The following is a 122,902-nucleotide window of genomic DNA, read 5'->3' on the forward strand; positions in this document are numbered from 1 at the left end:
TTAGGACAAATCTTCAGTCAGTGTGGGCTCTGAAACCAGAAGCTCCCCGTGTGCCAGCAAGAGGCAGCAAGGGACACAACTCAATTTTCCAGAAGCACCAGAAGTGCTTATGGGATGGGATGGGTGCCAAGGGCATCCCTGTGCTGTGCATTGTGGATGCCATTCAATCACCCTGAACTGCTGGCACGTGGCTGCCGACAGCACTCAGTGCGTGTCACAGGAGTGTACTCACTGATGGCCTTTTAAAAAAAAATGCACAAATATGAGTAAGTAAGATTAGGATGCGTTTGTGGACACTGTCTAGCTTCTTTTATATAAATACTCATACTCACTCAAAACTTGTTTCTTCCTAAACAGTGTCTATTCTAGTCAAACCTTCTCCTCCACCCAAAAGCACAAAAATTTCCTCTCAGTTTGTGTGGGACAGAAGCAGTGATGTAAACACAACTAATGTAATGGTGACTAAATTTACTTAATAAATGAACAAATAATGCTGTTTTGTTTCTGTCATCTTCAGAGAAAATGTCCAACAAGTGGTTAATAATCACATTTTCTATCCTTGCCCTGTATCCCTGTATTAAAAAAAAAAATCCACCACAGTGCTTGATTCTAGGGGCAGAAACTTTATAAAAGCAAAGCATTGTTCTAGGTAATAGGATTGATACATCTGACTTCTTCCTGAATAATTACATTTTAAGAAGTGTTTTCCCTTTGAACTTTTCCTGCACCTATTCTCCTTGAAAAGAAATATTTGGATATTTTTTTGCAAATATCTTCACCTTCACTGGAGTTCCTGAGAAATATAGTAGAGGCAGTAGAGAATCCTGTAGTTACAAAACACTTTTTGTATAGCAGTTCCCTGTCTAAATTATTACAATTCTTCAAAATAAATCTGGAAGTGTTTTTCTTCACACTGGCTTCAGCTCCTGGCTTTGTTGTCCGGTGGTGGTAGCGTGAGCAGGACATCACTTTCCTTTTCAATCTGAGTGACAAAATCGGCTCATCCTGGACTTCCACCCTGTACTGCTCCACTTGACCTCTCTGGATAAAGAAAAGGGGCAGAGGAAAGCTCTTGCAAAGCTTCTTGTGAACCCTCTGTCCGGCAGAAGAGGCAATAAGGAAATGTGTGTAGATCCTTCCTGTGCCACAAAGCCTGGATATAGGGGAGCAGGGGTGTTGGGAAGGCAGGGAAGGATGGCCCTACTCCTTCCAAAGGGCTTAGCTGGCAGCAGGAGAACAAGGGAACCAGCCTCTGCTTGTAGCACAGTGTCCCACATTTTTAGCTGGTATTGCAGAATTTCCTGTTATTGAGTACAGAGGTGCCTGATTTGCTGGAGAGCATTGCAGGAGTACAGGCTCCTTCCCAAGACAGTGGTGCCAAATTATAACATTATTTGTATTTAGCCAAGTAGTTCTATTTATAATAACCTTTCAGGTGACCCAATCAGAGACTTGGTAAAGCACATCTAAAGGAGATTAGTTTCTATCTTTCAGAGTATGAAGCAGTGTACTATATAAATAGCGCAGCTTAACTACTGTCTATTTTGAATGTCAGTTAGGATCAGGTAGTGTTTATATCCTCCTGAGATTTAGCAGTTTTTATTCAGGATTTTTCAAATTTTCAGCATCAAGCTGAAACTTGGCATGTAAGCTGTCAGCACAGATGCTAGTTTTAGCCAAAAATAGAGTATGTTGAAACTTTTAAAGGTGTCAAGTGGCTTATTTATGCAGTGGTTGCAGATGCTTTAGTTTCATGGCTTTTTCAATTATACAAAAGCTTACTCTGTCACCTTCCTCCAGCATTACAGTCCTGAACACTGTGGAATAAGAAGCCCCATAATCACACTGGAGTGATAATCCAAGGATGCTGGTGCCCTGGAAGCAGGTGTAAGTAATAGTCATTTTTGGTGAAACAGAACTATCCTTACAGAGTCACTATAAGGAAAATAATTAAGAAGACACCTGAAATGGACACACTACCCAAAATGATAACATATTTCTTGACAGCACAGTGAAAGGAAAGATGAAATCCTCAGCACTGTGGAGGTTCCTTAACATTCCCATTTAGACAAGGAAGGACCTTTCTTCCAGGGATCACCAAAATCTCCTCCTCCAGTAATCATTGCAGAGTACAGGCCTCCATTCACCACGATATTTATTGAGGATGTGTATTAAAGTCTAAGGCAACACAATTCAAAAAGCTTGTAATAGTATAGATTCGCTTTTGTTCGGTGATCTACATTTGAGTAGACCATTTGAGTAGTAACAAACTGCCCCTCATAAATAAATCAATCCAAATATATTTATCGACAAGTGAACCCATTTGTTCCATTTTGGACAGCCAAAGAAATGCCCTCTGCCATAACCTAAGTTCTGGTAGACTAGAAAACAAAACTAGGAGACTATAAAACACAGTTTTCTTGCAGCATGTCCTGCCAACAGCTGCAGGAGAGGGCAGGTCAATGTAATCATGACGTACACCCTGTCCTCTTTCTTTTGTAAGTACCCTGAAAGACAGGATGGGGAAGATAAAGCTAGGGAGGTCCTGCCTAGTCAGAGGTCTGTCTCCAGCACAAGTAACATTTGTAACAAGTGGAGGAAATATATAATTATTTGCAAACATGTTGATATATTTAAAAAGTCTCATATGTAGGTTTTTGTTAATTTTAAAATTTTTAAGAAAACTTACAGGTTGCAAAGATTGTGATCAGGTTTCAACTGAACTTACTCATTTAACATTATCTTCAAATTCATAGCTGTATTTTTTTCCAGTGAGCAATTTACTCTCTGCAGAAGCACTTGTGCCAATACAAGTTAATGTGCATGACTCCCTTATTCTACCCCTCCTGGGGAGGCATGCTCCATCTGTTTAAAAAATCACAACGGTTGCAGAAAAATATTTTTAAGTTTAGACCCTTTCATTCCACTGAATCAAACTAGATACAAATATGAATAAAGACCAATCATGAGATTGCAAGCTTGAAGCATTTGCTCATACATTATACATATTCAATACTTACTCATTTTATTTTCTCTGAGAAATGGTAGAACTTCAACACTCATTAGCTATACCTCTTTTTAGAGGTCTTCAGTGGTAATTTCTCCTCTAAAATTCCTCAAAATAGTAGATGAGACCATATCACACTCTATTTAGTAGCCAATATTTGCCCACCTACAGCACTCCTGGCATACAAACATTTTAGTCTTTCCTGTCAGAATGAAGCAATGTGAAAAACCTGAGCTAATTTATTTGGGCTTTAGACAGCTGTGGATGAGAACTAATATATGGTCAGGATTTGAAAATATGCCAGCAGTACCTTACACTTCAAACAAGTGCTCCAGTATTCTATTAGGAAGGTCACATATCTCACATTATCATTTGATGGGAACCAGCTCAGAAGTCTCTTTCCCTGCTGCTACAGCTGTCCCTGTGAAATAGCAAATGTTTTCTGGTCATTGTGTGTTCTGTGAATTATTTTTCTAAAAGCTTATTTAGAGGAAACTCAGGGTCCACTTTCTTAACTCTGAAAACATGGAGGTTGAACCAAATCATGTTTGTTAAAAAACCTCTAAGCCTCAGTGTGGTACAAATCTGGGTTTTTTTTAGTAATTTCAAAATGTTAAACTAATTTTACAAATAAAAAAATTTAAAAACCCAAGCCCACAAGAGATTCTTCTTTACCCATCCTTTGTTTTTGAAAATACATATAAGAATTTAGAGATTCCATTTTTTTCCTATTAGGCATAAAAATGAGACAGCCTAGAAAGATATAAGCAGAAGAATCCATGCTTGTGCTGGTGTCTGTCCAGACCACCTCTTGGAGCTGCACGAATGGGAGGCTCTTGACTTTATACATCATGCTGTTGGTGTGGGCATAAACTGGTGTTCCTTTAACACTGTATCCTACTTTGAAAGAGGTTTCAGGATGCCTGGGCACAGCTTCAGGAGGAGCGCAGAATGGCCATGGGGCCAGCACTCACTTTCAGAGCTTCTCTAGGATACTTGGTTCAGCCTAAGTGGTTCTCCAGGTTCAGAGCTCTAAGTGTGACCTCTGTGCTTGCCATGTGTGCCCCAGGTGGTATGCAGCTGCAGCAGCTCCACACCTTTCCTGAGGCCAAACTGTCGGAGGGAACGGGCCAGAGGAGCACACTTAGGCCAGGTGTTTTTTGTGTCTCTTCAGCCTCCATGAACACCAGGTCTCAGGAAACATAGTTTATGTCAGAGATTTCTATCTCTCAAGAATTTCATCTGTACCTGTCTTCAAGTGAGACAAATAGAATGTGAACCTTTTAGGTAGGTTACTCATGCTGTTGATAGTCAGCAGTGGCTGTAGTTTCATGAATGCTTTCAGGTAGCATAAACAAGTTCTGGTGTGACAGAAGCTGTCCACCCTCTCTCACCCTCCAGATACCTGCTGTAATCCTATCACTCCCCTGTGTTTGCAGGAGCATGTTGTGTGGTCATGTGTAGAGCTGGTTGTGCTTAATCCAGGGAAAAACTCAGAAAAGTTGCTACGTCATTCTTGAAAAGATGGTGAGGAGCAGCAGCAGGACCTAGGCTCAGAAGTGGCTCAGGGCAGTACCTGAAAGTCAAGCACCAGCTCCAAGGCTGGAACTCACCACACTGATGTAGCTTCTGTGCAGGAAAGGGCAACTAAATCAACCTCTGAGGGAGATGCAAACTGGGCATCCCTGGGATTCAGAGCCCAAGTTCACTTCTGGTGCCTGGCTGCCTTCATGTGCACAGAAGGGGAATGTGCATGCAGGTTATATTTTGCAAGAACTGCCCCAAAAAGGTACAGTGAATATTTTTTGCTTATGGTGTGATTTGACACATGACATGCCACAGCAACCTTCCAGGGCAAAGAATGCAGTCCCAGTATGTATCTGATATAATTAAGGATGTATGACTTAAGTACCAGCTCATGGCCTGAAGTGATACCATTGGACTGAGATACAACATCGTGGTGCTGCTTTCCATATAGGGAATTGCAATATGTGCTAAAAATACTGTTGGGCATGTGGAAATGCAGAGTATTATCGCAGACAGAGGGGGAAATGGAATGTCAGTCCCAGTAGAAGTCACCACAGAAGAGGGAAAACATAGCATTGGACATTTTAAAATAAGCCTTTTTGCATTGCCAGCAAGATAAACTGGGGCTGGCTTGACATTATCTCTCTCTCCCCTCTGTCCCTTGCAGGATGACAAATGATCTGTTTAGAAGTGAGTCATAGCTAAATAAAACATGCATAGGTAATCATTTGCACCATATTAGGCATCAATTTTCCGCTACACATCATATCTCTGTAGCTACTGCAGACATTGTTTTCCTCCCTGTGTTTTGTCATGGGAAGATGAATTTATTTTTAAGCTGTATTTAAAGTCACTCATCTCTAGGGAAACATGGAGGGGATGCTTGACATGAAAGGACCTCATCCTCTCTCCAAACCCAGTCTGTGCCTGGGCTCTGCTATCCCAACTCTGGGTGGCACACCATGACTGTGGTTTAAGGGAGCATCCATGAGAGAAGACTCGTTCTGACAAACTTTTTAGAAAAAGTACCCAAGATCTGAAATTCTGGTTAGAGACAGCAGCATCTGCTGAATTATTTAAATGGATACATTCTGGTTCTAACAATCATAGAATCAGAAGAGGGGGAGCAGAGAAATTTATACACCGAGTTACTTGGGAAGGACAACAATGTAATAAACAAAATGTTCTGGATAAATAACAAAGTGATTAAATTCAGCCTTAGAGAACTATAAAGCCAAATCCTACCCATTTTACCCATATGAGTAGTTTCATTAACAACAATCTGCTTCTTAGTAAATTGCCAGTTATAATAAAAACAAATAACTTGTTCTTTTGCTTCTCTGCTGCTATGCATTTTAATAATTCCAGTCATACTCGTTAAAACTTGTGCTTTTATACTCCCATGTTGTAAAATACTCTTCACATTACTGCTAAACCACTCATCTCCCTCTTCTGTCTGAGCAATATATGTCAATACAGGATCCACAGAAAAGGCAGAGGAAGAGTAAATACATCCAAAACAGGTGCAAGAGCAGGATGATGCAACCGTCTGCTCACTCTGCCCACAGGAGCAGTGTGGCACCTCGGGGCCGTGAGTGTGAATCCAGAAGGTGGCACTGAGTGAATTCCATGCCAAAATGTTGACAACATCTGATATGTGCAAGAGGGATGATGAGTGCACAGAACTGCATGTCTTGTGGAACATGATACCATGCAAACACTAGTGGGGTTAGATTTGCACACAGTAGGCATTTATTTACTATAAAAACAGATGTGCCTCATAATTGCATCTAAAAGGTGCGTTCCCGAAATTAACAATCCAAAACCTGTACAAAGGTAACTTTAATAATTAATTTAGAAGAGTTGCTCTCCATTTGTTTATGCTGTAAATACCAATTTTAGTAAAGTATTGCATGACATCCATGAAGGTTTTTTTAAATATTTTTTGTTTTGTCACATTTTTATTTGACTCTATGATACGAGGACAAAGGGGTGACTTAGAGCACTGAGGTGCTTTAAAGGAGTTGTTTGTTCTTTTCTTTTATACTATTCATGGAGTACTTAAAGCTATTCAGGAAAATCATGATTTTTAATATGCATGTGTACAAAACATACTCTGCAAAAACAAGTTGGCAGAATTTTGCAGAGAGCTGTGGGTAACATCTCTATCCTAAGAAATGTTACCTTTAGGAAGTGGCTGGCACTTTTTTATTATGACCATGAGAAGTGACACCTCAGAAGACACCCTTTGTGCCCATTCTTTTCAGGAGCATTACTGAGAGGGCAACTGGCTCGGCGCTGCAACAGCTCTGGAGGGAGAGAATTCACTTTACTGCCCCTAAGAAAGGGGAAAAGTGAGGTAAAATGATATGAATTTGGATTTTTATCCACATTTCCAAGAGCTACACTTTAGAAGCTAGCAGAGTTCTGTACAGACATTATTCATCCCTGTTTCTGGAGCCCCTAAAGCTGTTGTGCAGAATGTTGTACAGACCTGGAATAGAAAGGCAGGCCCAAAGAGAGCTGTGTGATACAACAGATGATAAATGAGTGCTAATGGATGGAAATAATGAAATAACACTATTACTCTTCAGCCTTCTGAAGAATTGATATGCAGGGAAGGTGTGAGAGAGTAAAAACATCTTGTTTTCTAGCAAAAATAGAAGGACTTGGCTCAGAGTCTTTTTACAGTCTAGCTGGAGATTCATCTTAACACTGATGGGTATTTAGTGAGTTTGAAGTATTTCTTCTTATGTTTTATGCATGTTTGATGAACTATTGTGGAACCCTCTTGGTTGTCTACAAAGTTGTGATCTCTGGATTAAAGAGGGACCCCTAAACCTTAGGGGTTTGTCCTATGGCTGAATCTGGCCCTACCAGAGTTCACCATTGCAGTGGTGCTCTGCAGCCAGAAATCCAGCACTTCTGGCTCTGGTATAGATTTATCAAGAGAATAAAGCAGAGCCCCGGCTGCTGCCAGTCTCCATGGATCATGCAAAATGCATTTCAAGCAGAATAAAAAATCACTTAGGTCTTTATCTTGTACCAAGGATAACACAATCCAAATAAGTAAAAATTACTAATGGTAACAGACAGCTGGACAGCTGAAAACACAGGTCAAGGACACAAGATGTCCTTGCCTCAGTAGTTTTCCATTTGCTCATGTTGCAAATGTCTCCAATGACTATCTGTTCTCTTGGCTTGTTTCTAGTTTTGTGGGCAAAGCACTAACTGTGATGAACTCAGGGTTCATGTGAGCTCAGCTCACATGGTAAGTCAGGCTCCAGACTCCCAGTATGTGGGTGAAACTCCACTCATGGCGCTTCCTTCAGAGTTGTAGCACTGTGCCCTTTATTCTCTGCTGTATAAACTTGGGCCCATTTAATCTAAGGCATTCTGCTTAAGACTGGTTGGCACAGTGCTGAAAGATGATTGAAAAAAGAGAGAACTGAATGACAGGAAGTGAAGCCAAACTATAAGTGGTGTGAACCTTGTTTTCCTTTTCAAAGTAGAACTAAATGTATGTGATCTAATTTAAAATGTCAGGGTGCTTTTGAAATATATATATCTATAATGTTTCATTTTAGTAAGAAGAAATGATGAAAATCTTTTTACTACCAAGCAGATGCAGATGACATTGGCTGGCAGCCTGTTACAACACAGTAGTACAAAGGGAATTTTTCCAAACATTACCAAAGTAAATGCCTTTTTTTTTTTTTTTCTGTTGAGATCTTACTACTATAAAGTCAGTCAATTGAGAAGAATTTCTCATGTTTTGGGTGGTAATAAATCTTCCACAACTGTGTTAACCAACACCTCGGGCAGTTTTGCTGATTGATATTACTCTATATCCCACAGTACAAATTGCTGAAACAGCAAAAGGGGCTTCAAACATTTCCTTCCTAGTTTTGGTCAGTATCATATGACTACATGAGAGAAATAGCAAGGAATTAATCAGTAATAGCAGTAAGCCACATTTCAGGTTTTGAGTCAAAAAAGAAAACAAAAACAAAACAACTTTTCCTTCCCCACTCTCCCTCCTTATTCTCATGTAACTGTTCAACAGACTTTGTGAGAAATCTTAGAATAATTTTTCTTTTCAATGCTTCTAATTTAAATGACTTACTAGAAATGAATATTTCATGTCATATCAGGACTCTGATCTTCAAAGCTTCATCTCTTTAGTGCTAATTATTTCAACAAGACCTATACTAAAGGCAAATCCTGTCATTTTTCTATATCGTCTGCATTAACACTGTAAAACTAATTTCATCTGACAGTTAAAGTTCTTGTTTCTGGTATTTCCTCATTTTTACTTCTTAGTGTCTCCCACATAAAGAAGTGACAGAGTTTGAAAAGGTGTGGGGTTTGGAAACCCCCCAGTTAACCAGTTATGGCCTCATTAGTAAAAAAAGAAGCAAGGCTTCAGATATCTAATCCTTAGTTTTCTTTTTCTTCAAGCCAAAACTACCTTTGATTTCTATAGTGGAAATTCCCAAAGCAGCATTCATAAACAAAGTACCCTTTAGCCCTCCAGGTCAGTCTGAAATAGTATGCATTCCTGAGCAAGGAAGCAAGGTCTGCTTAGACACCTCCATGCTTGGAGTTAAGAAAGTTTCCACTTTGGAGTAAGTAGTTTCCACTAGACCTCACTTCTCTTGCTGCAGTAAAACAAACAAACAAACAAACCGATCAACCCTCCATCTAAATCCCTCTCACAATCCGATGGGCCCAAAGGTAATAAAATAACCCTCCAAACCCAACAGTTGTGTCATTTGATCAAATGGAAAGACTTGCAGTATGAAGCTGGAAATCTTTTCCATGTACCTTGGCCAAGGTCAAGACAACCCTGTGTACAGCCTGTGGCCTGGGGTGCCGGCATTTCAGATACACTTTCAGAGGCTCTTGCCACAGTCCTTTCATGCACTGTGTACACTGAGGAACACACATGTAAGGCAAAGTCCAGGCTCTTTATCTCAGCCTTTGAAGTTCCCTCTTCTTCCTTTACTCATAGCCAATCTTCAGCAGCCCATCTCTCATTAGCTGCAATTCACAGAACCTTCCTCTGTCCTGGCTTCTGCCTAACTCTGGAAGTCTGCCTGAGCATCCAAGTGGACCCTTACATCGAGAACTGGAATAACAAAAGCAATTGGGAACGGGCTACAAGAGATTAGCACAGGGGCTCGTGGTGGCATTCTGCCTGTCCCTTGCTTGTATAATCCTCCAGGTGAGAGTACTAAGGGTGGGTGGCTGCTCTGTGCTGGCTGAGCTGCATAAACCAAGACCATTGCAGCCAAAGAGCAGTGATCGCTATGAGTGTGGGGCAATAATTTCTCCAGCCTACTCCCTGTGTCACTGAGCAGCCCAAATGCGGGAGAATACCACAAAGAAGGAAAGAACCAGAGTTTCAGACTTCTGCTGTTTGTCCTCCAACCTCTGAGCTGGATGACCTAGATCAATTTTGACTTTCTAAAATTGGTATTCACAAGTGCAGCACTTCACTGCTCTAAATACTCGGGGCGGCTTTTCCCTTAATACCTACATATGGACTTTTCCAAGCTAAGTTTTCTGATGGAGAACTAGAAGGCTTTGCACACCCTTAGCCATTCCCACAGCCAGTCATCCAGGTTCACAGCATCCTTATTCATAGTAATCAGACATGTGAAACTAACAATTCAATTCCAATTTTATGAGGTGCAGATTTCTGTAAGGATAGAGTTATCATCACAAACAAACCTGCTGTTTATTTTCAGACCCCATGGGTTTGACAGGTTTATTAGTTTTAAATGTGGCTCTTAACTAACTTCCATTCTTCGAGTATTACAAGACTTTGGCGTCTTAAACATTTAATAAACATGATGAAACAATAAAATAGATTAAATGAAATGTTGCAGAATTAGCTCTGCATTTGAACTGAATTTTTATTGTATCACTTAGCAAACATAAGGATAAGATTGTAAAGTTGTTCTTTTGAAACAGCAAAACAAGTATGATGATTTGGGGACACATAGTGTAAGTAGGATGAAGTCTTATAAAGAAAAATCCCTTATTACACTGTAGCTGAAAAAAAACCAAGGGATAATAATTTCTATTTGTTCATGCAAGCTATTGGCACGATTTCTCCAGTGGAGCTGAAATGGTATCTGCAGATGGCCATTGGGGTGCAAACTTAATGTTTGTTTGAATGAAGCATCCTGGCATGCACAGGTGATCTTCAAACACCAAGGACTGCTTCTCTATTTCACATCATAAAATGTTTGCAGCAATCCTACAGCATTTGATAAAATGGTTTATGATCAAAAGCCAGATTGTGATACCTGTGTTCACAGCTATTTAGCTTTTACCCTAGATTCCCTTCCCAAATTTTCCCCCATTTTATCCCACTTCTGTTGGGCTTGTAACCATATAAACTATATGAACAATTGTACTTCTGTCAGGCTAGTCACCCTGTTGGAACTGCCAGAATCTCACTGGGCTGGTAAATCACAGTTCAATAGCTACTGCCAGACATAATAAGTACATCCACTGATGTCAGGGAAGTTATTTGTGAAGCAAGATGCCGCTCAAAGGGAATATGGGTATCTCACAGTTGACCTGCTTGCTAGGAATGGGGAAGTAAGGGGAACAAAACCAGGCAGAAATATTAAAAAGTCTTTTTGTATGGTTAAATACTTATTTTGGGATTGCAAAATACAGGAAAATAGGGCATATAAATGTATCAATTCAAAACCGAGATTAACAAAAATGATTCCTCACATAAAAGCTGAAGCATGATGATAAAAAAGTATATATTCCAGCAGAAAATCCATCACCATTTACCTTTTTCTGTTAATGCAATCATATTTTAGGCTAAATCCATCATAAAACTTAAATGAACTGGAAATGAGAACATTCTGTTTTGCAGCTGTTAAAAACAATTGAACGCGACTTTTAAGTTCACCACAGATTTTGTAAACAAGTCCTTGCTCCTTGAAACTCCTATGTATGTGCTTTCTACTCTTTTCTAACAGGGACTTTAAAAAGTCATTAATTTGGCTTAATTTGCATGGGAATGATGCAACCTGGACAATGTGGAGAGCAGCGTTTGAAAGATATTGTTTGCAAGGCTGTGCTGTGTGATAGCAGCACTTAGATCTGGAATGTCTGAAATGTGCGTTCTCAGTGAGAAAGACTGGAATAAACGAGGAAAAAAGGTGATATTGGTCACTCAGCTACAAAGTCTTACCTGGCACGTGGCAGAGTATTTGGGCCGGCTAAAAGTATTTCAGTGTTGTACACCAACAGAAACCCCAGGATAGATCTGGTACTGGACAGAAATAATTCTCACTTCATCTGCAGTGCTTTAGCAAACAAATATATTTGAGTAATGTTTCTTAATCATATTCAGAACTAAAATAATTCTTGCTCTAGTGAAACTGAAATAAAGAATATTCTAAAATTCATGAACAACTGATAAGGCATGAATAAAATGAGTTCCATGTGTATGAGATTATTATAAATGGGATTTCTCTTTTAAACAAAGAGTACTGTAAACAAATACACGATCCAGTTTATTAACTGAAACTGGCTGGATTACAGTTTGAAAATAAGATACACATGTTGGCGATTATTACATTTCACTATAGTTAGGCCTTTGAAAAACATACATCATGTATTTTTTCCTGTAGAAATTATAGCCTTTTTAGATTGCCTTACTAGAAGATTTTGAGATGTATCTTTTAAAAATGTATATACTAGCCTGACTTCTGAATCCATATTTGGGGATGAGAGGGCAGATCCAGATTCCATCAGTTACAGAAGCTGGGGTAGAAGTTAGAAAGGTCTGACAGCCAGCTGGGGCATACCACAGAAGGGGACTAGGTATAAACATTTCAGTGGTTATCATGTTTGTCTATAGCCTGTGTCACCCAGGGTATGAAACCAAGAGAAGCATTGCCTAGTTCAACTAGGAGAAGAGCTGTGTCAGTGCTCTGTTTTATCAGGGCTATTTTATCTTGCAGTATGGTTGTTCTCATGTCCTGATGTGGCAAAACAGAATTTCCCTACTTCCCATAGCTTTTATTAGGAAAACTTAAACTGCCAGGTTCTTAAGTACTAGTTGCCAAAGAAAGCTATACTGTATTTTTGTTGGGTTTTTTTTCAGTGTAGCTTTGAGAGAAAAAGCTTCTCTGCTTGGTATAAATAAAGACAGAAACCTTGTGAAGAACATCAGCCTGGCATTCAAGGCACTCGTGGGATGTCCAGGCCAAGTTCTTGTTCCCTCTCAGGCAGAGCCCTTGATTCACCCTGGGTCTGCTGCCTTGCTGGTGCATAAGCCTTAAGCACAAGGCTGCTGGCCATTCTGGAGCAAGTCTCTCTCAGAGCTAGAGCCTTCTCTTTCTGACACACCATAAAATGTGATTTAAGCTCTCCACATGTCTTGAGAGAGCTCTGTGCTGGGATATACTGGTTAGAGTGGAGAGGGGCAAGTCAGATCCCATGGAAAGGAACAGCAATACTGATCTGAAACAGAGTACCATATTCAGCCTAAACAAATGATTGTTGTTCCACAGTTTGGACAGATGGCTGGCAAAACCAGCCAGGGGCAATTCAAAGATAATATTCATGTCCTGTCCCACTTCCCCATGTTAAGGAAATTCATGTTAATCCTGACACTAATTCAGTACTGGGCTATGACATTAGAAGGACATATGCAGCAAGTAGGAATATGTCTGAAGAGATCATTAGAGGGAATTCTTCACTCACAATACAAAAACTTTGTGCAGCAGCTATAGCAAAAAGAAGATGAAACCCAGGCCCCAAAGCTCTGCTTCAAGCCCACTATAATTTCCAACATAATCAAGCAATGAGGACAAAGTATTTTGGAGACATTATTGGAGTAATAATTTTGGTGCTGCTAGTCCTATCCTGGCATAGCTAACACACCGGCATGAAAAAGATAGACCTAACCTCTCCCTTCCTGACATGCAGCCTAGAAAACCAATGAAGTATTGCAATAGATAGGAACAATAGCACAAATTAACCTTCTTATCTAACTGACACCAGTACTGGTAGCTCATAGTTAAATGAGTTAGAAAGATGTGAACTTAAAATCTCAAGTTTAGAAGAAAGAGGAACTCTAGCCTCAGCTAAGATTCTCAGGCAGCAGCTCCCCAAGTACAGAAGTGACACAGTTCAAGCATTATTTACTTCAACCAAAATTTACCACCTTTACAGTATGAAGGATTGCCTCAGTGTAGGAGCTATATCAGCCCTGTCCTTCCAGCACAGCAGAGACAAAGATGGCCAGGTGAGGGGTTAACTTCATGTACTGAACTTCAAGATTCATCAGAGGTATAGCAAGACCTCACTTTCCAAGCAGAGCCTGGGATAAAATTACATCAGATGCCATACAAGTCTTCAGCTGCCTTGAGCAGGCCAGTAACTGTCTGATGTTACAGAAAACCCCAGATTATTTTTGGGTTTGGTGCCGATTCTAATGTCACTTTTAAACAGTATGAAAAAAAGAAGAGTTAAAATTGAGAACTTCATAAATCTTACTAGAGAAAATTCAGTTTAAATTACATGAGATGGAAGTATGTTCTGAAAACTCTCCAAAGGGTCTTAAAAATGCAGTAGGGGAGTGAAATACCATCCAATTAGTCCTCTAGTCCTACCCATCAAAATAACCATGCTAAATAGCAAAATAATCAGTTAAGGAAGGATCAGAAAGCATGGAGGAAAAACTGAGTGAAGGACTTAGCAAAGCCAGTATTCCCACCTCTCTCTGGGTTTCATTTCATTTTACAAAGCCAAAGATTGTTTCCTTGTCATTATAAAATGAAAGCCGGCCCTGCCCTGTTTTGTTAGAAAGTGTTGATCTTTTTATATCAGCTACCTGCTCAGACAAGCAGAAAATTTCAGATAAATCCTTGTAACAGGTTCTTTTTTTACTGTAAGGCCAAGAAATGGATGAGGCATTTGTTTCTTTGAAGAATGACAGAAGCATTTTTGCTCTGCCTCTGTATTTGTGACCGTTAATTGGTGACAGCAATTAAAAGCTATTGCCTTGTAAATTTTCTTCCGTCATCAGCCTAGTTCATAATCCTGGAGGCAGCCAAAGGTGAGCAGAGCCCCGGTAGTCAGTGGATTTCTCAGGTTGGCAGCCAGCACTAGCACTATTGCTGCTATGTCTTTATTCCTGTGATAGATGTGCACTGGAGCAGAGATCCACCGGCTTTGCAGCAGGAGTGGTGGCATGTATCTCATACCACAGCAGCTCCACAGGGCTGACATGACTGTCTTTACTTTCATGTCCCCATCTTTGCTGCGTGTTGGGCTAAGCCACCAGCCAGCTAATGGCTTTATCAGCCACCTGCAGAGGATTAGGGAGGACAACCCTTGATTAAGGCTTCACAGCAAGCCCTGGCAGTGCCAGTGGCTCTGGCATGTGGGGAGCTGAACTGCAGAGTCCCACAGCCCCAGCAAAGATCAGATGCATTTGTGCACCCAAGCTTTACAAAACAGCCGTCTGTCACTGTGCAGCCACAGGGGACTTAGATGGCTTTTGGCAGCTGGATCCAGTCCACATATGCATTATAGTCTAGATGGTAACCAAACTGTTATAAGGCAGTGATGGAGACCTGTGGAACTGCTCCTGAGACAGAGACCCTCCATTACAGCAACCCCCATGCCAAGAACTGCAGCAATGCAAGGAGAGAAACATCTGTCTTTTTACCTGGAAGGTGTTAGTTCTGGTGTTCATACAGTAAGAAAGCTATTATTATCAGAACATCTGTCCCTTTCTCTCAGACATTAAATTTGCAAAGGTATGAAGCCAGGTGTCTGATAATGCAGAAATCATGTCAGAGATGAACACCATCAAATTTTTTTAAACTGGTGGTTCTGGAGGTCTTTCCAAATCTGAAAGCCTTTGCTTAGGGAAAATGCTAATTTGCCAGCCGATAATAAGGTTACCTTGGATGCTTAGTACAAAAATGAACAGATAGGATCGCAAATGTACCTTATGCTAGATATCTCTGTATTATTCAGGGACCCCTAGATTCTAAGTTTTATATTTTCTAATGCTTGACTTCCATTATGGCAGGAATTATATTACTGTAATGGGGTCAACTCTAGCAGCCATTACTTTCAATAAAAGCAATGGAAACAAGATTAGATGCAAATCTATTTACAGCAAAGCCATACAACCAACCAACCCAAACAACACCCAAGACATGTAATTTATAAAGCACTTTCTCTGATGCAGTTCATGCACAGCTCCATGGGAACCATGAGGGAGTATATTAAATCCTTTGCAAGGCCAAAGAAGGCAAGTATCAGATAGAAGACACTTTGTAGTGGATCTACTCTAAGTCATTAAAACTTCAGCAGCTGTTTGAGATGTCTTCTGGTTCTCTGACTATAGTCTGTTCTTTTCAGAGCAAACATGAACCGTCTCAAATCAAAACATTTTTCTAATCAACATTTCAAAGGATTAAAAAAAAAATTATTTCTCCCTTACAGAGTTAAGGGAAAGGTCACAGTGAGGAACTGAAAACCAATATGCTGCTTTTATACAGAAATTCCTAGAAAAGTGGAATGGGGAAGCAAGTATGATGAACAGCCAAGGAATGGTCTTTAGGAATGGTCTTTATACAGTCTTCAAGTTCATCTTAAGTAGATATCATTGTAAAAACAGCTGTAAAGAGCTTTGTTAGTGTTACAAATGTAAATAGAAGCAGAATTCTGTGATGGCAATGAAACTGCTACTGCAAATATTTTACAATGGAGAAATATGCTTTTTGTAGCTAATAAAAACATACATATTTAAAGAAATGATGCATTATCCAGGTCAGCATTATGTTTCACCTCTGATTCTCTTTTTTTATCACACCCCCCTGCACACCCCTTCCTTGCCAAAACTATAAACCTTGAGAGAAGAGGTAGTCATGCTCTGCACAAGTGTAATAGTCTAAACATGCCTTTTTTCTGAAGACTGAGACATAAGAATTTAATGATTTACCAAACACCTCTGCTTGAGGCCTTCTTTCAGCTATTATTAATTAAAAGTACATGTCTTTGATACAAAGTAGAATCTGTGTGAGGCAAGAGGCACTGCATTCTCAGATATATTTAACAGAGAGCAATGTAATAGATGCGACTTCTGGCTCTTCTATACAGCTCATCTCTCTGGTAGCATAAATTTAGAAAGTGTTAAAAGGTCTAATGCCAATAAAAGTTAAGCACGTTACAGCAAGCCAAAAAAGGGGAGATGATGCATTCTCTCAGGAATCTGTCTAAGGAAGTTATGGGTGTAACTGCTGCCCGCTTTGGCTTTGGTGAAAGTCTAGAGCAGGAAGTGTTGTGGGATGTCCCTTGGGAAACTTACAGAAACAACAGCTATAAAGTAAGTGGGAAATCTAGATAAGAGAACTGATATAAACCCTTAGGAGAAATTAATCTCCTATCGGACTGAGAGTCTAGAAGGGTAATATCTTCCTCCTGGAATTAACAGTTTATTGCAGAAAAATAAATGAAATGCTATAGCAATGATGGATTCCCCCAAAACAGCTGGGACTTCTGACTAGAGAAGAAATGAGAGGAATTTTCTTTTTTTATTCTAATATTTTTTTAGTTATGGCTGTAATAAAATTTAAGGAATTTAGAAAACAGAAATAATTTCTAAACCACTTGGGAAACTTGTAGGATTTTGTGATTAATACAAAATGAACGGGACTGAACACAGTGGGGCTCCAAATCTTGGCCTCCTCACCACTGGCCCCAAAGCTGCTCCTGAGAGAGTGCTGTGAAAATCTACATTTATTACTGGAAAGAGCCATTACTGAAAAATGTCATCTCAGAAAATGTTCAAAGTAGTCATGTGTCTGACTTCTTTTTCTAAAAGCAGAAGTTATCTTGTTAAGTCTATTCTGGAGCAATACTGTCAGTTGTTTTCTGAGTATTCAAAAGGTCCTGCTTTGTTTGCAAAATTAGAGCAGAGAACAAACAAAAGCAAATTGTCAGCTTCTGCAAACCATCTATTTGAAGCTGGAGGCAAATATCAGGATACCTTCTTGCCTGAACATTTTGGGTCAGACTACATCAAATGATGGAAATCAGAGTAAAGTTTAACAATGTCCTTTTGTCCTTTCCAAGTAACCAACCATCTGACTTTGTGCTGAGCTGCCCTGTGTTCAGATTGCAGTGCTTACACCCACAGACCTGCAGAGGGGTGTGAGTGCCCAGCTGCCCTGCAGATACACATTTGAAATGTAGCTTCAGTGTCTGCAAATGGAAACCAAGACCTTCACTTGCCTAAAGCACCAGGCTCTGTTCAATGTTGAAAAAAAAGCACGTGTAGTATGCTATGTTTCTTTAGGGAAATGGGTGACCAGAATTAGTTTTGTTGAAGAGGTTTCTTCTGCTGCAGCAACTTTTTAAACTATAGAATTTATTGGTATAAAAAACCAGACATGTTCCTAATGCCAAAGTTGCAGGGCCCAAAGCTTTGTATCTGCGTTTGTTTCGCAGCACCACTCAAGCCCCAGTGCTGATTGGCCCAAGTAGTCGTAAAAGTAATTGCTTGATAATATTACAGTAGCTCCCCAGGAAGTTCCCACATGAAAAAAAATCACTGCTGACAGATTAAGAAGGGAAGAGGTTCAGGTAGAAATTCTCCCTCTGGCATACACATCTTTTAAGATTTGATGTGGACCTAAACATATGAAGAATATAGCTTTCACCCACAGATGGCGATGAACACAGTCTGTGCCTTCCCAAGATAGAAAGCTGCACATTTAGACTCAAAGAAACGTCAACATACAGCTTAAAGAAATGGCTCTAGTATATGTTAAAACAGGATAGTCAGTTTGGCACAAAAAAGGTGAGAGTCAGATTGGTATCCACCCATTCATCAGGCTCTGAGCAACCCAGGAAAGCGCAGGCTCTGAAGAAAACTGCCTCATCCTAATAAGGCAGAGCTGTCTGCTGGTGACATAGTCTGAATGCCTTCTATATGAACTAATGCAAACCATCGGGAGAGCTGCGTCTGCACGGCTGAGGAGCTGCGTCATCTTTCCATCAATAACAAAGTGTGATCATCTCTGAAGGATTGTTTGTGCTGAGTTGCACACAAATGCTTTGCTTGTATGTGTGCTGCATGAAAATCTTGTGTTACAAGAAAAGCCACTTACCGGTGTCCCAGGTTACCCTCTGCATCTCCTTCAGTATGAAATCCCAGTGAAAATAAAAGTCATCATGACTGAATAGCGAGCATTTTTTCTGCACAGGGAATATAAAAATATAGCAATTTTTTTTTTTGGCTCTGTAGTAAAATTATGTTGCTTCTTTGTTTGACTGTCAGAACCTTCCTTTGTTTAGATTTAACTTGATCTGACTATTTGGAAATAATAAATATGCTTTGGAATGGAAGGCAACAGCTCAGTAGAAGGGCATCTAACCAAATAGCCATGCTCCTGCCTATTGCCCAAGTGGAGGCAACAGGGTGTCTGCTGAGGTAGGAGCTGCTGCTCACTTGCTTTGAAAAAATATCTTTATTTCTTGATATAACAGTCATATCCACTACTTCACTGGGTTTCAGGGAGAGACAGATCTTCCTACTGATGTCAAGACAAGCAGCTTAAAACAGGCCAATAACAATTTTTGGCTTTTAAAGCAGGCTCTGTGGCTGTGCAGGAAAGAGGAGATTTTGCATTACAAGCACAAATAAGAAACAAGTCATTTACAAAGAAGAAAGTAAGTACATCATGTAAAAGTTACTCATGTTTTGCTGTAGTTCTTACATTTTGTTGCCAAAAAATGATCCTTGCTGCAGCAAGATTTCCATCTGAATTATTAGGAGATTTGCTTGATAAGTGCTGCAAGATGTGCCTTTTGAGCCAAGATTTCTTTTTGGTCTATTGGCATTGTGGACATTCAATCAGAAATACCCAATATACTAAAATGAAAATGAACAGTAAGCTAAATCTACTACATATTACTCTTTTTTTTCAATACTTTTAAACATTTACCCCAAACATGTTGGCATGGTGGCATTTCATACTTTTGCAAAGCAGCGAAGTTAAAGCAAGTGGTGACCTTTTCTTACCACCTGCAATTATCAAGTATGGCTCTACTGGTCTCCTAAGCCCCCTCCATACCCTCCTTCCAGATTTTTTACTTGAATGGGCTATCAGTGGCTTGAAAGAGAGCAAGAAAGTGTGGTGAGGGAAGGAGAATGTGCTGTGGTGCTCTTGGGTGAATAAACAGTGCAAATGAAGACCAAGCATAAATACCCCTGTACGCTAATAAAGGAGAAAAGAAGCTGAAATTTTGAAAGGTACTTCTAAAAGCCCTTCTAACTAATATATATACATAGTGCCAAGGAAAATTATGATAGACCGCTTTGACATGCCATCTCCTACAGATATGACTTTTCTCTGCCAACAAACCACACGTGTCAGACTCTACCTGTGACAGGAGTGAAGCTCGGTCTGACTAGAGATCTACAATTCACTTACAAGGTTCCTATTTCACTAAAAATTACTTAATAGTTTCAAGTTGTCTAGTCGTATGGTTTCCACAATAGGCAACTTCCCTGCATAAGTTATGGCTCCCACTTCAAATTTCCACATTGGAGTAAGTGGACAGACCCAGTAAGTGGAACTCATAGACCTTGGAACAATCCATTTCTGTTGGAGCAACAGAGAGGGGGATTGCAGTAAACTCAACAAAGAGACCAAAAAATGTGAGAAACATTGTCAGGGTGCTCTGCTAACTCACTTTAAGTGTAGTCAGTATAGAAACTCACCTGAAACTTTCCAGAAAACAGTTTCCACATGACTGACATCTTCTACAGGTGAAAAAAAAAAACAAAACCAAAAAACTTTATTGTCTCATCTCTCTGTGAGATAGGACAAGAACAAATGCTGACACATCAGCATTTCACATGAAACAGAAATTGTCATTTATGGCCACCTCTGCATTTTTCTCCTTTATATAAAGGATTTCTTTCCTCTGCACCAGAATCTGTCAGCACACACCAAACAATAATGACGCATTTAAGTGTAGTTACTCAGCACTATGTACCCAAGCACCTACAGTTGAGAAAGCTATTCATTTAGTAATCCAAATTTGGAACCTCATTCTGCTTACCCTGAAGAAATGCTCCATCATCACTCCACTGCTTACGCTCTTGTCCTGGTATCCACAGAAAGCCTGGTGACTCAGGAGACTTGGGCAAAAGAAAATGGAAGACACTAGAAAGTGAAGTACAAGAAAAGAAGTCTCCTTAAAACCAGGAAAGGCTTTTTCTTTTTTTTAATATATTTTTAAGAGGCCTGGCCATAGAGGAAAAATTCTTTCCTCTTCCTCCATGCAGCTTGAGTTCTCTAAGCATGCTCCAAGTCCAGACTGTGGCTGGGAGGGTTCTCGCTCATCTTCAGCATCAGTTGTAATGCAGGTTTACTAGTCTGAACTTCATTCTCATTGAGAAACAGTTCCTTCATTCACCGCTTTTTTTTACTCCTTTAAGTTTCTCTCTGTTCTCTCCATGTCACTAATGAAGGAATGGTGAGTCAAGTCCCAAGCAACCACGCTGAGTGTGTATTTCAACATTGTTGTGGTTAATTAAACTTGTCAGATAGCAATCCAGGAGCAGTGGATAGGTCCCTCAGGCATACTGTGTATTTTATCTTTGCCTATCACTAATTATAACTATGGTTGTGATTAGAATGCTGAGATTCACATTTTTACACCTCACTCTTTCCTTGCCTATCTTAACTTTCATTTCAGCCTCCTCTCTCTGGCTCCAATAGCAAACAAAATAAACATCAGTGACAGGGAATACCTGCCAATGCAGCAGGAGTGAGCCAGTGCTGGTCCCTCTTCCAGTAACATGTCCTGGCTGAGCACATCTAGGCTAAAACATCCATACAGCCAAACTTGCACATGCCCTAAAGCAGTATCACTTAGTATCACTAAGCACTAATACGAACAGCAGTGTTCTCACAAGCTTCTTGAACAGACAGCTTTTAGATTAAATGGAGAAACTGGAAGCAGGTTTAAAAACAGCTTTTCCATATACTGGAGGGCATTTCTTATATTTACTTGCACTGAGAATACGTAACCCCTTTAAATGCTCTTCCTTTCAGAGACCTGTTAGGGTCCTTGCAATGAGGCAATTCAGACAAACAGATCTGGGGTAACAAAAATAAAAAAAAAAAAGAGGAAAAAGAAAAAAAAGAGAGACTAAAAAGGATACAAGGCAACATCAAAAAGGACTTATGCAGGACTCAGGACTCAAGTGTCTGATCCCAGACTCTCTTTGGTTGGTTGGCTCCTAGCACTGGAGAAAACTCAATTTTACAGATGCCTACTTTTTCCACTCCCCAATACCCAAGTGCCCTGAGCTGCATCACTTTATACATCCAGAACTGTCTCCGCTCAGGGAGAGCAGAGTAGCTCAGCATCCTGCTCTGCTTCAACCTGCTCTACACCCAGAACAGGGCTTTAGCTCAGTCTGGTGGCAGGAAACACTCAGCCATGGACAGTTGGTTTCCAAGTCTCAGAGAGCAGACAGATGCCCCAGGAGCTTCTGTCTTCTTGTATAACAGAGGATAAGGTGGAGTCCTCTCAATTAATTAATTTTATGTTTAGCTGCTTCTGCCTGTGGGCAAGAAAATGCCTGTGCTTCTGAGGAGGATGCCTTTGTCACTAGGTGACAGCTTCGTCCTCCTTGAGACAACACTCTCCACCCCACCAGCTGAAGCCATGACACTGGTCAGGGAAGCACTCACCATGCTCAGGGCACTCCAGCGCAAGCAGGGAGTTCTGGTTGCTCTATCTGCTGCATACATTACTGTCCAAGTGCCAAACACAACTCATCTTGGGGGCAGGAACTATGGCTCACAATTCCCCTCTTCCTCATGAGTGCCCTAAGCAGTAGCCCATAGTCCTGCAGCTTTTTTGTGTCTTTGTATTCATGTTTTTTCTCCTTTTAATTAATTTTGGTTTGGCAGAACACATTCAAAAGGAGAGAAGGGTGTTCTTCCAGGATAAGTGGTTGCCTTGGAAATAGGACACATGGATTTGAAATCTCTCAATTGAGAAGGGAATCAAATGTAAAGCCCCTACTTTCTCTGAAAGTACAGTAACCACCCACTGCAATGGGAGAGGTGCATATCTGAGACATACAGCAAGCCATACCATGCTCCTTGAAGGAATGGACCTTGGAAGTGTCCTCAGGATAGAGCCAGGACTGGGCTCCTGCAAGAAGACTTTTCCCTGAAGCTTGAAACTTGTAGTAGTACATTTTACACAGGTAATTTTCCAGGCAACTTCCTGCTGAGCATACAGACTTTCCATGTCCATTTCTTCAGGCTTTCTGAATGCTAATCTAAAATGTTCAGGTAAAATAGACCTTTCGGCTGAAAAGCGATTTTCCCCTACAGCTTCTTTTCAAACCAAGTTAGCGTTAGGTCAGGGTTACTCAGAGCTAGTCAAACTGCAAAAAGGTTGTCTCAGGGCATGATCTTCCTGAGAAAATGCCAACAGATATTCATAAGCTGGACTTAGATCACTTGCTAAGTGCTTTAGACTACTGTGAAGGTGTCAAATGAAGACTACTTCAGGCATCCATAGCAAAGGCCCAGGGGCCAAAGAGACTGTGACTCTGCCCAACCTTTAAGCCCTACTGTTTCATGTGGAAAGATCAAAAGCAACTGAAATAACAGTTATCATGTTACACCATGCTATTCCAATACACAAATACACATATTTTCACTTCAGCTTTTCCTGTGCTTTAAGAAAAGAGCAATTTTAAAAACAAAACCAGAAAAGCTTGATGAAATTAAACTGGATATGTCCAAAAGCAAAGCCTGTTATGTTTTGCTACTTTCAGTTAATTTATACTAAGAGGATTTTTAGGAGTTCAGCATACCACCACTGCCCTGTAATAATATTTCACATGTAGTAAGAGATGGTGTCTTATTTTTCTTCTTGGACCAGAGTGACTAATTCAGCACTGCATGTTTCATAGTCTGAGTCATAAATGTTGCAATTGATTACACAGAAACATTGGAGCAGTCTCTCATTTTGCTTGCTTAAAGATCCTCTGAAATTCATTGAGACATTTATAATTCCCATGAAACTTGGGCTTCTAACTTGAAACTTTTTATTTCCCCCTGCCACTGTCAGGACAGCAACTCCAAGGACACAGTACATGTTCGGAAATTGCAAGAACACTTAAAACCCCGAACAGTCTGAGAAGGGAATATGTGAGGCTTGCTTCTAGCAGTGAACAAGCATTACCAGTACAGAGGCATATGCTAAGTCTCAGTGCTGTGTAACCTCAGTGGCACTCCCTGTTCTTCTGCCTACAAAGAATTTTACAATTTAATGAAGTTTGTTCTTACTGAAATTATCTTTTAACTCTCAAACAACCCTTTAATATCAGAGAATGTAACTGGGTCCTCCCAGCCCTTTCTGCTCCAGGACAAATAAACCCATCCTCCTTTAGTTCTCTTCTCCTCTGTCATATGCTCGGCCTTCTCCTCAGCCCCCCATTTCAATGGTTCATCACTGAATATATTAATTTGTCAGTAACTGCACTTGATTAAGAAAAACTACATGTTGCTGGTCTTCCTACTGTAAGTCCAAATATGCCAGTGCAGGATGAAAGACATTAAAGCCTTGGGGTTTTTTTTCCCTGTGGAACCAGTTGAACTCTACAAGTAGTCATTTGTGCTCCTACTGAAGTCCATACAGAGCTGTAGTAAATCTACTACAAAAAAATGCAGCAAATCCAGTGTTGTTTGATGTTGTTCTTCATACATTTACAACCAACTTGATCCTTTACATCAAATCCAACACAAAGCAAACTGATACAGAGATCAGAACTTGTCTGACTGTCCTAAGACACACCCAGTGTCTTAGGAACTACCTCACATATAGATAGAGTCTAACAGAAAGGGTGCAGCCCAGGGTACTGTGGCTGGCATGAAAGGGTACTATCAACACTGCTTTGATAAAAAGTCAGTGGAAGACTAGGAATTTATGAACATGTTAGCCATTTAAACAATTGAATCCCAGTACATTCAGTACTGCAGATCTTCATCCACCTGTAACTACTGTGAAAACTTTTATCGCAATGCTTAATTATTTTCTCTTCTGCAAGCTGATGGAGGCTCTGGGGCAGATCAAAGGAGCTGATGGAACAACCTCAGCAGTCCGCTCGTTAGACCTCCTATATGACCTGGACTGGGCAGGATTTTCTGCACAGAATGTTCCTCTTCCCCAACCTCACAAGGCAAATTAGAGTACATCCAATTAAGACACATAGAAAGTTTCAGTTAGAAAGAAATAACTTAATTCATATTTCTCTGGGACATGAGGGTGATATTTCATCTTTATTTAAGCAAGCAGAACAGTGATAACAATGCTCCGCAGTCTAGGGCCAGAAAACAACCCTTACTGTAAACAGAGGGTTTAAATATTATTCTTAGAAGGATCATCTTTTAAAGAGTTGCCAAAATGTTCACTGGCCAGAGGTAGTGCCTTCTGACTTGCAGGAAGTTGTATTTTTTTAAAATGTTTTGTCTTCTTGATAACCTTACAAAAGGCCATCCCACACCCACCTCATTATAGTTTCACAGCTTGTTTTGTGCTTGTTTCACATCTTGCAATCCTCCCTTTGGTGGTCATATTTGTAGCACAATATTTCAGTACCACTCTGATCAACTGGTTCCCTGTCATAACCTTTGGAATCAAAAAATTATAGAATCGTTTAAGTTGGAGAAGACCTTTACAATCAAGTCCAGCCATTATCCTAACACTACCAAGTCCATCACTAAACCATGTCTCGAGTGCCACATCTACACCTCTTTTAAATACCTCCAGGGACAGTGACTCAAACACTTCCCTGGGCAGCCTGTTCCAATGCTTGACAATCCTTTCCATGGAGAAATGTTTCCTAATAGCCAATCTAAACCTCCCCAGGTACAACTTGAGTCCTATTACTAGTTTACTGGAAGAAGAGGCCGATCCCCACCTTGCCATAACCTCCTTTCAGAAAACCGCAGAGAGCAATAAGGTCTCCCCTGAGCCTCCATTTCTTCAGGCTAAACAATCCCAGTTCTCTCAGCTGCTCTTCATAAGACTTGTGCTCTAGAGCCTTCACCAGCTTTGTTGTCCTTCTCTGAACACACTCCAGCACCTCAAAGTCTTTCTTGTAGTGAGGGGCCCAAAACTGAACACAGCACCAGTGCTGGGTACAGGGACTTACATCTTTGAAAAATCATCATCATTTGCAGTGTATGTTCTCTCTGGTATCACCAGGGAATGAAAATAATGTTGGTATCAGACAATGATAAATCAAAGTATTTTTAAAAGGCTATATTCCACTGTCTCCCAATTGTACAACAGTTTCATGGAGAGGAGCACAGGTGAGGTGAAGCAGTGCCCATCATGAGGGAAGTGGAAGGCATGTACTGCCATCAGGGCACAGCCAGACTCTCTGGTCACTCCCAGTACTGTGCATCTGCTTTGCAAAGCCCCAGATACAGAGAGGGCTTGCTTTGCCTGTTGCATGTTTTTTCAAAAGAGGAGTATTACCCATGTTAGAGACATCTACACTACACAGCAAGGTGGGGAGGGATTTAGTGAAAACAAGTAACACTGTTGTAAACCTTCTATACCTTCCAGGTCAAGGCCTCAAAGCATTTCCCAGCTGCTAATACCCTCAGAGCTCCCCAGGATGAGGCAGTCCTGAGCACAGTGGCTCCCACAGCACTCCCAGAGTAGCTCCTCTCCAGTGCTGTGCTGTTTTGGTTTTAGCTCTGGCAAGGAACGTTTTAGTTGCATCAGTGCAGAGCTATTCTGTTCCATGTGCAGCCTCCCAGGCTAATGAATGAGTTTTAAAAGCTTACTTAGTAAATATCAGATTTCATGTTGTTTCATCTACCACTGCCCACTCCAGTCTCAAGGCTAAGGACAAAAGCAATAATTTAACTTCGCATCAGTTTGCTGCTGCTCTTTCCCCAAGATTTCCAGATAACAAGTTTACCACTTCCCCAGCAGGCACTCCAAGCCCACATCGACATAAGGCCAAGCAAGGCCACGGCATTTCTTCAGGAGCACAAGAGAAAATGAGACCCAAGACACCCACGAAGGAACCGGTAGAAAGTAGAAACTACTTCAGTCTGCTCCTGGGTTTAAAGAGTCAGCTGCCAGGACAAAAGACTATGGAAAATGTCCTCTTACAAAGACTCACAGTAAAAGAGAAAGGTCAGCAGTGACAAAGCTGCTAAAGAGACAGTAACTGTAGCTAATTAGATGGGCTGCTGCCTGGCTGCCTGAAACCCAAGGATTTGTCTCTGAGATATTTTAACTTTTTGGGGCCTTGCCACGCTTGCATATTAGTAGTTCATACAACACAAAGGTGTTTCTTTTCCCTTTTATTATTCATACCTTAAATATACCATTGCATTCTCCTTTAGGTATTTTTTTTTCTAGAAAAGGTAGGTGAAGTTAGGTATAGAGCTGCAAAACCTTACATACCCAGCACTAATGGGCACCTGTGAACTTAAACATATTTTGCAGGTGGTAATTATTTCTGTGCAAATTTTTCTCATTAGGAAGAGGTTTTAGCATTTGAAATGGCCAGCTCCAACATTTTCCTAATGGATTTTTTAGTTCAAAATTAAAAAAAAAAGTTCCTGTTCGGGTCATTTTAGTTTGTCATCTCCAAGTCAGCATCTTTATTCCTTTCTTAGCATGTCTCTGTTCTTTCCCTGCTGGAGATAAGCTGAGGGATTTGCATGCTATTTTCTCAATGACTCATTTTCCAAATATGGCCATTTAACAAATATTATTTCTGCAGGCAGCCATCCCCTTCAGATCCTTCATAAAGGAAATTACTCAATCAATAAAGTTAATTTTCCCTCCCCCCTGAAGCAGCCACCCACCTCAGCAGATGTTCAGAAACAGACTAAAACAAAGCCAGAAACCTACTTGGATCCAAACATCCTCTTGCAGCTAAGGTTGAAATTAATACTTTATCTATACGAGGAAGCAATGCAAAGAGCAAAACTGTGTTCTGATTCTTTAATTAGCTGATTGAAAGGTTCATAAAGAGCAGTGATGAACTCTGATCCATTCTCGCTACGTTTAGAGTCAACCCACTCCTACTATAAATACTGGGTTTGTGTTGAAATGAATTCAAAGGTGACATTAATCCTAACTAGATGCCCCCTGTGCACAGCACAAATTACCACTGTTCTAAAAGTGGCCCAGTGGGACAGAGGACCTAGTCCCACTGCCTTGTTTCGTCCCAGGAGGAGGTCCACACCGGAAAGAAAGAAGAGACTCACCTGGAGAGCATGAGGAAACCCTGCATGGATGCCAGTGGGGAGACTCTCAAAACTACTTGAGTAGGGTCTGTTTTTGCAAACCTGACAATAGCACTGATCACAGGAAGAAAATACACAGCGGCACTCCTGTTTATAACAAGAAAGATGAGGTTCAATATTGCATATGCTAAAAAGGGGACCTTGGGATCTAATCTCTGCTTTGCATGAACCTGAGGTTCATGCAGAAAGTTCAGGCTTAAACTGAGGAAGCTCGGAATTAGGTTCCCCACCAGAAGAGTCTTACCTTATCCAATATCTTGCCACATGCAATCTCCCTGATCCTAACATGTTGGCAAAGGCAGTGCAGAAGTTGGCCCCAGTTTAAATTCTCACGGGAGTCACACTTGGGTAGAAGGGGCACAGGATTTAATGAGTGAGTTAGCTGGTCTTAGATAAAGTTTGGAAGAAAATAGAAAAATGAAGATTTAAATTTAATGTTTAAGAAAAAACAAAAAAAAATACAAGTGTTCTCAGCCATACTACCTAGACAGCTTGTTAATACCTGAAGCAGGTGTCCACAGAGGCTGGAGGCTCAGGGGAAAAAAGAAGAGCATTGTTATGGAGAAGAGGATTTCGTGGGTGAAACGCGCATTGTGAAATTACTCAGAAATGCAGTATTAATGTAGAGGATTCCTCCTTGAAGTCTGTAGAGCACAATGTAAGAGAGATGTGAAGGAACTGGAACTATCCATTGTAGGCCTATGATACAAAACTAAAGTCAAGGGAGAAACACTACAAATAATGATAGAAAAGAGAATGAAAGGAGAAACTGATCTATCTACCTACTACTTAGAAGGATATTAGATTAATATAATGCATTCTTAACTGAGTACAGCCAACTAAAGCACTTATAGATCAGATCTACTCACATACCTAAAGCAATCCTCCTGTCTCCACAGCATCAAGAGTCTCACTACCATGGGCACGGCAGGTTACAGGTGTCATCAGTTAAGGGAGAAAATTAGCTCATCTCCCAGAGTTTATCTCCTGGGGGGTCTTCTGAGCTGAAAAGGGTGGGGGCAAATCACATCGCCTCATGAGCCAGGGTACAGGGCAGAGCAAGGCTGGGGATGCTGCAGATGCCCCAGGAACCTGCCTGTGAGTTTGTACCATCTCATGCAGGTGAGATGGGAATTTTCCAGAGTAGGAGCTACCTGGGGAGGATGCCCCATGCTTTGATGTTGTGCTAATAAAGAAGGAGTCATTGAGTACAGCTTTGCATTCAGATCTTAGCAACTGCACGTACACGTGGCTGCTGTTTTAGCAGCAATTTCCATCCTGCTGACATGACTGGCACTGGGAGAGCTGGTTGCAAAGAAATGAACCACTGTAATTTCAAGCAGAGCTGTTGCTGTTAAAAGGACAAAGATGATAAACGAACAGAGGAAAATCTTCTGTAAGAAGATCTGGTAAGTCAGTACCTGATTTGATAGGAGATCCAACCTGTAAGGATGGAAACAAGTTAACACAATGCATCTTCTTGGATGGGACTTCTGGTGTGAAGAGCAAGCAGAATAGTCACTGCTGCTGGCAAAATCAATGGCAAAAGCTGATGGCTTCACAAGCCCATTGGCTGCTTGAACTGAATTGATAATGAAAGATGGTGGGCAAAATCCTTCTGTGATTTAAACAAATATCTGTGACACACATATATGAGCTTAAAACATGGAGGTCCAGCACATTCTTACCAATAGCCCCTGAATATGAATAACTCTTTCTGCTGCTTATTGCTGGGCAGCAGAGTACCAGGTCAATTTACCTTTGTTTTTCCACTAAACTACCTAGCAGAAATGCTATCAGAAGAGCCCAGTTGTGTCACCTGCAGAACAGATCCCGAATATTAAGGATTTTGCTAGATATGTTTACCACATAAGAGAGCTACAGGTGCAGAGTGGAATTTGGTGTGTCATCCTGCCTTGGTTATGGAGTCACTCTGTTTTAACTAACACCAAGCTCCTAAAGATCAGGGTTGATGACAGACTGCACACAGATGGAGCTTCCAGACCTTAACTCTCTACACCTCCTCCCCAGCTATCACATCTGATCTACAGCAGCTGTCTCCTGCACTTAAGCTCACTTTTTGCCTAACTACAGTAAAGGTATCATTTACAGTTCAAAATCCTGACTTGGACACATATGGGCCCAGGTAGAGGTTGCTCTGGACTGATCATTAACAGCAGTAAATTCTGTGCTAACAGCTTAGGGCTCAACTATTGTCTTTGTACAGGAAAAAGGTCAGAAAAATGATCATGGATAGCATCTATAAAACCATTAACAAGCCCTTCTTTTGCTGCTCTTTTTTTAATTTCCTTGGCTTTTACTTTGATGTACATTTCAGTTATTAAATCTTCTGTAGTTTTTTTTTCTATTTAATAAGACATTTTCCATTCACAGAATTTCACTTGCTGCTGTCTATTTGCAGTCACTCCATGCCTTTGAAGGTGCTAAGGGAGGAGCTTTGCCTTCTGACCTTCCAGGATTGGGTTTATCATTAAATTTAGGGGGAAAAAAAAAAAGCCGTGCTTTTGGAAAATTGTCAAAAAGTAATTTTTCTTTGAATACAAAACACAAACTCTCCATGTGCATTACACCCTTAACAAAAGACCTGGGTGTGGGTGAAAGCTAAAAAAGCCTCAGTCCATCCAATTCTAGAGAACCATGCAGAAACTTTTCATCCCATTCCTTGGAATGGATGCCTGTGTTTGCTTTGTGTCCCACTGTGGAACTTGGGTCTTGCATACATCCACATTGCTCTGCTGACAGCAATCAGCTGTGTGCTGTGCTCCTGCTCCCCATTCTTACTCAAAATCACTTCAGCATCTGGGTGTTGCTGTCTTGCCGCATACTTATGGCAGTCAAAGAAAATCTTGCCACCTCCCTATGTGAGGCACTGCTTGGAAGGAATCTGTGACACTTCAGGCATTCTTAATGCAGCATTTGTGGATCATAACTCACCAAACATGGATTTTTTTCTCCTTTTCTAAATATTGCTGATGCATGAAGAGAAAGAAATTCAGTCCAGCTTTGGTTCCTCAGCTTAAAAATGTGTATGTGCCTTGTGGTCTGTTGTACTAGGGATGCTTGTACATGAAGTCTTTTAGAGATGATTTTAATTGATCCTGTACTGAAGTGGAAAAAACCACATTTGACTCATAGAGTCAATGGAAATAATCATCAGCCTCTGTGAGGACTACATTTGGATAAGTTCTCTGAACAGCAGGCCACAACTCATGATGCTTTTGGTCTTGGGACATGGTATCTTTCCTTGGAAGCTATTAATACTATGGAGCTTACTGTCTAGAGCTTACTTTCTCACAGAAATCTTTAATCTATAATCACAACTGTGCAGTCTTTACCACAGTACTTTCTACCAACTCTCAAATATTCTTATTCCTTGTGGACAAATAAAAGCTGCTATACAACAGGTGTTTTTCCTTCCCCATGACCTATGCTCCCAAGGAGCATAGCAACAAGAAACTTTATGGCTCAACAGGCTCAGTCTTGCACTGGGTTTCATAGCCAGAGTCTCAAGCTGATGGCCACACCAAGTCTCCTGTTTTCTGCCAGAGCTTCTGCCTGCAATTCTGTGGTAACGCTCTAGGATCCTCTTCTACCATTTTCCAAGGTCAAGCTCTTTGGTAATTCTTAACATTAGACCACAAACAGTAGCTGGAACTAAGTCTATGTTTCCTAGAAGCAAAGTGCAAGGACATTTAGAAGATACAGTTGTATCTGCTGGCTTCCTACTTTAACCTGAGTCACGCTTGGCAGCAGTTAAGATGGGTGATACTAAAAATGCTTACTGGTGAAAGGTAACATACTTTGAAATCTGGTATTTTATACATATCCCATGGGCAAACATCTTGTATACAATGAAGTATGGTGTACATGCAGTCTGGCTAACAGTGACCTGAGCTTGTACAGGGGTTCAAAACAGCCAGCCACTGCCTATCTGCTGCCAGTTTCCACATTCATAGCACAGAGCTATGAACAGCTTGAGAAGTGCACCAATGGAACCTTGTACTCAGCTGCTTGGCTCATTACTGCTCTGTGGGGTGCTGCCTGGTACTCCCTTGTGTTGGTGTGCTGAGCAATTTCTTCCACATGGTGCTGTGATGCTGCATCTCTGGAAATTCTTGTCCCCACCTGCTATTGTGCAATTGAGACAGATGAGAACGACCAGAGGTGAAGACTGACTTTCTTATGGGCTATTCAACTTTGGTTTTAGCCAGTCTCCTCCTGTGAGTAGTAATAGATGACATTAGAATAAAGAAAATTAGTATACAGCCCTCTCTTGGAAAAACAAGAAGGTTCTCCTACCCAATCCACCTCCTTCTCAAAATCCACAAGATATCAGAAGGAACTTAGAAGAATTCAGCTTCTCTTCAGCTTTTTTAAGCAGTGATTACTTTAGTTTCCCCATGTTGGGAAATGAGACTATATTAAGGCTCATGGGGATAAAACATTTTACTCTGAAATTTTTTAACCCTGTGAATTTGTCTGCCATAGAACAGCCTTGGCCAGGAGCTGCAGGCAGAAATCAGTGTTTTGAGGCTGAATGCAGATGGTACGCAGCTCACTGTGCAATCACTTAAAGTGTTTTACTGATACTTTTCTCCAAAGTCAGGGGGCAAACCTGAACAGATTTAGCTGTGAATTCTGATTTCACATTACTGTTACCTTGAAAACTTATCTTGCAGCTGAATTATTTTCTTGTGCTAAGTTGCTTTACTCTACTTTCACCTATGGCCATGTTGCCATGGCAAAGTCACTCCTGCATGTGTATGTTTTAAATGCATAACATACAAAGCACTTTGGATTCCTTTGACATGGTAAGCATCTATTTTCCAAGTGATTTTCTTGTTTTAAATACAATCTGTAAAGCAAATGGAGAGCATGCTATCAGTAGGCCATTTCATATTTCCACAACAGGAGCACTAAAAGCCTATCTATACATGTTGCATGTTACACATGTGAGTATTCTTTAAGCACATGCCTTTATCTGATCAGGCATCTACATACCATGTGTTTGGTTTCATGCTGTTATTATACTGTGACATAATACCTTGTGGATTTTATAGCAAGTATAGAAAATTGAATTATAGCAGTCCTTGGTTGAAAACACAGATTTTACCTTTCATAATATCACTTCTCTAAATAAGTTATAGCATAATTTACATATTTATTAATATATTAACAAAATTTTTCACTAGCAAACATTTATTTGTTTGTGAATAAATTAAAAAAAGTCAAATCACATGGACAAAGCTCTGAACATGCACATTCATCCTCTCAAAGTATTAGCCAGAGAGCTTTGCAACAGCAATTTTTCCAAAGATGAAAAACAAGTTGCATATTGCTTACCTCAAGCAGAGTAGTAATATTCTTTACTTATTTATAAGGCACTCTGGAAGCACATCTTCACTCTAAGAAGAAAGATTTTGCAACCAGCAGAACATGGAACGAGGGGTAGGCTGACTGCTGCAAATTACAGTATACCATTCAGCAGTATCCTGTCTTTTTTCTTCTCTTGTTCCAGGAATTTTCATTACCAGAGAATAACAATCTGAGTTGAAAACTTGGAGAAAGGGAAAGGGTCTAGAAGTTGGCAGTGGAATTGCTGTTTAACATTGTAATGCAATCAACACTGTAGAAAGTAGATATAGAGGTAGAGGTGCTATTCTGGATGCTGTTTGCTTCCAAGGGGATACTCATTTGGAGTACATCTCTTTCTCTTTCCTTGTTAATGTCTTCAAATACACTCCACAAATTCTTCATTAGTAATAAGGTGCTTTACAAATTCAACATAATAAACTAGCAAAGCACAGGAGCAGCAGCGAATTTCCTGAGCTCACTTTTTACAATCTTCAGAACTCTGGATGTTGGGTGCAGCATACGGACATCATGAGCACGCAGAGTGCTCTATGTCAGCATCACTTTAAGCAGGTTATAGGGAGGAGCATGGTGTAGCGCTAAACCTGCATTATATGGGTTTCAATAATAGCATGGGAATGAAACACATTTTAGAAACTAGTCAAGATAAAATCCTACTACTTTGTAAAAGACATGGACAGAATTATTGAAGGAGAAATACTGGCTAGTAACAAGTTCTGCCAGTTTCAGAGATGTACTAGGACATTAAAATCTGTAGAGGCGACTGGCAGCAGGACTGGAAGTCTTCAGGGGCACTGACACATACATGTTGTGTATGTGTATTTTGGTATATCTATATCTACAAATGCACTTACTGTAGCTATTTGTGTACTGCAGGAAAGGACAGAACTTCACCTATAAATAGTCTAGAGAAGACAGAGTGTTTTTGCATATAAGAATGTTTTCTTTTCCTGTGTGAGTTTAATGGGATAGACGCCAACGCTTTTATGAATTATGAATGCAGCAGTCTTCTTTCTAAATGAAGATGTTGGAAGTGTGCCACTGGAATGAGGTGCTCCTATTACATACTGCCAGCAAATTTCTGTTGCTTTAATGAAACCTAAATTACAAAAGCACTTTTCTTTTGATAAACATTACTCTTGCCTATAATGACATAGCATATTCTCCTCTAGAATAAAACAGAAAAAAATAATCAGGGTAGAAAGCAATCTGAATCACAGTTCTAACAGGGAAATTCATATGCTATGCCCCGATGCAAATAGCTGTTTGTATACCCCCTACCTTCCTCCTTCAATAAAACATAATCCAGGTTTATGACTGATCAGCCATTTGTAACTATTTTTATGCATGGGTTTTTTCCCTCCACAATGATTCTCTTTTTAGCTACTTGAAACAAAGTAATTATTTAAAATAATTTAATCACCAGCATTTTAAAAAGAAATCTTGCTTGAGGAAACATTGCTTCCTACTTAGGAGCAGAATTTTGCACTTAGATATGATTCAATTTCTGTTTCATAAAGAATGTAACAGTATTATGTAGAAGCATTATGTAAGGTTGGGGTTTTTTCACTGAGTGACCTTAAGTTTGAAGAACACTTTTAGATGGGAAAGTATTAGTCTATAACCTTTGACAAATCTGAGGTCAAATATCCCACATGAAAAAGGTTCAAAGAAAGACAATGAGGCTGCACTGCTTCATCTGCACAGGTTATACAGCAGCCAGTGGTGCCACAGCTGCTCTTTGCCTGTTAACAGATAACTGCAACTTAACGAACAATTCTTATTTAATCATATGTACATAGTGCCATATACTATATATACCTTCACCTTTTGTGCTCACAAGCAATTATCTTCTGCTGGTAACACGTAGGATTTTACAAGAGGATGCCTTTTAGTTTAATCAGCAGTCCTTTCTATCATTTCTAAATCTGAACCACATCTCCAAGCTCATCTGGTGGTACTGCAGGTTTCACAGTAGCATTTCAGACAAAAGGTACAAGTTCCCTTGAATAACAGCTCATTTGTAAGATATCCTCTAGCTTCCAATTTGCACACACATTCATTTCACACTACCTTAGAGATAAAAACAGCCCAACAACATAATAAAGGGTAATCAGAAGGTAAATGCATAGAACAATAAACACTACTGAAACCATATCAACCCAGAAAAACATCAAAAAGGCAGGGAACAAAAAGGAAAAAAAAAAAAAAGCAGTGAAATTAGGTTAAAAAAAGTGGCAGAAGCTCTATGGGATTTTTTTTTTTAAAACAGAGCCTCAAACACAGAGTCAAATTCTGTAACCCACCTGGTTATATTTTGCAAATGAGTGCAAAATCCAGTTAGCTTTAGTGTGAGGCAGTCTCTCCACCTGTGAAAATTAATGGTAACACTCTATGACATTAACTAGAACAAAATCAGGCCATATGAGTCCCCTCTGACTTTTCTATAATGTATAATATTACTGCCATCTACTTTATACTCTGCATTTCTGAGTTGATAGTATGCTTGCATGATTAAGATACAAAGCTAATAAATGTTTAAATTCAAATATTACTACAAACTAGAGACGAGTCAGATAAAACCAGAGATTTTTTATTGCACAAAATAAATTATATAGAAACAATGCAACAAAACAACTCGTATTGTAGGCTGCACAACAGATGTTACAACATGAATATATTTATTGCTTTGAGAAAGGAGCAATTCAGTGCTAGTAAGCAGATTAGTTATACTTCTTGCTCATCTAGATTTTTCACAAAATTAATCCAACTGGGCTAGAGGCATCTTGCAGCATACGGGTCAGGCCAAATTGTCATTTGTTATCAGCCATTATAAAGGTGCTGTAAACCTTCTTGACATTAGCACGAAGCACGCAATGCAACATCACCAGTACTGAGCCATACAGGTAGTTCATTATTAGAAATATCATTACATACCAGATAAATTGACAACACAAAGTTCTAAAGGCCCATTTACAGGGTTTGCATGAGCTGTTTTTTGAAAATAAATCTTGCTTACAAATGTTGATGCAGCTTTGCACAGGCACACATCGCTCTACATCAAGAGGCACGACCACGAGGTTTTGCCAAAAAACCCCCAAGTACCAGCACTTCCCTTACCTAATTGTAAAACTGCTCACTAGTGCTGACAATTACAGGTGTCTTATAATTTTTTCCAGGGCCACACTCAGCTTCTAAGACTAAACACCCCCCCACATTCCTTTGGTAGAACTGGGTGAAATTTACAGTGCTTTTTAAAATACTTCAAAACACAACATATTTGGTTCTTCAAAAGATACAAGCCTGCAATATTGCTATTGCACTCAGATCAAATGGATTTAAGTTTTTCAACTGCTACTTCGTGGACCCTGAGATGTCAACCCTAATGAATTAATACAGAAATTAGCTCTTAACAAAAATTATAAAAACAGACAGTGTTCATATAATGAATCAAACACATCAAATGCTGATCAACTGCACATCTTTGTGTAGCATGCATACAAATAAGAGAATGCCATTTCAAATGTTCATACTCCGAGTGAATTTCTCCCCCAGTTTGAAAAGGACACAAGTATTTAGTCAGCTGAGTTCCTAACAATGAGTTCTACTGCTAGTGTACACACTCAGTGTTGCAAAACTTTTTTACCTGTGTGGTTAATATAATAAGAATAAATTTAAACAATAATAGCCACCCATGAAAGGAAAACAAGTGAGAAAGTGGGAAGTCTGGGTCATTTCAAGTCTTAGCTACAAGGACAATTGAAGAAAACCGCTCCACTGAGGTCAAGCTGAACTGAGCAACACGTTAGCCCACAGAGTATAGCCCTGTAGAATTCCACTGAAATAGGTAAATAGATTTTGGATTGTACACTAATAACTACAAACAAATATGGTTGTCACTCCTTACTGTACTTTAATAAAATTCTTGCTTTACTGGTTTTTTTCCCCCTGAAGCTGTGTTAATGTATTATGATGAATCAAAATATAGTTAAAAGTGAGGTTTCAAAGAGCTGCAAAATATTACAAGAAATTAATTATTCTAAATTTTAAAAACGTTAAATTCTCAGAAACTTTTGTGATGCAATTACGTTTCATGAATGTACCTAACAGTAGTTTCCTCTGTAGGAAAGAAAGTATTAAACTCGACTAATCTTGCACTCTTTTTCATCCAGGAGAGTGTTTTTTAAATGCTGTAAGTAAAATTCTGTCATCTTTTTATAAAAATGTTTGTAAGCACAGTAAGATTCAACTAAATAACCAAATATACCCTGAAATGTCCATTAAAACATATACATCACAAAAAACGGGTAGCATTTTTTATACCTATTATGAAGTAGAAAAGTTATAAGGCAGGATGAAGCTAATATCGAAGATGAAAAACAGCACCACCAGCCTAAGTTTTGTAATTAGCTTTCTGCTCAGACACAAAATATATTATCATAGTCAGATACAGTTGATTAAGGTGAGAAATGCATTTAGCCCAGCTGTACTAACTATACAGCTTCACACAGAATAAACAAGATTCCATAAATCAACAGAAAATGCATTTGAGCACAAAAAAATAAAAATATGTAAGTGATTCTCTAAGCAGCATTTTGTTTTCTTTTTTTTTTTTTTTTCAAAACATTAACATAGATAGATATTGGACTGATTAAATATCTACAAGTGCTTTTCCTTTACAAAAATACATATATTCTTAATAGTAGGATAGACTGTCATTAACAATGACCTGTGTTTTTTTTCACTTCAATTTGAATGATTTATAAGCTAAATTTTACAACCACAAAAAGGTTTATTTGTAATATGATGTTATCACTTTTGACAAAAAGCTTAAAACATTTTATATTTTAAAACAAATTAGCAACATAAGATCACAATATGTTCTATGAGCTCCTAAGTACTGTGAGGGCTGCTTTATTAAAAAATGGTAACTACTGATCAAATGCAAGGAAGCATTAGAACATTATTACTGCTCACCATAGGCTCCTTTCTTATCATAACTTGGATCACAGCTTATATAAGGACACTTAAGCCCCCACCCCCAAAAAATCCATTGAGGATAACTCTATATCATCTATTCAGTAGCCTGGAACATCCAACAATTCAGGCTTTGCATTAATTTAAGAAAATGCAAAATATTTTTCTTTCAATAGTTAAGTCTGCAATAAGGGAAAAAATGATGCATTGCTTCATGTTTATGCTAAGAAGCTTGTATTTGAGAAAAAAACTACGATCAGTAAGTATTTAGAATGAAATCTTTCAGCCAGCTAAACAATTAAATTGACCGATTACTTTCCAGTTTAGCTAATCACTATCCTGGAAATCAAGATATTTGGATTTCTTTATTCTTTCTGCTTTATACTGCACAAGTATTAGCACGTCTTGCTAATCAATGGTCTCACATCAAGGACAGCAATACCATTTGCTAAAAAAATAGCTATAAAAATCTGTAAAACATACTTAATATCTTCTCATTATCCTCCAAGTCTGTCCTTTCGACCCTCCAAAATATCACTGAAATACAACTAGAAACCCCAAAAGTAGCTTGGTGTCTATTTTGTGCTTTGGAAGGTTTACAGGATTGACAGCACACTGAAGTTTTTGTTAGTTCACAGGCCAGGTATAGCAGACACATCAGTAATGCAAGCCTCTGTGCTTTTCTCTGGGAACATGAGCTAGGACTCAAAGAGCTACTCCATGTCTGTTAACCTTTATGCTATTCCTGTTGTGTTTTTCTTTTTCTATTTTGCGCTGGAAACTGCCAGGTGTGCCTAACCATTCAGCTTGGTGACACAGATAACTACCACTGGTTCAGTTCTGCTTGACTGATTCCAGGTGTACCTCTTGACCACTGCACTCCAGGAAAGTGTCGATGCCATATTCCGAGTCAGTTTCTGAGTGGCTTTACCTTTGGTATTAAATGGGTCCCCTAAAACTATTAGGCAACCAGATTATTCATAAAAGTAGTTTATTTAAAAAAAAAACCACTTGTTTTTTTCTGAACAAACTAAATACCTGACAACAAAGACTAACTTTAAATTGATTAGTATGTGGTATTTTTCATTAAAAAGGGAACATGTTTCATTTTACTGCATCAATATTCAGGAGACAACAGGAACAATACCTACCATACTCAATATTAATACAAAACTGAATTTTAGGAGTAGAATACTATCATAAAATATGGGCCTTGCACTTTGATAATAAATATCTTCACTACAACTTCACTTGTAATAAAAACCTCGGTATGTTAACTAGCAGCAAAATGTTATACTGTTGCAGTGATTTTGTGTATTGTATAGCAACCTTCCCTCAAATCTTACATTGCTTTCCACTCACTATCACAAGAAAAAAGGAAAATGCACAGTAGCTACTTCTGTTCACCTCATCCTGTCAACTGTCAACCATGTTAGAAGCATTTCCTAAAAATACACATAGAAGTTCTAGTATGAACTTCAAAGAAAAGTATGCATAATGGTTCAGAAAAACAAGCAAAGTCAAACCAATGCCTCTCTTTGGTTAAAATTAATGTAATGGCAAAAACTTCCACTTGTAGACATCTTTCATTCCAGAATTCTCCTCTATTCTGAGCTTATAGAACGTGGTCTCCTTCTGCAAGTGCAAAAGATGGCCTAGACATTTCTACCCATCTACAGAGCTCCTCCATTTCACTGCCACACTCCAGAACCATACAGACCTAAATTACTCACTAGAGAATGAAACCATGGCCTTGTTCAACTGTAGTAGCAAGCTACCTGAATTCGAAAGATTTATGGCACATACCTTGGATGGAAGAATCTGTCAGGAATTCATTAATTAATCAAATTCCTATTCTGGAATCTAATGCTTTAATTTGCTCTACAAACAATGTAGACAGTAGTTAGACAATCAACAGGTAAGTCTGCTTTTGAAGAAAAATATATTAACATTACAAGATCATCTGCTGGAGGACATTCCTACAATGGATGTTTCAGCTGAGGTCTGAAGGTCAGACAATCCCTATGGCACAAAATTAGCAGTAAATGTGCAGTTGCAAGCTTTTCACGTTTCCTTTAGGGTGAATCAATCCCCTCATGTCTTGGAATTCATCCTGGAGCACACTCCGGCAGACTGCAATCCTTACTCAAACAAGTGTCTTTAGCTCAACCCCTTGTGGAAGTATGACCTTGTTCAAACTGGCTATACAGGATTCAAAATGCAGAACTGTGAGAACTCTGCTGAAATCCATGAGAGCTGCCTGATGAATGAAACCTGTGAGCTGACACCTCATGTGCAATTTCGCCTTTATAATTCCTCAATGTTTTTACTTGTGGGGTACGAAATGGGGTGGAGTATGGGAAAGGGCAAAAGATGTGTAATGACCTAGAATTAGAGGACAGAAGGTGCCTGCTTAGACATTTTAACTGACAGAAATAATAAGATAACAAAGCACAAAGTAAAGTGAGAGGGGAATATGCTGCATGATATATACATTTTCGTAGGAAGTAAAGAGATGCCTTCAACTTGCCAGATTAAGTGAAGAAACTGGACTAAGCTCCTGGATAGGCATGTAAGTCATAACACCTTGGCATTTTTCCAGGATAAAAATAAGTTTGATCAGTGCATGTAATTGACCAGTATATTATGTAGCCCCTCTATACACAAGGCTCAGTCTGTTTGAGATTTAGGATTGGCTTTGAACAGCTATCTGTTCTCTAGTATTTCTACCAGACACAGTACCTGGCTGAGCTGCATGCTATTCCTTTTGTTGCAACTCCTCTCAAAAATGTTTTTTTCTAGGGTGTGAATGCCTCTTCTTGTCTTCAGTTACATGAAAACATAAAAAACCCCCACAAATAATAAAGCTCAGTAATTGGTTCAATTAAAGGACTAAACCCTGGCCTATTTTGTTATTTTAGAAAGCAGCAGAAAAGGAAAAACTGTTTATGTCTCTCCCAAGGTCATGTGTAACAGTTATACATGGGAGAGATGAGATGAAACTCTGGACTTTTTTTCTCCTGAAAGCTTCTCAATACAGCATGTTTATGAAATATTCTTGCTGAAAACATTAAGACCATAGATAAAATACAGAAGCAAATATTACCCTGTCAAATGCAAATAATGGGCTGAAAAGGTATTCTGTATTAATAATCAGGCACTTTGTTTTGTATAACATTTTTAGTACAGTAAAAATAATACTTTTATAATTTTTTTTGCATAATAACTGCAAGCTAGCTGAGTATGCACAATATACTTACAGCATTGCATACTCCTCGGACCCAAATCCCAGATGGTTTCAAGTGAGCAGTACCTACTATAGTGATGAGTCACTTAAGTTATTGTAGTAATCTTATTTGGTATTTAAAAGGAAAAAAAAAAAAGTTTATAGGACTAGGCCTTTAGCTACTGGCAGTGTAGTAATGCATGATGGAAGATACATTTCTTGATTAATCATCTAATTCCATATTGTTTGAGATGTTATAGGACCTTGTCTGTAAATTCTAGCTTACAGCTTGTTACTAGATAAATGCAGCAATCAGCTATGCTGAACAAAACGTTGCTTATGACTTTCATTAATGAGTTTTTCAGTTTAAGGGAAAAACAAAGCAGCACCAAATGCACTAAATAAGAGACAGCAAGGTTAGGTAGCAGTGTGGAATTTTTTAGGTCTTATCCCTCTGCAGCTAGATATTTCTGATATGGGAAGGCCATAGAAACACAGTGGCAGCAACACTTACTTTATATTCCTATGCTTTACAAGCATGCAGTGGTGACACTTTGTCATGGAATGCTCAGAAAGTGTGACTCTATCCAGGCATCTGCTCTAGGATGGCATATGGTGCAGTCTGAAGGGAATGCTTAGGTACTCATTTCACTTTACCCCATCTTTGGCACACAGGAATCTGCACATGCATTCTCATATTCCTATGGTGCTCAGATAGTCTTAATTGGCACAAATTAATTAAATATGCATATCTGTAGACACATGGCACATATGTACTATATGGGAGAGAAATTTCCTGTAAGGAAGGCAATGCCTGTGCTATACAAGCTGCCCAGTTAAGATATGTATTTCACTGGCACTTCACTGTTATAAAAACTATTAAACTGCAGCAGCACTCGGGCACTGTGCCATCAAATCAGAAATGCATAAAGTGTAGGTGGTTAGCTCATATGCATTTAATGCCACCATTCTTAGCTGGGAACGTTGGTTCAGATCTGTCAGTATTTTCCATGCTTAAAATGAAGATTTGTCTTCTGTAATCTAGTTTTAACTTGCATCAAGAAAATACCATGAGTTAAACCAATGTCCAGTTCTGATTGAGAGAATTCATGGTTCTCTGAATTATGAATACAGAAAGTTATCAAACAGTCAAAGAAAGCTTCTATTAGGTGCCTTTCCAAAGCCAACACAAAACAGTGCTATTACAGGGGTCCTGTTAGGTGGAAGGATTAAAAATGATGCATTCTTGTCTTTTTAAAACAAGTCTGTTCAAATTTGTCAAAACAGCAAGCTCAATTGCTGAGAAAAAAACTGCCCTGAACCAAGCAGAAATTATGCTTAAGCATCCTACCATTAGCTTTATGATAAACTGAAACTGATGTTTTATGTCAAGTGAATCTACAGTGAAAATTCTGGTATAAAAACAGGGGAAATATATAAAAACTGTAAGGTGTCATTTGTATGTGCATGTAAATATTTACAAATAATATCCTATTTCTACTGTACAAAACAACTATGTATACTAAAGAGAAAAATGATTTGCAATCAGAATGCATGCTTTGCTCTTCCAAGCTGCTCCATGAGGAGGACCTCTATATACAGAAAGAATCTATTTTTCCCTAGAGGCTCTGCAGAGAAGGGCCCTGCCTTCATGGAAAATCTTCTTTCTGTCAAGTAGCACATCCCAGACTAGGTGGGCAAAAAGATGACTGCTCCCTGCAGCCAGTACATGCACCCCTTCCCATGAACATGTGCCTGTATCGGCCAGCACACTGCCTGCAGAAAAGGGCAGAAGCTTCCTTAACATTTTGCTTCCCCAGTCCCACTGGCACCTGCACAATATGTGCAAACTTGACCTGCAATAGCAGGTTTCCTAAACAGACTGCTACTGACAGCATCTTTATTTCTGTGTTGTCATACGGGCTTTGACGTGCAATGGTAGAATTCAACCCCCTTATGTATGATGTTCCTAAAGTCATCAATGTTAGAACCCCTAATAACATTAAAGGGGCTAAATTTAATCCACAACATGCTTATTTCTCCTACAGAACTTACTAATGTACAGGGACATACACTTACAAAGGATTTACAGCCTTGCATCCATCTTTTATACTTGATCCCAAGAAAGAATTTTCACTTTGTCTAAGAACGACCAGTTCACTCTACAGTAGCTTCTGAAAAATTAATTTGGTTCCTTTTTGCTGTATGCAAAAGGCATAAAGAAAGTAAATAGCTATCTACAACACTAGCAGGCATCTATTAAGTAGAAATTACATAAAGTTACTGAACTATAAGTATCTCCAGAGAACTTGAAGAGAAAAACTCAACTAACTATTAAGCAGAGTAAAGACAATGGAAGACTACAGAAAACACACACATTGCTATGCTCCCTGCAACATTACCAAAAACCCCAATAAAATTTCCATACTAGAACCATTATGCTTACAATATCTAAGGCAACAATCACTTTTTATCCAGCACTACCAGGTCTTAGGAAAAAAGATGACCTGAACAATTATATTGGTCAGACTGCTTATCTTCAGTATTGCATTACCTCTAATTTTATGGAAATAGTTTTATGATGTGACTTTAACTAATGAAAATTTCTGTAATGAATTCTAAACTCCAGATAGTTGCAAGAGGTACAATATGTAATTAAAGCTATATATTATTTTTGTTTTCGCATACTATAGACCTCCATCCAATCTTAAAAGGAAATGCTTATTATGAGAGGTAATAATTATGTAAAATTTTGCCTTGCTTGTAATTTTGTAGTGAAATTGATTTGTTCCATAGATATTTATATTATTTTAGCTTAATTTTTGTGGAAGCTTAATTAGAAGAAATGTAATCTGACCAGAAGCCATTTTCCAAAAATAGGTAGTATCCCAAATTCCAATCTTCAGGGAAACCATAGAAAAGTGCAATCACAAAGGCTGCAATGCTTTTAAGCAATATTAGCAGAATCTGTTTAGCAGATTTAAAATTACTATTTTGAATTATCATTTTCTACACCTCTTGTTAAGTGTAATTAATCTTCATTCACTGCAAAAGGACTGTTGCACACTCATGAGTGAGCTATACCTGGACCCATGAGAACCTTATCAAGAAAAAGGTAGTGGCCCAACCACCACATTTCTAAATATATTTTCTATACAAAATATTGTCAAGGTATAATCCTTAGTTATTTGTACAGTACTCTATGATTTAAACAACAATATTCAGTAAAATAGTAAGTGTGTGAAACTGCAACACCACATGGAATGAGCACTCTGCCATTTTGCTAATGTAATCAATATTAGGACCAGAAAAATTTTCTAACACGCAAGCAAAAATATTCCATAGTTTTTGAATCTTGACTGTACACTTCATGATTTTGGCTATGATTTGCAGCACACCCTTAAGATACACGAATATCTTATGCACATTTCAGTAGCAGAATGGCACTTGGCTTGCTCTAATAGAAACAACAGAGATGCAACTGACACTTTTAAGAAAGACAATGTCCTTATTTGCATGCTGAAAATCTGGCTGTGTCCCCCCAATCCAGGCACATCCATTCATTGTGCAATCTGTCGATGGGTAAACAAATAGTGCAGGATTCATCTCAGTGGGATCTGGCCCTTTGGTCTAACCGAAGTCAATTCTAGGTCGATACTGAAGTACCATGGGGTAAGACTGAAAACAAAAGCAAGGGGAAAACAACAACAAAAACAGAGAAAGCATGAAGACATAATTCATAAAGAAAATGCAATTAAAAACTGCCTTAAGAATAGCCAAAGCTTATCCCTAAAACGCAAATATATGACAGTTTTATTTATATGAAACAATTCCATACAACAGTTAAATACATACCCGTACCTCAAATCTATTAGCTATTTGTCACTGATACAAAATTTCTCTATCTGCTTTCATATATTTCAATATTTATACTTTATTACATATATACTTGGAGTGCTCAAACAACTCTTACTTCTGTGTTGCTGTGCTTGATAAAAATCAATCTTGAAATTTTTTACTTTCTAAACTGAAGTATATTTACAGGTGATGTACTTTGTTTGAATTTTTATATTTAGAGAGATTCCATAGCTATACCATAAAAAAAAAAAAAAGACGTCGAATTGGTGTCAGCTGATTTTCTGAGAGAAGATGGCTAACTTTTCCCCCAAATCCAAACTCCTTAATCTTAGATCTAGTGATACATTTTTATTAGTTTCTCCTGAAAAAAAAAAAAGGCAAATAAACTAAATAAACTACTTCTTGGATCCCTGAATTGGACAAAACTGTTGTGAAATGAAAGGCAAGACTGGGTGGGTTTCTCAAAAGGGCTGTAGAACACCTGGGCACTTGTTGCTCAAAGTGTCGTTTTACTAAATGTCTTATTTTTTCAGCCTGTCAGCATTTCATTTAAGTCTAAAGTTTTCCTCTTAACTTCATTAGGGTAATGGATGTTTTCTATAGCATAAAATCCTGGAAAATCTCATTGGCTCAGCAGCTGTACAGGCTTAAATACCTCTCTGCCATAGAACAGAGGAATAAAGCTAATTAAAAGTTTTTTTAATTGCAAATTTGGAAGTACACAGAATTATTAGAGAAACTATCAATGAAACCAGAAATATTTTGCTGCATTGAAATGCAACAGAGATGAAGAAGCATATAGCTTCAGAGACCTATATGGATTAATAAACTTTCCATGCCATGGGAGTGAAATGATCACGAGAACTAAATGTGATCACATTTGCAGGGGATTTACAAACTGGAGTGCAGAGAAATCATAACCTAAACCAAGAGGTATTAACAGTATCAGGAGTATTTAGGAGAGAAGACAGGGAGCACCATGTGTAGTCTGCATGTGCAATTAACAAACTTTTATCTGTAGTACCATAAACTACTTGTCTTTGATTATTTTTTTATTTGCACGGGCTATGACTACCATATTATTTAAATGCTATTTCACACAGTTTTCACCTTGATTATATAAATTGTCTCTAGAAGTACGCAAATCATACAGGAAATGCACACAGGCAGAGACAGAGCAGTCACCTTGCTGAATTGCCAAGTAAACCAGTGAGGCTCAGTGTTTTTGCAAACAAAATTCCAGAACTGTACAAACAAAATGCACTATGCTAGAACAATTCTAATTACTGAAGTAAACATGAGTATAGCAGGTTGCTCCCATTGGTTAGTGGGGAGTGACCCTCTATCACTTGCTTTAATTTTTTTACTCGCGCAAAAATATTATTTCAAACTTGCAAAGTAATTAGAATGAAGTTCAAATAAAAATTTTCAATGAGGAAACCGAAATATCATTTCAAATAGGTATGAACCAGATTGGTCAATGAAACTTAGAAATCGGCTTCAGTTTGCAGGTTCTGTAGGTTTTGCTTTGTTATAGAGTCTAGAGATTAAGGCATTATTCCATTTCTAATTTTAAAATATGTGAAAGAAATATAGTTTACAAAAATCTAACATTTCTTTACCCCATTAAAAAGGACATATGAATTCCCATAAAGAGATGAAACCAATGTTGTCTCCTTTGATTCACATTCTTCAGTTCTGATTCCTTGTCATTGACTGCCCAACGCTGCTTAGTTAGAAGGATGAGATAGAAAGAGGTAGATAATCCTTTGAGACTGATATGAATATCACCCTACACAATAGTATCTCTCCATTAAAAAAACCCAAAACAGCCTAATGTAAAGTAAAAGAAACTCCTAAACCTTTTGAATGGACCGTGTTTATTCATTCAATAAAGCTTGCACTAAGGGAATGAAAATGCTCAGGCCTCGCTCACAGAGTTTTAGCACTTCTTAGTGAGGAATTATAAAAACTCCACAAACTGAATTACAATTGAAGTGCTGACAGGACCTTAATGACTGTAATATGTACAGTCGTGAGTGCCTCTTACCTGATAAAAAGTGCCATCCTGTGAGCAGACTTGCGAAGCTGAGCAGTTCTGACACCGAAACTGCGAAGGAGATGATTTTCTGATCAGATAAGAGGCATTCACAGCTGGACATACACATTTACCATTTAGTGAATTAATTTTTTTTTTTTTTAATTTTCAAATTTAAAGCTCACAATTAAGTTACTTATTTAAAAACAGGAAAGACTTCTCTAATGAATAAATGGACATTTTCCCTTTACTTGTCTACCTCATGTAAGGTCCATAGGTATGCCAGTAAAAGCTCATGGTTAATAGTACCAAAGATGTATATAATAGACTTATTTGATATTCATTCAGAAGAAGACATTGTTAATTAATTACCACTGCAACTTCATTAAGGGAAAAAAAAATCATAGAAGCCTATATATTACTGGATTTATTACCAGCACAGTTTAATTTTTACAGGTTTTAGTCATCTCTAACTTCAGGGGAGCGATTTAAAACTACATAAAAGATGAACACATACTGTGTGTATGTAAACGCAACTTACAAACTTAATCAAGAGTTGTCAACTCCTACATTCACTTAATGTTAAAAGCTATAGTTCTGAGATTTTTGAAAAAATTTCATCAGTACAAATGTCTTTTTTGTCAAAATGATAGCTATTGTTGCTTCCAATACAACACATCTGCCAAAAGTCCACTTGTAGGCAGGTGCTGCAGGATGAAATGTCATGAAAAAATTCCATTATCATTAGTTTTTGCCTCAACACTTCCTAATAGTACAGCCAATGCTAACAAAAATACAGAATGGCAAGCCAAAAAAACACCCACTGGTTTCAAGACAGTATTGGAAAAAATACTACTTAAAGCTCCCTTATTCGTGCAATATTGTGGTTTCAGTAATGATCAAATTTCAGTGCAATATTACTTTCAAATTTCATGAATACTTGCTTATATACACTAACTTCTCTAATTCCTATCAAAATCTATCCTCCCCCCACACCACTTCAGATTAAGGTAAAACTTTGAGAAACTTGTGAATTGTTAACTCCACAGTGTGTTTAATTCTCTGTCTTCTCTGTCCGTGCCCCAGTGTTTTGATTCTGAGCACTAGGGTGCTTAAAACAAAAAAAAAAGAATACAGCAAGTTTGGAATCTTCTACAGATCAGTACATTAAGATATGTTAAATGCTTAACCTTAGCTGCACTTCAATTTAGCCTCCACTAGTAATGACAGACAACAACCCTGTACATACTACAAAGCAATAAAGACTGAAGAACAATCCACAGTCACACACAAACAAATTTATAAAAGAAAGGGATATGACTTCTAACCAAAAAAATTAAATATACAAGGCAATATAAGGGCTACTAAATCAAACTGAGGATCAGACCTGAAAAAAAAGTCTGTAAAAAAGTTAAATATTGCAATTCAAAAATATACACACGAGGCAAGGAAAACCCATTTGGCTGTTATCTGGATGTTAGTGTTAAATAGCACATCTAAAAAAAATGTGTGTAGTATTAACAGAAACAGTAATAAACCAATTAGATCTCACCAATAATTTTCCAGTGTCACTTTCAGTCTACTGACTGAATAAAGTAGGTTCTTACTGGATCTGCTGGATGCAGATTCGCCAACTATTGTAACTCAAAAGGTCACCAAAAGCACATTTGCAGGAAAAAAACAAGCACTTGGGTTTTCAGACACTTGACTTAAAACTTAGAGCAGAACCTGCATATGAACACTGTATATCTGCTATTTTGAAGTTTCAGAATCTACACAATACATGTGCTGCGGGGTTTCCCTCATAGAGTTTTCCATAAGAAATCCAGAAAACATGCGAAAGGCATTTTTAAGTAAGGGTTTTTTGAAGGGTCATAGAATCTATTCTTGGACCAAGCGCTGAAAGCATGTATACCATCTATAATAAATATACCAAAACATCATTTATTTATAATGTAACAGTATTTACGTTTTCGCCTCTTAGTCTCCATCTTGTCATATAGATGAATTCCATAGTATGATCCTTCCCCATAATTTCTCCGTTGCATAGTACATCCAGCTTAAAATGTAAGAGAACAAATAGTAAGATAGAGGGATGCAAAATTTTAATATCTAAATGAACTCCTAAGTGCATCTCAGAGTTAATCCCTCAACTTCTATCATTATACAACAATTCCATCAGACATGTATATCAAACCTGGATGAATACAACATGCTGACAATATGCTATTTTGTACGCTACCATTCAACTTTATTTTTTTCACTTTCATGTTTTCATTTGAAGTGTGAACAGAAGGAAGTCTGCCAACGAGGTAGGAAATCACTAGTAGACAAACATTCCCTATAGTTAGCAACACTACACAGTATCTGAAGAAAAAGACTTTTGCTGTATTTTGAAGACCACCTTACTATGCCAGTGCTCTTTCAAACTCAAAGATACAAACCAGAAGTACTGTAATTGTCATATAAAAAATAAATTATAGTTAAAAAAATTAGTTTAAAAATAACTATGAATTACAAATAAAAAGCACTTCCAAGTATACAAACATTCATTAACTGAAAGCAAAAGACAGAGAAAAATAATCATCATATTATGAAAAATTATTAGTTTAAACTGTATTATAGCACCTTACAGCTACATACCACTGAAAATGTTTGACAATATTTTGATTACTAGAGCTACAATGTTTTTCTGGTTTTTAGATGAAAAAAAAGCATTTTGAGGCAAACAGATTCTTTGTAACACAAGCCATTAAGGTGCCAGACAGATAAAATAACGAAGCCAAATGACACCAAAAAGGCTGGTCAGCATGTCCTGACACTGCGACAAACTCCTGGGCGTAGCAATACAGATGTGCAGCTAACCTAACTCAGCCCCATCCCTGACCAAAGCTGGGAGGCTGCAGTTCATGGAGTCATTGGCTCCAGTAAGAGAACTGGCTGAAGAAACAGTCTGTCCTTCAGTCTAAATTCCTGTATCCTTGGAAAGAGGGGAAGCAGGTTCAAATATGATTAAATTTTGAAGGAATGTATTATGCTGCAGAGAAATAAAAATAAAAGCATTTTTCTTCCAAATGTACCTCATAAGAACTTGGAAGTTTTAATTTTAAGCTGAGAAACTTTTTGATAGTTCCCACAGTCACTCGAGTAGAACAGCGGATAAATTTCTTCATTAAACCCTAAAGCAACAGCAAAAAATCAGAAAAACCATGTTAGAATTTCTGGAAAACAAGAGCAATCATTAGTGCAAGAACAGCTGTAACTGATAATTTTTTCAACCAGTAATCAATTTTAGTGCACCCTCTTCTAATCCATAATGGCACCATAGGTTCAATTTTTTGGCAAAATTTAAAAGATGACAAACAAGTCCATTTGACCCATCTCTGGTTCTAAGAAAATGTCTAAAAGACACCAAAGGGAGAAAAGATAAAAACCAAAGCCCAACTACCATAAACCCACAAAAAGCCCCAGAAGAACTTAAATATATTTATCTACGTGTTTGCGTTTGTAACACTCGGGTTTAAACAAATGTTGCGTTTCTTTGAACTTTTTCAGTCCTTGAGAGAAAAAGGAAGTAAAGACATTCTGAAATAATCTAGGTAAAATACAGAGAAGCTACAAATCTGAGACGTGATCTATTATCATAGATTCTGTGATCCAGAGCCTAACGGTTTTGATTCAACAGGAAGACTGGAAGCCTGAGACTCTCACATGGTGATGGAGACACAGATTTCTCACTGTATATAGCACAAACAGAGTGACAACATTTAGGTATGTTTTCCTGATGAATCAAAATTTTCTTACTGTGTTACGAACTTCCAAAATTATACATGTAACATATCACATAGAAAATGTAAGTAATTTTATTAGAAAAATTCTTTATATTTTTTTAAAATTCTTGTATTTGTATTTTAATAAAACATTATTAAAATCTAAGGGGATTTCTAAAAACTTTCTTCCAGACTCAATATCATTAGGTAAAACTCTTCAGGAACGGCAACTAAATATCCCTAATTCTTAAAACAGCAGTTGGCAGGTATTACTCTACACAGTTTGCAGATGGGGGTGACCTGCCCAAGGCCACAGACAACACATCTGTGTCAGAATCAGGTTTACAGCTCGGAAGATCTGGATCCCAGTCATTCAGTGCACAACATATCTGAAAAGCAAGTTCATGCTGGCGTGTTAAGACAGTAATCCTGAAAATATGAGGCAGCTCACCTACAGCTAGCTTTACAAATACCTCTGTGGTATGCTGTAATCTGTTGTGTAATGCAGTTATATACCATCAAGGCTGTAGACTGCAAAACTATAATCCATACACAAAAAAACCTCCACAGTCACAGATGAATTTCTGTATGGAACTCTATTTTTTTAAAAATTCCAAGACGCATTGAAATGCCTCGTACAGAAGGACTAAATAAGTGTGGAAGTCACCACACTAAGGTTTATTGTTAATGGCTATAAAATTATTTGGTTCCTACAAGATGCTATTCTGCCATCAAGAACAACAGCACAGATTGTTTACTACTCACTTTGACTACATTATCTCCTGACTGCCCATTGTTGCGTAAACAGTCGAGGCAGATAGCAATCTGTGGGTCACTCCTGTGATAGTCTTTATCTTCTTCATTTTCATCACACTCCTCATCTACTTTGGGTTTATCAGCTTTTGGACTTTCATCTGTAAAATATGAAGATCAAATTATTTAAGTGTAAAATAATTAAAAGTCACATATTTAAGGAAATACAACATTTTCACGAGCATATTTTTTCTTCAAATTAACTTTATACAATTTTAATGCAGTGCATTCTTAAATTGACCAGTTAAAAGATCTCTGAAAACAAATTTTTACCGTTGAAATTTTAATGCAATATGCAAACAATGGATTTCTATGGAACAGAAAATAATTAGTCTGATGGACTATAATGGCTGTCTACTTCTGATGTGTCCAGCAATTAAAAACCCTGCAACTGTGCACGCATCAGGAACACTCAAACACACAATCCTACCCTATGCTGTGGTAGTTCACTGACAAAAAACGATGTTTGTAAATAAACAGTGGAATAACTAATCCAAACACTTGTATATCAAAGTAACATGGGTAATCAATTCATAAACTGTCTGCCACAATAATCCAGTGGAGAAAAGTTCCTGAAATATTACCATGAAGCAAAGTAAGGGAAGATAAAGCTTAGCTTTCATCCACTTTTGATGCTATCTAAGTAATATCATTGTAAGATATCCAGGTGTTTCCCTCCAGAAGGATTTTACAACTAAATAGCCATATACTTACTTATTCCCCTTTAAAAATAAAAAATAAGAAAAAACGAAAGGTCCCAGTATTTTTTAGCAGAGCACATATATCCTACAAAATCACACTTAATGTGTTATCTCTTTTCACTGATGCTGTTAACATGTTCTATAGACCCCTGGTTTAAAATTCTACCCCTTTGGAAAAGGTACCATCTTCTACAATTTTCAAAGGTTTAGCAAAGTTGAACACTTGAATGCTGAGACCAGCAAGTACATCTAGATAAGGCTGCAGTGTATGTAAATAATAACCATAAAATGGGGTAACTTTTACAGATTTGTAATACAGTATACATTAATCCTATTGTATACATTTGTTTTTTCCATATCCCTAACTTATTTATTTAGATTTCAAAAAAAAGGCCGTTCTCTGTTGGAATAAAACATCATCACAAGTAAGTTGAATAAGCTGCCTATGCATCTTTTTCAAAAACTTTCAGACTGAATTCTGTTGCTTTGCTACACTTACCATACTTCTTAAGTAATTTAGAAGAGTTCAGGTGAGAAAATAGAACATAAACTTTAATAAATACCAAGCCATGACTAAGTTTCTTGTCACAGTAATTAGTTCCCTTTGCTCAGTTTAAATATTCAAGGTGAGTTTTAAGCTACATTCATTACTTTTCTTTCTTACAATTTTTAAGTATTTTGTAATTATATTTGTCCCTAAGTCCCCATTAGCTATTGTGTATCATACATACATTTTGTTATTATCATCTTCCTATGAACAGAATTTCCAGTATCAACCTATAGATTTTTTTCTCTTTGTTTGTGAAAGTCCAGGAAGCAAATTCTTAATCCAGCAGGTGCCGTCTACCCATCACAATCACTTATCTGAGGAGTCTGCCTATGATTCACAGATCCTTCAGCAAGTACATCCAAAACTTACAACAGTTACCATAGCTGAATAATGGAGGAAAGTTTAGTTATGCAGTTTGAAAAGCCTTGAAAAACAAACCAACCACAGAACTAGGGAAAACAGCAAATTTCCCATCATAAAATAATTCCAGAAAGAGGTGCACATGCAAAAAGGTCACATCTTCCAAGGTATCCTGCTAGGAAATTCAAATGTTCCCCCATGTAAATGGCACCAGAATATTTTCTGAAAAATCCTTGTAGATATTAGAATTAATGATGTTTGTACAGGCAACCTCCAGAAATCAATGTGATAGTCCATTACTGGCATGTTATTCAATATGATAGAAGTTAAAAAAATAAATAATCTCACTAGAATGGACTCATTGTTCTCCAAGTCAAAAAGCATCAAGCCAAGAGCAGGAAAGGAAAACCAAACCAATACCTCATTCACCTCCTCCCCTCTTTCCCTAAGGAGTAAACTGGTGTCTCTTTTTTCTTCTCATCTTTCTTTCAAACCTTGGATATCGTCTACTTTCTGTGCTTTTCTCAGATATTGACCATAAAACTAATCACTAGAGAGTGAGTTACTGTAAAGCTGTTTGCCCTCTTCCTTCCCCAGTTCAGGCTGGAGAGGACTAATGAATATTTTTTTCTCTGTACCACTGTATGTTTCATCATCTTTCAATTTTTTCTGGTAACCTCTCCTGTTGCCACCCCCAATGCCTGAGATATGCTTTGTTGTTCGATTTTTTCACCCCTTCTGATATGTGAAAACTAAGTCCTGGTATTTTTTTACACATCTTAGGTGCTAAGGTCGGGAACTGTGCTGTGACCTGTGGTACAGGACATAACTGACAGACTCCTAAACTAGATTGACAATGTGATTGAAGGGCATGGCATTGACAACTGAAACAGCCTCTTACTGAAATTATTCTCAGCAAATAATTCATTCTCAGGCAAGATTCTAAATGCTTGCTTATGGCAGAAAACAGCTTAAATGCTCATAATTTGTCTTAATGAGTTGTCATGACTTTTAAATGGTTTGTAGAGACCAATTTCTATAGCCCAAGAATACAGTCACTAATGGAGCTGGATACATATGTAGCTACTCAAAAGTATATTTTGAGTTAGAGCCTAAGTCTCCTTCACAAAACAATCCAAGCTCTCACTACACTGAGTAACTCATCTCCATTAGGTTTACCACTACATTATGGGAGTAAGGTAAGAACCAGAAGAATAAGTTGGTTAAAAGTAAGTTACATTCTACAAATTTGTAAATGATGTGCTAATTCTTTCTATTTATGTATATAGCAGAAAATAATTTTCTAAACAGTCAGAAATGTCTATACTTCATATAAATATTTTCTAAGTATTTTTTAAAACTGAACAGATATACACTACATAATATGATGTAGTAAACAAATCTAATTTCATCTAAACTGTTCTTCAGTTATTTATTTAATTATATAACAGAGAAAATAACCTTGTCCCTTACAATGGATGCCAAATGCAAATCATCAAAACTAGTGAGAAAGAAAATTATATGTTATGAAGTTGAAAGGAAGATATAAACAAGTGAGTGCAGAAGAGTATTACAAGATGTTTACTTGACAGTTATCCTTTACTGAAAAGAGCTATTTCTTTAACTTAGCAGAGCCTTTCAAAAGTTCTTCAAAATCAAATCAAATGGTATCAAAAACTTGTCAAATTAAAGGGGCATTAAAACAGTTGGATGTAGTCCTCACTTAGTACCTCAATACTGAGCTTTCAAACTTCATGGGTCAATTAAAAAAAAAAACAAACCAACAACAATATTGTGGAATCTATATAAAACAATTGTTTAGCATGTGTGGAAAGCTGTTTTACTACTTGTCGTAACTAATTCTTGACAACCTCCTACTTAACAGATGGTCACATCCAGTAACAGAAAGTAATCTGTAAAAACTCTGTAAAAAAAAAAATCTGTATCTTGCTGTATTAAGAAAATTAAGAATTTAACTGGGAAATTATGAGTGTTTCAAGTGAGAGCATAGGGAAATGCAAACAAAAATAATGGTAAAACAGTCAGTGTCTGTAAAACAACTGGTTAACAGATAAGCAGCAGTACATGAGGGCCCACACTACACTTACATAGATTTGCTACAAGTTTCTGTAGTACCATGAATTCAGTAAAAACAATGTACTTGTGTAAGTGAACAAACAGGTCTTAATGAACAATGTTACTTAACACACAGATGAAAAAGAGAAAAAATCATCACCTTGTCCATTTTCTTGAGGTTTGTTTTTCTTCCAAAATTCGATCTCTCGCTGCAGTTCCTCTAGTTAATACCAAAGAACAGTAATGTGAATTTTTTAATCAATAATACAGGTATGTAATCAGAAATAGCCATATTCCCTCCATCAACCCAAGCAGGTACCCAAAACCAAGTGAGAAACTTACGTTCTCGAAGTCCAGGCACCAACTTAAATATAATTTCCTCTAAGGTGTTATCCAGCCTTTCAGAGGGAAAAAATACATTTCACATTAAATGGAAACTAGCATTTAAAGTATTTTTAATGTTTAAATAACAAAAACTTTTGAATAATAAAATTAATTGCATTTTTCTGGTAAATAATAAATCCTGTCAAAGCCAACTGACTTTAGCTTGAGAGGCAACATGCATCAAAGCTTATCTTAATCACCTCTTGAAGGGATTTATTTTAAGGAATTTATTTTTCAATGTACAAGAACAACAATGAAACAAATGAGGAAAAAATACTTTAAAATTTTTATTGTTTGAATTTGTATTACGTGCAAACATTCATGTTACTAAAAGGGACAGACTGGAAAAGTAGTATCCAATTTTAAGGTCCAGCTCATGAATAGTAAGCATGAAAATTATAAACTACATTAGCATATTAAGTGTTCAAGTGCTTTGGTAATAAGCCTGTTACGAAAATCTGAACAAACTATTCCCCGCTCACTACACCACAGACAAACCGATCTCAGCAGGACAAAGAAGAGCACAGAGCATCCATGCTGCTCTGACTTGACAGTTCTCAGTACCCATAATTAATCTGAACTACTGAAATCTGCCGTGAGTTTGTATATCATAAGACAGAACACAGCACAGGTCTGTCCTTTGATACCCAGATATCAGTGCCAAAACTAGTTATTACAGTCCCTTCCACTGGACACAGTGCAGTTACCTTTGCTGCTGAAGCTAAAATACTTTTCTTTCCTTTTCTCTGAATTTAACCTACTCTCCTATCCATTTAATTTATCATCTGCTTTCTAGTTCCACTTCCTCTCCCTGTCTCTCTTCTTCTTCACCTTCCTCTGTATTTCATTCTGTTAACTTTTCCTTTCTCTTCTTTGCTCTATATCTCATTTCTTGTGAACAGAAACTCCCACTGCCCACAGCCTAAACAAAAACCCAGGACAAAACAAAATACAAAGTAATACGGCCAGAGAAATTAGGTACCTTGAAATTTAGTAAGAAACTACAATACAATAATTGCCTTTGGTGTATTTTTAACTGCCTTAATTTTTCAACTCAATAAGAATATATTTCTCTACATATATATTTGCAAATACACATATGTGTACATGTTATTAATAATATACTACAAGCCTGATAAAAAGCACATCTGTTCTCTGTCATTTGTTCACCAATAGTGGCAAAGTAGGAGTAAGACTGAATGTTTTTATTGCTGAGCAATGCCTACAATCCATTTTAATGGATAACAATTATCTTCTTATAATACATATATGAGTATTGAAGGTTTTCTTCTTTACAGAATTTGTACTTCAAAGTAATTTACAGAATTTGTAATTCAAAGTTTAAAATTAGACCTATTACCCAAACATCACTTTCTGAGACTAGTTCCCTGTGGTATCAGTCAATGGATATAATCATACCATAAGAACATTCATGTTTAAGCTACAACCATAATCCATTTTTTAATTGCTTCTTCTTACATGGACAAAAAAAAGGAAAAATCATCAGGTGAAACATACCTCCACTAAAACAAAGTAGCACAGAGAGCTACTCTGAGCACACCACTTTCTCATGGATAAGAAGGAAACAAAAATCATGGGATGTCTTGAGTGCTTAACTTCTGACAGAGGACAAAACAGATCTACCTTTCCAAATGGTGTATTTTGTAGCCTCCTCTGTCAGTATCTAATATAACTAGATGGCACTGCTTCCTATGAAGCTCCCACAGAAGAGCACTGTCTTAGAAATGGAATACATTTCACCTATTAAGAAAGCTCCAATCTTCATAACATACTGATTAAGAGAAACTAAATGACAACTTCAAAAGAGAACATTGCTACCTTAATTAAAAATCCGACTGTTCCTCAGTATGATATAATACATGCTGGGTTTTCTACATTTATTTTTGAAAGTTCCCACTTAGCACTTTCTAATTTGTCTTCAACAGCCCAAAACAAAAGTCACTGGTAATGCTAAAACAGCAAAAAAACCCAGCATACTTTGCAGATTTACAATGCTAGCAGCAAGAACCAGCTTCTCACTCCAGTTAATGACTTCATTTTCTTCCAAAAAATGAAACAAAAAAGCTGTTTTCTCCTTACAGAGAGTAAATACTAATCAATATTTTTAAAAAGGGCAGAAAAAAATTCCTATCTGATCTTTAAGTGCCTGTAAACTAAAAACTATAGAGAAAAAAATAAATCATAAAAGATTCTCAATTTCAGATGCATCTTACAGTGTTGCTGTTATCCACATCTATGAGCACTCTAACATAAAGATTTGTATTTCTGTGACTTGCATCAAACCCATTCCAAAACAAAACCAACAAAAAGTTGGTCTCAGTTATTTAATATACTCTCTGTTAATGCTGTAACAAGAACACTGATATTTTAGACACAACTCTTTCCACTCCCACATCTTCCAACCTCCAAACAACAACATACAGACAGAAGAACCAAGCACTTGTGTCAGCTTTGTATAGTTTCTTTTTTCACCTCTTCTATAATATTGAATGAGTTATAAGATCAATACTCTCCTAATAATTATCAGCAAACATGAACCAAAATATTTCTAAGACTATAATTCAGGAAAACTTGTATGCACAGAAGCATGCTACCAAGAGAAAAAGAAGCCTGTCTGCATAGTATAGTCAACACAGTCCTACTGAGTACTGATGATGCAGAATTCTGTTAAATCAGTAAAGGGAATTCTAGAATTTAACACTTCCTACATTTTCATTTTACAACTCAATGTTAAATTTCAGACTTAATCATAGTTTCAAAAGACCCTAATTGCTGCCAGCTAAGAGATACATGTAAAAACCTCACATAGTTATGAAGTTACTCAGAATTGAGTTTATAAGTAGTTTGTAAAGTTTATCTGAAAGATCTCAAGTTAAAACTACTATCTAGTGTTCAATTCTATTTCTCAGAAAATGACTGCATTCTTTAGCAATGATGAGGCTGGTCTCTATGGTCAGAGCATAAGACATGCATTAAGTTACGCCGGCAACTTCTGAAAAAAGATCATTCTATTACACTGTTCACGTGCTCTTCTGATTATTTGTTTAGCAAATGTTTAAAGCTGTTTCATAAAATATAACCAGGAAACTACTAACTATATGCAGTTTGTTGGCAAACAGACCAAATGACTCTAAAAGGAATTTCAGGAAATAATTGTATAGAAAATAGCTCTTCCCACATTTCTGGCTTGCACTTTAACTTTTCTCACCCATCTATAATTTCCTCCTCAAAGGACAGCATTAGTTTACTAAAACGTTTCAGAAAATGCATTTTTCATCTCCTATGAAGTGGTCTCATCAGAATAAAAATATTTCTAGAATGCTTTTGTTTTCAGCTCATTAGTAGCCCACAGCATCTTCTATTACGGCTCACACAGCACCTCAGACACTCACAGGAGATCAGAAAAGTATTTTCTACTACACAAACCCTCTCAGCCCTACTCTTCCAAAAACATTCAGATGATAAAGACTAAGGCCACTAACACCCTTCAGAGCTGCTGAATTTAATCTCAGTCACCTCTCCTCTTGGTATATAACTGAAGCACAGGAATGGTTGTGCATCATATGAGTCAAAAATCAAAGCAATATATGATAAATTGTAGCAACACAATGACATCAGGAAGTGATACCAACCCTAGTAAATGACAGATGTAGATGTATATTTTAACACTGAGGTAAGAATAGTTCTTCCTAAATTCACAACAGTATTACAAAATAAGAATACCGTGGGGTGGGGTGGGGTGGGGTGGGGTGGGATGGGGTGGGGAGATGGTTGGGAGAGAGGGCAGGGAGTGCCTTCATCACTGGAGTTAAACATGAAGTTCTTCCACTTATGATGATATTTCTTGATTTCTCCATCTTATACTTATGGGATGTCTATCACCTTTGTTTCAACATAACATCACTAAAAGAGAATCCAAAATTTCAAGAAAAATAACTTTTTTTAAAAAGGTGTGTTACTGTGATATAAAAATACAAACTCTCAAAAAAGGGTATTTTTAGTGTCAAATCTTTTTTTCATTAGTGTCTTTTAATTAATCTCACAGTAGATTTCAATTCAGATTGTGTAATGGTTTGAGAGCCAGATCTATGCCCTGAAAAACATTGTTATTTGTATGATTCATTTTCTACACAGCTCTAAGAAGAAAAAATTTGCCATGCAGATTGGAATGCCCTAAATAATTTGAAAAAAGAAACTCTGGAACTTAATTTCATTCCATATAAAGAATAAAAGGTATCTGCTTCATTTATTTGTTTAATAAAGGTATTAAAATGTTTATTTTAACTTGTAAAATATACCCAGTCTTTCAGTGTCTTTCCCTTACCTTTCCTCCTTTTATTATATCTGAAAAAAATCAATTTACAATTTAGTGGGAGCTGAGGAAAATAACAACCTATATGGCTCAGAACAGTTAATATATGCTTTATACAAATAAGCAAAACAATGAATTCCCTTTTAGGATAAAGATGCTAGGATTTTTTTTCAATTTTTTGTTTTTCCATTTTAGCAAATGTTGTGAAATAGCATCTTACCTTAACATTTCTAGTGGATTGGTCTCATGCACTTGGTTGCCACACCTGGGACAGTCATTGCTGTCTTCAAAGTGTTGAACAATACAAGTCTTACAAACTGAGAGACAGAGGAAAAAAAAGGAAGAAAGAAAGAAAGAAAAAAATCAACTTAGACAAGATCTAAATAGTAGCTACTACATGCATCAGAAATAAAAGAGTATTACCTCAAAGTAAATAATTACAATACATTTTCTCCACTTCGTGTTCCTCAAAGCCACAGTTCTGCTCCACTGAGACACCAAGTTCAGCAGCACAGGTTAGACAAGCACCACTTTAAAGCACGTGATATTTTTACTGCTTATAATTCTCCCAACATCATAAAATGCAAAGCCCATACCATGTAGCCCTTAAAGAGTAGGTTCTGACAAAGTGTGTGCTGGGGAGCTCGAGCACAGCAGAGCCAACCATCACTTCAGCTGATCTGAAAATGACTTAGGCACATCATTTTTGTTTCAATGTTTTGCTTGCAACTGAAAATACTGGTGTAAATACTTCTTGCAAAAGAGAAGTTCACAGAAGTTGTACAAAGGTTCAAAGTGTTTTCCTTTTGGCACAGCGTTTTCAAAAGCAATGAGAGAACTTACAGTAAACATTTAACACTTGAATCTTATAATGAAAACTCAGGATCATGACCACGGCAAGTATAAACAAACCCAAACCATGAACAATGTGAACTTAAACCCCAATAAACTGAAATTAAATTAAGCAAGGTGCTACACTACTGTTGCTTCCAAATGATTAATTGCAAACTGTAGATTTTAATGCTATTAATAAGAAAATGGAAGCCAAGCTGATGAGAACAAATATGCCTGCTACTATTACTGCATTACAACATTCTGCATGGAGATAAACTCTATCCTCTGTTTATTATTACTTCACCTACATTGAAATGACAACTGCAAATTCATCAGTAAATGGACTGAAAAAATAAATGGACTGCTGTGATTGCAATATGCTTTCTGCTGAAACACTGTAATTTTTTTCAGCAATTACCTAAAGAAGCATAAGCATCTCTAAACAAGCTGGTAAATCTGAATTATAAGACAACTTCAAGGAATCTCAAAATTCCTTTAACAAATGTCACCTAACAAGCAAAGCCTGCATTTGTCTTTGCCTTAGTATGCTCAAAAGAGTTATGTCAAATCAGATAATGCTGGTAATGCACACCACATTAGACCTCTATGTAGGTGTTTTTTCCAACTGCTTTAGAACACTAACTTAAGGACATTAACTTCACAGCTCTGGTTGAAATTACAATGAACTTTCCACTTTACATGGGACAATAGACTTCAGAGCTCTCTGGCAGGCTCTCAGCTCTCTCCCTAAGCTAAATGGTTCTAGCAAGGCTGGCTGGATGCAGGGCAGATTTCTGGTGACCTGGTAGAATGAGCTCAGGAAGCCCACAAGCCCTGCCAGACAAGCCCTTTAAGCTGGGCACAGCACTGTCCTCTGCACACGGTGTCTCCAAAAGAGCTGAGAACACTGATGCCATGAGAGCAGCACTCAGAACTCAGGACATGAGTTAGTTTTTGCTTAACCTGAAGTTGTGAGGTATTTAGCACTGGCATACAGATGCAAGAATCTGCAAACACAGAACTCTTCTTATATCACAGACCTTTCGTAATTTGTTGAATTACTAGACTTAATCGATTTTTGCACATTCATTCCCTAACACTTCCAGAGGGTAAGAAGTCTAGTACAGAGCAGCAAATGTGATTGTACCTACAACAACATTTCTTCATTTTTCTACATACTTTTTCTAACTAATACTCCTAAAAGTAAACATTTTGCCACTACACTTACATAATAGAGAGAATTTCATCACCCACATAGAAGCCCCCATGCAAGCCCAAGAGAGCATTTAAGAACATGCTGAAATCAGAGCACAAATCTTAACTTTTGAAATGCATGTAGTTTAGATTTCTATAACATCTCCTCATTAATACAACTGAGAATCTCCTCTAGGACTGAAAATAACAGAAATTATCCTTGAAATTGAAAAGATATGAAGATTCTCAGCTCAAAGCTTTTCTTAAGATGTAGTGTTTGCACTTGTACAACCCAAGGGCAAACATCACAAGATGGAATTCTTTAGCTGATCAGTAGCTCCTCAGCCATCCCAGCTCCCATAACCAGCTGAACTATCATTCCTTCTGCCACCCACCTGAAATACAAAGTACAGGGAGCAACTAATCAAACCCCAGATACATACACACAATGATATAATAGGGAAGAGGCACAGACTGCAAAATATATACAAAAATCACTTCTCCAAGAATATCAATCCCTATTCTCTTATCTCTTTTTCAATGGAAATGGAGTTCCTCTTCTGCTAACTCCTATAATAAAGGAAGGAGTTAGTCTTTAATTTATTTTTCTTTTTTGGTAAGCCTCCTGTCTGGTATAAACAGCAGCACCTCTATGGAGTCTTTCTAATCTGACACCAACTTAAAATGATTGATAAGGAACAAACAAAGTGGCAAAAAAGGTACAAACGTAACTAGTACTGGTCAATATTAATTTTGGGACTCATAAACTCAACTCCCAACCTTCTCTTACCTGGGAAATGGTCAGGCTGGATGAGGCTCTGAGCAACTTGAATTAGTGGAGGGTGTCCCTGCCCATGGCAGGGGGGTTGGAACTAAGGATCCCTTCCAACCCAAACCATTCTATGATTGTATTAGATTTTTTTTTTTTTTGCAACTGAGACTCTTAGAGAATTAGCACAAAAATTCTTCAAAAGACTTATAAAGGGGTTTGTATCAATACCAGAGCGATTTCTTTTTTTCCATAAGCAATCAGAATTAGTCTCCTTCAGAAAGCATTTCCCTGCATTTTAAGAAAGTATGTCTGAAATTCTTTTAAGAGAATTTAATTCTTTCACTTGTTCTTGGGATCTCTGTTCCATTCACATCAGAGAAGTTCTTGAAGTCTCTGATGACACTGTTCTAACTGATTTGAAAAGGACTAATTCGTTTCTCTTGTAAAGATATTTTAAATATCTTTATCTTTGTAGGTTTTTTTTGTTTGTTTTCCAAACTAAAGAGAAAAAGGGCCTATCTGAGCTATGGTTTTCATTTACACCTAGAAGAAATCTGAAATGATTACTATTCACAACAACTTTATGCCATGGGATAGATAACTGACACACACTTAAAATCATAAAACCTCCCAACCACTGACCACTGCTAAACACAGAGCATGCTAATATCCACAATAATGTAACTTAAAGAAATATTTATAATATAAACCTATCTATAGAAAGGAACTGAATTACCCAGTCTGAATACATTTATGTGCTCTCTTTATACCTTTTCTTGAGAGAAGGTGACACCCTTGGAAGCCATGCACTGTCCAGGAAAGGGCTTAATGATTAATGAAGAGCTTAAACTCCAGTGTAAGAAAGATCTCTGAGTAAAATATGTACAGAAAAAACATCATAAGGAACCAAGAATCTTATTCCAGTCCTATATGGATGTATTCCCTATGCCAACAAACACACAGATCTGGATCAAGTGTTTGTACAGCCAGCTCAATGCCATGAAAAAAATCTTGAAATTGTAAATCAATACTGCAGTAATCTAAAACAACTTTCACTTTTTCTCATGCAGACCTATGGTGCTATGAGGACTTGTCCATCAAAACTAATGTGATTCACCAATAGCAATGTAAAGGTAAAGAAGACATATAAATTCTAGCATGCAAGTATAATGAACTGATAAATGATAGTCCTATAGGGATCATGAACCAGTATTTTCAGATATGATAGGTATAAGTGTCCTCTGTTACTCTCAATATAGATCACTGAACATTTTTCAAAGTCTATCACTTGGCACTTTCAGAAAACGGGATGAAGTCTAAGTATTGGATGAAGTCTAAGAATAGGGAAAAAGGGAATCTTTAACCACAATTAAATTACAAATGTATTTAATTCACTTCCTCAGGGAAAAAACAAACACCAAACCAAAAACCTTTTACACTTCAAATACAGATTAACAAAATGACACAGTATCATTTGCTTTACTGTAGGTCATGGTGTGGCAGCAAACAGGAGAAAAATTGCTTAACCAAAATGTACACAGTTTGCAGAATTTTGAGATATATGGTACACAGGCCAGAGAAATGAGAACCTGAATTTCACAGTTGTACTATAACATTTCAGATGAGACACAATAAAAGTTAAACTCACATATGATGATTTTCTACAGCTGATAAAAGTACTTGTGTGACATATGCTAATTGGCTGGCAACCATAACAGACAATGCTACGTTTTCCACTACAGAGATATCTGGTTCACACATTCTTTCAGATCTTTGTAATTAGATGAAAAATACAGATACAAGTGTCAGGATTGTGTTGTATGTCATCTTAGGCAAACAAAAAAGTACATATCTTATGCAAATTCACATACATATAGTTTAATGGGAAGACTCCTCCCAGGTTACTGTTTAAATGTTGGTTAACGAGGTACCTAAATAAAACTTCATATTGCACTTTTGAAATAAAACATTCTACAAGAGAAAGTTTAATTAGTTAACTGTGGGACAAATTCTTTGTCAGAACCCATCCTTTGAATTCTTCCATGGATCTTCTCTCTCAGTTAATTACTCTCTGATCCAGTGAGCAAAGGAGCGGCACAGGATACACACAGCTACTGGAACATCAAACTCATCTCAGCGTAGGCACAGAAGTCATTTGGTATGTATAATGAAGTATTCAATTAGCTACCTTAAACCTTCTTTACAAGCACTTACATTTAGAGAAAGTGTCTGCATAAAAACAGGACACAAACTTCAATACACTTAACCATCCTTTTCAGAAACTACACATGAGATTACTCCACTCTTAATTACAATTACCAGACACATACAAACTGGATTCCCTTCTGTTGAAAGGGAATACCATAATTTCAGTACATGATGACCAAGAAAGACTTTGTTGTTGTGTTGAAAACTTCTATTTTAAAATAACCTGCTACATGTCATTGACTAAAGCTTTTGCAGGAGGAGGAGTCTGAAAGCAGCTCAGCTTGCTTGCCTGAAGGTGAGTTTTTGCTGCAGTAAAGTTTTTTGTGATCTCCTAGTGAGAGCACAGGTTTCTAGCAAAATCTGAAAAACACTCCAGTTTCAAGATTATTCATTTGATACTGAAAATTACACATCTGGTAATTTTCCTGCATGGAAGGTCATTTCTGAAAGTTCCTAGACTGCCTTGATTGATAATTTCTTAAGGCAAATACTAGAGTGACCAACTAGTTGAGATGCACCACTTGATCTGCTTTTCATAAACAGGGAAAAACTGGTGAGGAACACAGACACAGACAGCAGCTTGCCCTGAGGTGAGGCAAGCAACTCAGGAGGATTCAGTTCAGGATCTTGAGGAATGATATACAGTTAAACAGCAGAGTTAGGATTCTGAACTCCAGGAGATGGCACTTCAAGTTGTTTAAGCAACTGCTTGTCAGATTTGCCAAGGAGACTATCATTAGAAAGAAACTTAGGAGAGCTGGCTGGCTTTTTTTAAAGAAAATTTATTTAGACCTCAAGAGCTAACCTGTGGAGGATTGTGACCAGAGCAAGCATACGAAGGGTTAACGAAGCAGTGGACATTGCCAGAATGGAAGAGAATGTGGCAGAAGGTGGGATGAAGTGCCTACAACGTGCGTGGAGCCAAAGGCTGAGTGACCCAGAACAAGAAGATGATTGAAGAAAAGAAGAAAGCATGTTGAAAGCTGACAGGTGTAAAGATGGACATTAGTTGTTAATAGGTAGAAATATGCATACTGTAATTTTATAGGGCCAAGTACTGCTTGTTGATAGGTTGAAGATGCTTAGCTCACAGACCAGAAATGAAACTAGTTCCTCTATAAATAGAGGCTTGAAATAAATAATAAATGATTCTCTTGCTGACCAGCAAGGGTGTTCGTGTCCCAGTCGCTACACTAACCAGTCTGTTGTACAAGGAATTTTGTCTAAAGAACTGCTTAGTGCACACAAACTGCTTGGTGCACAAAGTTCCTAATTAATATGCAAAAGTAGAGCGTATTAGAAGTGGAGACAAGGATGGGAAACAAAAAGATATAAAATCACTACTCTGGCACTTAGGGACAAAAGTAGGAAAGCCAAGGCCCAGTCATAGCTAAAACTAGTGAGACATAATGGAATTGTGTAAGTATGCTAGTAGCTGAAGGAAATTTAGACAAAATGTTCGCCTGTTAATGAATGAAGGAAACAACTTAGGAATAGGTTATACAGAAAGGTTTGAAGTCCTCAGTACCTTTTTGCCTTGGTCTTCACAGACAGAGCCTGATCTCCACGCATGATTTGGGAAGGAGAGGGATGATCAATAGACAAGGAGCAGCAGGTTTGGGCTCACTGAGAAAACTTGACATATTCAAATCTACAGGCCAGATAGGATTTACTAAGATGAAACCTTATCACCATAATCGTGGTGATTATGAAAGGTGCCCAATGACTAGAAAAGGGTGTTAAACCCACCGTTGTTAAAGAGGGGAAGGATGACCCAGGTAAGTACAGTTCAACAGTCTCCCCTAGCTCCCTAAAAAGATGGCAGATTACATCATGACCCCTGGAATCAATTTCCAACAACACGAGGGACAAAAATGTAATCAGGAATAGGCAGTACAAATTTGCCAAAAGTTAATTATATTATAGACCATCAGGTGATCTAATAACAGCCTGTACCATTTGAACAGCAGTTACAGGAGTGACGAAGCCCTGTCTTCTTGGGAGTGGTAAGTATCACAAGGAGCAATGGTCCCACATTGACATTTGGTAGGACATTCAGTAAAACTAGGTAAAGACTGAAGCACTGGAAAAGGCTATTGAGAGAGGCTGTAGAGATTTCATGCTTGAAAAGCCACATGTCAACTATACAGAGCCATGGTTTGACCTGGTACAGTGCTGGCAATGAACCCGTCTCATGCACGTTGGCCTAGGCAGCCTCCAGATGTCCCTTTCAACCAGCATTTCTATGATTGTGTAAACAGTCTGATATTTTTTTAGGACGCTAAAGAACGTTCCCGAGAAAAGTTTATTTTCCAAGTTTTGTAAGCGCACACTGTACTAAACAACAGATGATGGGACATGGCCTTTAGCTCACACCCAGCCTGCTTCAATCAGTAGTTCTTAAACATCCTTGACAACTGTGTAACAGACTAGAAAAAAAGGTCTCAGCCCATAAGAGAAAACCATTCTGATGGAAGTAGCAAAAAAGAAATTAAGTACTGAATTTGCAGAATAAGTAATTATTTTGCAGCAACATAACCATTTCCTTCACAGCAGAGATAGGGAAGTTTGTACTCCTGATGCCCAAGCTGCACTTATGTTTCCCAGTAAACGGTGGAGTTATCTGTCCAATATTTCCAAAAACCCCATCAGAAACATCCCTTATTAAAAAGGCACTCATTTCTCAGAGCAGAACTCTACTACCTAACATTTTTCAACCACACAGAATGTGCGAATGAACTGCTAACTGCTTTGGTTGCTACTGATCACAACAGATCCCCTATGATCACTGGAGAATACCTATGTCAATATATGCTTCTCATCTTTCCAGAGTAATACACTGTACTCCCAGTATCTAATGAATTTATGTTGCTTCTTCAACCATTAATATCTGCAGATTTTGATCATTTGTGCAACAATGTTTTGACTTATGGTAATTAATAGTACAACAAGAAATCAAAGGATAGTTAAAATCATTGTATTTTATGATATCCTGAATTCTGCCACACAGTCACCTTTTCCTCTGCAGACATAAGACTTTCATGTCACTACTTTTTAATTTAATTTTCCCTTCCATCACTGTAAGCTTTGTACTTTGGCAACTAAACTTTTCTTTAAAGAAACAACATCAGCTTTCCTGCAGTTCTACTTAATGACCCAAACACGTGGCAGCTTTTTGGGGAGGAGACCTGTGCAACTCTATGGCAGCTCAGTAAAATTCACGTCCTCTAATGTGGGGACTAGGCAGTAACAGAGCTGTCTCAGTAAAGAGCTCTCAATCTACAGGTAAACAAAAGAAAGAGATGCCACTGAAAACACTCCTGCCATTATTGTTTTGTAATGGGAGTGAAAATAAATAAACAAATAAATTATCTAAACAAAAACATACAGAATAAAAACATTTTTTCAAATCTGAGCTGATTTCTGAAGTAACTGTTTCCCTCTCACCCTACCTTTTAAAAGTTACTACTGTTCATTAAACTTCAACCTTAAAAAAATTAGCTAATACCAGAATTTTTCCAGTTTCCTTAAAGGGAAAGAATTTAATGATACATTTACCTCCCTCTATTAATTTACCTCTATTAAGTACCTCAGTCTTTTCCTGATTCTTCATCACTATTTTCCTTCTGTATCCAATAAAGAATGGAGATTCTCCTTAGACCTCCTTTTGTTGCTAATGTATAGACTTATAGACACATTTTTAATTCTCTTTTATGGCAATAACCAGATTAAGTTCTGGTTGGGCTTTGGCCCTTCTAATTTTCTCTCTGCATAACTTCATGACATCCTTGCAGTCCTCCTGAGTTGACTGCCCCTTCTTCCAAATTAATAAACTCTCCTTTTTTTTTTTTACTGAGTACCAGACAAGGCTTTCTGTACAGCCAAGCTGGTCATCTTCCCTGACAGCTCATCTTTGGCACATAGGGATAACCTGCTCCTGTGTCTCTAGGATTTCCTCCTTAAAGCATGTACAGCTTTCCTAGACTCCTTTGCCCTTCAGGACTGCCTCCCAAAGGACTGTCAACCAGGCTCCAAAGTCGGACCCCCAGAAGTCCGAGGAACAGTTGTGCTAAACAACATTCTTATTTCTCCAAGAATTGAAGTCTGTCCTTTGTGATTGCTGTGCTCAAAGACAGCCTCCACCCACCAGTCCTTCTATGTCCACTAACAGCAGGTCCATCAGGGCCTCACTCCTGTGAGTTCTGTCAGGAAGTTACCCTCCACACTCTCCAGGAACACCTAGCCTGTCTTCTCTCCACTGTAGCGTACTTCCAGCAGACATTGCTAAGTCAAAGTCATCCACCAGAACAAGTGCTAGAAACTGTAAGACTTCCCTCAGCTGCTTACAGAAAGTTTCATCTGCCTCTTCATCCTGGTCTATAACAGACTCCCACATTGATATCTGCCTTGTTGGCCTTCCCCCCAATTCTTAAAACACTCAAGTCTATTATCACCAGCACTAAGTTTTAGACACCCAAAACACTCTCTAACTTAGAGTGCTACCCCACTAGCTCTCCTTTGCCTATCCCTTCTGAGCAGCCCTCCAGTTGTGAGTTATCCCATCATGGTTCTGTGATGGCAACTGTGCCACAGTTTTCCTGCTGCACAATGGTTTCTGTTGTTTTAATTGCATATAGTGGGGACATAACACCATAATGTAAAGATTAACAGTGAAGATAGTAACAACTGCAAGACAACAATAACAACTGCAAGAACAACACTGCGCAGAAATTATAGGAAATGCCAAGACAAGGCTTTTAACTGATATTAAAGGTTTGAAAATGGGAAATCTATCAGACTCTTCTTTTAGAAGAGTTCAAATTTTATTTGGAAAGACATCAAATTCTCAAGAAGGTCCAATCAAACTACTGCCTATTCAGGAATACATGTAAAAAAATCAAGTGTGGAAGTAAGATGACTGAGTTTGACAGGACCATTCATACGCTTAATATAATTCATACACGCCAATGTTTTAGATATATTAGGAGCCTAAGACAACCTGAATATTTTTCCTGAGACAGTTTTATTGAAAGAAATCTACTCCCTAAATAAATATTTTGCCAACTTTCAAGTACTTCACTGCATTTTGCCATGGAACACACTACAGAGTTGTGTGCCAGTACTGACCAAACTTGCGTATCCATCATGCACACTGTCAACAGATACATTAGCTTAAGTTTCAAGAGCATAGTTATAGTATCAAAATAGCACACCTGACCTGACTAATGATCTCACCTGTGATCAGCCAGGCCACAGTGATACAAGTTTGGTGTTAGAGCCAGCACAATCACCACTAGCTTAGGAGAAAGAAAAGAGGTATCTTTACAAGGCATTGAGCAGAGTTGACATACTTTCACAGAACTGGTCAGGTTGGAAGGGGCCACAGCGGGTCATCTGGTCCAACCTCCCTGCTCAAGCAGGGTCATCCTAGAGTATATGGCACAGGATTGCATCCAGAGGGTTCTTGAATATCTCCAATGAGGGAGACTCCACAACCTCTCTGGGTGATCTGTTCCAGTGCACACTCACATAATACAGAAGTTCTTCCTCATGTTCAGGTAGGACTTCCTGTTCATCAGTTTCTGCCCATTGTCTCTTGTCCTTTTGCTTGGCACCACATCCTCTTGACACCCACCCTTTAGATATTTATACATATTAATGAGGTCCCCTCTCAGTTGCCTCTTCTCAAGGCTGAGCAGGCTCAAATCCATCAGCCTTTCCTCTCCAGACCCTCGATCAACTTAGTAGCTCTCCACTGCACCTGCTCCAGGAGCTCCGTGTACTTGTACTTGTGGAGCACAGTACTGCACACAGTTCAAGATGACCCAGATTGGAGACCAGCATTTAGGAAACCCCAGCTGAGACTGAATTCATTCAGAGGATTTCATGTAAAAATTCAGTGGACAAAAACCAGCACAGTGGTCATATTAAACACATTCACACTTCAAGCAACCATCACTTATGAAGAAGGGAATATTCTGTAAAGTACTACTTACAGGTATGGAGGCACTCGGTTACTGTAGTTGGCTTGATGAGATAGCCTTTACAGATATAGCAGGTGATATGAGGATTGAAATCTTTCACCAAGTGCTTCCTCTGAGTAGCCATTCGTGGGGCAGGAATTACTGGCAGAGTGCTCGGGGCCAGAGAAGCGAGTCTGAGAGGCGTCGATACCCGCAGTTCACAAGAGCTGTAGCACTGCTCTGTGCAACTGGACTTCTCCAGGCATTTGCTCCTAATTCCGCCGGTCTCACTGGGACATGGCTCATAACTCCTGCTCCCGTGCCAGGCGAGTCATTTTCCTACCTGTAACACACGTGCAAAGAGAGAGCTGTGTAAACCTGGCCGGACAGCGGCGATGCCCCGGAGGAGCAGTGTCGCCATGAACTTGGCGGGGGCACCGGGCCGTTATTTACATAACAGCAGCCCGGCAGCCGAGCTCCGAGGCCGCGCCCCCGCCCCGCCAGGCTCCGGACGAGCCGCGGGGCCGGTGACAGGTGCAGGGGCCGGAGCCGACCCCGCCGCCCTCCCTGCGCACCCCGCCCTGCGCTCCGGGCCCGCAGGCCTCGGCGGCCCCGCGGGGAGCGCCCCCCCGCCGCCCCGCGGGAGCCGCGGCCGGAGAGGGCGGCGGCGCCCCGGCTGTGCCCCCGCTCGCCCGGCTCCCGTCCCTCCCCTGCCGCACCTGCGGCGCCTCCCGCGCCCGCCGCGGCCCCCGCCGTACCTGGCGCAGCCCCGCGGCCTCGGGCGGGCGCCCGGCGAAAGAGAAAGAGAAAGGCGGCGCGCCTCCCCCCGCTCCGGGCGCTCCCTCCTCCCCGCCGGCTGCCGCGGCCGGTCCCGGGGCGGGCGGGACGGGCGCGCAGGCGCTGCTCCCCGGCCGAGCCCCGCAGCGCCCTCCGGGCGGCGGCGGCCGGAGCCCCGCGCCGGGGGAGCTCCTGCGGGGAGCGGGGGGAGCGGGGCGGCGGCGCTGCCGGGCGAGGTGAGAGCAGGAGCGGAGCCCAGCCCGCCTCCCGGGCCCCGCTGCGGCCCCGCCACCGCTTCTTCAAAATAACTTCAGCTTCTGCCCTGGAAGAGGGAAAGTTAAACTCATTGCTCCAGCCCGCAAATGCAAATGATAAACACTGGACTAAGTTACCCAAATCCTGTGAACATACATGTGTTTTCCTCGAACCGGGACCAACTAGCCAGAGAACGGCTAAGCACGAGTGAAAGCTGTCTCCACGGTTCAGGGCATCTGCTTTTTGCTCCTCTGTTCTAAGAAATGCACCATATTATTACCAAGTAATTATTCAGAAAACTCAAGTGGCCTTCATTTTTCAATTGCACTATTTCTGGAAAATTTCTTCTTCGCTGCTTTTAACAATAATGACAAAAACCTAAGGAGGCATTTTCTATATCATCTGCAATGCCACCACTTTACCTGTGACTGTGTTAGGTATTTGCTTTTCCATTCTACATTTTTAGATAAACACTTACTTTGCATTGGCCCTCCAATGCACTCTCCCTTTCATCCTTCAGTAAGTGCTGCAACAGGAGAAGGCTTTAATAATTTTGGCCTGTTCCTGCCATCCATTCTTACCTCTGGAATATTTACCATCCAAGAGATCTCCATGTGCATCAAATCAATTGGCAGTCTGAGTCAGGTGCACTAAAAACTGTTACCATTAAAGTTACAGTGCAATGATATATACATGATAAACTAGATATACAGTAATTCAACAGGACATACATAATTTTTGCTGCTAAAATATTTATCTTGTATAAGCTTATTTCTTCACAACATGAACAGAAGTTTATAAAGCTAAAAATCTTTTGAAGCAGCATAGAATCACAGATTATGCTGAGCTGGAAGGGACCCACAAGGATCATCAAGTCCAACTCCTGGCCCTGCACAGGACACTCCAAGAATCCCACCACGTACCCGAGATTGTTGTCCAAACACTTCTCGAACTCTGTCAGGCTTGGTGCTGTGACCACTTCCCTGGGGAGCCTATTCCAGTGCCCAACCACCCTCTGGGTGAAGAACCTTTTCCTAATATCCAACCTAAACCTCCCCTGACAGCTTCATGCCATTTCCTCAAGTCCTGTCGCTGGTCACCACAGAGAACAGATCAGTGCCTGCCCCTCTGCATCCCCTCGTGAGGAAGCTGTACACTGTGATGAGGTCTCCCTCAGTCTCCTCCAGGCTGAAACTGGACCAAGACCAAGTGCCCTCAGCCACTCCTCATACAGTTTCCCCTCAAGGCCCTTCACCATCTTTGTTGCCCTCCCTTGGACACTCTCTAATAGTTTAATATCTTTCTGATATTGTGGTGCCCAAAACTGCCCCCTGCACTCAAGGTGAGGCTGCCCCAGTGTAGAGCAGAGCAGAGCAGGACAATCACCTCCCTTGACCAGCTGGTGATGCTGTGCCTAATGCATCCCAGGATACAGTAACAGTTTAACAAAGAGTTGTGTTTTGATGGTTTTGGCCTTCTCTTGTTAACTGTTGTTTGCATTATTATACCATAAAGCACACACTAATGAGCCAAAGGCTAAACAACATAGAACTCTAAACTAAACATGAAGCAGAGAAATAGACAACATAGACTATATACATCTCATGGGAATATTTTAATTAGTCACATTCTGTCAGTTTAGCAGAAGTTGACATTTTTCAGAATGAGTGTGAGAGTGGCCCTGCTCGAATGTAGGTTAAGTATGATACAGCATTATTAAACTTACATACATGCATTTAAAACAAGCAACTGCTGATGCTTTCCTGGCTGTTTCAAAATGACTGCATCTGGTAAGACTTGTTTTAAAAATAAACTGGTTTCTGAGTGGGATTTCAAATCATACTTTAAGTGTCTCACTTGAAAAAAAAGAACCCAACATTTTCTAAACAAATTAGTCAGCTAGGCTCACGTTTACACAGTAATGGATGCACAGTGTTCGATTCAAGCACATCAAAAACTCAGTTATATCATTTATTATACTGTGTAGCCCACACAGTAATAATCACACAGCAGTTGTGATTATTGCAGTACTTGCAAACATACACCACTGGTACACGTTCCCACAAACCATACTTAAGTTCTTTTAAGGGCAACCAGTCCCATGCCAGGTGACAGTGTAGATGACAAATTCTTGCCTCATCTCTCCACTCAGTCCTGGTGGTACTAAGTGTACTTATGAGATGCTGACTGAAGGTGATGAAACTTGAGGCTTTCAGCACCTTTCAAGACCACAACATAAAAAGCAAACAAGAAGCATCAAAGAAGCTCTCATTTCATTATCAGAGGAAACTAGATCCTTAAATACTTACTCCCACTTTATATCATAAGGAAGAAAATTATTTTAATAAATGCTTATGAATTAATTATAATTTCAAAGGTAGTTAACTTCTAGCATTTCATACAACAGGTTTATTTAAAAATACAGGTCCATATAAGTGATATGAGAATTTTGATCTACTTATAGCAGTTAAAAGGTAACAGAGGAATCAAACAAGGCAGTCATTTCCATATTATGAAAGAAACAGAATCAAGAAAATGAACTTAGCTCATAAGAGTAAATATATATCATGTATTGGTGACAGGAAACATGGTATGACAGAGAGGGTGATTACAGCCCTAAAATGAGTGATGAAAATACAGCTGCTCTCATTTTTTTGTGTTTCTCAAACTTTTGACTTTCTCATCAACTGACTTATACTCAGCAGTTCCAAGAGTGTCCTCTAACACAGTGCTTACTGTTTTTTTAAACCAAGTCCTTTTTTACATATATGAACTTGTCTAACAAATAGAAAATAAAGACTGCTTTCTAAGCATTATCAACATTGAGGAGTAGTTTCTTGAAATCCCTAAAGAACTACTGGATCATCCTCATGAACGTGAGTAATTATTTACATGTGTAACAGAGTAATTATTTACATTTAATAAGAATTAAATGTATCTTTTTAAAGGAACAGCCAGGACACACAAGAATATGTGAACTCTAAGAATTTCATTAAAGCGGTTCCAACATTTTTGAAAAATACCAATGTTCGACATCAGTTCCCAAGTAAATTCCAGAGAGAAAATAAACACTGGTCAATATTCAAATTCTCAGTAACATTTGAAATGAGTGCATAATTCTAATTCTGCAAGTAGATCTACATTAGTACAATGCTACATCCCTACAGAGCTACACTGGAGTCTGTTTCTAGGCAAGTCTCCAACTACCCTCCAGTTATCCTAAGAGTTACTTGTATTTTGTAGATGAAGAATGATGGGGACACATCTGAACCAGGAAATTAATGGAAAACAAATCCCTGCTTCTCTTAATAGAAATTATGTAGCAATCTGAATGATATTTAGAGGGAACTGAGCCTCTAGACATTTGATGAAAATGCCATTCTACAACTTTTAAAAACTTGAAAACTTCACCACATTGTTTAGGTTGGAAGTCATCTCCTGAGATCATCTAATTCAACCCGTCTGCTCAAGCAGGGTCAGCTAAAGCAGGTTGTCTAGGACTGTATCCAGTGGGGTTTTGATTATCTTCACAGATGCAGTTGTACCCATTCTCTGAGCAATCTGTTCCCATTTTGATCACTTTCATAGTAAAAAAAAAAAAAAGTTTTCTTTTTATCAGATGGAATTTCATGTGTTTCAGTTTGTGCCCATTACCTTTTGTCCTGTCAGTGGACACCTCTGAGAGCAGTTTGACTTTCTTATCTACATTCTCTCCCACTGAGTATTTATACATGCTGATAAGATCCCCTTGAGCCTTTTTCTTCCCAGCTGAGCAGTCCCCAAACTCTCAGCCTCTCCTCAAATGAACAATGTTCCAGTACCTTAACCATCTTTATGGCCCTTGGGCTGGACTCACTTCACATTTTTCTTGTTCTGAGAAGCCCAAAACTGGCCATAGCACTCCATGTGTCACCTCGTCAGTCTTGAACAGAGAGGAAAATCAACCTCCCGCGAACTGCAGGCAACTTACTTGAATTTACTGCATAGTTACTCAGGTGTGAAGAAGAGATGACAAATAACCACTTTGGGATCTCTTATTTCCAGTGAAATTCCCAATCAAGTAGAACATTATCTAGAATAGAACCATACACTAATTGGCATCTTGTCCAATGCCTCTGCTCAAATCAGGTCTAACATTAAGGTTAATTCAGATTGCTCAGGGCTTCACCCAAAGAAAGTCTGTATATATCCAAGGATGGCAATTCTATAGCCTCTCTGGGCAACCTGTCTCAACCCTTGGCAATCCTCATTGTGGGTTTATTTCCTTAGGTCCATTTCTTTAGGTTTAGTTCTTAGCTCTTTTTAGGCAAAGAGTAGTTACATTGTGTATCACATAAACAATGTTACTATGCTCAGTGTGAAGACTGCCTTTTATTTGATAGGAAACGATAGGAATTAGGCTATTCTTATCCCTATTACTTACTCGTGAAAATTATCAGCAAAGAGGTTTTGCATTTCTACCATGAGGGTTTTTCTTCATCCCTACTGAGCTCTCTGTAAGATGCCATATATTAGCACATAATAGCACTTCTGGGATATATATAGCATTTCTTTATGCTTACTCTTCTTTTATAGCCTAAAGTAAAGTAGAAAAGCAGGTTGCAAAATGCCAACATCTGTATTATTAGGCCATTGGCAAATACATAAACAAGACAAATTCTTTCGAGATATACTTCAAGAGTAAGGTAAAATTGTGTCACAAAATGTTCCAACTTTGTTGAACTAATTTCAAGCAAATTTTAAAAAGAGAAATCATAAAGTTCCTACAGATTTCACTATAATTGGCTGCTAGTAAAGAAGAAACAATCAAATAAGTTACTCTAGCAAGGGAAAGATGAGCAGATCTGTATTGTCAAATATTTCCTTGGCACACTAAAATACTGGTCAACCATGGCACATGCTGTCTCTTCCCAGCTAGGGAAACACAAAAAACAAGTGAGAAACAAGGTCATAGCAGTGGGAGAGGGAGACTGCCACTGCAAGGAAAAAAAATCATAACTTTGAAATAAAATTGCCTAGAAATTGTCACAAGCACGAAGAAGACAATTTAACTTTAGACACTTGTATGCAGAGGTTGAAGCGAAAAAATATCTGGTTTAGAACATATTATTAGGTGACCATTAAACATACTGAGTGAAGATCTTGTGACTAGCTTGACATACCTCCCTGCAAATAACAAATTTAAGAACTGTAGTTACAATCCTCAGCAGTACTGCAAATTTAAAAACACCAACCTATTACAGCAGAATTCAAACTACTCAGCTGAAAGCAGCTGTAGATTTAAGTGCGATGACCATACTTTTAAAAAGTATTTTCCTAGTGTTTCTTTGATTATTTTGTCACTATTCTGTATTTTTCTTTTGAAGAGTAGTCTTAATAGGCAGGATTACATGCATCAGACACAAACATTTCCAGAAGTTTCCCAGAGAAAGTGAGATAAACTTCTAACTTCTAAAATATTAAGTGACCAATTGTCTATTCAGTTACTCTAGTATCCAACTGTATGAACTGTGATAAGCTGTTGCTTTCTGGTTTGGTTTTTTTTTTAAAGCATAGTACAGATACAGTATAGGCTGCCATGTAGCCAAGCTGATTGTTCATGGGTCATGAGAATGACCTCACTGCCATCACTTTGTCTTTAAAGGCAAAAATCTCTATTATGGTATAGAGGCTTGTATTGTGCTACAACAATTTATATTTTTTTCTTTTCTTCATAGGGAATTGATTTTTGGTGATCAGGTAAAGAGGGGTTTGCTTTTGAACCATCAGAGATTGCTCACAGGGAGTGACAACAGCAGGAGGCTTACAAGATGTGAAATCAAGATGCTTCTGTGCCTCCATTTGCCCATGTGCTTGGTTAAAAAAACAGTGATCTGTGATAGAGTTCTGGAGGAACTCTGGGCAATTAAATACTGGTGGTATCCTCAACGTGTCTTGGTTTTGCTTCATGGCACACTGACTTCCACGCACTTTGGTCTGCTGTCTACACCTCCTTTAGCTTTTTATAGGGTATTGAAAAAAGTGGTTTGTGGTTCGTGGTATGTTCTGTAGGCTGCAATGGAGGAGGCATTATTTCAGAGTTGCCTTTGATTGTGGGGAACCACAGGGAATGACCAAAGTAGTCTTTTGCAGTCCTATGTTTTATATAAATTTCTAGCAATTCTGTATAAGTACACAATCAAGCGATTCTGTACAAATAGAGCAAGTAATGGTCACGTATTTTGGTAACATCTTAAAGAAGAGGCATCACTTGAAACAATTGACTTGGTTCTTAATCAGCTCTTCTCCATCCATCAAAAACATCTGCACTTTCAGAATTACTTTTTTGGTCCCTGGCCAAAAAAGTTTTGGTCTCTCACTTCTGCTGCAGTTTGTTAGACTGTCTCTGAATTCACAGAAATCTTACCAGTCTTGCCATTTCTATTACTGTATATTCTCTAATCCTTCTTAACTACTTTACCTATTGCTATCTGATTATATGTTTCTGCTAGTTCAGTTCAGTTCCCTTTTACTCTACTCTCTGCAATAGTATCACCTCTTATTTTGTGGCTTTTACAGAGAAAATCTTCTCTGGAATTAATGCTACTTCAAGTCTCCCTGCTACTACACAATGGAAAAAATAATCCAGTCAGTGACAAGTGGAACCACATTATCAGAAAAACTCCAGTGGGGTAACATGCCCAGGCCAGCCTGAATATAGCTGTTATCTGCATGGGCAAGACTATGTCTCCTCCATAGATTTCTAGGAAGGTCATACTGTAAAACACTTTGCCAATTCTATATAGGTATCCTTCCAGGGAAAAAGTATCTCTGTACCAGTATGAACATAGGTTTAGAGTTTTTTAATTGAGTCTCAATGAAGCCTATGCTTTTCCACAAGACATCCTACTGGCTACTTGCTACAGTTCGATCACTCTTGTTTTAAAATCCTTGTTTCTGTCAGTAATATATAGCCTCTCCCATTCTACATTGCATTTTATACATATATAAGAAATCTATTATATTACGTATTTTTCCACTCTTTTTCCCCCTGAAATCATCAAAGCCCCTTACATCAACATATACAGCACAGCTAAACAATAACCTAAATCGTTCAAATAGTTTTATGAGTGTCATCTTTCAATTTCAAGGAAATTGAAAGACAAATGAAAACAATGAAAACAAACTGTAAGAACCCTCCAGTGACTCCCGCTAAAATTGTTACAAACAGATTTTGTTTCTTACAGTTGAAAACTGGCAGGAATGCAAATCAAATTGTATCACACATGTCAAACAGCTTCACAATTATGCAATCAACTTGCACTGCAAATTAAAAACAAGACTTGCTACTAGATCTTAAGTCAAAACAAATTTAAAACTTCAATAAGCTCTGCAAAAGCAATCCTCAACAAATCTACTCATGCCTGTTATGACGGCAGAACCAGCAAACAAAGAGGCTTGAAAGGAAATAGAAAAGTAGCAACCAAATTGCCTCATCTTTTACATGACAAATTAATGACATTCACAACATCTTAGGGAGTTAACTACTCTACTTCAATCGATTTTCAACAGAAGTTCTGTTTCCAGCTCTCTCAAGAATAAAACCTTTAACTTAATAACACAATGTTGGATGGACTCCGTTTCATTTACGCCGCACGGGAAGACTCATTCATGGGAACCATCACTTTGTCAGCCCATTAAAACAGTAGCTTCATTGGACAAAACTTGTGAATTTAGTTTTTAACTTGTAAAATAGACAATGTTTCTTCTGGATAAACTAAGAGAAAATAGGGTGCAGACCAACATACCGAGCTTCACATCCTCCTCACATCTTTTTTGACAGCATTTTAGTGTACATCTAAAGGTCTGTGCCGCAACATGTTCCATGTGATCCAATCCATCCAATCATATGACCATAGTCATTGTGGAATTTGGCCTACTGAGTTAGATAAAAATCATTCCATAAGAACAAGGAAAAATAGAATTTTTTTATATATTTTTGATATTTGTAACAGTTCACATTAACAAATGAGAGTCACTCCAAATAACATTTCACTGAAAGCATTACCTTGAAATACTAATCATTTTTATCCACCATACTAATGGAAAAAGAATAAGCAAACCTGATACTTTTAGTTGATTCTTCACACGAATAATATGCTATTTTTGGGGAGAGAGAAGCTCAGGATTCTAGTCAGAAGCTATTCTCAAGTGAGCAATCACTGCTCAGCCATAACTTTGCTTATATGCCAGTACTGCAGTGCCACTACCTTAGGAAGTTGACAGTGTTGGTTTTCCCAACCATAGTCCTATGACTTCAGTAAATCAGAAAACTTTGCATAAATGGTACCTGTGTCTGCTGTTATCATCACTGAGTTTTCTGAAGAAAAGATGTATAAAACAATTCTCAAGTATGAAAAATAAGTTTGAGGGGGTTTTTTTGAGTTTTTTTGCAATTACAAAGCCATGGCCTTCAGACTCTGCCTGCATGTAAACAGCATATTCTCGGTTTATGTGCATTTAATCAGACTGAGCACAAAATCAACCAAAAAATGTGAGACTGTGTTTACCATCCCTGCATCTTGAGCTTCCTTTTGTAATGCTGGGAAGTCTGGGTTCAGCACGGTGCTAGTGAAATGACATGGCTTTTAGCTGAGTAGGCTATGGCAGTTTGGACTCCCTGTTTTTAGGCACTGGACAGAGAAGTATAAAATCAGCATCATTCTTTACTATTTTTCTTTACTATTCTTTACTAGGCTGAGGGAGCTGGGGTTGTTTAGCCTTGAGAAGAGAAGGCTCAGGGGAGACCTCATCGCTCTCTACAACTACCTGAGAGGAGGTTGTAGCCAGGTGGGGGTTGGTCTCTTCTCCCAGGCAATCAGCAGTAGGACAAGAGGGCATGGCCTTAAGCTGCGCCAGGGGAGGTTTAGGTTAGACATTAGAAAGAAATTCTTTACAGAGAGGGTAATCAGCCATTGGAATGGGTTGCCCAGGGAAGTGGTGGATTCTCTGTCCCCGGAGGTTTTTAAGACGAGGCTGGACGTGTCACTTAGTGCCATGGTCTAGCAACTGTGGTGGTAGTGGATCAAGGGTTGGACTTGATGATCTCAGAGGTCCTTTCCAACCCGTCTGATTCTAGGAATCTATGATTCATACCTCACTGCTATTTCTAATCTGCATTGCGAGAGTTTCAAATCCTATAGTCACTGTCAAACACTAAGAGATTCCATGAGATTTATCAGATATAACACCTCAGCTTCAGTTAGCCAGCTGCCTTTTCTTTTCACTGTATCAACACACTTAAAAAAACCCTCCAAACCAACACTAAACTCTTTTACTTTCAAAATTTTTCACGTTTTGTAATGAACTGAGCTCCCTGTTAAAAACATTTCAAGAATGTTTTCCTAAAGTAAATAATAAACTATGCTAAAGGTACACCATTTCTGACCTTTCTAAATTACAATAATCTGTATGCATTTTACTGAGTTTTTTTAGATGTGACTATTTTCTTCAGTACTGTATTAAGTATAGGTTCTAGAGGATTAAAGCTAGAAGGTTTCACCTATCAATTTACATGGCAAATCTCACTCAATTCCCTAATCTAATACCCCTGGTAGACTTTAAAGAATAAAAGGCATAATACTCTTAAAATTATTTCTCTTTATCACAAATGCATAGATGGAAATATGAAATTTTGACACAGTATTTGGCTTATGAGAACTTGTTGATACATGTAACACATAGTCTGCTCCTATCATCATCATGCTGTCTATTTAACAATTCACATTTAAATACAAGACCTCAGTTGCCACAGATCAGTAGGAATAAAATTAAGGAGATTTAAATGTTTCCTGCTGAGAAGCCTGGAATGCTGTCTAGTGTTTTATCCCATGTCTTTTAAACTTGTCAGAAACACTGGTGCCATCCAAACCCTCCATCAGTCAGGAGCTAAAATATGTATTTGGGGGCTATGTCTTCCATTAAGCAGCAACTTAACAAAATCATGAGAGAAACCATTATAACAAAATACATTAAAAAAACCCACAACCTTCAAACATATACTGCCAACTTACAGTTTTATCTGATATATTTAACATGTATTGTACAATTTTCTTCATTGCATCTGTTGGTCTCCACGTTTGTACCAGTGAAGCAATACCCTCTCCCCTCCTTTTTCTTTATATATTGGTGAACAGCGTAAAAAATTCAAGAACAGATGAAAAGTCTTAAGTTGAGGTACTGAAACAGCTTCCTAATAATCTATTTTATGTTAGTATACTTCAGTCAATAAGGACAAACTAATTAATTTCAGTAGAGAGACTCAATAATATTCCTGAGAAGTAAAATTTTTGATACAATTTACATGGTGCTAACAAAACCACATAACAAAGGCTGTTATAAAGAAGAGAAACAGAAAGTACGCTGCTTTGCTGTAGATAGATTACATCCAGCAATGAATGATGAAAGAAAAAGTAGCTCCATAGTTTGTCTAGGGTCTAGGAAGACCTGTCTTAATCTTTAGAAATGCAATTTTTACTTAGTGAGTACTAAGTCAATATTACTAATTTTAGAGCAAACATCTTCACTATGGACATGACCTTTCAATGATATTATTGTCCAAACTACTGTCACTGATGTAAACAGGAGCCAATTTAAATGGCACTTAGTGCCCAAAGAACAATAAACTTGTAACTACTTACAAGAATACTGTAAGTAATTTATTTAGCATAGACAAAAGTGCTGAAGATTCCTACTTCTTTGATAAGTGTCTCTTCTTCAAAGCCACAGAACACAGTAACTTTAGTCAGACAAGACGTAAATATTGACCATAAAAAGTGAAAGGTACCTGCTACTGTACCACATAATATTTTCCCCTCTGTTTATGATTTTATCATACAAAGGGCTTGAACAGTCACTAAGATGATTAAGGGATTGGAGCATCTATCATATGAGAACAGGCTGAAAGAACTGAGGTTTCTTAGGGCCTTGCTCAGTGGGGTTCTTAGCAATGTGTATAAATACCTGACAGTGGAAGCAAATAAGACAGAGCAAGAGACTTCTTAATACTGTCCAGTAACAGGACAAGAAGTAGTGCACACAAACTGAAACATGGGAAATTCCATTTAAACATAAGGAAAAAAAATCTACTGTGAGGGTGAAAAAATGCTAGAATTATTTGCTTGGTGAGGCTGCAGAGTCTCCATCCTTCACAACTGGTCTAGTTGACCCTGCTTTGAACAGAGGGGCTGGAATAGACAAACAGGCAATGAGGTGGACTGAAAACTGACTCAAGTGCCAGAAAGTTTGTGATCAGGAACAAACAGTCCAGCTGGAAGTCAGTCACTACTGGAGTACTTCTTGAGTTGAGAATGGGGCCAGTACTGCGTAACATCATCATTAATGACCTGATGATGGCACAGAGTGCACACTCAGCAATTTTTCAGATGATGCAACACTCTGCCCAAGTTCATGTTGAGGACTGACAGGCTCAAAATCAGATGATGCTGGGATTCTGTGACATACTACCCAGAATTACTGAACAGGTCTGGAATATGGTCACTATACCTGCTGTTCTAGGCTACGTATGAACAGCAAGTGTTAGTCATTCCTGTTGAGTCTGAACAGTATCAGGTGTATGCAGTGGTGAATTCTGGGGTCTTGTCTCACAGCCATGACACTGGCCCCTCCTGAGTTTGCAGCATGGTTACTAGGGACACCCCCAAGCACGCATTCGCTCTGTCACATCCTTGTCTACATTATCCTATGGGATCCACTGTGGTGAGCACCATAATGTAAACTAAACAAAAGCTACTGGGTTTTCCTAAAAATCATTACAGATTGATATCATATTACACTAGCTTTGTGTCCATTCCCATTTGTTTCATGACATGTCTAAAAAATTTAAATTATGAAGAAGCTACTGTTAAATAATTTAAGGACAGACTTACCATTATAACTTCCTGGAATAGTGCATAACAGCAATATACACAGTCCTAATAAACTAGGTTAATAGCTGCTTTGTATGTCCCAACTTCCCTCTTCTTTCCCTTCATTCAAGCTTTTCTATTTCTTGTTTCCTTTCTGCATTCCCCTGCTTCTTTGGTGTGTTACATCTCTTAGAGGCACCAGATTTTAACTCAAAACCTGATGAACAAATTTACCTGTTAGCTTCAAGAAAAATAATTTTGTTTTCAGAACAGTACAGCTTTGGGGTAGAGGTGTTACTCCATGTTATTTATGTAATAGATAAATCCTTCATGAAGAGGAAATCTCAACAATCTCAAACTACAGGAAATGTCCTTCCAAGGTATAACACTCTACTCAATCAAATAAGTTTCATATTCTGTTTACCACTTGGCTTTTGAACACTATAGTCCAATCCTCATAGAGGAGAATGTCATTTCAGGAGTGGGTAACTCATGCAGGAAACAGGCTCTCTGTTAGAGGTCATTCAGGATGAGAGGTAGCCAGATTTAGGGTCTGGGCTATGTATTACCACTATCCAGCTCCAGGGAAATCTGGGCAAAACTGTACTGACTCAAGCTTTAATTATGTCTAATTTTTGCTTTTCTGAAAGCACCATGGAAATCATACAACTTGGGGATTCTGGGGCAACTGTCAATTAGTATTCCCCAGCAAAAGAGCTTTGTTGAGCAGCCACAGAGGCGTGCTGCTTTCTGGCCTTCTGTGCGTAAAGAGAGAATCTGTGTATTTTGGGGCAGGGAGGGCCAAGGGATGACAGAGGATGGAAAATGCTTGTCTCTACAGGACAACAAATTGGAAGAAAATCTAAAGGCTGAGTGCAAGATTTAGTAAAGAAGACAAAAGCTGATCAAAATAAAAAATATTTTTTTGAAAGGAAAAGGAGATCTACTCTTTAATCTAGCTAACCCCATTAATAATGGAAGTGAACACATATATCAGCATAACCTCGTCACACAAGGGTCCAGGGCAAGCTGGGTCCCATTTACTGAAACACCCAACACTATTTTTATTGGTATTTAACAAAGCTGGTTAGATTACACTTACTGCAAATATATCAATTCAGCTAATACACCTTCAGCTGCAGTGGAAACATACCCTTTGAGAGTCCATCTGGTCTAAAAAGTCTGTGTGAAGAAATGCATGCATTACTGAGCCTGTTTTACATAAAGAGTAAAATATTTCTAGCTGTTTCCTAATACATTTCTGATGTCAGCCACACAGGAAGACATGACTGCCTAAGAATTAAACCTCCGGCTCTTAAATTCCAATACAGTGTGTTAATCACAACATTCCTCTTCATTTGAAAGATCATTTGACATGCATTTAAGCCAGACACCTAATCTCCGAGGTGAGCGATTTTATTTAAAAAAAAATAGCCATAGTGAACACTTAACCTACATTTTGCCTCATGTTGCTATTGATACTAGCTACTGAAAATAATCAAGATATCTGCAGTTAGTTTTAGAACAGGACTGGTAACAAATTAAAAGTCAAGTCTCAAATTTTCAGCATATGGAGGTAAGCATAACATTTTGCAAGCTAAAATATTTGAAGATAAAAAGCTGAATTCTTCAGAATTTCATACCTTATATAGTATGTGTCTGTGTATTTATAGATATATAATTTTATACACTTGCGACTGAAACAGAATATTGTGTTTTAATTGCATTTTTGCATTCGCTTTTAAGCAACAGCAAATGACTGCTTAAGATGACAAAGAATCGGACCCATCAACTCATCTTTCTTTTTCATATTAACAAACATCTCATGACTTTGAATACTGCTGTTTACAGAGCCTAATCCAACACAATACTGCCATGACTTTCTGAAACAAGTCATTTTTATGTCTCTACGATGTAATTAAATGTCCTTTTACCTCTGATGTGATGAAGAGATTGTTGGTTAATACACATCTAGGTACTGATATAGTGTTTTAGAGCTATACATTACTTATTAAAAAGGAAATAAAAATGCCCAGTTATGCTCATTTACAAAGTAGCAGTTAATATTAACAGTCACTGAAACAAAAATACAAAATGTGCTGGAAGCCTGTGGACAATACTAAGAACTGAAGCAGTCCTCTGGTCTACTGGCCTGTTACACATCTCAGTCCTGAAGCCACAAAGACTGCATGATAATTCCAAGGATGTTTTGTTACCTTATGTTGTGATAACCACTGCACAGGCAGAAACTGCTCATATGACATTTCCAAATTTCACACATCCCAAGCCCAGGACGGTTAGATACTATAAGTACCTTCTACTCTGTCTAAAGTACTTCCATACCTCATAAGCCCTCGAGCAAACACTTCACAGTGGAGACAGTGGCTCACTTCACTAATGACATGTAAGCAGACATGAGGAAAGACTTAAGTTTTCACACAATATTCAAACATTGTTACGGAAAGAAAACTACTCACGAGGAATGCTGAACTGCTTACACCTCGATAGACTCTATGTCAATGAAAATAACAGCAACTTCTTTTCTCTCTATTCCCAAAACAGCACTGCAAATAAACCTGCAAAACTCTCAGCAGATTCCAGTAAAAATTTCAGTTTCACTAGACACTAATGCCAAGTATGATCTTTCAGATCTCAATTCTCTAATAAAGGAATGCATTATGTTAGACAGGAGTAGGCAGAAACATAAGACATTTAGGCAAAACATCCAAAAAGCTCCCGCAGAAGAAAACTGATACTGTAGTTTGAGAAAGTTGAGCATTATGTAATGCACACAACTGTATCAGTAGTCTGTTTTCTGCAGTAAAAGGAATGAAATAGACCTAAGTACAAATTTGTGGCCAAGAAAAACATAAATTCTTATTTTTCAATTCTTTCAAGTCTTGAGTAACCTCAGTGGGACACACAAATATGTACCTTGAATATCATTTGTGTGTGGATTTCCTTCCCAGTCTTAGAAATACTTATCTCCCCCACCATGAGACCTATGAAATGTGTTCAAAAGCACCAAGGTTATCTACAAAATAAATACTGTATTCTTTCTTCCTGAAAAATACTTTGTTATTCAGATTCTCTCTATAGCTTTTTATAGCTTATGTCTCAAATGCTTCCTAGCTCATCCTGCTAAATAACTGTATTGGGCCTGGCTAGGACAGAGTTAGCTTTCTTCACAGCAGCTCACAATGTGCTGTCTTGTAGGTATCTGACCCAAACAATGCTGACAGCACACTGATGTTCTAGATATTGCTGAGCAGTGTTTGCACAGCATCAAGGCCTTCTCTCATTCTTACTACCCACCACAATGAAGATTGGGGGGTGTGCAATAGGCTGGGAGAGGACACAACCAAAGAGAACTAATCTGAACTAATCAAAGAGAGACTCCATGCCATAGAACATCACAGTCAGCCATAATAAGGGAGAAAAGGGGGTTTAGGGAAGTTAGCCACCTTTTGCTTGGCAACTGGCTATGCATCGGTCTGCCTTTGGGAAGTGGAAAGTGATTGCCTTTGCCTCACTTGTTTTGTTTCTTTTTCTTTCTCTCATCTTTCATTTATCCTTCGCTTTATAAACTTTTGAACTTTTTTTTATCTCAACCCCCCAAGTTTTCCTACTTTTACTCTTCCCTCATTCCACAGGAGATTGGGGGTGAGTGAGTGAGCAGCTTGTGGTGCTTAGCTGCCTATTGGGCTTAACTCACAGAAATAACACAACCAACAAAATTAGTAATTTCCCACCTTTCTGTTGTGCTGTCCAGAAATGTATGAGTAGGTATTGAGGGTTTATCCACACTTGTGACATGACTAAGCCTGTACTTGTTTTACAACCAGGTGTATGCTGTCCCATTTCTCCGTGGCCAGATGCAGATGTGCATTGTATGACATGACAAACATCTCTGAGTGATGGAAAGAATGCAGGAGTGGGCTGGGTGTCAGATGAAGCATTTACCCAGGCAATACCCAACTCAGTCTCTAGTTTGCCTATGGGTCAATCAGCATAAACAGAATAATTTTGTGTAAAACTATATATTGATTATATGTTGTCAACACGAATGCTTTCAATACACTTGCCCCAAAATAAACCCAAAAATTCTACCAAAACATGGCTATGTACTGCACATGCTTCTTTCTCTGGGGAGAGTATGTATATGAAAAGCAAGTTACAGATATTAGGCACATTGGTTACTGCACTGCTGGAAGATGTTTCATTTATATGGCAATAAATACATCATAAGGAGCCACAGAGATTAACGGCATGATCTCTTAACAAACAGTTATTTATATCAAGTTATTGAATATTTTTTTAGACTGGGAATATACTAGATACAAATGTTAGTAATTTTGGGTGTCATTTTCACTGATACTTGTTACTTTTACTGCATTCATAGTAAGGCACCATTTGTATTACTGAATATTCTTAATGTCTTCTCACTGAGTACTAAAATGCCGTATTACGCAAAAAATAAAAACCTCACCTAGCAGTAGATTTTCATATATAAATTTTATGGGTAAAATAGAAATCAAAACGTTCAGGCTATATAAGTCAGAAGTCATTGCAAGCAATTCTCCCTATTGACTTTAAGGGGATTTGAACCTGTGGCTTTGGACTCTTAAAATAAACACTGCCTCACTGTCACATATAAAAAATACTATGAATACTGAAGAACTGCAGAACTAGTATAATCTACTTCTTAGAGCAAACTGAGAATCTCCTAAAGGGGCTTAAAGATTGCTGTACATCTAAAGCAAAGCTCTGTCTTGCATACCACTGAAATACAGTACAAAAATGGCTTAAAGCATGTAGTTATTAACAAGTATGTTTATCAATCATAACAAAATATTTATTTTCTATCGGTGGTATGAAAAAAATCTGCCACAATGAAGAGAAGCCTGAAAGATAGGAATCCTGGCTTCTTAAGATTCCTAAGCATCTGTTAGTTCTATTTAAACAACAAACACCCTTGTGTTACTTTGGGGAAGCTGAGCATACAGTTCCACAAAGTATTTATTTTCTCTAACATTATTATTTGAAAAATAAATATGAGACATTCACTCAAATCTGACTTTCTTCTTTCTGAAAGAACTCTTCTGGAACGCTGATCTTGGACCATTCTGCACCTTAGCTAGTTTGTTTTTATTAATTGTTAAAACAACACATCTTTTCTACATTTATTTTTAAATAACATAAAAATATAAATGGAGAAGGGTTTAATACAGAACAAATAGGGAACAGTATTTTTACAAAAAACTAAATGGCCTAGCAGATGTCTAACCTACTTTGAGACTAGCATGTTATGAAAATACAGTACATAGCTCTCTCTTATATCCAAGGGCTTCTACACAGCTACAGGAATAACTATTGCTTTATTTTCCACATACTTTTTTAATACTACCCACCACAAGGGAAGATAAAAAAATAATTTACAATTTATATATACATATATTAATTTTATCATGAAGTTCAACAGAATATTTTGACTAAATCATCCTTCTTAATTTTCTAGTGCTGAGTAATCTACAACTATCAGTAGTTCCAACTATTAAAAAAAATATCAATCCTTAATAGTAATCTGAATTAGTCTGTTTTTTATTACCTCATTTGCTAAGCTACAGTAATTTGATTTTCTTTTAATCAGCAAGACTGAATAATCTGGTTTTGAACATCACTTACTTTATCTCAAATGTTTCCATGTAGTTTACCAGAGAAAATACTAAGAGATGGCTTGACTACTGTCTGTAAGTGCCACCTTAGCTTTACTTTTACTAAGCTGTGCTGCAGTCTTTCATGATAAAGCATGTGTCCCAAGCGCTATATCATTCTTTTAGGGCTTCTATATACCCTTTTCAAGTTTTCTGCATCCTTCTTGAAGTGCAATTGCCAGAATCAAGTTCAGTATGAGTGGTGATCACAGCATTACCAACCACTGAATAAATGTAATTCAACAACTGCTTGATATTCCCCTTGCCCATTCATCTAAGACTACCTTCATTCTTTTGTCTCCTCTTGACACTGGCAACTGATTATACCATGACCCTTCAAAACTCCTTTAGAAGTCTGTGCTTTGTGATGGAAGAATAAGGCACTCTGTAAATAGAACCTACAAATAGTTTCTACACAGTGATTTCTCTTTTGCTATTTATCCTATTCTTCTATTTTATTATCTCAGATCTTAGCTCTAGAAGATGCCCATAGAAGTATATGAGATTTCTATTTGAATTCGTCTAATATCAGGGAGCTTAATTACATTTATATGGAATATATCAATTTCAGAATTGCTCCTATTTGTTCTGTGTTTGATTTTTTTTTCTGTTTCCCTGAGAAACAATTAAACACTGCAGACTTATTTCTGCAGTTTTAAGTGAGAAAAGATTTGGTAGGATATGAATGCCTACCCCCCCCATTTTGGCTTCCATGTCCTTTGTGATGTTTTTTTGATTCACAATTAAGCTGACTCTAGCCTAACATTTGAATCAAGTGTCTATTGTAGGAAAATCATGATTATATTACTTTAAGAAAATTGTCCCATTATATCTCCATTTAATTTCTACTAATGCACTGGTCCTTATTCAAGGTTTTGTGTCATCTTGCTAAACTAATTTTATAATGACTTTCTCCTCTCCCTGCTCTCTCTCCTTCCTTATGGTCACCCTGAACATAGAACTAACAAACTTCTAGCAGCAGCACTTTACACAAACTGAAGTTGGTACTTAGCAGTGAGATCATAGCTTGAATTTCTGGTGGTTTTATATAACAGCACATAGAATGAGGGCCTAGAAAACACACATGGAGACCTTCCCATCTTCTGTCTTGTCCTTACGAAGAGAAAGCTTTTAAAATTGTACCAGTTAGTCCATCTACATAAGATTAAAAATAATCAAGCCATTTCCCTAGGATTAGGTGACTGATTCCAATCAGTCAACTTGTAATGCAACTATACCTGGTTTTGGCCTGACGAGTTTCTGCATAACATAATTCTGGAAATACTTAATAGTAAAAAAAAAAAAAAACAAAAACAAAACAACCCCCCAGAATTTTAGTGCTACAGGAGTGAAAAAAAAGCATTTAACTTTTTCTAATTTACCCATCTGTTTTCAATGAAAGGCCTTTTCTCTGGCTTTGTGCAAATTCACAGGATTAAGTTTAGAATATCTGCACAGGATTCAAACTGTGGGCCCTTAAATTAGCAGGAATGTTTGCAAGTGTTTTCAGTGGAAATACAAAGTCAGAAGTAGACTAAGGTATTCTCTAGGTGAATACTGATACAATGTTATTGAAACATGTGCAAGATTTCAAGCTCTTCAGTGTTAAGAAAATGAACTGCCTTTTGATTTTATATTGTGGAGACTGAAGAATGCATTTCAATAGTATTTACAAATGGTTTTCCTTCCTACATCTTAAGAAAGAAAAAAAAACCATAAAGCATTTTTAACAGTGGCAAAAAATCAGGCATTAGAAAGCTGACCTTACTTTATGGCTAGTTTTCATACAATAAAAAGTTATCTTACATATAAGACGCATATTTGGTTAAAGCATGAAATATATTCTAGTGCATACCACGTACAACAGAGTAGGAGCTATGTTAGTTTGAACCCATTTAAACTTAGTTTTTCCAGTAAGAAGTAATCATTGCCTGGTCAGCACAGACACAGTGGAACTATTTTACATGCTATACTCTATGCTAAGTGAGGCTTGTCTTCCAGAGCAGACAGTGACCTGAATTCCAAGGAAAATATTTAGAATTTCATACCGGAACTTGTACTCTAGACTCTTCTCAACAATCCTTCTGTGATTTCTTTTCAGTGTACACAAGTTTCTTCTTATTCCAAAATTTATCTTCTACCTGGAGTTTCGATCAGTTCCTTGTGTTTGTGAGATAAGCAAGAACATGGGGGGGAAAAAAAAAAAAGGAGATAGTGAAAAAATAACCCCCTGAATATGAAACCTTGCTAACTCACAAGTGTTGCAGAGAAAAGCACAAGACCCAAAAACCAAAAGATTGCAACATATGTTTACATACCCAGCAACTCCAGCCCCCCCCCCCAATGAAAATATTCAGCATCCATTTGCTTATAGGAAAACAACGTTGAAGAACACTCTGTCATTAAACCCAGTAATGTCTGATGCAGGTAATTGCAATGCAGTTCACTCCTGCACGGACCTCCTAACTAAGGTACTTCAAACTGGCATGCTGCAAAGATCTGCTCCACTGTCTTTACTCTAGAGCAGGAATACAGCCTAAACATCTTTAGCTATATTAGAACAGTCTGTGGTAACTTAACTATGGTAAGTACAAGAAGTACTTTTGGTTAGGGTTTCCTCTGTTTCATGTTCAACACTGGTATGAAGTCAAATGGATAAACTGGAGCTTAAGTTACAGTAGTTTTCATCAGAAAAAGCTGAAGTTCTAAATTATATGCATTTTTATGAATACTACCTTGGATTCATGGGACCCAAGACACTGCCTTTGAAAACATACAGTAAAAATTACATGGTAAGTAGCTGTCGTCACTTGTAGGAAATACAGGAAATTTCAGTCAGCACATTGCTTGTCAGTGTTATCACATATTACCCTCCCTACACACACCAAAAGATGGAAACTGTAAATCCAAAAGTCCAATGTTCAGCAGATCTTAGCAAATGTTTACATATCAGAGGTGCTTGAGAAATCTAGTTATAGGACACCTTGAGGGGGGAGAGCGGGGAGGGTTCTCCACTGCCAAGGAAGAAGTCAGACACAGAGTTCATACCAAATAGTCCAGAACCAGAGAACATCAAACTTGCTCCAGCAACCCTTGTCCACGTGACCCAAACACACTGTTAGTGCAGCAGTCTAATAAGTATCCAAGAAAGTAAGATCAGAGATTAGCTTAAATAAGTATTTAAGAACTCTTTTCTTAATGTAAACTGTTCTATTTATGCTGTTCTGACAATGTAATTACACACATATTAGCAAAACTTCTAGTGCCAGAATGAATCTCTCACTTCATACTCCCAATCACCAAGTCAAACATGGAAATGAGTATTCACAGTTCTTCTAGATATCAAAAAGAATAGACTTAACTGGAGATACTGTCTCTACTGCATGGTGACACTCCAGCTAAAGCCTTCAGTGTTCTGGTGGTAATGATCCATTTTCCATCTGCCCATGATGAAGCACTATCTCACAATTTCTGGCCATACTAATATCCCCTTTGTTTTACAGGTGATAACCACACTTTTCCTCTGATTAGCTATTTAATTGCCATAATTAAATTAAACTCACAGCAACTATTCCAAATTTGTCCTAAATCTACCACTAGCTGAACAGCAGAGCTGATCTAATGGACCAGTTGTACCAAAAAAAAGGGAAGCTCTGGAGCTTGTGGATTCATCTGTAAGTCCATGTAATACACCAGACGAACAGAAAACTTATTTTTTAGTAGTTTCCTGCTGGTTTAGTTAAACCTAATTTATTTGGGGGTTTAATGACTGCCAGGGCTCACACAGCATAAGACATGGTAGCAGCACTTCCCTCATTCAATAGCAGTGGCTGTAGATGTCTTCTGAAACTGCACCCCTAGTTCTCAGTTTGCCGCTATTGTTCAAAACCTGAGGAAGGGCTCATATGCTCAATAGTTTGTGTGGTTTTCCCTACTGTATTAGATGCAATAAGAGCTATTATACCTTGAGAAGCCAGATGTTATAGAAAAGCTCCTCTGCTACAAGTCTGTCACTGGTTTCATCCAGCTTTACAATAAATTAACTGGAAAAGCTCCTCTGCAATTAATGGTAATTGTGAATTATAGGCCAATCCCATGTAAATTTATGTTCTAAGTTTTTAGCAATTAATACACAAAAGTTACACATCCATAGCAGATTTTAAACACTAGCCTGTGTGAGGCACCAACTGTCACTTAGTACATTATTTCAAATAAATTCATTTCCATTCTGTGATCACCATCTACACCAGAAAAAAACCCCAAACACTTGTACTTTTGGTAAATATGTATTTGGGATGAAAATTTACTTTATCTATGATATATCAAAAGAGTTAAAATGGAAAGTTGAAAAATATTGGTCTGATTAAGCAGCTCTTCAAAATCACTTTGTATGCAGGGAAATTCTACAGCCAGAATCCACCAAGAATACTTACTCAAAATATCATTTATATCATATAAAGGATCTTTTGTCTCTGCAGCTAGCACTGATGATTCTTCAAAAAAGTAAACAACAATTTTATAAAACCATGAAAGAAAGAAACATCTTTAACTTCATTCAATCCACACATTGGCTATTTAAGAAATGATCTTTCATCTGAAAAAAGAACTGTGTTTTCATTATGAAATTAATCAAGAGCCTGGTTTCTTACATATTCCATTCTTCTTGAGGAAGGAAATAAATGTAATTACAGTTGCTTTAATCAGTGGTGACACTTCTCTAAGAATCACTCAAGACTTTTATCTCAAGATCAACTACTTTTTTTTGTGGCAGAGAGAATTTCTCCGTCTGTCAGATCTGATCAGTAGTAACTAGCACTGAAATTTATCTTCAGAATATTTAAATTTTGGATTCCCTCACTTTACTGTGCTTTCTTTGTACACAAAGACTTTAATAGACATAATATAACGCAAAAAGTAATCTGAAAAATTATATCTAAGGAAGTTAAGTAAACAGATAATCCTGGTGTATTTTGCATCTAAAAGAAAAGTGGTAATTTCTCTTTTGGGGACTTGGACCATATGTTGGAATAATCTAATAAACAGACTTTCTAATTAGCAAACCAATAATATTCTACCAGCATTGTTAAAAGAAAGAACCAGAACTAGGAAGCACAATGCAAAATCTTCTGCTATTAAGAGGAACTTTCTGTCTTCTACGTAATTTCAGATTCGGGAAGTTACTTATCTTGTTACACGTCATGTCATCAGTTTTACCTTGTATTATTATGTCAGCAACTACCAGGGAGGCTCAGTGTTAAGCCTTGGAGAGCTGCTTTTATGAATCAAGCCCTGCTGTTGATCAAGGCCAGCAGCACTATCCCCGGACAGACAAAGCTAAAATTGCAATTATGACCATACCAGTAGTTTCAATCTGCATCACAAATTCACAGACTATGAAAAATGTAGGGATTAGGAGAATGCCAAGACTGGAAATTGAGACCGTTCCCTAACAGGAACTTTTTCATGGGTCAGGGTACTCAGTAAAAGCTACAACACAACTGGGGCAGAATAGACCTGTTACACCCTATGTTCTTGTCTTCTATTATTTGGGGTTTTTTTAAAAAAGCTCTTATTTACATAGATTATCCCCATTTTAAAATTACTGAAAACAAAAATGAGATGTCTACAGGAGATGACAACATAAGAATCAATCTAAATGTGTTCTCATACATCCACGCTATCTGTATGAATGCGTATTAAAATACTTTATTATATGATTCTATGATTTTTAAAAATGTAAATGTTAATGCATATTAACATGTTTTATTTTATAGTTCCAAAGAGAAATCTTGGCTATTCTACTTCCGCAAATTAGTTTGTCAGCTTTAGCCACTGCGAAATGTAAGTTACTGTCTCATAAAAAGTCATAAAATCATAATATGATCATACAACTAGTAGTTCACAGCTGTTACAAACTAAGTTAGGTACTTTCTTGTTTTGTTTGATAAAATGGAATTCATTAGTACTGTCTGAAACTGCTACAGGACAAGTATACGAGACCTGAAAAAGTAGTCCATGAACATTAATAGTTTCAAAGACCACTGCAAAGAGAAATTAACATGAAATTATGTAACGCCACATGGAAAACCAATGTATTTCCTACATGGTGATACAGTGCCAATGTGAAATCACCTCTGTAATTACAAGGTGAAGATAAATTGCCTCTCTGCATCAAGTTATAATCGCAGCATTTGGATCCTCATGGAAGAAGTCAATGGTAGCTGTTTCATCTGTCTATAATCACTGTAAGCAGTCTCTAACTCCACATCTCTCTGAAGAGAACCAGGATAGCTCAGGTACAAAAAGAATTGTGTAATTCCAAGTCCATGACTGAATAAACTCCTACTCAAAACTACTATAGGGTGCCTTGGCTACACAAGAAAATCACAAATAATCTTTTTTAAAGAAAAATCAGGAGATACTATGAAAATTACAACCAATCTGTCCCTTACAGAAGTTCATCACATTTGAGAATTCCTGTGAGATTTTTCCAGTTGAACTATATTAAAACAAAACTGATCTCTTATTTTTCATAGTCTCTATCATTAGACCTTCACAGGAGTCACAAAAATGTGAATTTAGACTTGCTATTCTCTTTCATTTGTACTGTTGTCTATTTGGAGTAATATGTTACTTTCAGTGTTGGTCTTTGAATAAATATTCTATTAAAACTTCAGAAGAACTGTTTTGGTTTTTTCCTTGCACTGGGATAGAAACACAGTAAAGATTCAGGCAAAAAGATCTAAAATGAAAGCTATTACTTATTACCTATTTCCATAGAGACCAGAAGCCAAATCAGCCAGAATACTGAAGTGCTGTGATTTTACAAATACAGAATTAATGCTAAAGTGTTTCCCCAGGAGATTATATTACAAAAACTAAGCTGTAACAACAGGTGAGCAAAACAAGTGTGTAGGGTGGAGTTCGGAAGATGGGAATAACAAACTGCACGCAAGCAATTTTATGTGAATTACAAACTAGGGCCTTCCCTGCTGGTATCAGATTGTATTTACTGATTCAGCTGTCAGAAAATAATTCTGTAACATGCCACCAATAATATGCATGGAATGAGAATCATACCAAAGAATCAGGAAAAAAAATCGCAGCTTTTAGGTCTGACCACTATTTCTTGGTACATCTCCACTGGTGATTTTTTGTGTGGGAAGGGTTCTTTTTGATAAGAATTTCCTTGGAGTGGAAATGGTATCACTACAAAGTGCTCTGCCTGCTTGTGGAAGAACTGATACTGAAGCTGTGCACAAAGGCCATCAAAGGCACCCCGTCTGCAGTGCAGATACCTGGTTCTTTAGCAGTTCATTGCTCCATGTTCATGTGCTGCACTCTTTAAAACGATGAGTGCAAACTCAACTGCCACTGAAGGTGAGTGGAAAGGCAGTTCCTGAACCATTACAGATTGCAACAGCTTGAAGCTCTCTGCAACGCAGCAGTCAGGAACACAACAGTATCTCAAGGAAGTGAAGATCCTCCCAATAACTTACTCTCACCTTAAACCTCTTCTGAGAAAGTATGTCTTCCTGTCTTTTCCTAGTCAGGTCTTTTATGAGGGTAGGATTATTAAGGCAAATTAGCAGGCTACTTTTTTAATTCCAGCCAAATCTCAAAACATATACAAACTGATGGCAAACAAAGGAAGAAGATTATTCCCTAACAGGAAAGAGATGACCAAAGCACAGTAGCAAATGAACAGTTTGGTCAGCTGTTAAGAAAGCTGCTGAGACGTGCATGAATTTAACTATTAATAATCGGATAAATGGTTTCAGCTTTAGGTAACCAGTCAAAATTATTTGTTTCACATGTAAGAACTACTTGTGACAGCTGTCAAGACCACAGTGCTCAAGTAATACTATGTATCTTTCATTCCAGAAGCATCCTATACTTGTGAACAATTTTTATTTTATAAGCAATAATCAAGATAGAGACAGTAACACTGATATTTCCCACAGGGGCACAGCTACCTATACACAGTCCTGTCACAGCCCAGTGGAGCTGCTGCCAGTGCTACACCTGCTCTGCTTATTATGGGCTTCAGTCTCAAAGTCTGTCAAGCTGTTACTTTTCATGGCACTACATCTACAGGAAAAAAATTAAAGATAAAAACACAATAATCAGGAAAATAAGCTTCACTGTAAGAAATATCTAAGGCACTACCCAGCATCATTCAAAAACAGATTAGCTACAACTCTGAGTGATATAGTATCAAATTTTTCCAACTATTTCTTGGTATTTTAAATATTAAGACTAGTAATAGAAATTAAACTTCTTCCCAGACAACCACAACAAATGTTTTTAACTGAGCACTTGGGGAACAAACAACCCCAAGCCACTGTGCACTTGGTGCAAAGTTTTCAATAGCTGAAGAAAGGATTCCCTCATTCAACACCAGCAGTATGTCTTTCTACAGGAGTAGTTCAAAACCTTGCTTGGGACTGCTGCATTTGTCTAGAAAGGGTCTTTAAACCAAAGTGCAAAAAGGAATTATGTTGTTTTGTTTTCCTACTGGGATGTTAACCATTCATTTCTAGTTGAGATGGCTGGAAGAGCATATGAAGATGCTGTTGAGACCAGTCTTTCAAAGCACAGAAGATTATAACTTAATATATTTTCTTAAAAAAGGCAGTGTAAAATTTAATATACATAAATTGATCACGCTAAGAACAAAGCCTATATATCCCCAACACAGCAAAAATCAAGATATAAAGTTCAGACAATTCACTTTTATCAGCATTCCCCTCCACAGTTCGCAAAGTTCTGCTATGCATCCTAGAGTAACACACTTATCAATCCTAAAAATGGAGCTGCACAGGACCAACTATTATCTTAGCCTTAGTCTATGTCAATACACTTTATTTTGCACATTCTGCAGGCTTAAAAGTAAAACCTAGAATTTTTCACTTCTTCTTTGAATCCTAGAGTGTACATAGAGCAGGAAAAAACAGCTGGAGCAGAGTGGTGAGTCCACTTTCAGTATTATTTCCTTTACTACTTTCAGCTGAGGTCTGGGACATAGAACACCACACACACTGTATGTTTTATCTTTTTTGTAAGGAAATTCAATAAAAAAGGATGAATGCTATTTGGCTGTTGAATTAAATGCACAAATAAAACAGTATTTTTTCCTGTTTGTTAACCTGACCACCCAACATACCTAAGAGATTCTCTATTACAGTGCGTTCACTTTCCTGTGCAGTCTTGGTTAACTTCAGAAACTTCTGATATTGATATGTTAAAACCACATAATGAACCCTGAAGTAATAGAATTCTCCCAAACTTAGCTTTTCTCCAATCCTGTAGTTAAACTATGAAGTGCTGGTGCACAGATCTAGACATCAAAAATGTTAACATGTCCTTTCTCCCCAGCAGTGACAAATACCCAAACCGACCCTTCCCGGGACTGATTTAGTCTTCCATTCTCATTTGGAGAATGACTAGAGGTACAAAACATAGGCAGCAAGATAAAGGACACCTGATGCCACAGGAAACAGAATGGTTCACCAGCAAGACATACAAAGATCTTCACGTACTTCTATACTGTAAAACCAAGTGGTTGTATGCGCAAAGCTCTACCTCCCCACTACAAACAGTGACTTCATTTCTCGCCAGTGGCAGGTATGCTGAGAAAAAAAGAGGACCCAACCTTGTAAAATTAATATTATGCCTTCTATACCTCTAGGAGACATAGCTGTGTCAAGAAAACGCGGAGGATGGAAATTCCACTTTGGAAGCAAGTTAGAGTTGAAAGAATGAATATGTAGGATTCTGCCTCAATCCCATTTAAAAGAGCAACAGGCAAGAGGATCAAGAACCGAAGTCTATCTAGGTACAACTCCAATGTGTTTATTAAATAAATTGGCTTTAGTTTTTAAAAATACATATTCATATATTTTTACTTTGAGAGTATTTGTGCTTAATAAAACTAAGTAAAATAAAACACAGACTAAAAGCATCTGAGATCTGTCTCTGGCTTCGGGGTATGGACATAGCGTGATACCATTTTTTTTTTGCATTTTCATTTAAATTTTACTTTAAACTAATACACTTCGAATAACACAGCTACTAAACTCTTACCACTTACAGCCCCCTTCTGAGAATTTGGCTAAAATAATGGTGGCAAGTTGATAACTGAAAGATGTTACCATCCAACTACTGAGCCAGAAAAACTGCAACTGAATGTTGTAAAACTTTCACAGTTCACAAACTAGCCCCAGGAAACCTGCTGGGTTTCTGAGTACTGTCTATATTCCTGCCATCCCATTGCACATCAGAAACCGACACTAACCTTTCACTGTCTACGGTAACAACTACGCTCCCTCTCAGTTTTGTGCGTGTGTATGCGAGATGATTCACTTGCTTTTATTCCATGGAACTGATGATTCATTCAATCGTCTCCAGATCATGTTAACATACTAAATACGCACATAAAGAAAGCAAAAAATCAAGTTCTTTAACTTTTTTTTATGCTCAAATGTTTATTTTTCATTTTGGAAGAGAAAAGAAGCAGTCAAACATGGGAGAGGAACCAGAGCAGGTTACGTTCCTACTCAAAGGCAAGGTTTGGGGAACACACCCAACCCACGTGTAAAACGAGCAGCCGTATTCCAGCGGCGGGCTGCGAAGGGAGGGGAGCTCCCCATCCCTCCCTCCCGCCCGCTCCGGGCCGGGGCTGCTCCTTCTGCTCCGGTACCTGGAGCGGGGAAGGCGCGGCGGGACCGGCGCGTCCCCCGCTCCGCCACACCGAGGGCTTGTGCCTCTCCTCCTTCGGTGACATCTTACATAATAAGCCGAGCTAATCACGCCGGAAGCGAGCCAAAACCGCCACGGAGCATCCGCGGGGATAATCACCCGCGGGAGGAGATGCTCCGGACCGGCACCCGCTCTTCGCTCACTGCCCACCCAGCCGCCTTGCTAGAAAAATCCTCGCCGGGGCGGCAGCGGCTCCCGCAGCGGAGCCCTCGCCCGTCACCCCGCCGTCCCCCCCGGGCAGCCACGAGCACCACGAACGGCACCGGCCCCTCCCGAGCGCGGTCCCGGCCCCGCCGGCTCAGCCCTGCCCGGCCGGCTCCCTGCTCAGCGCCGAATCGCGGGAGAAAGTTACTCGGCGGGGCCCCGCGCCCGCCGCCGCCGCGGTTCAAGAGCAATGTCACGTTCAACAACTTGTTATGACACATGATCCCCCCGCACGCACCCGCACCTCGCCGCCGCCCGCCCGGCGGCCCCCGGCGGCCCCTTACCTTCCCCTGCAGAGGCCGCGGGCACCCGCGGGCGTGTGCGGGAGTGGGTGCGTGTGGCAGCGCGGGCGGCGCCGGCTGGGCGGGCGGGCGGGGGAGGGGAGGGCGGCGGAGCGGCGGGAACGCGCCTCGCCGGACTTGTCGGCGGGCGGGGGCGGCTGCGGGGCGGCGCGGGGAGCGGCGCGGAGGGGAGCGCGGGGGGCGGAGGAGTTCCCGGGGCTTGTTTACGCGTTGCCGCCCGCCCGGTGTCAGGCGCTGCACTCTCTGATTGGACACAAACTGGGGCACAGCCCGGCTCGGGCGCTGCCGCCCCGGCGGCCCCGGGAGCCGCTCGGCCGCCGGCGGAGCCCCCGCGGGGCTCGGAGCCGGTGCCCCGCGGGCTCCACCAGCGCCCGCGCCCGCCCGCCCCCAGACGCTGCCCGGCCGCCACCCCCGCGCATGCCCGGCGCGCCGGCGGGCCCGGGAGGCGCATGCGCCCTGCGCGTGCCCGCTGAGGCGGCAGAGCCGCTGCCCGGTCCGTGCTCGCGGGCGCGGCGGGAGCGGTGCCGGGGGCGCTCCGCTCTGTCCGCCGCCCTCCGGCCGGGCGGGGGGGGACTGGCGGGCACCGGCGGAGTTGCCCCCCGAGGCGCTCGTTACGTAACCGCGGGGGGTCTCTGGCAGCCCCCTCGCCGCCGCCCCTGTCAGGGGTACCGCCCGCGGAGGAGGAGCTGCCCCGCGGGGTCTCTGCCCTTCCCTCCGGGGGAGGGCGATGTGCTCCCTCCGGCCCTAAGACCGGCCCTCGCCGGGTAACGGGAGCGGCCGCAGCCCTTCCCCGCCCCTCCCCGGGCAGGTGCGGCCCCGTCGCGGAGGAAGCTGGTGACGGGAACACACGACACACACGACATCGCCGGTCAGACCCTTCTCCCTCACATGCTCTCTGCTCTATGCTCTTCGCATCCAGAAAACTTCAAAGTTTAGGCAGTGCGCGGGCACCCCCCGGCAGAGAGGGTTGGTGTCCGTGGACAGCGGCTACACAGAAGCATCTCACTACCCCTACTCCTGTAAGCAAAAGGGCATCGCAGCGATGGGTATTTGCTCCTTAGTTTATTTCTGCTGGGCTGATTGTGACTCATCCTTGGTAATTTCCAGCGAAAGAAACAGTTTTAACCAAGGAATTAATGAGAACACGGTTGCGTGACATTAGTCATGTATTCATTAAATCTAATTAAGCAACCTTAATGTTCCTCTTACTCTCATCCCACGGTCGGCAATGACAATAAATGTAATATCAAAATACATGTCATGAGAGCTCTTTGCAGTAGGAATCCCCAGTTTACACTCTCAGTACGCACCACAGGAATTTCCCTGACTCATTTTCAGATGAGTAAGCTCCTCAATCAAGTTTTCCTGGCATTTAATAGTAAATCACTCAACTCACTACCAGTAACAGAATCAATAGTCCCTAGAAACTGTTTCATGTTGCCTTTTGCACAGTTTGGGATAAGGCCCCTGGCCAGAACCATTCTCCTGCAAGCCAGTAGAGCAGCTGACCAGCAGTCAGCACTGCTGATGCTGACTTTGAGCTGAATATTCATGTGCAAGTAAGCACCTTTCATGACGTCAACTTTCATTCTTAGATGGAAAGCAGGAGAGTGGTTTTGAAGGACTCATTTTAATCTATCCATGGTCCAAGTAGCATTGCATTAAAAAAAAAAAAACATCTAGGGAAGAGTTCTCTTGTTCCTGCTTACTTAGAACTTTTTCCCTTTTAGTCACTTCCTGAGAGGAGTTACCAGGATATTTGAATTTAAGATGCTTTAGCATCATCTCAATCAGGTCACAGCATCACATTTATTTAGACATCAGTGGGCCCTGTCAGTAAGTAGATATTCTGAGGTTTTGCTGGCCAGACTAGTGTTGATCTTGACGGTCAGGTCAGCTGTTAGTTATAACTGTGTTTGTGATACTTAGCCAGATTTGTTATATCAGAGCAATGCATTTAACTCCTTTGAGTTTATACTCAACGGGAGTCACACAATGCACAGAATATTTTTAGAGATTAAAAGAATCTTCACTGAAAATAAACCAGACTGTCCATACTTCAAGCTATTACATCAAGCTCACTGAAAGCTGAGACACATCTGAATTCTTTTACCTGGATCCTATCATTAAAAGTCTTGGGGTGTTTTGTTTGGTTTTATTTGATTTTATTTGGTTTTGGGGGATTTGGTAAGCAAAAGTTCTGACTATAAATTTTCATTTGCAGAAAATAGAGAAGGTCTGAGTCATGAAAAAACAGTTCCAGAGAGAGACAGTAGTTCTCACTGAGGTGTTTGCTCATCTGAAAAAAAAAAGTCAGAAAGAGAAAAAATTTTTTTCCTGTACATGAAAGCACTTGAGCACTCAGTGATTTTACTGGAAGATGAGCCCTGCATTAAAGCTTCTGAGAGCTCCCTCCGTTTCTGGGAGGCAAAATAGTATCAAATTGTAACCACTAGAGAGACAACTGCCAGTGAGGAACAACTGGTGCCTACATTGAAGTCAGAGAAGAAACTATACCAGAAGATAAAGATATTCAAGGTATTGTTACAAGTAGGAAATGTAGCTACCAGTAACGCTCTAAACATTGGCAGGACAGAGCTCAGAGCAGATTAATTCTGTTTACTAAGACAACAAGGAAGGCACACAATAAAAACAATGTGAAAAATGACTCAGTACTGACAGTTCTTTCACCAAATGTTCTCTATCTACCTAATTATGGATTCAGATTTCCCTTTTCAAGGTTTTCTTCACAGCCAAGAGGGTCACATATGTACATAAGTACATACATATGTAACCATAAATTTAGATGAAAGTTTATCTTCTCACATGTTTTCTTGTCTCCCAGGAGACACCAAATAGCGAGAGACTAATAATCAAAGCACAAGAGTTGGCAGTACTCATTTTATTTGTTGAAATGTAACACATAAAGGTCTAAGTCCATTAAGTGCCTGTGAAAACCTGAACTACAGATTCCAGTTTTATTTTATATCTTAGATGGTGCTGAATTTTTAGTGTAAACAACTTTGCAGTTTCCCAGTAGACTTTGCATACAGGACAAAAGGGTTTGTCTGGTTCAAGACTCGGTTCTCTAATTATATTTCTTTCACTTCCTCTGCTGATTTTATTTCTAGTAGAGTGAGAAGCCTTGAGCTACTTCCTGGGGCTCTCTTCTTGATCCCAAGCTTTGTAACATGTAGGTGTTTCCTTAAGATGATGGCTTTTATAAGCCGTCAGTTAACTGTGATTAGAGCAACAGCCACATCTGGAGCTCCTCTTCTGGTAATGCATCTTTGGAGAACTGGCATGAACGTCACTCTTGACTGTAAAATATGTGGTTGGGAAACATTTTTTTTAAACTCAAAAATAAGCAAAATCAAAGTGTTTAATTTGGTTCTCAGCAATTGCTACATTTAGGGTTGTAAGTTAACCTTCAATTCCTTAGCAGATTCTGTGTGTTTCTGCTTATTCTCAATTAAGCTCACATAATTTCCAATGAAGGACAAGTCATAACCTTTCAGTATATCAGGGATCTTTCAGATCCCTGGCTCTAATTTCTGACTTAATATACATAAGTCTCAGTGGGTGCCCTCCCTGCTTCCTCAGGAATATTGCCAGGGTACATTTTCCCTTTTCCAAAGATTACATAGAAATTGCAAATCATGGCTCTAAAATATCTAGCATTAATTATGCAGCTTTCTTATGAGCTAGGACTTCTTGCCAGAGAGTGATGAATCCCTCTCTCCTTTTCATCCAGAATTTGACTACTAAGCTCTCTTGTTTAGCAGAGTACTAGGGCACTCCATGACTACTTGCATTTCACAAGAGAGTATCATCACTCCTAACTCCCTATTTAGAATCATGATGCTATTTAAAATACTATTTTACACTACGATTTTGCATTTCAAGCGTATCAGTTTCATTTGTGTAACTAATTTGCTCTCTAAGCAAGGTTATCAATTGTTTACTGGTCAGCTAAAGGCACCTTTGGGTTTTACTGAGCACAGATTAGTGTTACTATAATTCCAGAGGATCTTATACCATCAGTGAGATTAAATTGTGATTTCTGCTTTTTTGGTGGATATTTTCAACTTGAGCACTATTTTATTCTTATTCTATAAATACTGAAACACCCTGACATATGAATTACACAGCAGAAAAACAAGTGCTCTCTTGCCTTTGGACTATACTGAGTTTTCTCTCAGTTGCAGAGGGGAAGAGCTGTAAAACACGTGCTCAGCCTGGCTTCAGCTCCAGCAGGAGGAGTAATTACCAGATGATCTCTCTATTTTCCATCAGCTGGAATAGCTGCCTAGTTATAAAGTTGATAGAGAGCCTACCTCAAGAAAATCTGAGTTTACTTTCTCCTCAGGACACAGCTGTTGAGATCCCTGGGTAAATGGCTCATTTAATATAATTTATTGGTTCATTATAGGTATGTACCTAAAAGACAAATATCTCCAATTCTGGAGCAGATCATAAACACAGCTACAGCAACATCAGGGCTAGACCCTCTACAGGACATTCTGCAAAGGCAGCAGGAGTCTCCACAGACCTGCTCTAGAGCTTTAAGGCAACTGACATCTTCAGTTGCACCGTTCCAGAAACTTTCTTTACTTGCTTCCATTTCACTACTTCTTTTTTAACTTGACTGTGATCTATAGCTTAGTATTATTATAAAGCATTTCAGTTATAATGTCAGAAAAAGGTGTTTCCCAGCAGTAGTTTGAATTTCATCATTTTGTGGAATTTGAACTAAGGTATAATTACATCATATAAGAGACTATTACAAGGTGTTATTTTACAGGCAGGGTAAAATACCTGTCTATGATTGTGGGCAATCTTCCCAAAAAATGGAGAAGGGCATATAGAGGTGGTCTCCTGGTAATGACCTTATCATTTCATATTGGGGAGTTCTTCTCATAGAGAATTGTGAGAGTAGATTTTAACAGACTAACTATTGATGCTTTATTTGAGTGGGATGGCAGGACAAGACTGATACCTGTGCTCAATAATCACAGCAACTCTTTCTGAGAAAGTCTCCCTCCTTTCAGTGAGGAGACATTCCCTTATCAAGACACTCAGAGCATAATTACTGAAAGGAGTCAATCTTTTCACAGCCCAGAGACCACACTAGACAATCACCTTTACACTGCCAAACGGAATGAATGAATGAAGGAAAGGAGGATGGAAGAGTAAAGTCTTCAGGAACACTTTTCCTCTTAATTTACAGATGGGGACATAACTGGTCTCCTTCACTTCCCTTTTGTAGCCCATGGTGTACAAAACAACTCACAAGGCAATGGAGAGAAGTAACTGCTCAAAAGGAGGAGGTGAATCTAGATACCTAAATTCAGATCATGTGTATTATTCCCTGCTATATAAGCATTTACAGATTATCCTAAAGAAAAATATTTCCTGCATTGTGTCTTTATTTTCTTTTGATAGTGTTGATTTAAGCCATAGGTCCATAGTTGAAGTAAAAGTAGGATGACACTTTTTTTTTCCTAAGATCCCTAGAAATCAGTTTTTTTAAACTTCTAGAGTTTCTACTAAAATACATGCAATGGGTCTTGCTGGCAATTTGAACAGTAAGATAAATTCCAACCAGTCATGTTCTTGTGTTACACCAATTTCTAAATTAGAATTCAGAATCCTTAAGGTCACAAGGGTTTCATCTGGTATGTTTTTTCACAATCCTCACTGGGGCATGTGAACATATTAGTACTTAAAGGGCAAATATATTTTTAAGTTTTCTTTTATATATCAACTAGAATGTAGGAATAAATATTTTTAAAAGGTAGAGAGGAAAAAAAATTTCTGCTTATGCAGTATTTATTTTCAGTCTAGTCTGTGGACCTTGTTGAACGTACAATTTTTAAGGTATTTATGTATTTAGGGCAGAGTAGTTGAGGTCTTGATGCAGATAACTAGAGCTGTGGATACTGGAGTTTTCCTTTACAATGAGATGCAACAACTAGGATAAGAGGAAAAAGAAAGATTTGTGTGACAAATCCATCCCACAGATCAGAGATCTTCCTTGAGTTTCTTTAAAAAGCATCTATCTGTGCTCTTCCCACAGGATAGAGCACAAATAGATTGAAAAGTTCCTATATGAGAGGAAGCTTTTCTAATCTTAAAGGATCAACCTGTTCACTACCAAATACTAAGGACCCAGCACACACTATATTGTATTTCAAAAAAAATCTATTTTTCTAAAATGCAGAGTATAAACCCTAGAATCATAGAATCAGCTGGGTTGGAAAGGACCTCAGAGATCATCAAGTACAACCCTTGATCCACTACTGTCATGGTTACTAGACCATGGCACTAAGTGCCACATGCAGTCTCATCTTAAAAAACCTCCAGGGACGGAGAATCCACCACTTCCCTGGGCAGCCCATTCCAATGGCTGATTACCCTCTCTGTAAAGAATTGCTTCCTAATATCTAACCTAAACCTCCCCTAGCACAGCTTAAGACCATGCCCTCTTGTCTTGCTGATAGTTGCCTGGGAGAAGAGACCAATGCCCAGTTGGCTACAACCTCCTTTCAGGTAGTTGTAGATAGTGATGAGGTCTCCCTTGAGCCTCCTCTTCTCCAGGCTGAACAGCCCCAGCTCCCTCAGCCTCTCCTCATAGGACTTGTGCTCGAGTCCCTTCACCAGCCTTGTTGCTCTTCTCTGGACCTGCTCCAGCACCTCAATGTCCTTCCTGAACTGAGGGGCCCAGAACTGGACACAGAACTTGAGGTGTGGCCTCACCAGCGCTGAGTACAGGGGAAGAATCACTTCCCTGGTCCTGCTGGCCACACTGTTCCTGATCCAGGCCAGGATGCCATTGGCCTTCTTGGCCACCTGGGCACACTCTGGCTCATGTTCAGCTTCCTGTCAATCCAGACTCCCAGCTCCCTTTCTGCCTGGCTGCTCTCCAGCCACTCTGTCCCCAGCCTGTAGCGCTGCAGGGGGTTGTTGTGGCCAAAGTGGAGGACCCGGCCCTTGGCCTTGTTGAACCTCATCCCATTGAAATCAGCCCAACTCTCCAGCCTGTCCAGGTCCCTCTGCAGAGCCCTCCTGCCCTCCAGCTGGTCAACACTCCCCCCCAACTTAGCGTCATCTGCAAATTTGCTGATGATGGACTCAATCCCCTCCTCTAAATCATCAATAAAGATATTAAACAGAACTGGGCCTAACACTGATCCCTGGGGAACACCACTAGTGACCGGCTGCCAACTGGATTCAGCACCATTCACTGGCACTCTCTGGGCCCGGCCCTCCAGCCAGTTCCTAACCCAGCACAGAGTGCCCCTGTCCAAGACGTGGGATGCAGCTTTTCCAGGGGTATGCCGTGGGACACGGTGTCAAAGGCTTTGCTGAAGTCCAGGTAGACACATCCACAGCCTTCCCCTCATCCACCAGGTGGGTCACCCGATCATAAAAGGAGATCAAGTTGGTCAGACAGGACCTGCCCTTCCTAAACCCGTGCTGGCTGGGTCTGATCCCTTGTCCGTCCTGTAGGTGCTGTGCTTCATTTTTTCTGCTCTATAGCATTAACATATTTTATACATTTTTTTATTCCCTCTGCAAGTACTGGATGGCACCATCACTTGAAACACAGTAACATTCTTTATAAACTTCTCCTCAGACAGCAGTGATCCAGAAGTTCTTAATCCTGAATGATTTCTAAAACTACTGTAAAAGCACACGTGAGCAGTCTGAACAGTTATTATTGAGAACGTAAATTATTATCAGGCAACATATATATATTTTGAAAGTGAGTCAGCGAATGATTTACTTATCAGGTGTTAGTGTACTAGCATATTTTCTTGGCAAACAGAAAAGATTTGGAGCCAAGAGATAAGGAAGGAGAGTTTGACAGACTTCTCTTCATACTTCTAATCAGAAGAGTTACCAGGATATTTTTGTTTATCAAATGCAGGGTGAGGCCTTTTTATTCACTTCTGGCTCTCTGCCCACCCCTCTCCTTTGATTGGCTACTTTTGAATGAACAAGCTGCTGAAGATCCCCTGTCTGCTCAATTTTCGTGGTGATGAAATGCCAGAAAGAAACATTGACGCTGAATGGTACTTCGGGTAGGTGCAGTCACAATCAAGGATAGGGAGAATAGCAGATGACAATGCAATGATGTTGCATGACGTTCCAGTTGTTGCAGGCAGTAGAACTTTAGTGGGACAAAACCCTGTGCTGAATACAAAGAAGGGGTAAATCCATTTTCTTACAGCCCAGCAGGGCTGGTAGCAAACAACAACCTAAACAAACAACTCACCTTTTAGGGCATAAATGGAAGTATGTGGCATATGGCCTTGAACTGTGTGTGTGTGAAGAGATGTGTATTTAGAGGGCCTAAATACCCCAGTACCCACAGATACAGCAGACAGGTTTAATCCCCTCACTGTAAATTACACAGAACTCTTCCAGGAGCTTCATGTTTTCCGAGTCTCTATCTGTCAGATATAGCTGGACCTTGTCTGTAAACTGAAACCTCATTAGGAATGGGAAGCCAGCAGATGGACAAACTGTGGCTCTATAGATCTTATTTCCTTCAAACAGCCAGCTGAATTCCAGCTAGATCTAGCCTTCAGAAATTTAGTATTAACCAAACAATTTCCTATAATGCTGGTTAAAAGTTCAAACTAGGTTTTCTGTAACCTGATGATAAGCATATTGGTGTTTTTAACCAAAATTCAAAGATTTGAGGAAGAATTTTAGGCAACCAAATTTACAGGCATCCTTAGCGACAAGTTAATGGAAGCAGGTGGACATCTAAGCTTAACGCTGAATCTATTTTCACACAACCAAAGCTATAAATAGGAAAAATCTACAAGATGAATTGCTGAAACTGAAAAACTCTACACCCCCAAATTTATGTAATGAAACTTTCAAGATCTCATCTAAATTCCTGCCAAATTCAGGATCCATATGCACTGCTACAGAGTTAATTTGAATTTTGAATTTAAGGTGTTACTTTTTCTCTGGTATATAGCATGTTCAATAAAGGCTGATTCATAGCCAGGGAGATGAAATGAGAAAGAACAGCAGAGCATGACAAAACAAAGACTGGAAAAAGAAAAGCCATAGAGAGAAAGAGGTTGTGTGTCAGCTGCCTGTATAATTTCTGAGCTGCACTGGCAGCTCCTCAGCCCATCAGAGGGTTAGCTGCAGGTACTGTGGCAGCACCAGGCTTTTGTACACTCTTAGGGGGTTTCATTCACAAACTCCAGAGGGGCAAGTCAAGAAAATCAATGCCACTTTTTTCTCCATCTGTTGCCCACAAGGTTATGTGGATGAAATATGCCAATGACATTAAATGGCTTGCCAGGCTGGATGATCATAACTACTGCAATTTTATTCTTCCTCCCTCAGTGTTTAGATTTTCTCTGCTACAATCCATCCAGCCCCACATATCCTTAGTTACTGATAGAAGTCACTAATTTTAAATATGCCAATTAAGTGCACTAGAGAGACTTATGTAGGCCAACCAGAGGGAAAGAGAAGCCTTCATAACTGCTTAGATATAGACATTGTGGAAGAGTAAATAAAAACATGGATGCACAAACCAGCTGGTGAACCACCAAGTGAGACATGGGTAGGTTCTCTCTGGCTAGGATGATGTCCTTATTTACAATCTTATTTCTCTACTGCAGTGCTGTGATTCAAGAAGGCATCTCATCTAGGAAAGGCAAGAAGAGAGGGCACCAGTGGCACCAGTCAAGTATAAATCATGTTTCACAGAAGGCTTTCTTTCTTTAAAACACTATGTTATGTCTATGTATTTCCTAAAATAGAAGTTAGCGAATACCTTGAAAACTTAATTAAAAAGCTCTCATATATTAAAGCTAAGATAGGAAATAACTGACCAATTTTATTTCCTACATAGAACTAAATAATTTTCATAATCCCATTCCCACCACACCAAATAAGCTGGTCAGACCTGGATTAGCAGCTGACACACAGGTGAAGCTTCATCAACTGTATCTACGCATATGCACAAATACAAACAATAAAATGACTCTTTTTTTGACCAAATATCAAAACACATGGATATTTGAGTGTTGCTATTTTCAGTTTCAAATAGTTTTACTAATATTTTAAGATTTGCTTTCACAGATAGAGTTGCGTAAGTTTTATTTTGCTGCAGTACTTAGAACTTTGGGTCTCAAAATCTCAGACATAACTAGCTGTACCTTCATTCAAAATGAAAATCCTCTATGATGCAAGCAAATTTTAGTTGCTATTTGAAATTAATTCTTTCAGTTGTCAAGTACCAGGCTCAAAAATGAGTCACAGTATTTGGTGAAATAAATAATGAAATAGAATATCCGTCTAAATGAGAGAACACTCTGACCAGTGGAAGTCTCTAGTGAAATCCGACTGCTTTATGTTTCAATATCTCTAAAGCCTCAGAAACCTGAGTAAGGTTGGCCTGAGGCCCCACTTATTTATTTCATCTAGGAGTTCTTAAACCATTAGATGGAGCCCCTCTTCTTCTCTTTGCATGGATGAGCCCCTCAGTGATGTACAGGTGTAGTCCCTGCTGCACCACATCGAGGAGCTAGGAGAAATCAGGAGGCTTTGAATGAAAAATACACCTTCTGTCTTGTAAAAACAAGTGCTGATCTTCTGTTTATTATCACTTTGGTTCAGGAGGTTGTTTGGACTACAAAGCCACCGAAGAGTAACAACTGGAGCTAGGTGTGTCCTTGTTGCACTATCACAGCTGTCTAGCTCAGTGAGGTGAAGAAAGAAGCACTTGGTGTGACAGGATACACTTGCACTGGCATTAGCTATGCTAAGCCTGCCTGGTGGATAGAAGAGTTCTGTCTCCAGTGCAGATTTCAGGCACATTTAATCAGCCCAAGTTTAATCCCTCCTGACAGAATGCCTACTTTAATGCCATCTTTCTTTTCAGAAAATTTCAACCACCTTCCCTCAACAGCTTTACCACTACGTTCCTAGATAAGTAGACCTAGGGGTATGAAGGCTGATGAATTGTTACCAAGAGGCCACATTCCTTCATGCAAGAGATTTGATGCAAGTCCTAGACTGAAGGTTAAATTATAAAGGTTAAATTAATTAGCTTCACAGTTAGTGGGATTAGGTAATGCTATTCATATGTTCTTTATGCTTAGCCAGACTCTTGAAGCCAAAAGTAACTCCTAATATTTGTTACAGATGACTTATCTTCTGGGAACATCCATCCACCACCAAAGTGTTTCCAGTTGTAGGAGAGATACCAAGTGAGGACTCTTCTTTTCCTATTAGCATTAATAGGCCATATAGCTAACACCTTGGAGTTGGGGATTTTTTGGGTTCTGTTGTTTTTGGTTGGTTGGGGAGTTTTGGGGTTTTTTTTAATGGCTTATTTAATAGCTCCAACAATTTCACTAAGCTCCAGCATCTTGCTTCCTTCTCTCACAATCTCCAAACAAGCATCACTGACACACACTGCTGGTATTCCACACCTCTGCTTTTCCATCCCTGCAGCAGCTCCCGATTTGTTCATCTTTGCTCTCTGCAGGGGAGGTACGTTAGATGCCTTGCATTCATTCTTCATTCAGCAAAATGTGGAACAAATGTTCAGTGACAGCCTGTTGCACACCAGTTTAATAGTGCATAAAACAGAAAGGCTACTGCTAGCAGCTTTTGGGAATTCAGCATTTTGTATTTAAAGCTATTCAGCTTTATAGTAATGTGATGGTTCATTCTGCAGCTAGATTTTCAGAGATCTGTGACTTTATGTAGAGCAGTATTATTGTATTTTTAAGACACTTCTGGATTTCCAGCAGAATCCTTTTAAACTACTATGACATTTGTTCCAGATATTGTGAGAGGAGGGGTTAATAATGCAAATATCTCACTAACCTCAACAGAGTATTTCATGTTCCATGTTCTCCAATAAGTTAGTAAGAAATTTTTTAAGATACAAAAAGAAAAAAAAAATCACAGCAAATCGAATCAATAATGATATTTCTCTGTTCAATACAGAGATTGCAGGAGAACCTACTGGGTCTTTCCAGTTGTTCTCTTTTCTGTTGCACTAATATTCCCATGGACAGCCAGCTTTTCTGAGCCCAGGCAGGAGACACTGTTGTAAGCAGAACAGAAGGTAAAGAGATACAGAAGACAAGAGCATCCTTTTACACACAGTACTTAGTTTTATAAGAGCATTTGGTGGCCAGGCCTGTATTCAATCCCTGCAAAAGTTTTTAAGCGTCTTTGAAGACAGCTCTTAGCAGAGCCTTCCTTTTCAAGTTGTACATTAAACATAAGAAATGACATTTGAAGAAATACTTTTGTATATGGTTAGTCTCTAAGACTAATCTTCTAAGAATAAGCCAATCAAATGCAAATCTATTTCCCAACTGCATATAATATGTCATCTTAATATAGATATCTTTCCAGGCAGTGTGGTTTCCCTAACAGCAAAAAATAGAAAGCTGTTCTCATGGAAGGGGGTGGAAATAACACAACACTGATGAAGTAATCCTATTGCAACATAGTCAAGAAGCTTTCAGATTGTAACTTGCCATTGAATCCTGATTGTTGTCTGCAGCTGGTAGCAAAGCTAATAGGGCACCTCTGAAAAGTGCCTTGCTTCAGGGATTTACCTCTGTTTACTTCTAGCACACCAGAAATACTGTTGAAGGGATGCAAGTTGCAACATCACCAGTCCTTTGTGAACACAAGGTAACTGTACACAGAACAAAAAGCAGTCTCAGGTCAGCTATCATCCCTGCCCAGAGATTTTAGTGAAGCAAGAGAAAGGTGGCAGATCTTTAAAGAGTCATCACCTGCTAAAGAAAATCAGAAAAACCCAAGTGACTCTTAGCTGAATGTTCTTACCTCCCATCAGTACTGAACGTGGGAAGTGAGCAACATGAAAGGGAAACATTTTCTGTGTGTGAGCTTTCTTACAGCAGTAGGTGAGAACAGTAGCTTTGTTTCAGGTATAAAACATTGTAACTATGAAATTGAGCGTGTTCTCAGTTTTCCCTTCTAAGATTCTTCCTCAGCAAGGAAGTAATAGTAGAAACTCTTAATTTTTGTGTATAGAAAATAATAGGAAAACTTCACAATTATCAGCTTTGTAACACTGTAAGATGTTAAATAATGCTTTATAAGAAATAACATCTTTTCATTGACTTGATTTATGTAACAAAAATACATTTAACATCTCAGGAAAACAAAACCTAGTAGCCCAACACAAAATAACTGATGGATCACTATGGTTAATTTTCTTCAGAAGTACTAAAGTGCTGAACAACAGAATGAGAATTCAAACAGCAGTAATGTGCCAAAAGGATGATTTCATTCACAGTTTCACTTATGCAAAAATGAAGACACAAATAACCCCCAACAAGACAAACTTGCTGCAGTGAATGCAGCAAGGAGTCCATATTTCTACCTTTGTTCATCCGAGAACAATGGAAGATTTGCAAAGTGCATTCTGTTCTGTCAAAAGCACTCAGTGTTTGAGTCACCACAATGCCTGTGACCTGGAATACCTACCACTTTTTTTTTTTTTGTGTGTTGATTAAACTTCATTAGAGGTGAAAAAGCTGCGTGCTGTTGCAGGAGAGGGGAGGAGGCAGTACTAACAGGCCACTTTCCAAACAGATTTCCCAGAAACAGAGCAATTAATAAAGGGCCCTAGAAATGCTTTTTGTGCATTTCTATTTATTGTGTCATGAAGTGCCAACTGAAAGCTTAATGAATCACAAAATGCAGCATTTTTATAATTATTTCTTCATGTCCGGTCCAGATCTGCCTAAATAAATGAGGTTAGTAAGATACAGGTAGTATTTGGACCTAACTTACCCTTGGCCAAGGTCACATGCACAAAACAAATGGTTCTGTGAGGAGAGGAATTCACAGAACCTGGTTTGCTTCAGTTTTTGTGTGGGAACTGAGTTCACTGGTAGCAAACTGGGTGTAAATTTTAAAGGAAGTTTTATCTAGATTTAGGATACTCATAACATAGTTCTTCATGTGGAATCTTTTGCGTCTTGTCCTTAGTAGAGGCACTTTCCCTTGTAAAAGAGTTCCCACTCTTAAAGCTTCTCTCTCTCCCCTTTGTAACGGACTTTTGATTTTCTTTAATATATAAGAATATAAATTGCTTGGAGACTTCTGCTGCTCTCTAATTTGGTTAAAGTTTACTAATGAGTTAAAAAGCTGCCACAGCATGACACACAGATGCAAGACCACATCCAAATAACATGACTGCATAAGCCTTGTTTCCTTAGAAAACCAGGCGAAGAATTCCTAGAGCCACAAAAAGAAAGTTACAAAGAAGGAAAAGAACAATTTAAACAATATATTGACAATACCTAAAAAGCAATTCCTACTTGTATTCACAGCAAATCTACACACATAAAAGGAAACTGAGGCTAATACTGTTAACGGACTAAAAACATCTTAATGGTTCTCATTTACCTCAACAGGTTCCCTTTTTCTTACAGTAAATACAACTGAGCTTCACTAAACTACTGCCAAAGGACACGCTTCATCATCCTAATATCAGTAAAGCAACTAAAGAAATTTTATCTAGTGAATGGCATTTCTTACTGTAGAAGCAAAAAGACATCAATACATGTCCATCTTATTTTCTAAGTTTTTTTCACACACAAGTCAGGTACAAGTCTCTGTTCAGATAAGTAGGAGAATGAGGATTTAATGCCTTTAAAGATTTTTTGTGTGTGTGTCCTGTAAGCTATACAGTTTTCTTTTCACAGTATTTTTCACTAGAAACAGGATCAAAGCAAACTTTCAGAAAACACCTCCTTGGTTCTGCAGAAGCTCTGCTTTGGAAAATTGACTCCTTTGATTCCCTTCCTTTTCCCTCCCCGTGAGCTATTTTCAGTGTTTCCAAAAAGTTGTTAGTCATAACAAGTTACCAAACCTGGAGGATGTTCTACAATGAAGCAGAAACAAGTCATGGATGAGGTTCTCTCCTAGTAGCTTTATCCTATGAATGACACAGAAATTGTAGCACCCTGGCTATATTGATGAACCAATAATTTGACCATATTTTAAAAGAAATATATTTCTGATGAATAGTCTAAACAGGCATCTCTTCCATAAGACGACTTTATGCTGTTCTAGAAACATTTACACAGGTGATAGGGGACAGGGTTGTATGGCACCAGGAAGGCACATTTGCCCTAAATTAAGATCTGTAACGATGGCCTGACAGCAACACTTGTAGTCCTCTCCCAGCTTTACACACACCTCCCATCCGTTCTTTTGTCTTTCTTCCCAGTTGTAGTTCTTGCTCAGTTTCCCCCCCTATTTCTTCATCTCCTTCTTGGCTCCCGCTGTGGAGGGAAATGCCAATGCAGAGGCTGGCAGAGACCATGCACACTGCCTGGCAGCTGGTGCAGATGCATAATTCTCTTAAAGTTTGCTCCTTGCAATATATGGTGGTTAAATCAAGTCAAGATTTTAGTATTTCTTGTGTTTAATGGAGCACTCTTGCACAAGCAATACAGACCTCCTCTAACAAATATACTTGGAGTCTTGTATTTTCCTGGTGTGGGGTAACAGCACAATTTTTCTTACTAACTGTCCACATACACATAAAGAGTTGGTTGAGAAGTTTGTGTACAGAGAACTGTTAGAGAAGTGCCAAGTTCCAGGGTAATGTAAGTGCTCATTACAGAGGTAGCCTTTCTCACAACAATCATGCTTTGTCTTTTTAGGAGACAAGCTGTACTAGTTGTTGCAGGGTTGTTTTTCTGATAGCCTCCTCTCCCAGGGAATCAAAATCCCCAGCAAGCAGCAGCAACTGCTACAACTGCTGAGAGTAGAAATAAATGCACATTCAGGACTGATCTACTAATAGTCTTTACTCTCCTTGCCCCAGCTCATTATCCGTGTTTTGCATCAGTTACACAGCAGCCCAGAAATAACTAGACAATTCTGAAATCTGAGCAGCTGAAATTGTTTCAGTCCCTCCCTGTCACCAAGAAGCTCCATCCACCTCTGGCAATTATGCTATGGTTTAAATCCAAGCTTTTTCATTCAACTGAACATGTACATTTTTTAAACTGCACACACATACACACACAGAGGACATTGAGTAACCTGGAAATAACAAGGCATTAATGCAGACAAGAACTTTACTGCTCTCATATACAGAGTATTTGTAAATTTCTTATCACTTTTGAATTGTTTTCTCATGTCTAAATGGCAGTCTACCAGTTGTCTCCATCTCCTGAACTGCTACTTTTTGTATGCTAGATCCAGTACAAGCATCAGCATGTGTTATTATTTCTATTTTTACACCAAGTACCAGTTTGTAAAATGAGAAATGTGGTAGCACAAACCGAGAATTTACTAGAGATTGATGATCAGAATCACATCTTTGCTGGTGAGAAGCGGAAAGATTTTGTTGGGACCTAAATGAAGCAAAGTTCTTTGTCATTGGCAGCTCTGGGGAATCAATAGAGTACTAATTAGAAATTGCCCTTCTTTTCCCTAAGATTAGATATTAAATATATCTGCTCAGAACTCACATTATTTTCTTCCTAGAAGAAAATATGCTTGAGAGACAAATGCTACCTTTCTCACCTCCCCATCTCCTCCCTTGTGGCTTTATCTCAAGTTCACATACAAATAGTTGTCTACCATTATCCTACAATGAAACATTCAGATTTGGCAGTTGGGTCCCCTTTGAGATGGCAGGATACAAATCCATACATCTTTTAAAAACAGAAAAAGGCTTCTTCATTTATAATTTATATTTTGAACACTTCCTAGTACAAAGGGCTTATTTCTATCTCAAGATCCCACTCTGGAAAATTCCCCGCCCCCCCCCCAATTTCCTGTTTCCATTTAGCCATAAGAAGGCAGAATTCAAATCCTTCCTTTACCAGTTTTTCCTTCTTCATTATACAGCAGCAGAGCTCACAGTATGATCTGCATCAAGTGCTCCTCTTGATTCTGCCTTCACAACAAGACACATTTTGAGAAACATGAGGAAGAAGGTATAGTTTATATTGCTTACAGTAATGGAGCTAAGAGGATGTTGGGTAAGAGAGATAATAACCATGCAAAGCAAGATTTCTGCAGGAGTAGATCTTAAAATAAGCATTTTAGCAGTGGATACTCTAGTTCATGCTAATGTGATTATTAGCAGGGGTTTATCATCAAAACTGGTCCGGTATGCACCTGTATATTGGGACAGCAGAGCCTAGCTTCTAATTGTAATAAATCAATGTTTCAGTCAGCTATTTATTGTATTTTAAACCAGAGTCAGAGCAGTTAAGACAACAATATTAATTCCTGCTGCTTTCACGAAAAGCTGAGATTTTCGGCAGGACTGACGTATTCTTTAATTACAGTGCAGTTTGTTCACTTTGCAAAGATCTACTCAGTGAACAAACTCAAATCTAAAAAAGGCATGTCCAATTTAAAGTCCAAAGGTAGCTTCAAAAGTTGTACATACACAATTATATACATAAAAACTGAAATAAATACATATATACAAACATATACATATAAAAGGTAGTTAAAACAGCCTTGCACTTCCCCCTACTCTTATTTAGCTGTCTTTATCAAAAATACTGCAAGAGAACAGCTGGTATTTAGCATTTTGAACAGCACAGCTTTGGACAGCCTGCATTTGTCTTTACTTTGTCAATTGTTAAAGAAATTGGACATGAGAGGCTCTTGTTTGTGTGATTTCCCCCACTATAACCCTAAATAACAACACAGCAAGAAGCAGACTGGATTTTACTGTCCCAGTCATCTAGTTCAGGTTTGATTTTCCTCCTCACCTTTCAGACAGCCCTTGCCCATAGCAGAGTTCCTGCTTTTCCTTTTGGAGGAGATTTCAGGAAGGGACTGTTTTGGCTGGTGTTAGGCAGTCAGTCATACAATCCACTGCAAGTCCTAAAGTGGAACTGCAAGAAAATATTTCTTACCACAGCAAGAGCTGTAACTTCACTGCTTTTCAGGAGAACAGCATAACTTCTGGAGATGTCCCAGATGTCCAGAATATGTTCCACTGCCATCTGCAGCACTATCAAAATGTGACTCAGCTACAGTGCCAGAACCTCTCCGTAGGCTCACAGACACAGTCACACCGTTGCTCCTTACTAAAATTTCAAGTCTGGCAGTTGTGGTCATGATTCCAAAGTAATGCCAGAAAATGTTACGACTCCAGAGACCTGCAGTGCCAGTTACACTGGAGAGAAGGGTGGCCTGAGTCAGTTGCAAGAGTTAGCATTCATAAAGTCATTTATGTGCCAGGTGTCTTAGATAATTTCCTGCCGTGTAAGGAAATAGCCTCTCTGTAGAACAAGGGTAACTGAAGCACTGGAGAAGTGAGGTGTTGAGATCACACTAGAAGTCTGCTACCAAACCATTTTTTTTTAAGTCCCAGTGAGTCACTTTATTCCCTAGTAGGCCCATTCTCCTTTCTTTTCCATCACAACTGATCACTCTGGTGAGCTTGGTTTATGGTCATTTCATGACTTGAAGCTTCAGCTGACTTCAAGAGTAACTAGGGCAACATCAGATGTTTTTCAGAACTAACGTGTGAAATGCATCTCAAAATTAAAAATAAATTTTTCAAAATAAGGAACATGAGAACAAAACAGTGTCTCTTATTCCATGCAGTTAGAAGATTCACAGAGAGCCTTGAAGCCTACTTCAGTTGTGATCTGGCTTGGTTTTGTAGTCTTTAGCTTAGATGACGTGTCCCCTTTTCATGCAATGATGCTGAATCCAAGTTCTTGACAGAATTTTCTGCCAGCTTCAAGATTTTAGTTACCTTGCTAGAATCTGAAAACAGTGGAGAAAAACATCTAAACTCTCACCTTTGAATTTTTTGGGGGAACCTGAAAGTGCTGAGCTTGCTGATAAATATTGTTTCAGAAGTTTTTCACTGTTGTCATGATGAGTAGGAACCAAAACTTTCACTGAGACTAAAAGTAGTGGAAGTAAAGCTCTAATTAATTTCAGGAGAGTACAGGCAGTCAAGTCAGATAATTCTCCTACAGGTTCAAAAGAGAAGAGACTAAAAGAGGCTTTGACTCATCTGTCATTTATGTTGCCCTAATATACATAGGCTACAGAACTCCTTCTGAGAGCAAACTCAGACTAAAGAGGAATTCTCAAAGCTCATTATACGGTTCTTGCAAATGAGCTGAAGTGCTAAGTCTTTGATTTCTGGAGTTGCCAAACACTGGCTCAAATCCCGACCCCCTAGCACACAGCCTCCGTAACTAGGACATACACTGAGGAAATCAACAGCAGTGAGTTCTTTTCTTCCTTAAGAGTTCTGGGCAACAATAGAACCACTTTGCACTTAACCACAGAGTAATCGCATCTTTAACAACTCTCGACACATCTTTTCTCCACTGCAGCGGCAAAGACAGTAATGTACCTCAGTATCCTACCCTTTTCTTTCTGTGGTCCTGAGAAGGCTAGTAGTTACCCTCTAGGATGCATAGTGTGGGTCTCCCTGTGCAGTAGACCCAGAGCCTGCCTTGGCGTTCAAAGACACAGTCAGATTTGTGAAGCTGTACAGCATATTGCATTCATCTGAAAAGATAATAATTTCATTGTCTTATTTTCCTCTACAGCATAAAGACTCCCCAAGCTCTGAGGTCCTTGCTGCAGTGCTCTGTATCAGGCCAATCCCAATCAGCACTTGTTACAACGCTGGCCAGGAGGGCAGGAGCATTTCTGTAGGAACATATTCTCTAGCTGGGCTATGGAATAGGAAAGTACCAGAGCTATGTATCTACCACAGGATTAGTTTAGAGGCAGCCCTTATGCACTTTGAATTCTGAGGTGGGTGTATGTGTTGTGGAGTAAGCCAGCTAATATTGCCATTTCATTATTACTGTTTAAAGGTGGGTGGGGAGGAAAGGGAGAAAATTAACACTTTCTTACAAGTGCTTTTCTGAAGTGATGACATCTGAACACGGAGGATTAAATCCTCTACTAACATAGACTGACATAAATCAATTGCCTTAAAGCACTGTAGCTGCATTAGATCTGGCCCAGAGCTTCTTTGGTCTTCTTTTGGTCATCAGAAAATGTATTATTAGTTACTTTTGGCATCCCTAGGACTCCTTCATTTCATTCCCAGGAGGCAAAAACTGATATGGAGTTACACGACTGAATAAGCATCCTCCATGTGATTTACTTCTCTGAGATCACTGAAAACTCAATGTATGAGCCCTGTCTTTTTGTTAGCTTTGTCAGATTAAGCTGCCATAAAACTTAATAGCTGAGTCAAATTTTATAATTATGCAATTAAAATCATGAGAGAAACCTTCCACAGTCTCAACAGGAAACGGTCTAAGGTAATGGCTTTGGTATTTTTGTTAAGATGTACCTCAATTACATGGTTCTGCTATTTGGGTTTGATTATTTTTTTTTCCAGCTAAATAGACCCCTACTGTGTGGGCTGTTTTACAGAGTGCTGGTAACATCATCAAGGCTATGTCTGATCAATATGCTGGGAGCATACTAGATGGAAAAGGATTTATGCATCTCAAAACACTGCAGATGAACAGGCGGCTTACAGCCCAAGGGGGCAGAAATCATCCTTTTAGTAAATTTCTGCAGCAGGTTTTGTAGACACCCCATAGGATATCCATCACCAGGGGTTTCCAAGAGGAAAGCAAAACAGAGGGAGAGTGTAAGCAGTAGTAAATATATCATCACTAGGGCTTAAGAATGTAGTCTCTCCCACTTTGTGGAGGACAAATGGTCTAGATTAACTGTGATCCTTTCTGTCTCAGATAGTTGGGTTTTATTTTTTTAAACTCTTAAGGGGTAATTTATTCCTTTAATCCATAGCTGAGAAGCTACAGAGTCCTCAAAGGTAAATCACAATTCATTTTGTGGTGGGTTTCTGGATTAGTAATTATACATGGAAGAAAAACAAGTCTCATGAATTATAGATAGTTATTGGTTTGATTTCAAAAGCTCTTAACAGTGAGGGTATAAGTAATCTAATTAGTCTTTTGCACAACAAACCTTTCCTTTCTTCTAATGATGATGGTACATTTTAATTATTGTTGTGTTACGAGGTCAGGCCACAAATTAAGTAAAACTTGATGCATTTGGTTGGCAATGATAACATGGTATTTCTATTTAACATAAGCATGTTAATGGTTAAGTTTGGGGAACATGTTTTACGTGTTCCTTCACTATTTCTGTCTCCTCTTTCACAGCCAGAGCCATGAAACATAGTGCCTTTCTATTAAGTAGGGCAGCAAGTGTCCAGGAGACCTCATTGTGGGATGTTGTTACAAACTGGTCTCCAAAGAACGTTTCTTCTGTAGCTCCCTAGAGGAAAAACAGTGGTGATTAATCAGGCTGACCTTCATGATACTAGTCATCTGTCTTTCCTGCGTGGGAAGAAGGATGTATATCACCAGACACTACTGTGGTCACAAAGAGAAGCTGATAACATCTACTGAAATTGGACCATAGTTCTTGCATCCTTTTCTGAAATAAGTATTCATGATAGTCGTGGGTTGCCAGGTTTCCTTCTCCTAACTACACAGCAGAAGAAAAAAAAACACCCTCCCCTTGTCCTTACAGTCAACAATTTCAGGGCATCTCTTATT

The 122,902-nt window shown here is 38.9% G+C and overlaps 1 protein-coding gene across 3 annotated transcripts; it reads right to left on the bottom strand.

Moving 5' to 3' along the window:
- Positions 1-35,894: 35,894 nt before the first annotated feature.
- Positions 35,895-101,358, bottom strand: PCGF5 (polycomb group ring finger 5). 3 transcript variants are annotated; one of them, XM_032694600.1, is made up of 11 exons: positions 101,274-101,358; positions 92,073-92,184; positions 71,406-71,715; positions 60,622-60,718; positions 56,027-56,082; positions 55,845-55,904; positions 51,950-52,098; positions 50,495-50,593; positions 49,384-49,473; positions 47,427-47,486; positions 41,303-45,196 (listed from the first exon to the last, which is right to left on the bottom strand). In XM_032694600.1, the coding sequence occupies exons 3-11, from the start codon at positions 71,515-71,517 to the stop codon at positions 45,149-45,151; spliced, it is 771 nt and encodes a 256-aa protein (XP_032550491.1). In that variant the 5' UTR covers positions 71,518-71,715; positions 92,073-92,184; positions 101,274-101,358; the 3' UTR covers positions 41,303-45,148. The 3 variants fall into 3 exon arrangements, with proteins under 3 accessions (XP_032550493.1, XP_032550491.1, XP_032550492.1); XM_032694602.1 differs by lacking the exon at positions 47,427-47,486 and having other exon boundaries at positions 35,895-45,196; XM_032694601.1 differs by lacking the exons at positions 92,073-92,184; positions 101,274-101,358 and adding an exon at positions 72,131-72,234.
- Positions 101,359-122,902: the final 21,544 nt, after the last annotated feature.

The sequence above is a fragment of the Chiroxiphia lanceolata genome, chromosome 8 (genome assembly GCF_009829145.1).
Source record: "Chiroxiphia lanceolata isolate bChiLan1 chromosome 8, bChiLan1.pri, whole genome shotgun sequence".
Lineage (NCBI taxonomy): Eukaryota > Metazoa > Chordata > Aves > Passeriformes > Pipridae > Chiroxiphia > Chiroxiphia lanceolata.

What these genes read in the sequence shown, in the direction of transcription:
- PCGF5 (XM_032694600.1), bottom strand. Translation starts at nt 71,517, where the DNA reads ATGGCTACTCAGAGGAAGCACTTGGTGAAAGATTTCAATCCTCATATC. An exon ending in AACCGAGTGCCTCCATACCT is followed by an intron (nt 60,719 to 71,405) that starts GTAAGTAGTACT and finishes TCTGTCTCTCAG; the next exon opens with TTTGTAAGACTTGTATTGTT. An exon ending in AACTTCCAAGTTCTTATGAG is followed by an intron (nt 49,474 to 50,494) that starts GTACATTTGGAA and finishes TTACATTTTAAG; the next exon opens with CTGGATGTACTATGCAACGG.